The 144,179-nt window shown below is 37.4% G+C and overlaps 5 protein-coding genes across 8 annotated transcripts; 3 read left to right on the forward strand and 2 right to left on the reverse strand.

Annotated features, from left to right (window-relative positions):
- Window positions 1-10,800: 10,800 nt before the first annotated feature.
- LOC110465029 (formin-like protein CG32138) lies at window positions 10,801-77,803 on the forward strand. Of its 4 annotated transcripts, XR_002464573.1 has the most exons (30): window positions 10,801-11,232; window positions 17,358-17,441; window positions 17,780-17,866; window positions 24,120-24,185; window positions 39,816-39,895; window positions 40,364-40,447; window positions 44,823-45,018; window positions 46,859-46,935; window positions 47,565-47,658; window positions 47,857-47,934; window positions 49,087-49,197; window positions 49,605-49,754; window positions 51,078-51,126; window positions 51,917-52,111; window positions 52,377-52,535; window positions 53,388-53,512; window positions 54,007-54,154; window positions 58,596-58,653; window positions 59,055-59,124; window positions 60,175-60,252; window positions 60,806-60,892; window positions 64,028-64,096; window positions 64,722-64,802; window positions 65,830-65,959; window positions 66,296-66,471; window positions 67,435-67,536; window positions 68,692-68,793; window positions 70,191-70,296; window positions 70,668-74,717; window positions 74,749-77,803. XR_002464573.1 is itself a non-coding variant. In XM_021520592.1 (29 exons), the coding sequence occupies exons 1-29, from the start codon at window positions 11,068-11,070 to the stop codon at window positions 70,772-70,774; spliced, it is 3,060 nt and encodes a 1,019-aa protein (XP_021376267.1). In that variant the 5' UTR covers window positions 10,801-11,067; the 3' UTR covers window positions 70,775-77,803. The 4 variants fall into 4 exon arrangements, 3 of the variants coding, with proteins under 3 accessions (XP_021376267.1, XP_021376266.1, XP_021376268.1); XM_021520592.1 differs by lacking the exon at window positions 24,120-24,185 and adding an exon at window positions 19,973-19,984 and having other exon boundaries at window positions 70,668-77,803; XM_021520591.1 differs by having other exon boundaries at window positions 70,668-77,803.
- A 356-nt stretch (window positions 77,804-78,159) lies between these two features.
- On the reverse strand, window positions 78,160-87,794 carry LOC110465027 (glyoxal reductase-like). Its single transcript, XM_021520590.1, has 9 exons — window positions 87,702-87,794; window positions 86,840-86,992; window positions 86,322-86,402; window positions 84,534-84,641; window positions 83,996-84,184; window positions 83,631-83,722; window positions 80,773-80,883; window positions 79,835-79,928; window positions 78,160-78,545 (listed from the first exon to the last, which is right to left on the reverse strand). Exons 2-9 carry the CDS (start codon window positions 86,919-86,921, stop codon window positions 78,400-78,402), a joined length of 903 nt encoding a protein of 300 aa, XP_021376265.1. The 5' UTR covers window positions 86,922-86,992; window positions 87,702-87,794; the 3' UTR covers window positions 78,160-78,399.
- Window positions 87,795-88,120: 326 nt separating this feature from the next.
- Window positions 88,121-97,041, forward strand: LOC110465020 (D-3-phosphoglycerate dehydrogenase-like). Its single transcript, XM_021520581.1, has 11 exons — window positions 88,121-88,329; window positions 89,851-90,002; window positions 90,622-90,687; window positions 91,098-91,254; window positions 91,509-91,641; window positions 92,358-92,506; window positions 92,677-92,829; window positions 93,101-93,230; window positions 93,761-93,909; window positions 94,204-94,420; window positions 95,008-97,041. Exons 1-11 carry the CDS (start codon window positions 88,195-88,197, stop codon window positions 95,166-95,168), a joined length of 1,602 nt encoding a protein of 533 aa, XP_021376256.1. The 5' UTR covers window positions 88,121-88,194; the 3' UTR covers window positions 95,169-97,041.
- Window positions 97,042-102,829: 5,788 nt separating this feature from the next.
- LOC110465007 (WW domain binding protein 1-like) lies at window positions 102,830-110,920 on the reverse strand. Its single transcript, XM_021520549.1, has 5 exons — window positions 110,831-110,920; window positions 108,344-108,372; window positions 107,815-107,892; window positions 107,237-107,357; window positions 102,830-105,249 (listed from the first exon to the last, which is right to left on the reverse strand). Exons 1-5 carry the CDS (start codon window positions 110,885-110,887, stop codon window positions 105,118-105,120), a joined length of 417 nt encoding a protein of 138 aa, XP_021376224.1. The 5' UTR covers window positions 110,888-110,920; the 3' UTR covers window positions 102,830-105,117.
- A 16,628-nt stretch (window positions 110,921-127,548) lies between these two features.
- Window positions 127,549-134,425, forward strand: LOC110465033. The gene is made up of 4 exons (XM_021520596.1): window positions 127,549-127,616; window positions 130,676-130,838; window positions 132,415-132,632; window positions 134,085-134,425. The coding sequence occupies exons 1-4, from the start codon at window positions 127,571-127,573 to the stop codon at window positions 134,423-134,425; spliced, it is 768 nt and encodes a 255-aa protein (XP_021376271.1). The 5' UTR covers window positions 127,549-127,570.
- Window positions 134,426-144,179: the final 9,754 nt, after the last annotated feature.

Genomic DNA, 144,179 nt, shown 5'->3' on the forward strand with positions numbered 1-144,179 from the left:
TGAACAACCGATGCTAATATTTCTTGTGGAGCAGATGTTCACACGAGTTATCCCCCTTCTGTCTAAAATATATCTAGGCGGAAAGTACGTCTCTAGTGATGCATGCTATTCTGATTGTAAACGTGTCATATGTCACTTTCGCTAAACACATATTTTACCATATGCTATAATGTTATGGTACGGCTGCTTGGACTTGTTCAGGAACAATGCAATTAGGATATGGGATAGCGATTAAGTTGAGTAGAAGGAATCAGTGTTCAGATTAGTGCTTCTTCCAAAACATTTCCATCCTGATAAAAGAAAAATATTTTAAAATAATAGATTTCAAACGTTTAAATATGCTTAATCTGAAAAAAGTTGAGTATATCTGTGACATTGTCGATAACATCAAAGGGATTTACTATATTGTGAATTACCAGCAAAACAGTGTACACTGAACGTTTTACTATGTCAAGCTATGAGAATACTTCATATTATACAATAAAAGACTAAGAAAGTGCGGATATTATGATGTAACCTTTGGCTCAGCGGCGATCGCCTCGATAAGGGTAGCCCACACCTGTGACGTCACAAGTTCAACGCTGTCAAAACTATACCGGGTAGCTTCGGTCGTGCGTTCGATGATAAATTCCGTCGTCACTTACTTGTGTAGATAATATTTAAAGACTACATACATACAAATGATTTTTTTTACAACTTTGATGATGAAATGAGTTCCTCCTGAGGAGACAAAAGGTTTGTGTTGGATACTATCTAAATAAATGTTTTTTTTACATAAGTGGTTAATCTAGTGACTTTAAATAGTATACCTTTTTATTATTAAATTGACCTTTAGATAATTTGATGAACACCTATATACAACCACGTAATTCGATTGCTATCGAAGTCCTTGATACAAAACAAAACAATTGATTACAAATTGAGTCAAATTAACGTAGGCGCACCCAGGGAATATAATATCACGGAATTGGTATCTAAATCCGTGATAATATATACGCCTCTGGCGCACCGCACCCCTTTCTTTACAATATGTAGATATACGATTGGAATTGACAAAAAAATGCACCGGTACAATAATTTTAAAATACTCAAAATGAGCAGCAACCCGTGTTGTTTTCACTCCCAGTCATACAAATTGAAACGTTTTTATTCTTTATGCAATCCAAGGAATTTAGCACATAAGAAATATACACACCGCTTCTACGAATATTGCAGAGGGAGAACCTGTCCGTTCAAGTCTCACAAAGATTAGTAATTTATCAATGAACCACTTGATAAGATACGCATTTCAATTATTTATATTTTTCATGAAATTGATCCTTATACTATGGGTCTCTGCCTATAACATCCTGAACGACCGTCTGGATTCCTGGGTGAAAACAAACGACATACTTAACGATGAAAAAAAATGGTTTCCGGAAGGGCCGATCTACTTTTGACCATATTTCGACGATAACGTCAATTATCGAGAATAGACAACGTAAAAACCTTTCTACTTATATACCCTTTATTGACTTTAAAAAGGCATATGACAGTATAAACAGGCCTTTGTTATTTCGTAAACTAAATGAACTAGGAATTACTGGTAACCTCTTTTCAGCTATTAAGTCTTTATATAAAATGGATTAAGTACGGAGTGGTTTGACGTCACGTGCGGTTTAAAACAAGGATGTACTTTATCACTGATTTTATTCAACTTCTTAATTAATGACCTTATAACATATTTGAATAGTTTGGAGGTTAATATAGAGGTATCGGAGCGTAAAATATGTGCCCTACTCTATGCAGATGATCTGGTGATCATGGCTAGTACTGAGCGTGGTCTCAAGTTATTACTAAGTGGTCTAGATACTTGGTGTGAATCCAATAAACTTAATATTAACGCTGATAAGTCGGCTATTGTACATTTCCGTCCAACGTCTGTAACAGTCAGTGATAGTAGGTTTTCGTGTGGGAAACTAGCCCTAGAAATACGTAGCCAGTATACATACATATGGGTCTTACATTTACGGAACACTTATATTTTAATGTAACGGCAAAACTCGTGGCCAAATCAGCGGGTAGAGCACTTGGTTTGTTAATAGCTAAATCTAAATCAATGGGAGGCTTACCATATAAAACCTTCACAAAACTGTATGAGAGTACAGTGTGGCCAGTAATTAGTTACGGTGCTGCCATATGGGGTACACGTACATTTAATTGTATTGTGGCTATTCAAAATCGCGCATGTAGATTTTATCTAGGCTTTGGCCGCTATGCACCTAACGTAGCTGTTAACGGGGACATGGGTTGGACTCCAGTAATAGTGAACCAATGGCAAGCTGTTTTTAGACATTGGAGTCGTCTTCATAATCTGTCGGATACTAGATTGAACATACAGGTAACCACCGAAATAAAAATAAAAATTGGAACTTCAGGGTAATTTCCAGACTCGGGGAGCTAGCCTTGGATAACTATAGCACAGGTCCAATTAATAGTAATAAGGTCCGTGGCTTGGAATTGTTAATTGAAAATTGGAAAAGGGAACTTAACCGTCCCGGAGCCAAAAATTGTATTTCTGAATGGTAACAAACTACGTATGTACAGATTATTTAAGTTTAATTATGAGGTAGAAAATTATAATACATGTATGTTAGTAATGCCTAAATCACATCGTAGTGCGCTAGCTAAGTTTAAGTGTGGGGTTGCAACGATACGCATCGAAACAGGCCGGTATGAGAGAATACCTATAAGTGAAAGAACGTGTTTCGCGTGTAAAAAGCGTGGTAGAAACAGAGAGTTATGTTTTAATAGAATGTAACTTGTATGATGATCTCCGATCGGGTTTATTGAAGGAGTAAAGATGAAAAGTTAGTTGTAATTCTAAGCAACCCTTACTTGGCGAGGTCCCGTGCCAAAACCTGTGTTAATATTCTTAACCGACGTCGCAACTTGATATATAATTAAGCAGTAATGCGTCTTTTAATGTCAATTATTTTTATAGGTTTATATTGACAATTTTTTTTAAACTCATGAATGTGTGCATATATGTTATACTTTTACAGTCTAGAATGATAGGGGAACAGTGAGTGTCTCGTATGTAAGGGTGGGTGAGTAGACATAGTTTAGAGATTGTAATACTTGTACCTTTTACATGTGACACTATCATAAACTAACTTGAATACATTTCCCCGTTATCTCACCTGAGGACATTGTTGTTAAATTGAAAATTGTAAGACAGGAACCCCTTTGCCCACCTGCTGACATCCCTTTGATGTCATACCTGTCGCAGGTATATATAGGTGTGTCTTGGGCCTCCTGCTGTCAGGCACTTGACACAGGTGTTAAGTGTTATTTACCTGTTCACAAAGTTCATACCCAAGTATGCTAAGGGAGTGGATCGAGATGATTTTCATTATTTAACCAAGATGTTAAATTATAACATGTGTATGCTATATGCATAGGGAGAGAAAAAGTTTGAATCTCACAATTAAATTATATTTTCGAGATAAATGTAATCACGGAATTAGATTATAATCAGAGACGTATCTGTTATAATGCAGTGGCGGATCCAGATACCTATCTGGGGGTTCCAAATTCCCTGGGGGGGTTTCCATGTGGGGAAAATTGAGGAAAATGGTGAAAATACATGATTTTTAAAGAAAATTCTCAGGGTGCCGGGGGGGNTAACATAAGGAAGACACAATGTCGTGGATTTGTCATTAAACGGTTACGCGGTGATATTAAAAATATCGACATTTACGTATTTACGGACCGTAGAGGTTAATATACCACCACGGACTTAGATAATATAATTCCGTGGTACCACAGTATATTTTTTTTCAATATGAATATTCCGGCACAGAAACTGATCACGACGTAGTTTTGTTCAATGACGACATCATTGGATAAGTTCTCACTGTAGAGCAGAGACATATAAAGTATATACGTCTATTTCTGTTTAATTTCCCTCAAACTCGTTCATTCGAAAAAAATTGCATCAGTGCTCAGGATCAGGACATGCAATGCTACCAGTCTGTTGCCCTATTCAGAGTCGTCAGTTTGGTTTCAATTAAACTTACTGTCTGGAATTTCTGGTAAATTTTATATGGCTGGATACCATCTACATTATCTTAATTTCAGCATAATCTGATTCCTCAAAACTAAAAAAATATTAATTCGCAATCTGACGCTACATGACCATGGCTGTTCTTGATAATCGCCTTCGATGGTGACCGCTACAGGCGTTGAACTTGTGACGTCACAGTCGATAGGGGTCAAATCACCGCGAGTTACGATTATGCTAATTAATAGAAGAAGGATAGGTGAAAATCGTACAATTAACACGTCAATATCTCGGTATTGGGATGACCGATTTTTATGCGGTTTTCGACATTTTTGTGTTTGGATTATATCGAATAATAATATATTCATTTCTATTTTCGTTCAGGGTACACTTTAAGTGTTTAAAAAATTGCCTCAGTATTAAAAAACAACAACGAAAAAAATAAATTGATCAAATCAGAGACGTATAAAGCCATATGTAGTATACGTCTCTGATCAAATACAATGAATCATGCCTCTTAATTGCTGGCATGATGGAAGCAGAGACGTATAGTGGTATCAGCGCACGCGGGTTTTGATGTTGGAAGAAACCAAGATATTGGGAGAAACCAAAATGGCCTAGAAGGTGACCTTACACCTTTCGTGTCCGATCTAGGAATCGAAACCCGGCCGTCTTGTGAAAAGCGAGTGCCCTTTCCACCGTGCCACCCTATTCTATTGAACGCATTATATCGAAGTGTTTTGGCCATGAACATATGTGAATACAATCGTATTCTAAATTCTTATAATTCTTAACAATGTGCATAGAAGAAATCAAAATCGGACACCCGCTAAACCATATTTTGAACCTGTACTTGGCTGTAGCAAATAAAGCCAGAACATGCTTATCGCTCAACGGGAGGTAACTCTATCTTGAGATGAGCGATATTTTTCTTGACAGCACATAGTGCCTTTAACACTTTTATCAGTGACGTTACGGTCCGGATGGCATTTTTTTTTAAAGTTGGAGATGAGATATTTCCACTGGTGTTATTGGATTTATTAGTTATTAGTGTACATTTCATGCTTTCAAGCTTCCACAGTGACACGCTTATTTTATCTATTTATTTTTCTATTTCCACAACTCATTAATCACATACAAAAACTTACCTTTTTCAGGGAAATCTTCAAAATCCACAAAAGACAAGTCATCAATCAAAATTGGTTAAATATTACTAAAATACATATGATGTATGGTCTCTTTGTCCAACATAATGTTTAGGATATTATATGAAAAACAAGTTTTGTCACGATTGCTAGCCTAAACACCGTATTTCATTCATTGTTAGCTGTGAATATTGTAGCTCATAGCTTGTTATTAGTGAATAGTGAAACTAACATATTCCAAGTTGTGAACACCGTAGTTTATTGATTGCAAATTGTGAATACCGCAGTTCATTGATTGTGAGCTCTGACTACCGTATACATAGTTCATTGATTGTGACCTCTGACTACCGTATACATAGTTCATTGATTGTGAGCTCTGACTACCGTATACATAGTTCATTGATTGTGAGCTCTGACTACCGTATACATAGTTCATTGATTGTGAGCTCTGACTACCGTATACATAGTTCATTGATTGTGAGCTCTGACTACCGTATACATAGTTCATTGATTGTGAGCTCTGACTACCGTATACATAGTTCATTGATTGTGAGCTCTGACTACCGTATACATAGTTCATTGATTGTGAGCTCTGACTACCGTATACATAGTTCATTGATTGTGAGCTCTGACTACCGTATACATAGTTCATTGATTGTGAGCTCTGACTACCGTATACATAGTTCATTGATTGTGAGCTCTGACTACCGTATACATAGTTCATTGATTGTGAGCTCTGACTACCGTATACATAGTTCATTGATTGTGAGCTCTGACTACCGTATACATAGTTCATTGATTGTGAGCTCTGACTACCGTATACATAGTTCATTGATTGTGAGCTCTGACTACCGTATACATAGTTCATTGATTGTGAGCTCTGACTACCGTATACATAGTTCATTGATTGTGAGCTCTGACTACCGTATACATAGTTCATTGATTGTGAGCTCTGACTACCGTATACATAGTTCATTGATTGTGAGCTCTGACTACCGTATACATAGTTCATTGATTGTGAGCTCTGACTACCGTATACATAGTTCATTGATTGTGAGCTCTGACTACCGTATACATAGTTCATTGATTGTGAGCTCTGACTACCGTATACATAGTTCATTGATTGTGAGCTCTGACTACCGTATACATAGTTCATTGATTGTGAGCTCTGACTACCGTATACATAGTTCATTGATTGTGAGCTCTGACTACCGTATACATAGTTCATTGATTGTGAGCTCTGACTACCGTATACATAGTTCATTGATTGTGAGCTCTGACTACCGTATACATAGTTCATTGATTGTGAGCTCTGACTACCGTATACATAGTTCATTGATTGTGAGCTCTGACTACCGTATACATAGTTCATTGATTGTGAGCTCTGACTACCGTATACATAGTTCATTGATTGTGAGCTCTGACTACCGTATACATAGTTCATTGATTGTGAGCTCTGACTACCGTATACATAGTTCATTGATTGTGAGCTCTGACTACCGTATACATAGTTCATTGATTGTGAGCTCTGACTACCGTATACATAGTTCATTGATTGTGAGCTCTGACTACCGTATACATAGTTCATTGATTGTGAGCTCTGACTACCGTATACATAGTTCATTGATTGTGAGCTCTGACTACCGTATACATAGTTCATTGATTGTGAGCTCTGACTACCGTATACATAGTTCATTGATTGTGAGCTCTGACTACCGTATACATAGTTCATTGATTGTGAGCTCTGACTACCGTATACATAGTTCATTGATTGTGAGCTCTGACTACCGTATACATAGTTCATTGATTGTGAGCTCTGACTACCGTATACATAGTTCATTGATTGTGAGCTCTGACTACCGTATACATAGTTCATTGATTGTGAGCTCTGACTACCGTATACATAGTTCATTGATTGTGAGCTCTGACTACCGTATACATAGTTCATTGATTGTGAGCTCTGACTACCGTATACATAGTTCATTGATTGTGACCTCTGACTACCGTATACATAGTTCATTGATTGTGAGCTCTGACTACCGTATACATAGTTCATTGATTGTGACCTCTGACTACCGTATACATAGTTCATTGATTGTGAGGTGTGACTACCGTAGTTCATCGGTTATTGGCTGTGAATACTGAAGCTAACACATTATAAGTTGTAAATACCGTATTCCATTGATGTTGTTAGATGCTGTGAATATCGAAGCAGAAATATAGAGTTTGCTGTGAATATTAAGCCCATTGATTGCTAGCTGTTGTAAAATCAACATATTTATATGATTTTTTGTTAGTAAATAATACTGTTGTTTTAATTAAAACATACATTTTGCTTTTAAAGCCCAAAATTGGTACGCTTGAAGGTTTTGCACAAATTAGCACAAATTATGGACCTTTCTCTTAACAACATATCAGTTACCTTTGAGATCACATAGCCAATGTTAAACCATTGGGAAGAATAGAAGTAAAAAATCAACATATTTTAAGTCAGGTTCATAATCAAATCTTTGGTTGATCCTAACAAATGTTTCAACTAGAATACGCCAAATTGTATTATGTTTAATAATCAGACATACAACCGAACTTTCTTTCGCCAAAAAAGAATAAACCTATAGATTTTCTACATTCGTAAGTTGTTCAAGTGTTGAAAGGATACTAAATGAGCGCTAAAAGATGACTGACACTCAAAAAAAAAGCCACAGACATTTTCACAATGGTAGTCACAATTAAAACGGTTCGCTTCTTGAATAAAATAGAGTATATTTGATACTTTCTACTTTCTCTCTTGGATAGAGAGAGCAATTCTGTTCAAGCGACAGATAAAGGAAGCCATCTTGATAAGCCGCAGTGGGCTAGTTCTAAATCGAGACGAGGGGGCCTCAAAGACTCTCGCACATCTATGACCAAGTATTAAACAAAGCGTAGCTGGATCGAGTCATTTCGGTACATATATAACAACTATTGTGCATGCGCTTACAGCGTAGCCGAAATCGACATCGATTTAATGGATGTTACACCTTTGTGTGCAATACGCTTCACTGGTCATTTGACAGTGTACATATCGTACTAGTCATAGAAACGTCACATAGAAAATTGTATTGGTTGTGTAAAAAAGAACTTTTCATAATAAATATTTGATACTGTTTGTCTTGTATGGGTAAAAAAATACTTTTCCTTCCCGCCCATGTCATAAATAAGTTACTCTATTGGTATATTTGAGACCAGGGGTAATCTCAATGAAGGGCGTGACACAGGTATATTATTAAGAGCCAATTAAGTGAGCATATGTCGTGGCGCAGCGTCCGTCGTCTGTCCGTCGTCCGTCAAATCTTTTCTTATAAAAGCTATACTTGTTCTAAACGGCTCAGTGGATTTTGACTAAATTTGGTCTGCAACATCCTTGGCAGAATGGGGCTCATATATAAATGGAGGTTATGGATTCTTAGGGGCAGAGGGGCTTGGCCTTATAGGGAATATTGAGAGAGAAAAAATCCTCTTTCTGCCCCCACCCCCGGGGGTTGGGGCGGGAGCGGGGGTCAGAGAAGCGGGACCCATAAAGGAAAATTGAGGTTATTTAAAGAACAATATATAAAATCTTCTCCAAACGATCCAAGCAAAATGTTACTACCTGGTGCTTTTTGTGTCCGTCCAAAAATCCAAAATGACCGATCGGGCCTTTTATCAACTGAGACATGTTCGGCTTATCAAAAATTTCAAACACAATTACAAACATAACTTATAAAGTCACCACCAATTAGTGTTACTTTTCGTGTCGATCCGAAAATTCAAGATGGTCTTCATGATATTTGATTTGCTGAGACATTTTTTTTCACATTTTCCTTTTACTCTGTAAGAAACTACGTCCATTCCTGTGTCCTGGTCATCCGCAATACTCCATATCAGGGGAGGGCGTAATGGGCGTACGCCCCCCCCCCTTTTCAAAAAAATAAATAAAAAAATATCGTAATCTGCTAATATTTTATTGAATATGGCAAGTTATCATATTCAATAATTAAACACAAAAACACCCTGACACTTTAACTATGAAATATACATGCTCAGAGTCAGGAACCGTTACATTAGTGCATTTCACAATTATTTTATGTTTTTTAGCAAAAAAAAAAAAAAAAAAAAATTCGCCTCGCTCCGGTCGGCAAACGATTTGATTATACGCCACCACTTTCAAATATACTAGAAACGCCCCTGCATATGGGTTTACGCTTACTTTCGATCTACGCATGACGTAACCAATGGAGCATCGAGGGTGTACCAAGTGAATATAAACCACGTAAAAAAGCACATCCATCTCAAACATTATATATTCTAGAACTTGTAATATCGTTAACGGAGTAAGTCTGATGACAAAATCGAAGACATGAACGATTTATCAGTTATATCTGTAATCAAAGCATTAGACAGAGATCACAGCTATGCAGCATAAAAATGTAAAGCAGAAAATAAATCTGTGCATGATTTCTTTAGCTCAACTGGTACATTGTGCATGTTCCTTTTTCCCGTTTACCTAAGACACGGACAGGTCTAATGATGATGATGATGATTGATGATGATGATGATGATGATGATGATGATGATGATGATGATGATGATGATGATTGTTATGATGTTAAGTTTAAGTAATGGTGAAAATGGTGGGTGTTATGCTGAAACGAGTTGTTGTAATTGCTAGTGTGAGAGAGTGTATGCATGTCATATTAATGTATTGTAATTGTAAAAAAAGGCTGGGGTAAAAAAAAAGAAAAAGAAAAAGAAAATCTATCATGGCAAAACAAATCTGGTAGGACCTGAGACGGACAAAAAATAATAATACAAACATGTTTGTTGTTTATATTAAATAAAATGATATAACAGTATAGAAAAATGATTCAGACAACAGGCTAAGCCTATATCAGGCTTCTTCTATTTCCGGTAGTGATTAAATGTTAGTCTCCCTCTCATATATATACATTGTACATGCGTACCCCACACCCACACTATAGCTCACGTGTAATACTTATTGTCTGAAGGACATCACTTGCCTGAATAATAATAATATATGAATTTGGAATGTAACTAACATAAATAAGCAGCGAAACGTTTTGAGAAATTAATATCAGAGTCAACATGTATAAGAGTAGTGTATTTACTAAACAGTGCAATATTTAAAAATATCCAAATAGACAGAACTGATATACCGTTATGTCTTCTAAATTGTTTTTTTTTATTATCGAAAAGTGTTTTATTTGGCAAACATTGTACCAAAACTCTTTTCCTAGCACGCACATTGAGGAGTCTTTACTTATTTTATTGAATTCACGGATTCAATACATCTTATCCCGTTTCCCCAATTATAATTTATCCAATGCCCCCCACCTTAGGTCATCTCAAAACCAAATTTTGTAAAAAATATAGTCAGTAATCATTTCAATATATTTTAATGTTGATATCACAACAGTAAACAAATTTTAAATTAAATATAGAGCATAATAGAAATATTTGCCTATTAATTACCAAGTTGAAAATAAGAAGTGTGAAAAAGCTAGCATTTTGAGAAAATATCTTTACAAGCCTCCCATTGAGTATGACGATTTCCCAGCAACATCTCGCGAGATGATGCGGGAAATGAATCAGAAACTGCTCCCTTCCTGTGTGAATGAAAAATGGCCGGCGATTTTACCAACAACTCGATTTTGTGTCCAAATGTTTTGATGTTATCTACCAGACATTGCGATTGTGATGTATTTGTATCACGCGAATTGGCGTTTACTTGTACATAGTAAAATCATCGCTGCCGACGCCATGCACCATATTGATATTGTAAACATCAGCTTATAAAGCGACTATTTTGACAATGTATTGTGAAGCCATACCTCACCAATGTCGAACCGGACGCTAACATTAGAGTGTGCACTTGTTCAAACTATGGGGAATGGAGAGAGCACACATAACTACAGAGGACCAGATTTTAGAACCCCAGCCATGTCTATCCGACTCCCAATGCCCGACTCACATGAGCTCGAGCGCAGATTCACAAAAGTCCTGGTAAGTTTATGATAATAGTGGGTACTGATCAACTGTCGATAACCACTGTATCAATTCTCTGGTAATTATCAGTGTCAAAAACATAATGGAAAAGGTCCAGGCCTTGTGAGAATGTCGAATATCATTATGGTATATTCATTTTTTGAATAACAGTAAGAACATATAAAGACCTAGGTACAAAACTATTATAGAAGAGATGTATATTTAGTTAGTACAGTAATGAATCTGTATATTGTAAGGTTACGATGAAAGGACCAATTCTGGTATATGATTCTTCGTGAGAGAGACTGGTTACTCTTGTAGTAATGTGTGAGAGCTTCTGTGAAACCCTCCATGTCTCTGCACGTATCACATTTTCATCAAGCTGGTTCCAATCAAGAACAGTTTGTAGAAAGAATGTTTGAATTAGTTTGACTTGGCACTAGTTTTACTAATGAAGAACTGAGAGTTACAGTATTTGTCACCCTTTTTTTTCGACAGTGTTTATATACTGAAAGTTTAGCTTCTAGCTTAAGTCAGGATTAAAAATTTGACAAGGTGATTGCTGGTTACCATATATCCCTGGTTAGCTTGAATAGCATCACTAGACGGTTTAGCTTACGTCTGTGCTGTAAGGTTGGTAGACCCAACTCTTGGAGCATGGTGGTGACACACCCTTCTGTTTGGCTTCTTAGTAAATCACAGGATACTCACACATTTTTCATATTTCTATTCAAAAATCATAAAAAAGGTTGAGTCAGTGCCATTTTGTGAGCTTACGAGGCAAGTGAAGAGAGCAGAATGAGCATATTTTGGGATTCCCTCTGTAGCTCATCTGGCCCGAAGGGCCATGGACATGCTGGGATGAAGGGCTACCAAATTTGTTCAATTGAATGACCTTGCCTTATATTCAAGGTCAGGGGGGGTCAAATATGTTTAAAACTTTAAAACAACTTCTGAATAACCAGAAGGCCTAGGGTGTTGATATTTGGCCAGTATTATGCTGGGATGAAACACTTGGAAGTTTGTTCAAATGAATGACCTTGACATACATGTTCAAGATCAAAGGGGTCAAATATGTTTAAAACATTTAAACGACTTCTTCTGAATTACAAAAAGGCCCAGGTTGATGATATTTGGCCAGAAACATGCTTGGATGAAGCACTACCAAGGTTGTCAAAATGAATTACCTTGACTTAAATTTTGGATCTCATGGGCCAAATTTGTTTAAAACATCTTAATGACTTCTTATAATAAACAGAAGGTCTAGGGTGTTGATATTTGGCCAGTAACATGCTGGGATGAAACGTCAAAGTTAGTTCAAATGAATGACCTTGACATATAGTCAAGGTCATAGTGGTCAAAATGGTAAAAAGTGGTAAATCTTTAAATGATTCCAATAACCAAGCAACTTTCCCCATGGTCGTTTTGGCACATTCATGCAACCAAGATTGAATATTTCAGCATAATTCTACCCAAGAACGGCATTTTAACCCCAGAATGCTAAATTATGATGCAATTCTTCAGTATATTTTTGCATATGCTGTATTAATCAATTCACAACGTAACGTCAATGAGACCTGAACGCTAGGCCTACTTTGGTCTCATTCAACCAGACTCTTGTTGTCTGCACAAGGTACGCTGTATAAGAACTTGAATTACAAACTTTCATAAAGTGATTAAGCGTCCGGTTGAACAAAGACTATGGGCCTACTTTACTCAAGTGGATTTATCTGATTCTAACATATATTATGACTTAAACTTTTAACTTTTCGTAATGGTAAAATAGACAATGCAATCAGGATATTATACAAAAGTATATATTTCAAAACATTTCCGAAAATCCCTGAACATTTTACGATAAATGGTCGCGACCAAGGTTTTGCGTACCCCTTTCTTTACATTTTGAATTTTCTGCTAAAAATTACTGTTCATCCAACATGGTTTTTTTTTTACTGTTTTCTCTTAATATCATTAAACATATTGATATATGATAGAAACATTGCGATATGTCATCTTAAAAAAATGATTTCCGATATAACCGATATTACGATTGCACACCCCTACAAATTAGGGCTTTATGTACCTCCAGGATACTGAAACATAAATGTGTACGAAAATCTACATGTATTTTCAATTTAAATATTGCACATAGTTGTCTATGCTATTTGTATGAAATAGCCACCATACAATATGTTTAGTTAATTGAAGAGAAAATTTTGAAGTCTGTACATTTTTAAGCTTATATTATTAGTCTGCTGTTAATTACAATGCCCTACAAAACAGCTGGTTTCTGACAAGTGTCGGATGTTGTCTGATTTGTAAATATAAACCTGTACCAAAAGTGATTGATAGAGATACAATGTATGGTCAAGATCATGATATGTATCAGACTTGTGCGCCGTCCTCGCAGGTTTCATCAAAGCCGTATAGTCCATCTGTAACAGTTACTATGTCACCCCTAACTAATCATTACAAATGTATATTATGTTTGTACGTTGCAGGTAGCAGTCATCCTTTAGATTAAAGAATTCGAAAGAAAGGAAGATGTTAATTCTCATTTATGACTGCTACCTGTCCTTTTTTACCGTGAAAACTTCGAAAGAAAGATGTTAATTCTCATTTAACCCCTTTTTTAAGACATAACCTCTTAAATATGTGTGTATACACTGTATATGTATAAATAAATATATAATTCTTCTATTGAGGAATTGAACTGCACATCCTTTCCCATTTTACAAAAGCCTCAGACAAGACAAGCTAAAACCCGGTGATCTTAATTGTTACCTCCAGGTCCAGTACACTCTGCCGATTGATGAGCTATATATTTATAGCTATAAAAACCTATAATAGCTCTATTGACCTATCTGAAATAGGTCTTTTGAGCTATTTTCATGTGATTTTCTTTTTAAAGGAAAACAAAGTCGCTTTCAAAATGAAGATTTTATCACTACGATAGTTTGATAACAAAAGACAGTAAATATATAAGAATTCTTTAACAAAAAAATGATGTAAAAAAATCGAAAATTTTGCATTTATGAAAAATGAAAATAAACATCTAAATGTATGCTTTTTGTAGTCAACATTACCATAAACCTTATTGTTTTATGCGACTTTGCTTTAATTTTAATGAAAATTGAAATCTGAGAAAATATAGCTAAATACAGCTATAATTTATAGGTGAATATAGCTATATTATTCAATATTTCTTTTCTCGGGTCGATAAATCCAGGTATTGACCGAAGTTAAAGGCTACAATTGTTTAATTATTTTACAAAACAGTAATGTAAGCAATTCGAAAAAAACACAACAAAAAAAACTTCGGAAGTGGGGCGATGCATTGTTTGGAGACACGTCATAATACTATATTTAGAAACACCCAGTCCTTCAACACTCCAGACCAATCACTTGTCAGGAATAATATGAAAAAATAATAAAGGTCTTTATAGCTCAATCGGCAGAGTGTACTGGATCCGGACCTTCATCTACGAGTACCAAACTAATAATGATAACTTGCATCATGGTCATATATATATACATATTCTGGTAAGAAGCCTCAGCCTTTTTATTAAGACCATAACATACTGTTACCAGTACTTCTGGCTGTAAAATATTATGGAAGGAAGGCAAACCTTTTTTTAATTTTCGAAAACTTTTCTTTAATGGTTAATATATATATATTGAGACATTGTGTCAGACTTAAACGATAAATTAATTGTATAAAACTACGTAAAAGGTTTAGGGGATAAGATTTATATATATATTTGTATGGTCATATTAAGGGTTTCTACATGTATTTTTGCACGAAATTGACATAAAGCACTTTGCAATTTTAAGTGGTTACTTCTTAACATATATATATATGTGTGTATGCATGATGACCCATATGTTTAGCAGGGTACAACATTTATCATTATAAGGATTAGTTAAGTACATTTTATTTGTATGTACTTGTATCAACCTGGGAAAAGAGCCAATTGCCTTACTCACATGAGCAGATATTCTGCAAAAGTGTCGCAATTGGGTGCATTGCCGGTACATGGCACATGTTATTGTCGCCATCGTTGCATCATACACATGTACATCTACATCTGTCATGTGTGCTGTACTACATTATGTAAATTGCATATTTGGTCTTTTCATATTGCAGAGTTGTCTGCTCTTGCGAGCAGGTATTGATTGTTACGTCATTTGTTGTGAGAGTACACACGTCACACATTTTTGAAAAAATTACGTAATTTTCTCACACAAACTAATGACGTAACAATTAATACCTGCTCACAAGAGCAGATAACTCTGTAATACGAAAAGACGGAATAGAGAAATCCTGAGTATAACAGGTATGGCTCGAGTGCTCATACTTTGGTCCATTTGATCCCTTGTCAACTAATTTAATTATAATCTGGAGTGGTTGTAGTACATATCCATTTCAGTTCTAGATCTTGATCTTATCGAAAAATTGCATATATAATCTACCTGTGACATCATTATCCTGAGTATTTTTACGTACATGTAAGAATGTCAAAGAAACCTTGGAGGCCGTTGGACTTGTCCCATTAAAAAGGTACCTGTCTGCATCTGTTTGACAGTGACCTAACTAATAAATACACATTATATAATAAGATCTCCAGATATAGCAAGCCTGTCATCTGTACAATTGTAACCACCACAGCTAGCCAAACTGGTGCTGTTGTAATACATCGTCGGTGTAAATGGGTCAAAAGGAAAAATATAAGATGTTTCCATCTGAATATGCTAGTAAAAAAACCTTTCATTTCTGTCAGGTTTTGAATTTTTTGTGCTGAGGCATCCAAAAAATGGAGTTACAACTATAAGAACGTGAAGTAAAAGAAATGTACAGTATGAGATTCCTGTAGGCTACTGCCTGAAAGATTGCAATTATCTCTGGCAAATATCTGTTCAGTCTGACAGACAATGTAAGGTCATTAGCTGCCAGGTGACTGATGTAACATACATTTGTACCTACGGTATACTAGATCATATGAGTGATCAGATTTGTCAAAATCATATATACACAATAAAGAAATACATATTTTGAGGTAAGACTGTACAGGGTTGTACATCACTTCCTAAAGTAATCAATCTTCAGAATGTTGTGAAGTTGCAGCTAGCTGAAAAAGCATATATCTGCATGATTAATGGTGGAATATATATAAATAACTAGGGTGAAAAAAAAATAGTAAAAAACAAAGGCCTCCCAAGGCTTATTTAATTACTTGTCCAACATATTTGCACCCTGAGTTATCACAGTGTTCTTACTGAGAAAGAGATGGTTGACTTTGAAAGAAAAGCCGGTTGAACGTTCACATGCCATAATCTGTTGACCTATATATATGTATACTAAATAGTTACCAGTTCAAAGTTGATGAACAGCAGGCCTCTTTTGGCGGTACCTGGCTTTTAATGAAAAAAATCTTATTTATGCCATGTGTACAATACAACATGTATATAAACATATGTTGATTATATCTACAATGTATTTTACAACATGAAAAAAATGTAATTGAATTACATGAGTGTCAATTGCAACTTCAATGCCTATATGAAACGGCCCAAATCATCCAATTATTTAAATCAAGCTGTTCCTTGGCGCATGCAATTTTTTGTAATGCGATGCCTTGTTTTTATTTCACCATCATCAAGTAGCACACTGGCTAATGTTTAGTTTTCATTTCCTGATGATCATGCAGCCAATGTTTTTAATGCAGACAAACAGTTTTGACAGTTTAATGTACATGTAGGTGTACATTGTGTGTTTAAACAATTAGACACATGTTCTCTCACTCACCATATAGCTGTAATTAGTCTAAGACAAATCACATTAGCTCAATTGTAATTGAAACATGATGGAGTTTGAGGCTTTTGGAAAAGTATTGTACAAGTATAGGTGCATGGTTTGTTGGTAAATAATACATGCACTGCCACATGCATCTATTGTTGTCCTATTATGCTTTTGTTAACCAATGAAAGTGTTCTTAATAAATAGCATATATATATATAACCGAAAACTTACAAAAGTCTGTTTTAAACCTGATGCTAATATAAAAATGTCATATGTTGAACCTGAAGAGATGATTTACAGAAAATGTCTTTCAAACCTTACAATTTTCCTGTTTTATGTTCAGGCCTCCATGGACCTGCCACCGGACAAAGCTAAAGTACTCAAGAATTATGACGATGAAAAGAAATGGGACTTGATTTGTGACCAGGTACTTAAAACAATTGTATAATAATTAATATATTGTATAATAGTAATATCTTATATGAGTTCAAGGTGTATTTTCACTATTCCTGCACAAAAAACACTGTACTAGTCCAGGGTTTCTAGATACTTGTATATCTACCGGGTTAGTATTAGGGCAATAGCAAGCGATGGAAATATCTATGAGAATAAACTGTAGAAATGGTCATACTAGTAATTTGTACATTGTTTTATTAATATTGGAGTAATAAATCATATCACTATAAAAATCCTACTCACATACTGATATTACGTAAGGTTTATTCATGACCACCCTCATGACCCCTCTTATATTTTGTGGCACAGGAAAGAGTCCATGCGAAGGATCCGCCCCATGTCTACCTGGACCGACTGCGGACCTACCTGGACCCGCGTTCCAGTCGTAGTTCTCGGGTACGTACCTTGTCCTGGTCAGTCTTGACCGCCCAGATATCCTACTCACCATAATGATGTCACTTTTATTTGACATGTGCTAATCCCTGTCATTTCAAATTTGTTAAGACATCAGTTTTAAATATTTTGCAATTTTTCCTTAAATCTTTATTTTTAATTTTTCATTACTTTTGCTCTGCAGACTTGATTTTTACATAACAAATGCTGTAATACTTAACATAAATACCATACACATAATGTTTACTAGTGATAGGTGTCAGGTTTAATACACAGGATATTTTTGACTGTAAGAGACGGCTTAATTCAAGATGTTTGTAAAGTATTATTAACATACAATCTAGTCTTCATTTTGCTTCATTTGGTTATTTTATGATTATCCTGATCCAGCAAATTTCCTCCAAACATTGAGTGCAAAGGCAGAATTCAGAAGAAAAAGAGTTTCTTAACTGTCCTCAAAATGGAAGTTTCTAAATATTACTGGAAGAGAGGTGCTAGACTTTCCTCATAAATGTAGTTTTAACTCATTCACCCCTGAAGACACATTCAGACTCTTCCAATTCAAAGATTGGAATAGTTCGTTATGAAATTTCAGGGGTGAATGAGTTAAGGACTGTCCCTGTAAAAAAATCTATCCTATGCTAAAAAATAAGTATCTAAGGCAAATTTTATTAAAAGTTTTAAGAAAAGTGTTGAGTAGATGCCTTTTTAGGTCACCTGAGCTTTAGCTCAAGTGACCTATTGCTATCCGTTTTCGTCCGTCGTCGTCCGTCGTCCGTTGTCCGTCGTACGTCGTCCGTCGTCCGTCGTCCGTCGTCCGTCGTCCGTTAACATTTTACATTTCAAACTTAAAGTCAAGTTCTGCTGGGCCGATTGAACTGAAAGTTGATAGGAATGATCGCCTCATGGTCCTGACAAAGTGTTGTTATTTTTCGGGTCGATCAGAAATCCAATATGGCCGCCACGGCCGCCATTTTGAAAACCTATTTCAAACTTAAAGTCAAGTTCTGCTGGACCGATTGAACTGAAAGTTGGTAGGAATGATCGCCTCATGGTCCTGACAAAGTGTTGTTATTTTTCGGGTCGATCAGAAATCCAATATGGCCGCCACGGCCGCCATTTTGAAAACCTATTTCAAACTTAAAGTCAAGTTCTGCTGGACCGATTGAACTGAAAGTTGGTAGGAATGATCGCCTCATGGTCCTGACAAAGTGTTGTTATTTTTCGGGTCAATCAGAAATACAATTTGGCTGCCATGGCCGCTATTTTGCTACTAAGTTCTAATAGGCCGATCTCACTTAAAATTGGTCTAGGAATGATCAGCTCATGGTCCTGACAAAGTTAAGTTAACATTATACTATTTTTTACTCAAATTGGTACATATTTCAACAACAAAAATAAATACTATAGACTCAGGTGACCGTTAAGGCCCATGGGCCTCTTGTTAGTGATTAAGATGTACGTGGAAAACCATAAAACATTTTTTTTTAACGATAGCCTTAAGTTCTGCAAAAGCAATTTTCTAGACGTCTATCACTTCAAATAATTAACAGAGAAAAAGCACCCCTTTTCATTGTTTAAGCATGATGTGATATCCTATTTTGACAAGACACTTGTAGTATTACTGGTTTCCAGCAACATATGATTGGTTAAGGCCAACACCCACCTAAAATGATTATTCTTGTCTATGAATGAACAACAGGCCCCGCCCTTGTGTTATTTCTGTGTACTTGTGTTTATGTGTAGCCCCATGTAATCGAGCCAGCTTTCAGTAGGGCAAGGCATACACACGTTATATAGCCCTGATAACAATCAAGTCAGCTAATTAAGTGTAATCAGGTTTAATGGTACATGACTGAAATTAATCCAGATAGCTGGTAAATGAATTTTATTTTAAATCAATTAAACATAGTTCTTAATAAGATAATGAGTTGTTATGATGTAGTTTATGAGTTGGCCTTAGGCTATTAGTGAAGGATGTGATGTATAGCCTTATAAGTGCAGTGTGAAGTTAACACTTCAACAACTTTTTGAACTTGTTTAATATACTTATGTATACTTCCGAATTATATGAATAGCATCATGTTTTGTCACTCGTTCTCATTACAGAAAACACTCAAGGTCAATATTTTTATTATGGGTGAAGGTGTTTCTGCTGAAACCCAACACTATATTTGATGGGTGAACATATCTGCTGTAGATGTATACGTTACTGGCCATATATTTCTGCTATAGATCATATATTTATAGTACATGCTACCGGTTTATGCTGTAATTATTAACCCTGTACTATACTTGATAAGATATTTATTTTGATAAGTTGACAGGTTAGCTGTAAAACTACATACAATAGTCATAAGACATTTGTTATATCATTGTATCTCAGCTAGTAACCTTAATCTATATCCTTGGGCCTTTGATGTAACTGTATATTCCTAGGTCTCAGCTGCTTTAAATCCTGCTTAAATTTATCACTGGGCCTTTCCTGTTACTGTGGTATATTTTTGGACCTCTGCTGTAATCACTCTTTATCACTAGGCCTTTCCTGTAACTGTGGTATACTCTTGAACCTCTGCTGTAATCACTATTTATCACTGGGCCTTTCATGTTATTGTGGTATACGCTTGGACCTCTGTTGTAATCACAATTTATCACTGGGCCTTTCCTGTAACTGTGGTATACTCTTGGACCTCTGCTGTAATCACTATTTATCACTGGGCCTTTCCTGTAACTGTGGTATACTTTTGGACCTCTGTTGTAATCACAATTTATCACTGGGCCTTTTCTGTAACTGTGGTATACACTTTTACCTCTGCTGTTATCACTATTTATCACTAGGCCTTTCCTGTAACTGTGGTATACGCTTGGACCTCTGTTGTAATCACTATTTATCACTGGGCCTTTCATGTAACTGTGGTATATTCTTGGACCTCTGCTGTAATCACAATTTATCACTGGGCCTTTTCTGTAACTGTGGTATACACTTTTACCTCTGCTGTTATCACTATTTATCACTAGGCCTTTCCTGTAACTGTGGTATACTCTTGGACCTCTGCTGGAATCACTATTTATCACTTGGCCTTTCCTGTAACTGTGGTATATTCTTGGACCTCTGCTGTAACTTGTATACCCTTTGGCCATTGCTATGTCTGTACATTCTTGGGGCTCTGTGTCATGGCTGTATATCCTTGTGCAGCTGCTGTAATTACTGTACTGTACATGTATATTAATCGGCCTCTGCAGTCACTACTGTTTATCCTTAATTAATTGAGTCTGAATTTTCTTGAATTTCAGCTGTTCTTTTCTTCTGTAATTGCTGTATACTTGGGTCTCTGCTGAAATCACTATTTGTCCTTGGACCACTGCAATATAACTACTGCTCACACTTTATTTGGCCTCTCACCTAGTCTCTATTTTCTGTAAAAGGTGGTTTTTCCTTTGGCTCTGTTATAACCATATTATTGATACCGGAAGGATTCCGTAAAGAATGTGTGTGTCTGTTAACTAGTTACTATTGCTCCTCAGTGATTTGATAAACATTGAGTGTGGGGTCCTCTGTGTAACGTTGTCTGTAGTACACATCGTCCAATTTGTTCCAACACTGCTTCCACAGTGACCAATGACTCTGTTTCACAAAATAAAACTTCTTAGCCCTTCACACCTTATTTTGGTACCATCTTCATATTTCTTATTTCTAAAAGAAGAGCTTTTCATATGACAGTGATCTTTGAGATTTGTTTTCCTCAACCATGCATTACATGTATATATTAGTGTTCAAGTAAGTTTGAAATGTCTATTTAAATCGTGTGCATAGTTTGGCATTGTTATGGGTACATTTTAGTATAAATTTCTAGAACGGACCTCTACAAAAGACTGAAAAAAGTCTTAACTTCAGTGCAGTAAAAGTTTATAAGTTACACTTTAACCTTATTGCCCAGTGTTATACCCCTTGGTGTGTTGTGGTAGAGGAGATGGAGCGCGGCATCACTGGCAGACTTGTGGGGTGGCATGTTTGGTGTGTGTGGGTATGTGTGTTTGTTTGGTGTTGTCACTATAGGTGTAGGTGTGTTCCAGCATGTGTGGAAGGCTAACACAGGTAGGTCACCCGTTATAGTCTACATACCGTACACATGTAACTGAAACACCTAGAAGTATGTGTGTACTGACGTGTGGAACACACATAGGTCACCCGTTATAGTCTACATACCGTACACATGTAACTGAAACACCTAGAAGTATGTGTGTACTGACGTCTGGAACACACATAGGTCACCCGTTATAGTTTACATACAGTACACATGTTACTGAAACACCTAGAAGTATGTGTGTACTGACGTGTGGAACACACACAGGTCACCCGTTATAGTCTACATACTGTACGTATGTTACTGAAACACCGAGAAGTATGTGTACAAAGTTATGTCTTTTTGTTGAAAAATCCTTATCCAGAGAACTTCTTCAAAACGTCTAGGCCAATTTCATTCTGACCCTTTTTCAGAGTTATTGCCCTTTGTTGAAAAATCCTTATCCAGACAACTTCTTCAAAACGTCTAGGCCAATAGCATTCTGACCCTTTTTCAGAGTTATTGCCCTTTGTTGAAAAATCCTTGTCCTGACAACTTCTCCTAATCTACTTGTCCAATTTCAAAGAAAGTTTACAGATATGGTAACTGCCCCCTGTCGTTGTGCATCCATGAAGTACTTTTTCATTCCGACCCATTTAAAAGGAGTTATGGCCCTTTGATGAATAAACCTTTGTCTGCCTCATAACCTACCAAGCCGATTTCAATGAAAATTTACAGATATGGTAAATGACCCCTGATGTCATACATTGGGCTAGGTTTTTTTTCATTTCTACCCTTTTTGACGAGTTATGGCTCTTTCTTAAAAATCTTTGTCCTGACATCTCTTCCTTAACTAATAGGACAATTTCAGCAAAACTGGTTCATCTGGGCAAACACGATTTGTAAGTAAGTATGTTTTAGTATTGGGAGGGAGTATATGTCAGTGACCTGTATACTTAAATACGTGTACAGCTCAGTCAATAAAGAAATCATTACTGGTGGGAGACTGGATTGCTTTGCAATGCTTTGCCATAGTAAGCCATCAGCTTACAGTTCTGGTTTATATAGGAGCGGGTGTATTAGTTAGCCTTTGGCTTACAGTTCTAGTTATACATAAGGTAATGACTTGAACAGATTTTTTTTCTCTATTTTTTTTATCATTATTATTATTCATATATATATATTTTTATATGTCAAGTGCCATTACTGAAACATGTTCCTGAGACAAATGACATATTCTATGTTATGAGGAAGTTAGATATATATACTGATAGAAATGAGTGTTGATAATTGATTAGATGCACTACCACTCGTACTGTGATGGTGACATTGAAGCAACGCCACCCTGACCACCAGGCCCACTGCCAGCTACTCTATCGAAGACAATGGAAAATCTGCTTGATAATGTTATCAATGTTGGAATAGGATGATATTTACTTATATAAATCTTCAAACTTATATTAAAAATGCTTTAAGTTTTATTCTGAACTGACAAAGAATTGCTTGAAGTGTTACTTTGAACTGACACAGTCAATAACTGTTTCTTTCTATCAAATTATATTATTATAACCTCGTCTACAGTAATACCCCAGTATATTGCACCAGATTTGAAGAACTGCATCCTGGTGCCAATGCAATTTTCTATATTTCACCATTAAAACAAGTCCTGTAATGTCCGAGCTCTATATATTAGAGCCGTACACTGTGTAGCTACAGATCTACAGATAAGCACAGAACTACTTGGTTTTAATACACATCAAAAATTGTGAACAGATGATGTAAACTGTTTTTTTTTGCTGATTTGCTTTCCTCTTGATTTTTCCCTTATTTTCCTGTTTTTGTTATATCCTTTTAAGGTAGTTTTTATATAGAACTCAAAAAGCTGGTTCAATCTTTAATCATTGATTAAGATTTTTTTTTTAAGGTAACTAGGAAATATGTTCCTTTTGAAATTGTTAATTTTTTAATTGACCTCTTTCGTTAAGACATTACATGTAGTGTACGATTATGTACATATATCTACATACATATATCTATATATAATTCATATATATCGGAATCCATTTTTTAACCTTCATGTTAGCCTTACGTGTGAGTCAATTTCTTCTTTCGATATTTTTTTCCCCCCATTTAATGTACCTGACATGACAATGGCTGGATGACATTGATCATGTGACTATTTGCTATTTCAGCGCGGAGCGGCCTGTGTATTCTTACCTGTGGTTGTCCTTCCTCTACAGTGTGGTATAATAGATAGTGTAGGTCATCAGGGACAACGCTTGTCACATCACCATGTGTCAACCGTTTCCATGCAACCGTGTTGTTATGCCAATAGCTTCGTTGTTGTTTTATTTCAGTTGCAAAATAATGCTGGATTTTGCTGTTTTGAATTAATTTCTGACCCCATTATTTTTTGCATTTCCCTGTTTTTTGATGTTGTACATATATATGTAATGCTATTGTATTTTTATAGTTGAATAGCTCCCATTTCTGTGCATGTTGTGGAATTAGTCTACTGGAGTAAGGTTATAATGCCATTACCTTGTTTGATCATGTTTGTTACATTATTAGGTATGTATCATATTCACATTGACTATATAGGGTCACAGTCATGCTATTCTGTGTGGTGTACTATGTATCGGGATACATAATATGGAACCGTCAATTACAAAGAAACGAGTTACAATTAGCTGTCCTGCACTGTGCCTTGATCTTGCCCTGTTAATAAGTATGAATGTTTATCCAATACACCGCCATCAAGTAATGTAAGAACTTTATTGGGTCCAAATATATTGGCATCAAACAGAAAAGGTGGACAAAAGTCTGGTGATAAATATGAGCTTAAGACACTAGACAGACAATAGTTGATAATGTCTATATTAATTTTTATACACAACTGTGTATCTTGTCTGTAACTCTAAACAGACATGAGTCTGTGATCAGTAGATTAGGGAAGACGAGACTATGGCCAGTAGTTTTTAGCTCACCTGGCCAGTAGGTACCTGGGATGGAATGCTATAAGGTTTCTTCATTAAAATGACCTTGACCTTTTTCAAGGTCACAGGGGTCAAATATGTTAAACACTTACAATAATATCCAAAGAACCATTGGGACTAGAGTCATGATACTTTGGTATGTTATGTAGACCAGTTGTGTTAATTTTTTCTTTATTACAGTAATGAGGTCAAAGGTCAACTTTAAGTGCAAGTCGGGAGTCAAAGGTCAATGTGGGTTTAAGCTTACAATTAAAATTTAAAATTTCAAACAACAATATCTTCAGAACAGTTAAAGAGATGTTAAAATGTCCTGTGTTCTAGTTACCAAATTTGGTCTTAAGTTACCTATATGTCAGTTTCATGTAACAAAAGAACAGGTGGGCCTCTTGTTGTATTTTTGAAATGCAGAAATTTTAGGTCTATATCTTTGTAGACAAGACTCTCATAGGGTCTGTTGTCAACAGGTCTAGAGTTAAGTTTGTGGTGCTGGACAAATGAAAGTCTGTTACACAAGACAGACTGTTCTATTACATGTAGGCTGTATATCGTGAGGATATATACCTGGTAATGTTGGTTATGGTTCCAGAAACTCATATCCCTGGTCTGAGTTTCTAGACCAGAACTTTTTAAATCTGTAGTCTGTGTGGTATTTGACACACTAGAGTCTGCTGACAGCGGGTTTAAGCAGGCTAGAGTCTGGTCTGTTTAGAAGTGTGGATGGTGGTACCACGGACAACACTTAGTCTGAGGTGGAGTTACGGTCTATAAATCTGAAATGTATACAATATGTAACACTTAGTAGATTGAGAGATGTATAATGCAGTACTTTTGTGGAGAAGGAAAAGGGCATGCAACATGTGTTCAGTCTGTTTGTTATCTGTCACTGTGCCATATATATAATGTACAAACAGTTCACAGATGAACTCCAAAAAAAAAAATTTCAATGGGAGACCCGCCCTTCTTGTTTGGCTGTGATCTCAAGCTTTCACTCCAGCACTAGTCCCGTCAAGGCTGCTGTACAATGGCTAGTGTTACAGGCAAGGCAGACACATTTTCCCCCCATAATTGAATGTCTGCATGATAATCATGCTTGGCACAAGTAAATCTGACATCCTGATTTTGTATTTAATTACAGCCCCAAGAAGGCAAAAGGTATATATATATATAGCAGTCACTTTATTTAGATTTTATATGTAGACCCTAGCATTTCAACCACTGAAGATTATGTGAAGAAACTTTGTTTACATGATATATGTGCACTTTTACAAGATGCTGTCAATATCGTCAAGGTAAAGGTCACATCAAAAGGTCAAAGGTCAACCATGTTACCATTGAACAAAATGGTAACATGCAGATTGATAAAACTTGATTGATATATGAGTGCAGTGATAAAACAGTGTTTGTACCATACCAAGGTTTGTGTACCTTTAGTGTCAGTGGCACAGTATGAGGTCAGAGGTCAAATCACTGCACTGCTTGTCTGGGCTATAACCTGATAAGTAGTTGTTACATGTATGTAATTAATATATAGTACAATGTAACTTCACAAGTACAATGATGATGGTCCATTTACCTAATAAGGTAAAGGTCAGGATATGGAGTTATAGATCAAATCACTGCAATGCTTATCTGGACCATAACTCTAAAAGCTGCAGAACACTATTAAGTGAAAGTTCATAAACATTAGTTTAAACAATGCTTCTTAGCTATATAGGTTCAATATAATCCTCAATGTCAAAGGTCAGCAGTAGGGATGGGGTGATGTATACCTTTACTTGAACTATCTTGGATCTTATTTTTATGCTCTCCCACATTAAAAAAGTTGGAGGGACTTAGGGATGTAGTGTAACCCATTTTTGACCTGCTCTCTTACGTCGCTAATCATTGCCATGACTCTACTGACTTCATTTCTTAACAGATTTTCATCAAAGTTCATACAAAGTTCAAGAATTCTCATACACATTTTCATCAAAGTTTATACAAAGTTCAAGAATTCTAATACACATTTTCATCAAAGTTTATACAAAGTTCAAGTATGAGAATTCTTTGAATGAGTTCATATTACAGGGTCCCAAGGTCAATGCCAAGAGCACTTGCTATTTGTAGGTCATTGATTGCTATTTTGTCATCACTTTACCGATCACAGGGCAAGGGGCCATTCATGTCTTACAGAAGTTTCCTAGTTTTATGTCATCTGACTTTTGTGATTGTCTTTGTCGACTATCATCATTCCTTATGTGTTACACATCTTGTGTCATCCCTAATAAACTATCATATTTTGGACTTCTCTTCAGAAACTCCTGAGATTAGTGTGGGGATCAGAATCTATACTAGATAGGTCTGACCCTCAAAAAAGCTAAAGAGCAGAGCCATAAGCAGTTCAAAACCTTCAAAAGACATCTTCTCAGAAACTTGTAGATGGATTTCCACCGACATTCCATAAAAATGATCCCAAAACAGTATGTATTACCCTAAAACACAAAATGTATTACCCTAAAACACAAAATGTATTATCCAAAAACACAAATTGTATTACCTTAAACACAAAATGTATTACCGGTACCCTAATCACAAAATGTATTACCCTAAAACACAAAATGTATTACCCTAAAACACAAATTGTATTACCCTTAAACACAAAATGTATTACCCTAAAACACAACATGTATTGCCCTAAAACACAAAATGCATAACCCTAAAACACTAAATGTATTGCCCTAAAACACAAATTGTATTACCCTAAAACACAAAATGAATTGCCCTAAAACACAACATGTATTACTGTTACCCTTAAACACAAAATGTATAACCCTAAAACACAAATTGTATTACCCTAAAACACAAATTGTATTACCCTAAAACACAAAATGTATTACCTTAAAATACAAAATGTATTACCCAAAATGTATTACCCTAAAGTACAAAATGTATTACCCTACTTCACAAAATGTATTTCCTTTAAACTATCCCTGAAACAATACTAAACTTTATACTAGCTAATACTCAGTACGTACATTTTGTACATTTCATTACATTTAATTGATACACTGAGTGTATTCCCAAACACTGTTTTACTTAAACATTAGGTTTTACCCAATATTACAGTTTATATCCAATTAACACTTGACAAGGTATGTTTTACCCTCATCCTCAATATTCAGGGGTTATGCTCACTTTCGCTCTCTGCACCCCTGTCATATGTCATAGCAAAATTGAAGGCATGCCGCTGGCTATTTGATTGGTCACAGGTAAAAAAAATGATTGATTGCCATCGCTAAGGTTGATACCTGTCCTCTGAAGATTATAGAGGAGCGACACCCGTCATCAAAGCCAGTTAATCTTACTGTTACACGGCCGACAGATTCTTTTAATGTACATTGAAGGATCAAACTAGTTTTCTCGTCTCATCCATAACATGGTGCACACTGAGCCTTTGAATTTGCTATGACATATTCCAGGGGAGCAGAGAGCGAAAGTGAGTCTAACCCCTGGAGTATCGAGGATGTATTACCCTTAAACAAAGTATGTACCAATAATACACTAAAACACAGAAGTTGTACCACTTAAAAAAGTATGATTACCTTATTACAGTACATATTACCCTTATATATGGAGTGTATTACCCTTAAATATGGAGTGTATTATCCTTAAATATGGAGTGTATTACCCTTAAACATAGAGTGTATTACCCTTGAATATGGGCTTTACTTAAATTGTAAATTTCAGGACCCCTGAGCTATCCGTTCTCCCTTGGGGAGGGGGTAAAGTTTACTATACCCGGTAGTTTAAATAGGGAAATAACACGTTTGGGTATATTTTGACAACATTCTGTAGGAATTATTTTTACTTGATGAGAATTATCCTTGGAGGAAGACGGTTTCAAATTGTAAAATTGAAATTCCTACCCCAACCCTAGGGGCCAGGGCGGGGCCCCAAAGGGAAAATTAACCAATATTTCAAAAAACAATATCTCCAGACTCAGAGGTACCACAGTCATTTTCTCTGCATGGAAAGAAAGATCATCAGGGGCTTTACTTTAATTGTAAATTTCAGGACCCCCCCGAGCTATCCGTTCTCCCTTGGGGAGGGGGTAAAGTTTACTATAGTTCATATAGGGAATTAATACGTTTGGGTATATTTTGACAACATTCTGTAGGAAATTATTTTTACTTGGTGAAAATTATCCTTGGAGGAAGATGGTTTCAAATTGTAAAATTGAAATTCCTACTCCAACCCTTGGGGATAGGGCGGGGCCCCAAATGGAAAATTAACCAATATTTTCAAAATGTTCTGCTCCAGACTCAGAGTTACTACATTCATTTTTCTCTGCATGGAAAGAAAATCATCAGGGGCTTTATTTAAATCGTAAATTTCAGGAACCCCGGGCTATCCGTTTTCCCTTGGGGAGGGGGTAAAGTTTACTATAGTTTATATAGGGAAATAACACTTTCGGGTATATTTTATCCATTTTCAACAGAAAATTACTCAAACTTAGTCAGAATCATCTTTGGTGAATGAGAGTATTACTTTGTAAAATTGGGATTCCTGCCCCACCCCCAGGGGCTAGGGCGGGCCCCAAAGGGAACATTTACCAATATTTTCAAATTCTTATCCTTTGATGACATGACAAGTATTGTATTTCACTTAGTTTACTTGCTGATTTCCACATCACATCTAAACAATAAAATAAAGCTACCAGTACCTATAATATAACTCAGGTGACCGCTAAGGCCCTTGGGCTTCTTGTCATATGATTCTGATGCAAAAATATTCCACAAACACCAAAAGGAACACTTAACAGCTCATTTAACCCTTTCAGCCCTATATAACTTAGGTGACTCTACCATGCATTGATATGGATGTGTCCATTATGGTCTACAGTGGTGAAAGGGTTAAAATCCTCTACAGTAATTACCAGCGCAGGAGGGTAAAATCCTCTACAGTAATTACCGGCCACAAGACGGTAAAATCCTCTACAGTAATAGAATTACCAGCCACAGGACGGTCATATCATTTGGCTTTTAAAACTAGGGGGTAAAAGTTTTGGCAAATTTTCAAGTGAAAGTCAAATGGGGAGGTGTAAAAAAAAAAAGTGTGATTACTTTTCACAGATATCCTTACGTATTAGATTAGACTTTACTTTTAAATGTTGATTAGTATTAAACTTTGAAAATTAAAAAAAGGTGAAGTCTTTGTTTATTGCTGTTTAATTTTTAAACTTATCGAACAATAGTCTTCAAATTATAATTATTAAGGCACTTGCCTTTCACCTAGGCGACCGGCGTTCGATTCCCAGATCGGACGTACAAAGGTTAAGGTCACCTGCCCGACCATATTGGTTTTTGTTCGGTTACTCCAGTTTCCTCCCACACTAAGACCCCCCACACACTAACATTCGGGCCAACAAGATGTTGAAATAACTTGTTTCATAATTGTTGTAAAATAAATAAAGTTTATTTATTTATTTATTATTTAAATAATAATTACGTCTTTATATGACCATGACTGTTGAAAGGAGGCTAACCACTACACGAACCATACCTATGATATAGCAGTTATCAACTTTTGATTTGGGATTAAATGTGAATATATAAACCTGATGAAGAATCGGTTATACTTTTCCGAGGACAATGGCCAAGGTAAACCACAAGGTCAACCAATTTTTGACCAGGTTGGTATTGTAACTGTAATATAATAATAATTATAATAATAATTTGAGGTTATTATATACCACTCTATCACAACCTAGTTCTTAGGTCGTCACAAAGTGATTCACAAATTATTATTCAAGGTTATAGGGCCTTTTCAACCAGCCAATATCTTTCTCAACTCCCTGGGGAGCATTAACAGCCGGTGCTGCCATTTCGGCGCTAACAGCTAGCATTCAACAATTCTAGCACTGCCCAACCACATACTCATTTACAGCTGAGTTGACTGGAACAAGCGCAGTAAAGTATCGCCGTGCCGTGCTGTGACTCACCTGGGATGAATACTGACCTTAAACCTAGAATTAAAAAATAAAATCAATCTATAGAATTATATAAATATATACCATTAACAACACATGTTTTAACCAAATTTGTTTTTGTATTCTTTAATTTGTAGTTGATTGTGATTTGATTTTGTTTTGCAATAGACGAACGTAGCATCACTGCACTCTTGAAAAATTGCTTGTATCTATGATTTGTGTGTTCTTGTAGAAAGTGTCAAAACTAAACCATGCAGGATCCTGCCATTGTGCCACGTGATTACTTTAACAGTCAAACCTATTCAGGGAAGAATTTTGCAAAATTTGTCTTTATGGTCGTGTAATGATTAAAAGAAATTTTCGCTACATTTGTATTGTAGTAATAAAAGATTTTTCTCTTGAGCTAAACATGACTACATATTCATACATCAGAAGAATGTGCTGTACTTTATATTCTCTAGAGATATAGGAGTAGCCGTTGGAAGTCCTGTTTTATTGTGTACAGGGGGATTCCTCTCCCAGGTTCAAGCTGTACTCTTCAGTTGAGCCACTTGTTGTGTAAAAACCATATGTGTTTTCCACATTTTTCTCAAATAACCGAGTGGAAGAGGCGCTGTATATGTCCCTGTATTTCAACACCCCTGTCCTATATATACAGCCCTGTGTAGCGCTGACCACAATAGTACCACTGTTAGGTGTAGAGGCAGAGATAGCTGTATGCTGTGTGTGTTAAGAGTGATCCCAGCCAGAGAGATATGCTATTTATACTTGCATGACTTACTGCATAGATTTGATATATCTGCAGATTATATATATGATATATGCATGTTTTATTATATAAAACTGTTCTAAAATCCAAAACATTATCGGATACACTAAAAGCTTGGCAACCTTTTGTTTTTGAAGTAAAAGTAATCTGTCATAGGGCCTGATGCAGACAGATGAACATCCTGCTATGTATTACAGTATCATCTTCAATCCAAATCCTCTGGTACACTTATATCTAGGACAAAGAGGTTAGGACTTTAAGATACGAAAAACATCTGATCCGTTAGAGAAGTAGCAGTTTGGTAGTCTTGTGTTTCCTCATGAACTGGTGTATATAAAGCCTTCTCCTGCTAAGGAATGTTTTGGACATGTTTCATACGACCGATATAGAGGCAAGTCCAATATGACTGCTATACCACAGGGACAATATGACTGACATACCACAGGGACAATATGACTGACATACTACAGGGACATGTTATAAAACTGACATACCACAGGGACAATATGACTGACATACCACAGGGACAGACATACCACAGGGACAATATGACTGACATACTACAGGGACAATATGACTGACATACCACAGGGACGTGTTATATAACTGACATACCACAGGGACATGTTTATATGACTGTGACATACCACAGGTACATGTTTATATGACTGTGACATACCACAGGGACCTGTCTTATATGACTGACATACCACAGGGACGTGTTTATATGACTGACATACCACAGGGACATGTCTAATATGTCTGTGACATGGACATGTTTATATGACTGTGATATACCACAGGGACATGTTTATATGACTGACATACCACAGGGACATGTCTAATATGTCTGTGACATGGACATGTTTATATGACTGTGATATACCACAGGGACATGTTTATATGACTGACATACCACAGGGACATGTCTAATATGTCTGTGACATACCACCAGGACATGTCCCTGTGGTATGTCACAGACATATAAACATGTACCTGTGGTATGTCACAGTCATATAAACATGACCCTGTGGTATGTCAGTTATATAACACGTCCCTGTGGTATGTCAGTCATATTGTCCCTGTAGTATGACAGTCATATTGTCCCTGTAGTATGTCAGTCATTTTGTCCCTGTAGTATGTCAGTCATATTGTCCCTATAGTATGTCAGTCATATTGTCCCTGTAGTATGTAAGTCATATTGTCCCTGTAGTATGTCAGTCATTTTGTCCCTGTAGTATGTCAGTCATATTGTCCCTGTAGTATGTAAGTCATATTGTCCCTGTAGTATGTCAGTCATTTTGTCCCTGTAGTATGTCAGTCATATTGTCCCTGTAGTATGTAAGTCATATTGTCCCTGTAGTATGTCAGTCATTTTGTCCCTGTAGTATGTCAGTCATATTGTCCCTATAGTATGTCAGTCATATTGTCCCTGTAGTATGTCAGTCATATTGTCCCTATAGTATGTCAGTCATATTGTCCCTGTAGTATGTCAGTCATATTGTCTCTGTGGTATATCGGTCGCTGTCAGACATATAAACATGTCCCTGTGGTATGTCCCAGACATATAAGACATGTCCCTGTGGTATTTTACAGTCATATAAGACATGTACCTGTGGTATGTCACAGACATATAAGACATGTTCCTGTGGTATGTCACAGACATATAAGACATGTACCTGCGGTATGTCACAGTCATATAAACATGTCCCCGTGGTATGTCACAGACATCTAAGACATGTCCCTGTGGTATGTCACAGACATATAAACATGTCCCTGTGGTATGTCCCAGACATATAAGACATGTCCCTGTGGTATGTAACAGACATATAAACATGTCCCTGTGGTATGTCACAGTCATATAAGACATGTCCCTGTGGTATGTCACAGGCATAAAAACATGTCCCTGTGGTATGTCACAGTCATATAAGACATGTCCCTGTGGTATGTCACAGGCATAAAAACATGTCCCTGTGGTATGTCACAGGGACATGTTTTTATGTCTGTGACATACCACAGGGACATGTCTTATATGTCTGGGACATACCACAGGGACATGTCTTATATGACTGACATACCACAGGGACATGTTTATATGTCTGACATACAACAGGGACATGCTTATGTCTGTGACATACCACAGGGAAATATCTTATATGTCTGACATACCACAGGGACATGTGTGACATGACTGTGATATACCACAGGGACATGTTTATATGACTGACATACCACAGGGACATGTTTATATGACTAGGACATATCACAGGGACATGTTTATATGACTGTGACATATCACAGGGACATGTTTATATGACTGTGACATAACACAGGGACATGTCTTATATGACTGACATACCACAGGGACGTGTTTATATGACTGACATACCACAGGGACATGTTTATATGACTGTGACATACCACAGGGACATGTTTTTATGTCTGTGACATACCACAGGGACATGTCTTATATGACTAGCATACAACAGGGACATGTCTTATATGTCTGTGACATCCCACGGGGACATGTTTATATGACTGTGACATATCCCAGGGACGTGTTTATATGACTGTGACATACCATAGGGAAATGTTTTATATGACTGACATACCACAGGGACATGTCTTATATAACTGACATACCACAGGGACATGTTTATATGACTGTGACATACCAGGGACATGTTTATATGTCTGTGACATACCACAGGGACATGTTTATGTGACTGGGACATACCACAGGGACATGTTTTTATGTCTGTGACATACCACAGGGACATGTATTATATGTCTGTGACATACCACGGGGACATGTTTATATGACTGTGACATATCACAGGGACGTGTTTATATGACTGTGACATACCACAGGGACATGTTTATATGACTGTGACATACCACAGGGACATGTTTATTTGACCGTGACATACCACAGGGACATGTTTATATGACTGTGACATACCATAGGGAAATGTTTTATATGACTGACATACCACAGGGACATGTCTTATATAACTGACATACCACAGGGACATGTTTATATGTCTGACATACCACAGGGACATGCTTATGTCTGTGACATACCACAGGGACATATCTTATATGTCTGACATACCACAGGGACATGTGTGATATGACTGTGATATACCACAGGGACATGTTTATATGACTGTGACATACCACAGGGACATGTTTATATGACTGTGATATACCACAGCGACATGTTTATATGTCTGACATACCACAGGGACATGTTTATATGTCTGTTACATACCACAGGGACATTTTTATATGACTGTGATATACCACAGGGACATGTCTTATATGTCTGACATACCACAGGGACATGTCTTACATGACTGTGACATACCACAGGGACATGTCTTATATGACTGTGACATACGACAGGGACATGTTTATATGACTGACATACCACAGGGACATGTCTATATGACTGACATACCACAGGGACATGTTTTTATGAATGTAACATACCACAGGGATTCTGTGACATACCACGGGGACATGTTTATATGACTGTGACATACCACAGAGGACATGTTTATTTGACCGTGACATACCACAGGGACATGTTTATATGACTACATGTCTTATATGTCTGTGACATACCACAGGGACATTTCCGTTATGACTGTGACATCCAACAGGGACGTGTTTATATGACTGTGACATACAACAGGGACATATCTTATATGTCTGTGACATACCACAGGTACATCTCTTATATGACTGTGACATACGACAGGGACATGTTTATATGACTGTGATATACCACAGGGACATGTCTTATATGTCTGACATACCACAGGGACATGTGTGATATGACTGTGATATACCACAGGGACATGTTTATATGACTGTGACCTACCACAGGGACCTGTTTATCTGACTGTGACATACCACAGGGACATGTTTATTTGACCGTGACATACCACAGGGACATGTTTATATGACTCTGACATACCACAGGGACATTTTTATATGACTGTGATATACCACAGGGACTTGTTTATATGACTGACATACCACAGGGACATGTCTATATGACTGACATACCACAGGGACATGTTTCTATGACTGTGATATACCACAGCGACATGTTTATATGTCTGACATACCACAGGGACATGTTTATATGACTACATGTCTTATATGTCTGTGACATACCACAGGTACATCTCTTATATGACTGTGACATACCACAGGGACATGGTTATATGACTGACATACCACGGGGACATGTTTATATGACTGTGATATACCACAGCGACATGTTTATATGTCTGACATACCACAGGGACATGTTTATATGTCTGACATACCACAGGGACATGTTTATATGACTCTGACATACCACAGGGACATTTTTATATGACTGTGATATACCACAGGGACTTGTTTATATGACTGACATACCACAGGGACATGCTTATATGACTGACATACCACAGGGACATGTTTTTATGAATGTAACATACCACAGGGATTCTGTGACATACCACGGGGACATGTTTATATGACTGTGACATATCACAGGGAGATGTTTATATGACTGTGACATACCACAGGGAATGTTTATATGACTGTGACATACCACAGGGACATGCTTATATGACTGACATACCACAGGGACATGTTTAATACCACAGGGACATGTTTATATGACTGTGACATATCACAGGGAGATGTTTATATGACTGTGACATACCACAGGGACACCACAGGGACATGTTTATATGACTGTGACATATCACAGGGACATGTTTATATGACTGTGACATACGACAGGGACATGTTTATATGACTGTGATATACCACAGGGACATGTCTTATATGTCTGACATACCACAGGGACATGTCTTACATGACTGTGACATACCACAGGGACATGTCGTTTATATGACTGTGACATACCACAGGGACATGCTTATATGACTGACATACCACAGGGACATGTTTATATGACTGACATACCACGGGGACATGTTTATATGACTGTGACATACCACAGGGACATGTCTAATATGTCTGTGACATACCACAGGGACATGTTTATATGACTGTGACATCCCACAGGGACATGTTTATATGACTGTGACATACCATAGGGACATGTTTATATGACTGACATACCACAAGGACATGTTTATATGACTGACATACCACAGGGACATGTCTAATATGTCTGTGACATACCACAGGGACATGTTTATATGACTGACATACCACAAGGACATGTCTTATATGACTTGACATACCACAGGGATTCTGTTTATATGACTGACATACCACAGGGACATGTTTATATGACTGACATACCACAGGGACATGTTTTTATGACTGTAACATACCACAGGGATTCTGTTTCCTTCCACTGTATGTGTGTCACTTTCAAGCAATCACTGATCAAGTTAAGAGGATTTATTACCTCCATGTGTCCTGTTTGAAACTGAAAAAGTATTGTTGAAACTTTGCTGTCTACCACACCTATATATACATATATTGCTAGCTGCCTTATTTTCTGTGTTGATCCTGGCAATTTGTAGTTATTATTTAGCTTTAATCCTTAATATTCATAAAACCAACTTGTTTCGTTTCCAAAGCTGAAATGCATGACTTACAAGCTTTTACAAGTTGGCTTTTTTTTTGTCAAGCACACATTTATTTAAACATAGATTTTGTTGTCATATTATATGTTAGTATACATATTGTATTTACCATTGTTCTACCTGATGTTTTCATCAGACTTATACAGTGTTGATACCTCTTTCACTGGAACATGAATGTCAAAGTTATCAACTTGGTGATATCTTTTTGTTTGATGTTAAGAAAAAGAATTTCTGTATTCCTCAGGTTTTGTGACAGATACAGTTTGATATATATATATAGGTTGTTAAGATTTTTCCATATTGACAACTGAATCAAAATCAAAGTATTGATCAGGCTTTTTGAAATCTTTGTATATTTAAAAAAACAGCCCATCACTTTTTTTGTATGAGTTCTACAGTGACTATTATAGCTAAGTCATTTTCGAGGTAAGGTGTTCACGTCAGCTGTCTATCAGATATATACAAATATTGGTGGATATCCTAACTCATTCCTGTACAGATCTATCCCCTATAAACATATGATCAGGGTTAGACACTAACGTTATTGCTTGGTACGTAGTCCACAGGACTAGTTGAACAGATTATTTACTAGTCCTTCGTCAACGTAACTAGTCCAAGATTTCCTGATATGGGAACATTACGATCTTACGATCTACAGCACGAAACATCAAAAGCAATCGACTGTAGGGGACTTAAAATAACTATTGCCATAAAAATACGGTGAAGTTTTAGAAACATTTTCACAATTATCTTGCAATATATCTTATTTTAAGCAGTTTTCTAAATTTAAAAAAGGAATATTCTTTTTTATAATTCACAAGTCCAAAGGACCAGTTCGGTAATTAGGTGATTCACTAGTCCTTGCTGAAATCTACCAGTCCAGGACTAGCAGACTAGTGTTAGTGTCAACCCATGTTAAGTCTACTAGTCCAGGACTAGCGGACTAGTGTTAGTGTCGACCCCTGTTAAATCTACTAGTCCAGGACTAGCAGACTAGTGTTAGTGTCGACCCCTGTTAAATCTACTAGTCCAGGACTAGCAGACTAGTGTTAGTGTCGACCCCTGTTAAATCTACTAGTCCAGGACTAGCAGACTAGTGTTAGTGTCGACCCCTGTTAAATCTACTAGTCCAGGACTAGCAGACTAGTGTTAGTGTCGACCCCTGTTAAATCTACTAGTCCAGGACTAGCGGACTAGTGTTAGTGTCAACCCCTGTTAAATCTACTAGTCCAGGACTAGCGGACTAGTGTTAGTGTCAACCCCTGTTAAATCTACTAGTCCAGGACTAGCGGACTAGTGTTAGTGTCAACCCCTGTTAAATCTACTAGTCCAGGACTAGCGGACTAGTGTTAGTGTCAACCCCTGTTAAATCTACTAGTCCAGGACTAGCGGACTAGTGTTAGTGTCAACCCCTGTTAAATCTACTAGTCCAGGACTAGCGGACTAGTGTTAGTGTCAACCCCTGTTAAATCTACTAGTCCAGGACTAGCGGACTAGTGTTAGTGTCAACCCCTGTTAAATCTACTAGTCCAGGACTAGCAGACTAGTGTTAGTGTCAACCCCTGTTAAATCTACTAGTCCAGGACTAGCGGACTAGTGTTAGTGTCGACCCCTGTTAAATCTACTAGTCCAGGACTAGCAGACTAGTGTTAGTGTCAACCCCTGTTAAATCTACTAGTCCAGGAGTAGCGGACTAGTGTTAGTGTCGACCCCTGTTAAATCTACTAGTCCAGGAGTAGCGGACTAGTGTTAGTGTCAACCCCTGTTAAGTCTACTAGTCCAGGACTAGCAGACTAGTGTTAGTGTCAACCCCTGTTAAGTCTACTAGTCTAGGACTAGCAGACTAGTGTTAGTGTCAACCCCTGTTAAATCTACTAGTCCAGGACTAGCGGACTAGTGTTAGTGTCAACCCCTGAATTGTTTAACATTGATGATATATCCTAATGCTAACATAAACTACAGCCTTATTCTGGAACTGACTGTCAACATACAGACGAACTGGAAAATTCTGACCAGCAGCTAGTGGGGCTGGAGAAATATCGATACACTGTATATCTCAATTCTAGTACTATCAGCAGTAGGAACCGGTGATAAATGAAATGTTAAATCTTGCATTATCTGTCAGTTTAAAGACTTTAGAATATTTATATCTTCATTCTGGCACTATCTGCAATGTATAGCGACGGGAAAAATTTAGTTTGTTAATTCTAGTTCCAACTATCAGCAAGACACGAGAAATTTTGATAAATTATTTGTAGTTCTATTAGATGTGGCGAGGGGAAGAATATATTGATGTTCATTCTGATACTGACTAGCATTTAAGTAATCAGGTAAATACGCTTGTTTAGTACAGTTTGTAAGCAGTGGGGACAGGAAAAGTATTAATGTATTAACTTTGGTCTTATCTACGGGATACTGGTGAAATATTGATGCAATTTATTCTGGTACTGTCAGCAGTAGAGACAGGAAAATGTTAAATCACAATTGTTTGCGAATTTGACTGACACATGAGTTTGTGTTTGCAGAAGAGGAAGATGATGGGAGACAATACGTCCACACAGGTACTGCGGGACCTGGAGATATCACTGCGCACCAACCACATCGAGTGAGTCACAGTTCAAAAAGTCAACGACCAATACGGGTTAAAAATGCCCAATTGCTCAACCAATCTCAGTGGGAAATATGTTTACTTCCAAAACAGCTATAATTGAGATATTTTGCTCGTACATTACAAAGAACATTATTAATTTTGTTTAAAATATCGAAATCTATTTTTGAAGTATGCACAAAATCTTTATTTGAACACTTAACCCATCCAACCCTGAAATTTCATAATGAACTATTCCAAGCTTTGAATTGGAAGCGTTCAAATGTGTCTTCAGGGGTGAAGGAGTTAAAAGTTTTTGGTGTTAACATGACATTTCTTAATTTAAGGACATTACGTTAAAGATATTGTAGGATAAGAACAGGAGATGAAGAAGAGACATATATATGTAGAGAAGTTCATTTGGTTTCCATCTCAATAATATTTACAAATACTGTGACAGCATAATCATGTGTTTGTATCTTACAGATGGGTGCGAGAGTTTCTCAATGAAGACAACCAAGGTTTGGATGTACTGGTAGATTATCTGTCCTTCACACAGGTCATGATGAGGTGAGTAGCTCCTGACACATTGTGGGGCAAGAGTTGCCAGGTGGTTAAAGCGTCTGACAGTCTATTTTCACTAGCCCTCCACTGCATGTCATGGGTTTGAGGCATACATGGGGCATGTTCCATATACTTGCTACAGGTCAGTGGCTTCTCTTCGGGCATTCCAGTTTTCTTTCACTAACACCTGGCAAATCCTTAACCCTTCCACCCCTATGCAACTTTAGAACACTCTACCATTCATTGATCTGGATGAGTCCATTATGATCTACAGTGGTGAAAGGGTTAAATGACCATAGCAGTTAATAGGACATAAAACACCTACAAACGAAACCCTGACACTTTATATTAGCCTTGAGGAATAGTCATTTCCCCCACAAGGAATGTTAAAATACACACACAGACAGACCCTTCTCTTCCCCAATAAGTTATTTTTCAAACACTATCTTAGACACCTTCCACTAATTCACAAGGTCTGCGTCAGTCTGTCTGTCCGAAAACCTTCCTCTTCTCCACAAGGTCTGCGTCAGTCTGTCTGTCTGTCCGAAGACCTTCCTCTTCTCTACAAGGTCTGCGTCAGTCTGTCTGTCTGTTTGTCTGAATACCTTCCACTTCTTCAAAAGGTCTGCCTCAGTCTGTCTGTCTGTCTGAATACCTTTCACTTCTTCAAAAGGTCTGCCTCAGTCTGTCTGTCTGTCTGAATACCTTTCACTTCTTCAAAAGGTCTGTCTCAGTCTGTCTGTCTGTCTGAATACCTTTCACTTCTTCAAAAGGTCTGTTTCAATCAGTCTGCCTGTCTTAGAAACCTTCCTCTTCCCCACACAAGCTGTGTCTATCAGAGTCTGTCCAACAGACCTTCCTTATGTCCACATATATAGTCTGTTTCAGTCAATCTATCACAGGCTTGAGAGACCTTTCTCTTCCCCACAATGTCACTGTCTATCACAGTCTGAGAGACCTTTATCTTCCCCACAATGTCCCTATCTATCACAGTCTGAGAGACCTTTCTCTTCCCCACAATATCCCTGTCTATCACAGTCTGAGAGACCTTTCTCTCCCCCACAATGTCCCTATTTATCACAGTCTGAGAGACCTTTCTCTTCCCCACAATGTCTCTGTCTATCACAGTCTGAGAGACCTTTCTCTTCCCCACAATGTCCCTATTTATCACAGTCTAAGAGATCTTTCTCTTCCCCAAAATGTCCCTGTCTATCACAGTCTGAGAGACCTTTTTCTTCCCCAAAATGTCCCTGTCTATCACAGTCTGAGAGACCTTTCTCTTCCCCACAATGTCTCTGTCTATCACAGTCTGAGAGACCTTTCTCTTCTCCACAATGTCCCTGTCTATCACAGGCTTGAGAGACTTTTCTCTTCTCCACAATGTCCCTGTCTATCACAGTCTGAGAGACCTTTCTCTTCCCCACAATGTCTCTGTCTATCACAGTCTGAGAGACTTTTCTCTTCTCCACAATGTCCCTATCTATCACAGTCTGAGAGACCTTTCTCTTCCCCACAATGTCCCTATCTATCACAGTCTGAGAGACCTTTCTCTTCCCCACAATGTCCCTATTTATCACAGTCTGAGAGACCTTTCTCTTCCCCACAATGTCCCTGTCTATCACATTCTGAGAGACCTTTCTCTTCTCCACAATGTCTCTGTCTGTCACAGTCTGAGAGACCTTTCTCTTCTCCACAATGTCTCTGTCTATCAGTCTGAGAGACCTTTCTCTTCCCCACAATGTCCCTGTCTATCATAGTCTGAGAGACCTTTCTCGTCTCCACAATGTCCCTGTCTGTCCCAGTCTGAGAGACCTTTCTTTTCTCCACAATGTCCCTGTCTATCACCGTCTGAGAGACCTTTCTCTCCTCCACAATGTCTCTGTCTATCACAGTCTGAGCGACCTTTCTCTTCTCCACAGTGTCTCTGTCTATCAGTCTGAGAGGCCTTTCTCTTCTCCACAATTTCCCTGTCTGTCACAGTCTAAGAGACCTTTCTCTTCTCCACCATGTCCCTGTCTATCACAGGCTGAGACCCCTATCTCTTCCCCACAATGTCCCTGTCTGTCACAGTCTAAGAGACCTTTCTCTTCTCCACAATGTCCCTGTCTATCACAGTCTGAGACCCCTATCTCTTCCCCACAATGTCCCTGTCTATCACAGTCTGAGAGACCTATCTCTTCCCCACAATGTCCCTGTCTGTCACAGTCTGAGGGACCTTTCTCTTCTCCACAATGTCTCTGTCTCACAGTCTGAGAGTCCTTTCTCTTCCCCACAATGTCCCTATCTATCACAGTCTGAGGGACCTTTCTCTTCTCCACAATGTCTCTGTCTCACAGTCTGAGAGACCTTACTCTTCCCCACAATGTGCCTGTCTATCACAGGCTTGAGAGACCTATCTTTTCCCCACAATGTCCCTGTCTATCACAGTCGGAGAGACCTTTCTCTTCCCCACAATTTCCCTGTCTATCACAGGCTGAGACCCCTATCTCTTCCCCACAATGTCCCTGTCTATCACAGTCTGAGAGACCTTTCTCTTCTCCACAATGTCTCTGTCTCACAGTCTGAGAGACCTTTCTCTTCCCCACAATGTCCCTGTCTATCACAGGCTTGAGAGACCTATCTCTTCCCCACAATGTCCCTGTCTATCACAGTCTGAGAGACCTTTATCTTCCCCACAATGTCCCTTTCTATCACAGTCTGAGAGACCTTTATCTTCTCCACAATGTCCCTGTCTATCACAGTCTGAGAGACCTTTATCTTCCCCACAATGTCACTTTCTATCACAGTCTGAGAGACCTTTATCTTCTCCACAATGTCCCTGTCTATCACAGTCTGAGAGACCTTTCTCTTCCCCACAATGTCCCTATCTATCACAGTCTGAGAGACCTTTCTCTACCCCACAATGTCCCTGTCTATCACAGTCTGAGAGACCTATCTCTTCCCCAAAATGTCCCTGTCTATCACAGTCTGAGAGACCTTTCTCTTCCCTACAATATCTCTGTCTATCACAGTCTGAGAGACCTTTCTCTTCCCCACAATGTCTCTGTCTATCACAGTCTGAGAGACCTATCTCTTCCCGCAAGTCATTTTTGTCAATCAGCATTTTGTTTATAAGAGACCTTCCTCTTTCCCACAAGTTCTGGGTCAATCACAACCTGTCTGCAGTCGAACCTTCCTGATTGGATTTGATACGAGGAAATTGAAACTTGTCGACTGTGTGTTCAAAGATAAGAGCTTGCTTTTCACGTCTATATTTAATTCACAAATAAGGAAGTCATCCTTCAATTGTTTCATAGAAAAATGTTTTTGACTAATAAATTGAAAAAAAAAAGAATTAGCCACATAACTACGTCGGTGTATCACAAACGAAAGGATAATAGAGTCCAGTCTAGGTTGTTAAATAGGGAAAGCAGAATTTCAAAAAATATGTATTTTTTCTGACATTTTGTACAAAAATATTACTCACAAGTAATAAGTTTATCGTATTCCTTTGGTAAATTTATCTGATGTGTTGACTTGAGAAATGCTGTATAAATATTTGTCACCCTTCTAATTTGTAACACTCTTTCTGATTGGATATCTTGCCGGGGTCTATAGATCTATAGACCCCGCTCTGCCGGGGTCTATAAAATTAGCATGTGTGAGGGGGAGATAACTCAAACCAGAATCTCTCTTCGTGACAACAAATATGGTGTCCGACACACACAAGCGTTCGAGGTTTGCCAATCATTCAGAGGATGAAATACCCTACAAGCAATCTAAAACGAAAGCAAATTCAACAAAAGGCAATGAGGGAGCCGCTAGGGTGCTAATTACTAAGATAGTTGTGTATTGTGACTATTGTCTGAAATATTGCCGAAAAGCCAAAAGGTGTCAGGTAGGGGCTTTTTGAGTAGCTGTCAAGTTCAACAGGTTAGGCACAACAGCGCATATGGGTAATAATCCTGTATTTGGGTAACAGTTACCCATTTGAGTAACAATTTTATTACTGAGATGGGGAATAACGTGAGAAAAAACCCCCACATGCAGTTCTTTTAAACACCTGGAGCAAATAAGGGTGGCATTCTTTCAACATAATAATCCCTATATGCGCCGTTGTGCCCCACCTGTTAAATTCAAACTCACAAAATGACTTAAAATTTGGCAGAAAAACAGTTATTAAAGATTGTCAGGGTGACAAATTCGCTATCTCTGGGTTAGGAGGGGTCTAAGGGCTCATAGACCCCTTTTGTTTTCATAGACCGCTCGCCTATGGCTCGGGGTCTATAAAAACCAGACATGATCTATGAGCCCGTAGACCCTTCCTAACCCAGAAATAACTAATAATATCTCCATCCTATACAATACAAAGATAACAGAGTGTATGGCTGGCCTGTTATAGGAGGGAACAGCTGATGACCAAGGAGAAGAGTGCCAGTCTGGATGGCCTCTCCAAGAGTCCTGTTCGTCGACTCAAGCGGTCCAACACTATTGGCTCTCCTCGGGGGATGTTAAAGTCGTCCAAACTGAACATGGGTGAGGCTCGCGATGACGTCCACGTGTGTATCATGTGTCTACGCGCCATCATGAACCATCAGGTACTATACAAACGACAACTTACACCTTATTTCTGTTAAATACCCGAAGTGCTTTAGTAGTTTCAATTGTGTTTGGAGGAAGTATGAAATTAGATAATGAACAATTCAGTGATCATGAAATTAAATAATGAACAATTTAGTGATCATGAAATTAAAGAATGAACAATTCAGTGATCATGAAATTAAATAAGAAACAATTTAGTGATCATGAAATTAAATAATGAACAATTCAGTGATCATTAAATTAAATAAGGAACAATTCAGTGATCATGAAATTAAATAATGAACAATTCAGTGATCATTAAATTAAATAAGGAACAATTCAGTGATCATGAAATTAAATAATGAACAATTTAGTGATCATGAAATTAAATAATGAACAATTTAGTGATCATTAAATTAAATAAGGAACAATTCAGTGATCATGAAATTAAATAATGAACAATTTAGTGATCATGAAATTAAATAAGGAACAATTCAGTGATCATGAAATTAAATAATGAACAATTTAGTGATCATGAAATTAAATAAGGAACAATTCAGTGATCATGAAATTAAATAATGAACAATTTAGTGATCATGAAATTAAATAAGGAACAATTCAGTGATCATGAAATTAAATAATGAACAATTTAGTGATCATGAAATTAAATAAGGAACAATTCAGTGATCATGAAATTAAATAATGAACAATTTAGTGATCATGAAATTAAATAAGGAACAATTCAGTGATCATGAAATTAAATAATGAACAATTTAGTGATCATGAAATTAAATAATGAACAATTCAGTGATCATGAAATTAAATAAGGAACAATTTAGTGATCATGAAATTAAATAATGAACAATTTAGTGATCATTAAATTAAATAAGGAACAATTCAGTGATCATGAAATTAAATAATGAACAATTTAGTGATCATTAAATTAAATAAGGAACAATTCAGTGATCATGAAATTAAATAATGAACAATTTAGTGATCATTAAATTAAATAAGGAACAATTCAGTGATCATGAAATTAAATAATAAACAATTCAGTGATCATGAAATTCAATAAGAAACAATTTAGTGATCATTAAATTAAATAATGAAAAATTTAGTAATCATGAAATTAGATAAGGAACAATTTAGTGATCATGAAATTAAATAATGAACAATTTAGTGATCATGAAATTCAATAAGAAACAATTCAGTGATCATGAAATTCAATAAGAAACAATTCAGTGATCATGAAATTAAATAATGAAAAATTTAGTAATCATGAAATTAGATAAGGAACAATTTAGTGATCATGAAATTAAATAATGAACAATTTAGTGATCATGAAATTCAATAAGAAACAATTCAGTGATCATGAAATTCAATAAGAAACAATTCAGTGATCATGAAATTAAATAATGAAAAATTTAGTAATCATGAAATTAGATAAGGAACAATTTAGTGATCATGAAATTAAATAATGAACAATTTAGTGATCATGAAATACCTCCAAGAGGTGCTTACATTAGATTATCCAAAATGAATTAGTTAAAATTGGTCAAAACATCATAACTTACTTTCATTGTGTCGATATTCTGAAAACCAAATGATGTTTGACTCTAGTTTAATGCAAAAGGCACTAATATATGTTCTTTGCTTTAAGTTTACAGCAACTATTCCCAGAAAATTGTGTTCACTAGATTCTTTGAAATCTGGTCTACCTCCTGAATTGATTGCCTTTTTTTACATTCTGAAAGTGAAAAACATATGTTCTGCAATTTTGTGAAAACTAATTTGTTCATGAAATATGATTTTTGAAGTAAAATAGAATGATCTTACACCATTCTTTTCCCTTTACAGTATGGATTCAACCTGGTGATTGCCCATAAACATGCCATCAACTGTATAGCACTAAGTCTAAATCACCGAAGTCTCAGGTGTGTATTACAAAACCATCAACTTTATAGCTCTAAGTCTAAATCACCGAAGTCTCAGGTTTGTATTACAAAACCATTAACTGTATAGCTATAAGTCTAAATCACCGAAGTCTCAGGTGTGTATTACAAAACCATCAACTGTATAGCACTAAGTCTAAATCACCGAAGTCTCAGGTGTGTATTACAAAACCATCAACTGTATAGCACTATAAGTCTGAATCACCAAAGTTTCAGGTTCGTATAACTAGGTAATAAGTTGTTTAGGCAACATTTTGGACCCCCAAAACCTGTTCCATATGGTTGTCAGCTATTTAGCTATCAGTCTCAACCACTGAGTTCTCAGGTTAATAGGGTGACTGGGGTTTGACTTCCAAATCAGCGGTGGAAAGGTATGGGTCACCTGTCTGAACGCATGGGTTTTCTCCGGGTAATCCAGTTTCCCACATTAAGACTCCTAACACACTTCCATCTGGACCAAAAGAGTGATAGATATAAGTTAAAAAAAACTTGTTTCTCATATATGTTTTAAAAATAACTACATTGTATAGCTCTTGACTACTAAAGATAATGTGTTCACTGCCCTTATTTCTGATTGGTTGGTCATAAGTTGGAGTGCCTTTCTGTTACAGGACGAAGGCGCTGGTTTTAGAGCTACTAGCAGCAGTATGTCTGGTGAGCGGGGGACATGAGATCATATTGTCAGCATTTGACAATTTTAAGGAGGTAAGCATCCCAAGGTGTCCCACACAAGAAGTTATAATCAAGGGACCACACAGGCATCTGCTGTCATTTGTCCAGCAGAAGAGTCTGTTGCCCTAGATAGATTCAAGAAAATCAATTCTCGTAAATGTTCACATATTATCAATGCAATGTAATGATCAAAAATATTGACTGAAATCTCTCCTGTGTATTCTATTGTAGGTGTGCGGAGAGAGACACAGATTTGAAACACTCATGGATTATTTCAGGAATTTTGAAGAGTTTCACATTGATTTTATGGTAAGACTGCACCAATGATCTCACAAACCCACAGCAGATTCAATGGAATGTTATTGTTTGTATTTGTTCAAGAGTTATATATAAATTATGATATTTAAGTGGACCTTGCCTCATTTTGACAGAGATATATTTTTTTAATGTAACAATGTCAGTTCATTACACAAGACTGCCAAAGTGCCAAATGTAGATTGATATCAAGATTATTTTGTTCTGGACCCTTTTGGTGTAGATTGCTGTCACGCTTACTTCTCCCACACTTCACAGGTACATTTTCGTTTATGCTAGAAAAGATACACCTGTCTTTACCTACCTAGGGTAACACAGCTCCAATGTGCTATCCTGAAAACATCAACATTGCAACGGGAAACCATGATTGTGTCGTCTTCCTTGTCTCCAATTTCATGTGCTGTTGATAATTGCATTGTGCTCCGGTTCACCTTTACAGCTTATCTTTACAGTAGGAAAGTAAGGGAGAAAAGATAACCAACTTGAATCTTGTGTGATGTCGACCCAGAAATCCTAACCCTTGGGATAAGATTTTTTTGAAGTTTAGCACTTGACACAGACTCATGCTAACGTATAAAAACTTACTCTCATGTTGAGATTTTCTCATCTACATCACATAAGAGTGATAGATTATATTATCCAAGTCTGCATGTATTGTAAGGGAACATTGGCATATCTGGTTGAAACGGTTGAACCGGGTGAACCTGTAAAGAAAACGACAGGTACAGATCTGAACCGAAGCTGACCTCAGTAGTATTGGCACATGTAGATTGAGGGGATCCAGAAGTACCTGACCTAAACTAAAATGCTGACTATTGCCTGTTAGCGTTATTTCTTTCTAAAACAATGTCAAGCCACATGTAGATTTTAAGATACGTTATGTAATTCAGTGGACACATGAAAGTAGGGCATAATATTCTTGATACATTATTTTTTATTCTCCGAAACTGTGCATTTTTAACTTTGCTTATAGAACGGTCCAAGTGCGTTCGTTTATCGTGGAATATTTCTGCGCCACACGTACCGTTTCAACCGGGATACGCAAATGTAGCCTTTGTGTTTTGGTTTAACGCTGTGGTGTGTTAGATAACATTAGTAAGATTGACTGATGATGTTGATGTATTGACCTGTTTATGTATGTTACAGGTGGCTTGTATGCAGTTTGTAAATATTGTGGTTCATTCGGTCGAGAACATGAACTTTCGTGTCCACCTGCAGTACGAGTTCACGCAGATTGGTCTGGATGACTATCTCATGGTAAACAGACTTTTGGTTATATATATAAAGCCTTCATGTATAGAGTACCGTCAACTCCAAGTATATCATCTTTATTGGCATAATAATGAATTATCAAATATTTGTCATTCTCTCCAGATTTATTCCATATAGATAACATCTTTTGATGTTTTTACAGAATTTTTAAACATGATTAACATCATCAAATAGATACACACAAATACCCAACACAAATACCTATAAAGACAATTATAAAAAAATAGACAAATTATTATACTGAATTTGTTGAAACTGTTACAAATTCACATATCAATGAATAAGGCTGATGTGGTTTTGATTTTGAATTTTGGCATTGACAAAAAATATAGGATTTAAGGTATGAGTTTGATTATTTTCTGTGTTATAAATTACATGTTGTTATTATTTAGAAACTTCGACACACTGAGAGTGACCGGCTGTCGGTGCAAGTGCATGCCTACCTGGACAATATGATAGATGTTCAACAGCTGCTGGAGGATTCGGAGACCAAGACTGAGGCTCTGGAACGTGCCGAGGAACTAGAGGACGAACTTTCACATGTTAGTACCATACCACCTACTGTTGTACACATTTTTCATACCCCAGGAACATTTAATAGATCCCCATGTTAATTGTAACTTTAGAGAAAAAATCTAAAATTAGATTCCTATATATCTCACTTTTACCAGGACTGTTAATTGATGATAGAATAACTGGAAAGCTGCAATGTTTTCTTCTCTTAAACGAAATACAGAACTAAATCCTCTTCTTCACGTTATACACAATTTCATGGAATATTTCTATGATCTATATTTAATACTCATGCATGACAGTTTGGGGTTGCCTTTTGCAGCTGCAAAATGATATGTAAAATTCTTTGTGTATAAAGAAGGCTTATAACATGTCTGGCTAATTGTTTGGGTGTATGTAAAATTCATTGTATGTTAAGACGACTTATAACATGGCTGGGTTATTGTTTGTTGTGTATAAAGAAGATTTATAACATGGCTGGGTTATTGTTTCGTTGTGTATAAAGAAGACTTATAACAGGGCTGGGTTATTGTTTGGTTGTGTATAAAGAAGAATTATAACATGGCTGGGGTATTGTTTGTTGTGTATAAAGAAGGCTTATAACATGGCTGGGTTTTTGTTTGTTGTGTATAAAGTAGACTTATAACATGACTGGGTTATTGTTTTGGTGTATGTAAAATTCATTGTATGTTAAGAAGACTTATAACAAGGCTGGGTTATTGTTTGGTTGTGGATAAAGAAGACTTATAACATGGCTGTGTTATTGTTTGTTGTGTATAAAAAAGACTTATAACATGGCTGGGGTATTGTTTGTTGTGTATAAAAAAGACTTATAACATGGCTGGGTTTTTGTTTGTTGTGTATAAAGTAGACTTATAACATGACTGGGTTATTGTTTGGTTGTGGATAAAGAAGACTTATAACATGGCTGTGTTATTGTTTGTTGTGTATAAAAAAGACTTATAACATGGCTGGGGTATTGTTTGTTGTGTATAAAGAATACTTATACCGTGGCTGGGTTATTGTTTGTTGTATATAAAGAAGACTTATAACATGACTGGGTTATTGTTTGGGTGTGTATAAAGAAGACTTATAACGTGGCTGGGGTATTGTTTGGTTGTGTATAAAGAAGAATTATAACATGGCTGGGGTATTGTTTGTTGTGTATAAAGTAGACTTATAACATGACTGGGTTATTGTTTGGTTGTGTATAAAGAAGACTTATGACATGGCTGGGTTATTGTTTGGTTGTGTATAAAGAAGACTTATAACATGGCTGGGTTATTGTTTGGGTGTATGTAAAATTCTTTGTTTATAAAGATGACTTATAAAATTGTTTGGATGTATTTCAGGCACATGAAAGACTTCAGGAAGTAGAAGATGAAGCCATGTCCAAAACAGGTAAAACATCAATACACGGCCCTGGCTAGCTAGCTTTGTAAAGATTTGGTCATTTCCTTCTCTTATATTGCATTGTGTACATCAGTGTTGTCCGTACTTAGTGGACGTTTTAAACAAACACATGTTACTGGTGAACTGGTCGGTCAAAATGGCCGGTTTTGATGCCTGCTTGGTAAGAAGATAATTATTATTTGAATTAATGATTTTAGTCGTATGTAAAATAAAGTAAAATAAAGTAGTTTACAATGTTTGAATGATAAAGGATGTAATTGCTAGACACTTATGAATCCATTATGAATCCTTTTCTGCAATTGAAATATGGTTTGTGAAAACTTAACATTTGAAAATAAATAAATACTAGACAAGAAGTAACTTCTGAATCCAGATTTCTATAACTGTACTTTTTGTACTATATTTTGAGAAAGCAAACTTTCCTCTATTTGGAGATGGTAATTTAAACCTGATTTTTATCTGCTCTGAAAAGAATTTTTTTTTTGCTAAATATATTTAACCAAGAACAATGTGTTAAAGGCTAGGTCAGGCTAAAATAGAAAATTTTGAATAATTTTCTCCAGTTGAATTCATCAGTTTGTAGATGTGTGCATTAAGTTTCTCATATTCAAGTCATATCTAAAGTATAATTTGACACTACGAACAAAGATACAAATTTGTGGGTTATTTATCAAGTTCTAAAGTTGACAGTCAAATTGACAATTACTTATTTCGTTCGTACAATTTTAATAAGCATGTTTTCAAGAACCTTATCTGAAAAATGTCTTTTGTATTGTAGTGGAACTGGAGAAACAGTTATCAGATTCAAATCAAGATATTGAAGAGTTGCGAGATTATTTATCAAAACAGGAGATAGAAATGAACTCTTTACGACAAGTTGTTAATGAAAAGGACGAGGAGTCGAGGAAGAGGCAAAGTATACTAGAGGCTAAACTCCAGGAAATTGAGCAAATTAAACAGACTCTTCCGTCAGGTAGGTAGCTGATAAACTGACTCTTCCGTCAGATAGGTAGCTGAAGAATCTTACATTTGTCTGTAAATGTTGTCTGAAATATTCTTAATGCTTGGCAACTAGCTGAGGGAAACACATCTGCTTTATGTAGGTCTCAGAAATGTATTACTAAGTTCATCCAACTTTTAGTAAACTGTAAAGTTTCTGTTTGCTTCCCAATGATGAGTATACGAGTTAAAACAGGGCATTAGTTGTCTAATACTGTGCTCAATATCTTACGTTACAGGTGTAGGAGCTGCTGCTGCCAGTGCCAGTGTGCCCATGGCCAATTTCCCCCCTCCCCCAGCCCCTGCTGCACCCATGCCNCCAGCACCTCCAGCCCCAGGGCGAGGACCACCAGCTCCCCCACCCCCACCTGGACCTACTTCTGGACCAACTATGTCAGGTAAGCTCTGTTCCAACAGGACTCTGATTTGACGATATGTCACTAGACAGAGGAGTCTAGGTCAGCTAATGACCGATCAAGCATTTGATTGAAATGTCAAAAGATATTTAAATGGGGTCACATACTGTGAAATCACTATTTTTTGTGGAGTATTAATTTTGTTGATTTTGTGGGTAATCTTCATCCACGAAATCATAGGTCCACGAAGTAATTACAAGTTTGATGTTACGCAGTTCTCTGTTTGTGTGTGTACTCGTAATCCGTGAATTCATGTACACACGAAATGGTGTATTGTCGGGAAACCATGTAATTTGGGCCCCATGAAAATATCTGATTTCACAGTAATCAAATTAAATACTACATTGATCACTGCATTTGAATTATCGTCTGTAGAAAGTTTTGCTCGACCTGATATAATACTTGACGCGAAAACTTCCTATTCAGACTAAAGAAAAAGTCTTTATTGTGATTTAATGTGAAAGTGTCAGGTAAACTAAAAGATAATATGATTTTTTTGATTTTTTGATTTTGATTTTAATTTTAATTTTTTTTATTTTCAAAGTATTTTTCACATTACAATAACATATACATTTCATTATACATAATGAATTCCACTTTCACACATACTTGCATACTAATTTATGTTGCTCTTTTTGTAAGTGGTATTTTTTTTTGTATTGTTATATGAGAAAGGAAGGAAAAAAAGATAAAAGAAACAAGAAAACAAAGAAATAGAGGAAATAAACGATAGATAATAGACAGACAGACAGACAGACAGACAGACAGACAAGAGGAGAAGTACCAGTATCAAACAAACCAATTTAAAGGAGATAATATGTATTTGTTTTGTAGCAATGACAATAAAAAAGAAAATCCAAACCAAATACCGTTTGCCAATCCTCAACTGGACGCCCCTCAAACCTCAGCAAGTCAAAGGCACAGTTTTCGCAGACCTGGATGATGAAAAGCTTTACCATGTAAGATCACTGTAATTTATGAGAAATAAGTGAGAATGGGTTGTCTACAAGAGATGTGTTAAAAATCCTGTACAATCTCAGAAAATGTGTTAAAAATCCAGTACAATCTCAGAAAATGTGTTAAAAATCCAGCACAATCTCAGAAAACGTATCAGTACAATCTCAGAAAATGTATTAAAAAGTAACAGTACAATCTCAGAAAATGTATTACAAATAACAGTTCAATCTCAGAAAATGTGTTAAAAATTCAGTACAATCTCAGAAAATGTATCAGTACAATCTCAGAAAATGTGTTAAAAATAACAGTACAATCCAGTCCATCCTCACACGTACAAAAAAAATGATGAAATCACCATCCAATCTCACAAGTATAGAAATCTGTGAAAAAGAAAGAAAAAAGAAAATCCAGGCTTTTCTTACAAGTAAAGAAGATATGTTTTAGTCGATATATTAAGAAAAGATTGTCCACACCTGTTTTGATTTTTGATTGACAGGTGATAGATTTTAATGAGTTTGAGGAGATGTTCCGCCTGAGTACAGGACCATTGAGAGGCGACGATGATAGCACACCAAAGTTACTCAAGAAACTACGCAAACCTGAGAGCGTCAGTCTGTTAGAACCAAACAGACTACGCAATGTGGGTAAGTTACACAATAAACAGACTACGCAATGTGGGTAAGTTACACAATAAACAGACTACGCAATGTGGGTAAGTTACACAATAAACAGACTACGCAATGTGGGTAAGTTACACAATAAACAGACTACGCAATGTGGGTAAGTTACACAATAAACAGACTACGCAATGTGGGTAAGTTACACAATAAACAGACTACGCAATGTGGGTAAGTTACACAATAAACAGACTACGCAATGTGGGTAAGTTACACAATAAACAGACTACGCAATGTGGGTAAGTTACACAATAAACAGACTACGCAATGTGGGTAAGTTACACAATAAACAGACTACGCAATGTGGGTAAGTTACACAATAAACAGACTACGCAATGTGGGTAAGTTACACAATAAACAGACTACGCAATGTGGGTAAGTTACACAATAAACAGACTACGCAATGTGGGTAAGTTACACAATAAACAGACTACGCAATGTGGGTAAGTTACACAATAAACAGACTACGCAATGTGGGTAAGTTACACAATAAACAGACTACGCAATGTGGGTAAGTTACACAATAAACAGACTACGCAATGTGGGTAAGTTACACAATAAACAGACTACGCAATGTGGGTAAGTTACACAATAAACAGACTACGCAATGTGGGTAAGTTACACAATAAACAGACTACGCAATGTGGGTAAGTTACACAATAAACAGACTACGCAATGTGGGTAAGTTACACAATAAACAGACTACGCAATGTGGGTAAGTTACACAATAAACAGACTACGCAATGTGGGTAAGTTACACAATAAACAGACTACGCAATGTGGGTAAGTTACACAATAAACAGACTACGCAATGTGGGTAAGTTACACAATAAACAGACTACGCAATGTGGGTAAGTTACACAATAAACAGACTACGCAATGTGGGTAAGTTACACAATAAACAGACTACGCAATGTGGGTAAGTTACACAATAAACAGACTACGCAATGTGGGTAAGTTACACAATAAACAGACTACGCAATGTGGGTAAGTTACACAATAAACAGACTACGCAATGTGGGTAAGTTACACAATAAACAGACTACGCAATGTGGGTAAGTTACACAATAAACAGACTACGCAATGTGGGTAAGTTACACAATAAACAGACTACGCAATGTGGGTAAGTTACACAATAAACAGACTACGCAATGTGGGTAAGTTACACAATAAACAGACTACGCAATGTGGGTAAGTTACACAATAAACAGACTACGCAATGTGGGTAAGTTACACAATAAACAGACTACGCAATGTGGGTAAGTTACACAATAAACAGACTACGCAATGTGGGTAAGTTACACAATAAACAGACTACGCAATGTGGGTAAGTTACACAATAAACAGACTACGCAATGTGGGTAAGTTACACAATAAACAGACTACGCAATGTGGGTAAGTTACACAATAAACAGACTACGCAATGTGGGTAAGTTACACAATAAACAGACTACGCAATGTGGGTAAGTTACACAATAAACAGACTACGCAATGTGGGTAAGTTACACAATAAACAGACTACGCAATGTGGGTAAGTTACACAATAAACAGACTACGCAATGTGGGTAAGTTACACAATAAACAGACTACGCAATGTGGGTAAGTTACACAATAAACAGACTACGCAATGTGGGTAAGTTACACAATAAACAGACTACGCAATGTGGGTAAGTTACACAATAAACAGACTACGCAATGTGGGTAAGTTACACAATAAACAGACTACGCAATGTGGGTAAGTTACACAATAAACAGACTACGCAATGTGGGTAAGTTACACAATAAACAGACTACGCAATGTGGGTAAGTTACACAATAAACAGACTACGCAATGTGGGTAAGTTACACAATAAACAGACTACGCAATGTGGGTAAGTTACACAATAAACAGACTACGCAATGTGGGTAAGTTACACAATAAACAGACTACGCAATGTGGGTAAGTTACACAATAAACAGACTACGCAATGTGGGTAAGTTACACAATAAACAGACTACGCAATGTGGGTAAGTTACACAATAAACAGACTACGCAATGTGGGTAAGTTACACAATAAACAGACTACGCAATGTGGGTAAGTTACACAATAAACAGACTACGCAATGTGGGTAAGTTACACAATAAACAGACTACGCAATGTGGGTAAGTTACACAATAAACAGACTACGCAATGTGGGTAAGTTACACAATAAACAGACTACGCAATGTGGGTAAGTTACACAATAAACAGACTACGCAATGTGGGTAAGTTACACAATAAACAGACTACGCAATGTGGGTAAGTTACACAATAAACAGACTACGCAATGTGGGTAAGTTACACAATAAACAGACTACGCAATGTGGGTAAGTTACACAATAAACAGACTACGCAATGTGGGTAAGTTACACAATAAACAGACTACGCAATGTGGGTAAGTTACACAATAAACAGACTACGCAATGTGGGTAAGTTACACAATAAACAGACTACGCAATGTGGGTAAGTTACACAATAAACAGACTACGCAATGTGGGTAAGTTACACAATAAACAGACTACGCAATGTGGGTAAGTTACACAATAAACAGACTACGCAATGTGGGTAAGTTACACAATAAACAGACTACGCAATGTGGGTAAGTTACACAATAAACAGACTACGCAATGTGGGTAAGTTACACAATAAACAGACTACGCAATGTGGGTAAGTTACACAATAAACAGACTACGCAATGTGGGTAAGTTACACAATAAACAGACTACGCAATGTGGGTAAGTTACACAATAAACAGACTACGCAATGTGGGTAAGTTACACAATAAACAGACTACGCAATGTGGGTAAGTTACACAATAAACAGACTACGCAATGTGGGTAAGTTACACAATAAACAGACTACGCAATGTGGGTAAGTTACACAATAAACAGACTACGCAATGTGGGTAAGTTACACAATAAACAGACTACGCAATGTGGGTAAGTTACACAATAAACAGACTACGCAATGTGGGTAAGTTACACAATAAACAGACTACGCAATGTGGGTAAGTTACACAATAAACAGACTACGCAATGTGGGTAAGTTACACAATAAACAGACTACGCAATGTGGGTAAGTTACACAATAAACAGACTACGCAATGTGGGTAAGTTACACAATAAACAGACTACGCAATGTGGGTAAGTTACACAATAAACAGACTACGCAATGTGGGTAAGTTACACAATAAACAGACTACGCAATGTGGGTAAGTTACACAATAAACAGACTACGCAATGTGGGTAAGTTACACAATAAACAGACTACGCAATGTGGGTAAGTTACACAATAAACAGACTACGCAATGTGGGTAAGTTACACAATAAACAGACTACGCAATGTGGGTAAGTTACACAATAAACAGACTACGCAATGTGGGTAAGTTACACAATAAACAGACTACGCAATGTGGGTAAGTTACACAATAAACAGACTACGCAATGTGGGTAAGTTACACAATAAACAGACTACGCAATGTGGGTAAGTTACACAATAAACAGACTACGCAATGTGGGTAAGTTACACAATAAACAGACTACGCAATGTGGGTAAGTTACACAATAAACAGACTACGCAATGTGGGTAAGTTACACAATAAACAGACTACGCAATGTGGGTAAGTTACACAATAAACAGACTACGCAATGTGGGTAAGTTACACAATAAACAGACTACGCAATGTGGGTAAGTTACACAATAAACAGACTACGCAATGTGGGTAAGTTACACAATAAACAGACTACGCAATGTGGGTAAGTTACACAATAAACAGACTATGCAATGTGGGTAAGTTACACAATAAACAGACTATGTGGGTAAGTTACACAATAAACAGGCTGTGTGGGTAAGTTACACAATAAACAGGCTGTGTGGGTAAGTTACACAATAAACAGGCTGTGTGGGTAAGTTACACAATAAACAGGCTGTGTGGGTAAGTTACACAATAAACAGGCTGTGTGGGTAAGTTACACAATAAACAGGCTGTGTGGGTAAGTTACACAATAAACAGGCTGTGTGGGTAAGTTACACAATAAACAGGCTGTGTGGGTAAGTTACACAATAAACAGGCTGTGTGGGTAAGTTACACAATAAACAGGCTGTGTGGGTAAGTTACACAATAAACAGGCTGTGTGGGTAAGTTACACAATAAACAGGCTGTGTGGGTAAGTTACACAATAAACAGGCTGTGTGGGTAAGTTACACAATAAACAGGCTGTGTGGGTATATAAGTTTCAGAATCAAATGTGGTTTATTCACAGATTTAAAACAATTTATTTTCAAAAACATATTCAATAGAAACAAATCTGAATAATATCGTATAACTAAACTATTACCCATACAAGATTTTAAATTCTTGATTTAGAGTATTTTTTTGTCTTTCAAAGCCATCACGAGGAGGAAGATAGAAATGACGAACGAAGAGGTGATGAAATCAATCAATAGGTATGTACAGTCTCAATCTCTCAGTCGAATCACCCATGGATGTTTCGTAATAAAATAGGTGTATGTTGTGTATGTTTAGGTTATCTTTTCTGAATTGAATAAAGCCACACATATTTTAAATATCTAAACTTGATGGAATCAAGCACATAGGTTTTAGATTATCTTACATTAGTGGAATCAAGCACACAGGCTAAAGATTATCTTAATATTGGAATCTAAATTAATTGAACCACATAGAATCAACCACACAGGTTATAGAATATTATAGTTGAACAGTTTTATTTACCTCATGAAATTATTTTAATGTTTGACTTAAATTTTACAAGGACTATTAATTTTGTAAGCGCGAGGCTGTTAATTTGTGTGAAGCCAACATGAACAACTGTGCTATGTTTTTGCAGCCTTGACCTGAAACGACTGTCTCTGGACATGGTGGACATCCTACTGACCATTATGCCCAATGACCAAGAGGTCAGTATCCACTTCCCTATGTGTGTTGGAAGTAAGATCTAAATACTGACAGACATATCAGACTGATCACCTGATAGATTACCTGTTCTGTGAGGAAAGTCTACAGTGATGCTTTGATTTAACTGATTCTAATTTGCATATTGATGAACTAATATGTATACTACCATTTTGTCACAAAGTGATACATGATATTTTCATTTAAGGATTGAATCCTGTTGTGTTGAGGTTTATAGGGTATAAACCTGAATAAGTCTTGAGATGAATTTAATGAACTGCGAAATCCTTATATTTACATACAGTTGAATTTTGATATTTTTTATAATTTCTTAAATATTGGACTTGTGCAAGTCTATTCCGCAGAAGGTGCCAATGTGACGTCGTCACTCACTGTAAGACGTCATTCTGATCAGATAAACAGCTCTTCTGTATTAATTACAATGTTAAAATAACATGGCACATAAATACATGTTTATTCAATCTGAAACCTTTGAAAAGAGAAATTGAAAACAGTGTATAAAAGGGATTATTTCTGACATTAATTTGCTGACGTATTCATATCTAACCTTAGATATGGTGTGGACAACTGGGCCCGTATTTATGAAACCGTTCTCATGCTCAAGCATAGATTCTGTGCTCAACCTAATTTTCTGGTAACACGCATAAGTCATGCGAAAGGTTAAAATTGTTATTTGTAACATTTAAAACGGAATTCAGCTGGAGTTCTCACCAAAATTCTTTCAAATCATTAACCAAATATTAAGTATCAATTTATTTATCACCGGAACAAGAAATTGGGCTTGAGCACGGAATCAGAGTTTGAGCATGAGAATGGTTTCATGAATACAGGCCCTGTAGTCATATAACCTTGCCTGTTGTAAAACAGTAAACCACAAAACAATATGCAATAATATTGCTACATTTTTATGAAATTTTTTAAAAGTTAATTTCCTTGAGAACTGTTCTGGTATTGGCAAAATCCCATTTTTTTTTTTTTAATAATGTTCAAAACATTTGTAGTTTGTATCTGCTATCAATTTTCTTGTGTTTTAGGTCAAAGCATACAAACAATACGAGAGAGATCGCAAACCTAAGGAGCGCCTCACAGACGAGGACAGGTTCATGTGTATGGTATGTTGTGTTAATTACCCACTAGGTTTGTATTGATACACTAGATCAATTTGAAATTTTACTTAATGAAAATTGACCTTTGTGGTAGGTTTTGGAAAGGATTCCATTCCATAAGAATACACCCAGCACATCTCTTGGCATGCCTATGTGCATCAGTCTGATTAAAAGTTTTCAATCATAAGTATCAAATTAATTGATTTATATATGCATTTCTTTCTCTCAAATATAACACATTCTGAACTTATAAAAACAGAGCTGCTAGTCTAATTGAACTTGCCATTTGATTCATTAACTCATTCCCCCCTGACATTTCATAATGAACTATTCCAACCTTTGTATTGAAAGGGTTCAAATGTGTCTTCAGGGGTGAATGAGTTCAGAGGTATATCATCTTGATGCTACATTGTATGGGATCTACTTATGTTAGATCTGTTACAGAAATAATGTTTAAAAACTACAATATTAACTATGTGCTCTGGCAGCTGGTAACTGTCAGCTCTGCACTTGAACTTTATGGTCACCATCAAGTCAGATGCATTCTTTGTGATTTCAGTTCTGTAAAGTAGAAAGGCTGTCACAGAAGCTGAACATCATGAGTTTCATTGGTAACTTCCAGGACAGTATACACCACCTCACACCTGTAAGTACCATCATAGCTAATTAATAACATTCGTGTGGCCTGTCACTGTCTAAGAGGTAGGGTTGGACCGTTTATAAATGTAGCTATTTCGGGTATAAATCCTGACGAACCTGCAAATGTTTATGCAGGCCTTGCAAGGCTTTGTCAAGGCTCACCTGAAAGCAGCAACAGATTACTAGGTCCGACTTTATTTAATAAACGAACAACTGTGGTCCGAACAGTTTTGCGGTTTAAAAGAAAATGGCCCTAGAATGTTCCTTCGGGTTGTAGCTTATCTACTTATTTGTCATGTAGTAGATACCCTTTTAGAACTTTGCAGAAAATTCTGTGTGATCTTTTGTGTTTCTGCATGTTGAAGGCTTTGATGCAATGCTGCCGTTATATATATGACCTTTGCCCTAGAACCCACACGTTGTAGTATCCATGACAATGACATTTGTCCTAGACCACACACATTGTAGTATCCATGACAATGACCTTTGCCCTAGACCCCACACGTTGTAGTATCCATGACCTTTGCCCTAGACCCCACACGTTGTAGTATCCATAACAATGACCTTTGCCCTAGACCTCACATGTAGTATCCATGAAAATGACCTTTGCGCTAGACCACACACGTTGTAGTATCCATGGCAATGACCTTTGCCCAAGACCACACACATTGTAGTATCCAGGACAATGACCTTTGCCCTAGACCCCACACGTTGTAGTATCCATTACAATGACCTTTGCCCTAGACCACACACGTTTTAGTATCCATAACAATGACCTTTGCCCAAGACCTCACATGTTGTAGTATCCATGACAATGACCGTTGCCCTAGACCACACACATTGTAGATGACAATGACCTTTGCCCTTGACCACACATGTTGTAGTATACATGACAATGCCCTTTGCCCTAGACCACACACATTGTAGTATCCATGACAGTGACCTTTGCCCTAGACCACACACGTTTTAGTATCCATAACAATGACCTTTGCCCTAGACCCCACACGTTGTAGTATCCATTACAATGACCTTTGCCCAAGACTCCACACGTAGTATCCATGACAATGACATTTGTCCTAGACCACACATATTGTAGTATCCATGACAATGACCTTTGTCCTAGACCACACATGTTGTAGTATACATGACAGTGACCTTTGCCCTAGAGCACACATGTTGTAGTATACATGACAATCACCTTTGCCCTAGACCACACATGTTGTTGTATCCATGACAATGACCTTTGCCCTAGGCCACACACGTTGTAGTATCCATGACAATGACATTTGCCCTAGACCACACATGTTGTAGTGTTGTAGTATCCATAACAATGACCTTTGCCTTAGACCTCACATGTTGTAGTATCCATGACAATGACCGTTGCCCTAGGCCATACACGTTGTAGTATCCATGACAATGACCTTTGTCCTAGACCACACATGTTGTAGTATACATGACAATGCCCTTTGCCCTAGACCACACATGTTGTAGTATACATGACACTGACCTTTGCCCTAGACCACACATGTTGAAGTATACATGACAATGACCTTTGCCCTTGACCACACATGTTGGAGTATCCATGACAGTGATATTTGCTCTAGACAACACATGTTGTAGTATACATGACAATGCCCTTTGCCCTAGACCACACATGTTGTAGTACCCATGACAGTGATATTTGCCCTAGACCACACATGTTGTAGTATCCATGACAGTGATATTTGTCCTAGACCACACATGTTGTAGTATCCAAGACAGTGATATTTGCCCTAGACCACACATGTTGTAGTGTTGTAGTATCCATAACAATGACCTTTGCCCAAGACCTCACATGTTGTAGTATCCATGACAATGACCTTTCCCCTAGACCGCACACGGTGTAGTATCCATGACATTGACCTTTGCCCTAGACCACACACATTGTAGTATCCTTGACAATGACCTTTGCCCTAGACCCCACGCGTTGTAGTATCCATGACAATGACCTTTGTCCTAGACCACACATGTTGTAGTATCCATGGCAGTGATATTTGCCCTAGACCACACATGTTGTAGTATACATGACACTGACCTTTGCCCTAGACCACACATGTTGAAGTATACATGACAATGACCTTTGCCCTTGACCACACATGTTGTAGTATCCATGACAGTGACATTTGTCCTAGACCACACACATTGTAGTATCCATGACAATGACCTTTGCTCTAGACCACACACGTTGTAGTATCCATGGCAATGACCTTTGCCCAAGACCACACACATTGTAGTATCCATGACAATGACCGTTGCCCTAGGCCACACACGTTGTAGTATCCATGACAATGACCGTTGCCCTAGGCCACATACGTTGTAGTATCCATGACAATGACCTTTCCCCTAGACCGCACACGGTGTAGTATCCATGACATTGACCTTTGCCCTAGACCACCCAGATTGTAGTATCCATGACAATGACCGTTGCCCTAGGCCACATACGTTGTAGTATCCATGACAATGACCTTTGTCCTAGACCACACATGTTGTAGTATCCATGGCAGTGATATTTGCCCTAGACCACACATGTTGTAGTGTTGTAGTATCCATAACAATGACCTTTGCCCTAGACCTCCCACGTTGTAGTATCCATGACAATGACCTTTGCCCTAGACCACACATGTTGTAGTATCCATGACAATGACCGTTGCCCTAGGCCACACACGTTGTAGTATCCATGACAATGACCTTTGCCCTAGACCTTTGCCCTTGACCACACATGTTGTAGTATCCATGACAGTGATATTTGCTCTAGACCACACATGTTGTAGTATACATGACAATGACCTTTGCCCTTGACCACACATGTTGTAGTATCCATGACAGTGATATTTGCTCTAGACCACACATGTTGTAGTATACATGACAATGACCTTTGCCCTAGACCACACATGTTGTAGTATCCATGACAATGACCTTTGACCAAGACCACACATAATAAAGTATCCATGACAGTGACCTTTGCCCTAGACCACACACGTAGTATCCATGACAATGACCTTTGCCCTAGACCACACATGTAGTATCCATGACAATGACCTTTCCCCTAGACCACACATGTTGTAGTATCCATGACAGTGATATTTGCCTTCTTGTTTTACAGCAAGTACATGCTGTGATAGCAGCCTCCATGTCTTTAAGGAATTCACAGAAAGTCAAGAAAATGTTGGAGGTATGTTTGTAATATCTGTCTATAGGTTTTTGTGGAAGCAACATGCTCTAGGATTGTTACAGTAAGTACAATAAAACATGGGTAAAACATACCCATGTGACCACCTATTTTAAGAGACCACTGTTGAATTTACCTACCGTAAATTTGTGGGTATAGTGCGCACTCGCGTATAGTGCACAGGTACCTTTTTGGGGTAAGATTTGAATGAAAATTGAAAAAAAAAATGGAAAAGAAAAACAAAATTCCTGAAAATAACCGGTATCAACTGGAAAAGTAGCATCAAAGGTAGCTTGGGGTTTATTTATTGGAGTGAACATACCCATGAAGGTCTTCCTCTGTAACGCTTGGAACGAGTGGATGATTGACATATCATAGAGATTTTATAGTGAACTGAACCTGTATTAAGAGGCCAACCGTGTTAAGGGACCATGTTTTGTCTTCATGAGGCTGGTCTTTTACAGGTTGGGCCCCGCCCTAAAATGGGGGGGGGGGGGGGGGGGCATATAGTGTTGCCCATGTCCGTTCCGTCCCATCCCATCCATGATTAGGGGCATTGATGTCTTACAGACAGTTGTATTAATGTTTCTTAAACCTGGATGACTACTTTGTATGTTTTGCCTTGCAGGTGATTCTGGCGATTGGTAACTACATGAATAGTTCTAAGAGGGGAGCAGTGTACGGCTTCAAACTCCAGAGCCTGGACATGGTCAGTATATATTGTCGTTCCTATCCATCTCAACCTTCTCTCATCAGCAAGTCTGACATACGGGATGCCATAACTTGTAGCATTCATGTTTTAATAAAAAGAAATAGGACTACATCGTTATATATTTACATCTCTCCCATATTCAGCATAGTAAACTCTTACTGCGTATAAATTAGCGTATACGCAATGAAAAAAAGGCTCGGCGGGTTGATACCTGTTTCAAATATGGTGCCATTCTTGCATCAGCGAGATGACTGTTTGATGATAGCCATTGTTTGGTTCCTTCAACATCTAGAAACATGGAACATTTTCGGGATCCATTATGTCTGATTATACAACAAAGAGATGCTGGAAAAGTTTTTATTCCATGGATGCTTATTCAAAATTCTTTGATGGTAAACAATGGCAGCTTCCTTTGGCGACGTTCGACCGCATCACTGTAAGAGCAGTGTGTCAATGCGTGTCGTAATGACCGTTATAAATGAATAAAAATGTTCAAACTGCTATTGATATTACTTTATAAAAAATCAAAAAGCATTGAAAAGAAGCAAATTAGTGCTGTTCACTGCATATTTTCTAAATTTACCAATATATCGTTGTAGATAATGATTCACTGGAACTATATTATCCTAGCAACCACGGCTACCGTAGTTACCATCGTAGCAGCCCGCTTCTTGACTGTTTTTTTCTTGTTATATCATTTGAATGTTATTTATGATGTAAATATAAGTTTTGACCTTCATTTGATGGTGTCAACGGTAATTTGAATGCTGAACTTTTTTTTATATACTTTTAGATATATATATACAATGTAGATATTAATTTGGAATGATCTTGACCCAGGCTGAATTTTCTGCAAACATTTCTGATTATTTAGTACCAGTTTGGTAACAGTTTTGTTGAATGAAGACAACAGTATTTGTGAGTAGTTTTGAAACCCTTTGTACTGTGTTAAGATTGCAAGTTTTTCTGACAGAGCCAGAAATGACCAGTTTCCCTCAGACTAACATTGATGTTTTAATTCCAGCTAATGGATACAAAGTCAGCGGACAAGAAGACCACACTTGTCCACTACCTGGCTCAAACAGTCAATGAAAAGTTCATGGACATCGTAAACTTTGAATCAGAGCTGCGCTTCTTGGAGAAAGCTGCTGTTGGTATGTATTAGTGGAGGTATCAATGGGTGTTCTGTTATATATTGAACAAAAATTTGTATTAAATTCTGATCAAATGTTTACACGGAATGTAAGTCTTGTCAATTAAACCTCAGACACAATCTTGAACACATCAAATAAATCAAGCCATTTTTTACTAGCTACAATGTGAAGACTCGTGTAGTGTTGTATAATGTTTCTGTGATGTGACCGGTGTAGTGTTGTATATTGTCTGTGATGTGATTGAGGAATTTTTAACCTTTCACAGGCAGGCTGGGTCTTCTGAAAAATGATATAACAAGGAAATGCTTAACAGCAGTGGTGTGTTTGACTTTGTAGTATCACTGGAGAATATTCTCACCGACGTGCATGATTTGGAAAAGGGGATGGAATCTACCAAGCGTGAATTCGATGCACGGAAACATGCCCGAGACCAACCACCTATTCTAAAAGATTTCTTACAAAACTCGGAAGAAAAGCTTAAAAAATTGCAGGGTGATGTTAAAACCGCTCAGGTATGTAAAATAGGTATTGGTTATCTCCCGCTCAAACAGTTGGCGGGGGATATTAGAAATGGGGTCTGCCAGTGTGTGCGAACAGTTGGCGGGGGATACTAGAAATGGGGTCTGCCGGTGTGTGCGTGCGTGCGTGCGTCCATCCGTCCATGCACCTGGTTAAGAAGAATTGCTCTCATCTATATCTTGCTTACTACAAATGCTATATTGATTATGCTTGTATCAATTGTGTATCGAGGGTTGCTCCACTGAATGCATATTGCGGATGCTGATTTTGAGCTTTATTTTACGCTTAATGTTTTTAATGAATTTTGCATTGCAAGCGGGGGATATCGATGACAGCGTCTTCTTGTTCAGTTCATGCAGAAAATGAGAAAGAAAATACGCATGTAGAGGAATTGCTGTATTGCAATACCTTAAGCAGGATTATTTTAACAAAAACATATTCATTTGAAAACAATTTAATCAAACTTTCAGCTTAACTTGCCCTATGGAAAGTGAACTTATGGCAAAGAGTTCTTTGTTTGTTATCGACTTGTTTTCTAAAACACTGGTGGGGAATGGCAGAAGTAAATCTAATTTGGCATTGATCATCTGTAGGACAAGGAGATTTGGTGTTGTAGAAACTAATAGAGAAGAGTGTGACTTCGGAGTTACAAATTCCAAGTTGGTGGAAGTATTTCAACTTGGTTAAGTTCAAAGAAGAAAAGCAACAGGTGTCGGAATCTGCAGGTCAAATGTACCTCTTGTTTTTAGTGTGATAGAGCACCATTGCTGTTAAATAAATACTTTACTCGAAATAAAAGCAGTTACATTTGCTTCAATAAAAAAGCATTGTTTCTAATCCATTTATTAAGTTGATGTGATATGTACACCATTTTATCATAGAAATGAGTATTAGGTTTACACATATGAAAGTAATTAATGTTGCATGTGTACAACAAATATATCTCAATGTTCCAGGATTCATACAAGAGAGTGGTGGAGTTTTTCGGAGAGAACCCTCGTACGGTGTCCCCACAAACTTTCTTCTCACAGTTTGTAAGATTTGTCGGTGCTTTCAAGGTAAGTCACTGCCAAAGATTAATAGAATCTTCCCCCTACCTTAAGGGTGTGACAGAGAAATCTCCAACCCGAGGGTAGATGTTTTTTGGTTGTCTAACCCGAGGCTCTGCCAAGCGTTAGACAACCAAACAAATCACCCTGACGGTTGGAGATTTCACTGTTACACCCCCAATGTAAGGGATGATTATTTTTCTCCCATCCTATTATTTCAGTCACAGCTCCACCGACAGTAGTCTACCATGTTTGTAAACAAAAAAACATGTTGGGTATGCATATCGTCATTCTCTTTTGATGACGTCACAATTACCGATGACACATTCTAATGACGTCACAATTGAACACGTGCTAATCGGCACGAGGCTATATCCCCCTAGGGGGTGACAAGCTGATCTTTCCCGGGTAAAACAGGAGACACACCTGTGAAGGCTGGGAGAAAAAAGTTTAAGTTGCCAAGAAATCTTGTCTTGAAATGTGTAAGAGGAAAGGTGTTTATGTTGGTGATATCAGGGCTGTTTTCGTTTATCGCTGTCCAAAAGGTTGAACCGGTCGGATAAGAGTTGTTCGTTTATGAAATAAGGTCGAGCGCATAATTGTCTGATGCTGCTTTCAGGCGAGCCTTGACCAAGCCTTGCAAGGCCTGCATAAACTTGTGCAGGTCCGTCAGGATTTATACCTGAAAATATTACATTTAAAAACGGACGTACCGGTTGTTCTGCATATTAACGAACAGGCCCCTGGTCTTCATATTTATAATAAGAATGCTAAATATATACTGATTTACATTGTGAAATATGAGATACATATGGGAAATGTATATCTGATGATAGTGTGTTCTCTCGCACAAGACAAATATATCTACATTTTTCCCGGAATGGGATTTCTCATGTCACACCCTAGGGAAAAGCAAGCTACACATTGTGATCCAAAACAGTGTTATTAAGGCTTCACAGTGAAAACAGTTTGGATGACTTCACGTTTTATTATCAAAAAACTCAACCATCAAGGTATTATCCAAATAAAGCTCTTCATGCTGGACATGTAGGAATCTTATCAGTGGGGTTTACATTTTTTGTCTCATCCACTGGGTAAAGAGAGATTAACAATCTGAGCAGAGAGATGTGTGGCTGATATCGTTATTTTCTCTGCTGTTCACAGCAAGCAATGACTGACCTCGAAAAGAAGCGAAGGATGGAGTCTGCTGCCATGGAGGAGGTCATGCCCAGTTCCCAAGGACGCAAGAACAAGAAAGTCACAGCGGTCAGTATAGGTCAAGGTCAAATTACATCAGAGTCGCACACTAGTATAGGTCATGGTCAGTGACCTGTGAAGGTCTAGGTCATACAGACTAGCAGGGTAACAAGGTAAAATATGCTATAAGGGGTTAAGTTGATCTCATAAAAAGATATTCTAGATCAGTGTATGGTAACACCACTGAATGAGGTAATGTATATCCATATAGGTCACTGTCACAAATATAAGCTTACATGTCCTTCGTAAAAGTGCAGTTGATAATAGCTTCCACTGTTAAACCACATTTTCCATGTTAAATGTTCACACAAGGAATTACTGGTTCTGCTTACTGCATATTTAATATCATTCACTCTGTAATGAAGGTCGATAAAGGTAAAAAGAAAATTGGGGAAATCATTTCCCATTTTACTGAATATAGCAGTCCGAGTTAACAATTCTCCAATATTTCTGAAAGGACGTATTTCTCTGACTTGTTATGTAAATTGTATTGCCGTTACAGGATTCAGTGTTTCTGGCCTTTTCCAGGCAGTTCCCCAAATAGCGGGGTTGTAAGTGTTGTCTATCCCTGAGTTTTCCTGACAGATCCTCAAGTCATCCTTTTGATATGAACTCTCTTACCCAGATTGCTTTTGGCAGAGACAAAATTCCAGACCTGTTTCTATAAACTGTATTGTTTCAACATTTTGTTAATGGTCAAACTCCTATTTGGAACCCAAACCCTATTAAGTCTATGTCCCTCATGACATGGATTGCCTGACAAATCCCATCCAGTCAGAAATGAAAATTGTAAGCCACTTAATACATTTCCATAGCAAAGATTCAAACCCATGTTGTAGCCTTTTTGCCCACAAGCCCATTTTCTTCTCCGTCCTTTGTTCTCTTTCCAGTAAACCTCTCTAAAGGTGATACTTCTCTGTCTAAGTGTTTCTGACGAAACAGTCTTGACCTTAAAAAAAATTGAATTTGTTACTAAGAAAATGAAAGCAAGTGTACTCTGTCTTAGGTGGCCATTATCTAAAGCAACTCTTTACAGATTGATATGTAAAATTATGAAGAACACAGTTACCCTGATTGTTTTAAGTCCCCACCAGAATCACTAGAGGGGCTTGTGATTTGCACTCTGGTTGTTTATAAGCCTGTCCATGTGTCACTTTGACCCCAGTGGTGACTGGAGTTGATGATTCACTCTTTGTAAGAAATTCACCAAGACCCCAGTTGCGAATTTTCTGTGTACAGGTTTGACAAAGATCGGAGCTTGATAACTCACTGTATTAATGTTTCGCAAAGACAATAGTTGATGAATCACTCTTTGTAAGCATTCCATTAAGACCACAGTTGTGATGGTTGTAGGAACATTCAACAAAGATCTGACCTTAGTTGATGACTTTCTGTCTTTGTTTCAGGAGGCTGTGGTGTCTGAACTGAAGACAAGAAACAAACAGATCAAGGAGAAGAAGCTGTTGGGCAAGGATGAGGTTTACCACGGGGCTCTCGAGGACATCCTACTGGGTAGGTAGAATAGATCCTTTATAAAGTAGAGTTGAACTGTTAAAAGCTAGGGTTTAACCACACTTACTGACTCTCTATGACTTTTAAATGTTAATGGGCTTACAGCAGACACCTTTAAACTGATCCTGCTTCTTATGTACAGCTCAAAGATAGTTATGCCATGTTAACTCATTCACCCCTGAAGACACATTTGAACTCTCCCAAATCAAAGGTCGGAATAGTTCATTATGAAATTTCAGGGCTGAATGAGTTAATGAGATAGGAAAGATTATCAGACTACATTCATGCACTACTACACAAGTCATTACAGAGCTGTTACTTTTCCTGGATATTTAAGATGAATTATATATTTTGTAATTTGGTTCTTGTAGATCTGAAGAATGAGCCATATCGCCGTGCAGATGGTGTGAGGAGAAGTCAGCGACGTCGTGTTGAAGAGGCACTAGCACCTACTTACACCCACAACGAACATTTCTAGTTATCTTTCGGGCCACATTCACATCCAAACATGAGTAGTTCTCTAGCTAGTACTGAGACATCCTTGTGTATGTCAGTTTGTGCAGTGGGTGTTTCCACACTGCTGAACCAACCGCATGTTAGCCTTGTGGAAACAAACTATCGCAATATGGGAGGCTAACCTAGAAGATGAAACAGGTTTAAGTAACGTTGAGCGATTGCCTCACATGAAGTTTCTGTTTCTAGGCCTACGGTTCACATTACAGATATATTTGATGTTGAAATGCATCTTAAAAAGTTGCATTGCCAACATGGACTCATATGTTCACACATATAAATCTCATTTTACTATACATTCACACATACAAACCTCATGTGCACAGAATTATTCTGACATTACTTTTAGTCAGGCCATGAATGAATGGCTTCTGATTGGCTGATAAGGACTAATAGAAAAGGAGCTAGCTTCTGGTGGTTGGTTGCTGTCATATGATTGAAAGAACTAACTTCGCTGCTGATTCAATGAAAGGAGCTTGCCGCTGATTGGTTGCTGTTATATATGCAGATATGATGGGAGGGACTAAATTTTAATAGTTTTCTTCCATCTAGAAATGTCACAGACACTTTATATAATATATAGATATTTCTAGTCGCCATTCATTGATAAACAGGCTTTTTTTCTGTTGTGTATCTGTTGTAGAATTAACATATGTGTTGTCCAATTTTAAATTGTGAGAAAATGTTGCATCCTATATTTTTTAAATGAATGTTTGAAAAATCAGGTTTTATTTTAATATCAGAAATTGATATATTTGCAAGGTTGGCTGTATTTGGGTTGTGTAGACAACTAGGCTGTACCCATCACACAATTGTCATGTACTGACACACTAATGTCCAAGTGTAGTCTGCAATAAGTATTAGAGTCTAACAAAATGTCTGTTAAATCCAGAGTACTTCTGTATTAGTCAGAAATTTTGAAACTCTGATAGCTGTAGAAAGAAATTCAACTATGGTTTCTGCAGCTAAACCTTTGCATGCTGATAGAAGTGTCCCTAAAATGGAAAGTCTTTTAATAGATCTCAACTAGAGTTATTTAATGATTTTTATTTACATTGTATTGTAAACAAACAACAGTTTGGAAGTAACCTTCAGCTAAAGCTTGTTTGTTTTATATTAAACAGTTGTACAAATTTGATCAGAAAATGAATTTAAAACCAAGATAAAGCGTTATTTTGATATAAAACCCCAACTTTTCTTTGTAGTGAAACATAAAGCAAGAATTCAGACTTCACTAAAAAAAATAAGTTTTGAGTAAAAGATAAATTACAGTTTTCTTTTTCGTAAATGAAACAAAAAAAACAATAACAAACCACACAGCCAGAAGAGTAAACATGAGTCACCTGCATTTAGAAAAATATATTCTAATTTAGATATTGCAACCTGATGTTGCACTGTCTTGCTTTAAATGTAGCGCATGTGTACTGCAGCTTGCCATAAGTTAATGATCATTATTCCGCTAATTTATGTTATATGTATTCATGTTATCATTTACACTTTATTAGTCATCACAAAGATTTATGTCTATCAATTATTGCTTTTCAGCCATACAAATACGAACATTTTATAACTTATCTATGTCTTGCTTGAGGAACAAATGGCCAGTTGTCAAAAAGTCATTTGATATATATCCATGTATATGTATAATTGAAACAATTATACCATTTAACAACCCATTTGGAAGTATTGGTCGGAGGTGGGATCTCGGTGGCTTGGCACTTAAAATTAAATTAAGATTATTTCAGTAAATACTGGAATAGTGGAAATTATTGTGATATTGAAATGTTCCTCGACTCCCATTTGAGGAAAATTTGTGTAAAAATAGGCACACATGAGTATATAGATTTATCGTACATCTTTAGAAATATATTAATAATGTCCATGGCCTGCTGGATACCCAACCTACTCGGTAGTGAAGCAGACATAAAACCATGTGATTGGTACAATGAAAATATATAAACAAACTGGATGACGTTCTGAAATTGTGAACTATTAACTATGACATCATAATAAAAATCAGTTGCCTGGCCATGGATGAGATTTAGCGTGATGGAAAGACCTTCAACTGAGACTTAAAATAATAGTATATATGGATTTCAGAACCACTAACAATGTGAGAACTTCCGTATTGCCATCAGTGTGAAGAGCCGCTACACAAATATTTCTACATGCTAGACTTTCTACTTCTACTGTATGTGAAGGTGTTGACATAGGGTGGATGGGAGATGTTGTTTTGTATGGGACACGCTGTGATATATACACATGATGACTATAGATACATGTATTTCAACATTGATTTGTAATTAGAAAGTAGTTTTTTCTTCCTGTTGTCGCAAAACTTAATAGAAAGTTCAAATTAACAAGTAATTTGAACACTTGTTTTATATAAAATCTTCTGCTGACGAGACCAATGCATTTGTGTTAACGCCATGGTTGTTTAACCTTTGACCTGTTGGGTATGGTGAGGTGCTGTTTTTGACCAGTGACGTGGTTTGTCTGATGTGTTCATGTCTATAAATACTCTTGTCATCTATCATCCGAGCCTCACCCATCAACCTCTCGTCTCCTTAGCAGTTAAAGATACATAGGTACATATATACAACACACAATTAAATACTCCATTTCTCATGCTCAGTTTCTCAGATCTTCTTTGCTTTGAAATACAAATTTAAGGTTTTTCCTACTTCAGTAGTTAAGGAACTAAACTTCTCCACATATTGTATGCCGGGAAATTTTTACCCAGTCAAATATTTGCCTTTCAGCAGTGGAATCCATCTTATTCCAGTACTAACTCGGCCCTTCACATGTTATTTCTATATATGATATCTGCTCTCATGATAAATTTGCCGTCAATACAGAAAGGCAAAAGTTCAAATGCAGCAAATGTTTTCAAGTACACAGTACTTTTCCATTGTTTAGAAGAACTGATTTATAAATAGGGAGAAGAGCCAAGGCCGTTCCAATATTAAGTAGGATCCTTTTGTTGGGTGTTGGCTGGACTGAATTTAGTTACAAAGAATTTAAAATTCAGATGTACTGCTGTTTATAAGGGGAAATAAGACGTATTAATGATTTGTAATCTCATGCCATTAAAATAAGTATTTTTAACTGCGCAATCTCTCATAAATGCTTGCCAAAGATAACTTAATTCGTCACAGTAGTATATGTTTTTTCCCCATAAAGTTTTAGACTTCATTTGTAAAAGTGTATTTATTATTTGCAATTATCTGACATATTGGAAGAAAGGTCATAATATGTTGTGTTCAATAGGTGTTGTGGATCAACCTTGGTGTGTGGTGGCCAGGATACTTCCCAGTAGAGACATGGTGGGTGGTGATATTATTGGTGGCATTTCCCCGTAGTTTAGAGGTGACTGTAAATAGCACATTGTTGTACAGTGTCCGCTGTGGTCCAACACTCACTATCCTACTCATTCCTGTTATGTACTTTAATACGGAGTTAACATCTCTGTATTGCAGATAATCTTCTAATGACCTTAATTAACATTAGTCGTTTATTAAATAGGGACGGACCAGGTATACTGATGTTTCTATAGGGACGCGCCAGGTAAACTGATGTTTCTATAGGGACGCACCAGGTAAACTGATGTTTCTATAGGGACGCACCAGGTAAACTGATGTTTCTATAGGGACGCACCAGGTAAACTGATGTTTCTATAGGGACGCACCAGGTAAACTGATGTTTCTATAGGGACGCACCAGGTAAACTGATGTTTCTATAGGGACGCACCAGGTAAACTGATGTTTCTATAGGGACGCACCAGGTAAACTGATGTTTCTATAGGGACGCACCAGGTAAACTGATGTTTCTATAGGGACGCACCAGGTAAACTGATGTTTCTATAGGGACGCACCAGGTAAACTGATGTTTCTATAGGGACGCACCAGGTAAACTGATGTTTCTATAGGGACGCACCAGGTAAACTGATGTTTCTAGAGAGCCTTGACAAACACTTTCAAGAACTTCATTAACATTTGCAGGTATGTCAGGCTTCGTTGCTGAAATTGTACATTTAAAAAATTGGAGGAACCAGTTTATCCACATAAATGAACAGGTCCCTGATGCCAATGACTCAAGAAAAAGGTTGATAGAATATAACTTAGAGCCAAATATTGAAAGAACATTAATATATACAGTATGTAATGTATCAGAGGAGGTGATGCTAGACATACACGTCTATCTTGTATACCAGTATAAACTACAAGAAGCTTTACAGTCATAGTTCACATTTAAGTCCTATAAAATAGGAAGTTTTCAAACAAGATTATAGACAAGAACATTTATGTTCTAAACATGAAAACATAAATTAATATAAAAAAAAAAATCTTTCACAAAATGAAACCTTTTCTTCCCAGCTAGTAATATCATTATTTATAGCATAATATATTATACTGAGGTTTCTTTTCTGAGACCTTTTTGCCCGTGTTTCTTTTAAGAAATACCAAACCGTTCTTACAAGAACAATTACCAAAACCATCCCAACATAAGTGGTTTGGTTAAAACTTGATTAGTGCTTGTTTAGTTTTTAACATTTTAGGGTAAGTCGGGCTAAAGTGAGATTGATACGTAATAGTATCACATAGGGTGGGGGGCGTCGGTGTTGTCTTCAGGTCTTAAACTGTCTACGCAAGTTTGTCAAAGTCAATCAGCATTTAAAAGTCTTCCAGTTACTAGATTGTCACTTCAGTAAATATTTCATATCATACTTCATAAAATCTAAAAGGTCACCAAATATATTTAGCTGCTGTTCCGTTCAAGACGGCCGTTCCCAATATCAACTTGTTGTCATTAATTGTGTAAGTTTATATCGCTGTAAAATGCTACTAACACAGATTTTATTTTACAAATTACTTTTCATCAATAAGGTTGATATTAAGTAAGCTTCCGTCAGTGAAGACACTTATAGTTGTTATGAAATTGTTTTATTAATAAGATTTTGGTGCATTATTAATATTTCTGTAACGTTTTGAACATGCATAGAATACTTACCATTATTACTTCAAATCACCTCTAACCTGTTATAAGGGGTAAATTTCTCTCAACACTTGATAGAAATACTTACCGCGTCAAGTTGAGTTGAGCCTTTTGGAGAGTAGATATCTGATTTAAGTGGCACACGAACCAGGTAGCAAGAATTGATCGGTCTTTAGAATTTGTTACTAAAGCTAAGTGGAATCATGTCTGTGATGTCATCAAGGGGGTCAATGTCATAATCATCAAAACACTATCATGTTATTGAGATTCAGTGTCTTCAAACAGATATTTTGTAATCATTAGCTGTAATCGGAAAAGAAAAAAGACAACTCATCAAGTTTGTAAATTCATTAAATGTGTGAATTGATTTAAAAGTTAAAGATTTTTGTTGATATTTTTACATGGATTGATTGATGATGAGAATCAAAGGTTGAGGATTCCTGTTGAAAGATGAGGCAAGTTTGTACTAGCCATTATGTAGAACAGGAAACAGGATTAATGCAATGTGTTGTATGCTTAAGGAGATGCACATTGTTACTGGGTAGGACCGGAATCAAAACCCAATTGTACATTAAAGGAATTTAATATTATTGGTAGAATTATGAAAATTATTCAGACATAACGTAAATTCATAGTGCTTTTGATTACACAGTTTTGATATTATCTAGGAGACAGGTTTGTTCTGTGTATCAATTTGTAGTATGATGATGCAGCTTCTTCAGCAAGGAATCCTGTTATGCAAAGTTCGACTGTTTCGGTCAGAGAAAAGCAATTAGAAACGTTTTGGACAGTAAAATATGAATACAATGATGCTGAAAGTTAGTTCAGGTCATTAGAATGTGATAGTAACCACTAGAAAAACCCCAGTAAATATTCCATACATATTTACTAAAACGAAATATTTAAGTTTTGTGATTGCTGAATTAAAGAAAATGTAAACTTGAAGGGTGAGGAGTGAATGGTCTTTGTACTATTTTGTGATGCATGGAAAAATGCTACTTTTGTGACATCAAAATATGTACATTTTGAGGCCGTTTTGTGTGTGTGGTTGTGGTAAGGTTCAAGGTGTAGTGACAGCTACCAGATACAGAAGTATTGTCTAATCTGATAGTATACAGTGTACAGTTACAAAACAGATGGTTTTATATGTTTAACTATTTGGATGCAGAGTTACCGACATTGTAAAAGGTATGCTTGCTATTTTCCACAAATAATGTGATATAAATGATATCTAGCTTGACAGTTTTAACTCATTCACCCCTGAAGACATTTGAACTCTTTCAGTTCAAAGGTTGGATTAGTTCATTATGAAATTTCAGGGGTGAATGAGTTAACCACACAAACAAAATTGTCCAAAGACTGTTCCGACCTGGAACATTTTATTGGTCTGTAAATCTAGATTTCTCGTTACTCTACAAGGAGAATGAGAATCGTATCCATACTTCGGCACTTGTAAACAATTGGCCTCAAATTACGCAGATAGGAGTATTGATAAGCACTTGGCCCATGGGCTTAGTTTTCGCTGATAATGAAGTTAATGAACAAATATTCAATTCTATGTAATGGTATCCACTGGTTTGATATGTTTGCCAAAATAATATTTATATGAATATTGATACAGAGTACTTGTTGCTAAACAGTAAAGCATTTAGTCATCATATACCTATTTTTTACATTCCTTTTCATAGTAAAGAGAGTATTAGATTTTTTTTCTACTTTATCAGATTAAAAAAAAAGGCATCACTTTACCAGCACTGAGAACAGTGCTAAAATATATATATGTTGGACCAATAATAGGCCACGCTTAGGGAAGTGGTCTAAACATTGATCACTGCACCACTTCTCATTGGGGGCAGCTGACTCGGCAACAGAGTCTGGCTTTTATTACAATCCAAGATGTTTTTTTGTACAGATTGCAAGACAACACAACATCCAATGTATTTAAAGTATTCATACATTTTACAATGCAATTTGTAAAATAAAATGAAATATCCTATTATTAGTGTCTTGGTGTTGTTTGTTTCCTTCAGGCTAAAACACAGATGTTTAGGTGACCCGAGACAAAGTCTAATGTGACTTACTGCGATTGCCTTTTTGTGTGTCGTCGACTTGCATCCATAAACAATTCATACGGACCACTGGACCAATTTGATGAAATGATAATAATTCGAGGTTCTTATATACCGCTTTATCACATTCTAGTTCGTAGTTCGCCTCAAAGCGGTTCACAAATTATTATCCGTGGTTATAGGGCCTTTGCAACCAGCCAATATCTTTCTCAACTCCCTGGGGAGCATACAGCCGGAGCTGCCATTTCGGCGCTAACAGCTAGCATTCAACAGTTCTAGCACTGCCCAACCACATACTCGAACACACAACCCTTCGGTCACGAGCCCGGCGTCCTACCACTAGACTACCGTGCCTCCAAAATGGCTTCAAGTGTATTTCGCCAACACCCTCTAATAATATATGAGAGATATACGGGTCTATGGGCATCTTGATATGTTAAGTGGCACACTGTGGTAACATGTACAATTTCACTGATGTAGTTTTGTTTTAGCACTTCAGAGTCAAACAACACTCAGGAATCAGGGGTCATAGCACCTGACTTGGGTTCCAGCAGAGATGGGACTGATCGTCCAGTTGGTCAAGACTGACCATTTCCTGGTCACTCAGGGAGAAGGAGAAAATGTCAAAGTTGTCTCGAATGTGGTCTGGATTGGTGGACTTTGGGATTGCACCTGTAAGGTAAACCATATGGTCAGTACACAAAGACAAAATCCAAACTGAAGTTAATACAAAAAGACGAAAACCGGAAGTGCGTGGATGCCAGAAAAAAAAATGGAAAGTTACCATGAGCTCTGACAAAGAGCCATGGATAATAAGTTTGTTAGTTTATCCAAACAATTTGAATACTTAGATCCAGTCATTAGAGGAGTGAATCAACTCTGACAGGTAAATTCTGTAAGCAGGGGAAGCTGTAAAGTGACCTCCAACGGAAGGAAAGTAACAAACAATCATGAAATTGAAGTTGTCATGGAGATTCGCAGTGAGGTGTCCATTAATATCATACTGTAAGAAAAATTTACGATACAAAGCTGAAGGAGGGATGTAAAAACACAAACATAAGGTCCATGGCACCTGTAAATATAGTTGAGGAAACTTAGTGGACAAAATGATTATTTCAAAAATTACATGCAACTGGAGGGTAAAAAAACTTTTATACCCTTTGCATATTCAAACCCAGTATATAAAAGTAATATGACACTATAGGGTATTGCCCTGGACTGATGGATAGATGCAATGTCTCAAGGAAATAGCTTATATATTATTATGCCAGAGTTTCAGAGTATTCCCTGTCATAACAAACCATTCTAACATTATTCTGAGAACACATGCAAATCACTTCGCCCACTTGTGCCACATGGACTGTGTAAATCAGGTAGCAGGTTGACATGAGTGACACCTCTGTTTGTTATCAATCAAAACATTGCAACATATGATAGTGAATGAGTCAATATGGCTCCTGATAGGTTTTTGGAACTTGCGACTTGAAATGTTGGTTTTTGAAAATGTCTGCAAATGCATTTCGCGGCAGGCATATAACACAGGTCAATTTTTGGATTCCTAGTATTGATTATAACAAGCTTCTAGTTCTCCTTTAACCAGGTCTATTTCCAGAGACAAATGAAACATGATCACAAACAACACACAAAGGTCAACACAATCAAATAGTCTACTGGTTTGATATTCATGGGTATAATAAAACAGTAACCTGGTACAGACTGGACATTTGCAAAATATGTTAATTATTGTTCCTTCAGACAAATTGTTTCCCTTTGACTTCGGCCTTGGAAAATAGTTTGTCATTCAGCGATAATGAAATCACTATTTCCATTGTGCCCTTTCTATAACTGTATACTGTGGCAAGAACAGGAATATTCGCACTATATGTTTATGTGAAATATTCATGGACATTTGATCTTAGAGGAAATGAAATCAGACTCACAACACCTCTTGTGCTACCTACCTACACCCTGTTGTACGGCCCAGCGGAGGAGGATTCGAGCAGCAGATACTCCCCTCTGTGTGGCCATCTTACATACAACAGGGTCTGTCAGCAGCTGTAACATGATAAACAGTTTTATAGGTCAAAAACGTATAAACATCATCAGCAGGTCAACATCAGATATGTTGGTGAAACATAACCTGTACTAGCATGCAGTATTACAATGCATTGACCAAATGATGTGTTGAAATAAACCTAAATATCAAGATGAAATTTCTCGCATCTTACATACGACAGGGTCTGTCAGCAGCTGTATCATGATAAACAGTTTTATAGGTCAAAAACATATAAACATCATAAGCAGGTCAATATAAGATATGTTGGTCAAACATAACCTGTAGCATGCAGCAATACAATTGAACCTAAATATCAAGATGAAATTTCTTGCATCAAACTTCGAGGTCAAACAGGAACTATTTAAATTTCTCCAAGGTAATGTTGATATGTAGGTCAACCTTCCAAAGTCTTGATCACCCAAAAACAGCCTGATTAACACCGAGAGAGTTCATGGTCAACATCCGTCTTCATGGTCGACATAAGACATCAAAGTCATCCCCAGTCTTAAACTACAATTGTCCTAACAGGACTTACCCTCCCCCACCTCCTACACCCAGCCCACACGTATGCCCTTCTATTATCAAGGGCCATTACCCTAGCAGAAATTATTTATCACAATTTCCTCCTGAATGAACATCTTTTCTACAAATGTTTAATTAATGTGCAATGAATTAACAAGGGAAATAACTCCAGCAGATATTGCCAATTGCATCTTATTGCAAAGGGCCATAACAGAAATTGCAACTTCAGTCTTTCACACAAATCTTTTTGAACAAACAGGGGAATTCCTATTAAATATATTTTTACATGATTATAAATAGATGCTAAAAGAAATAACCTACTGTATTATTGTCTGTGGTTGTTCCTAGAGACGAGTAGGCCTGGAAGTGTATTCCTTTACTCCTACAGTAGTCCACTAACCCTCGCTGTACCAGGTGTGGGTGGTACTCCATCTGTAACAAACAAACAACCATAATTATGGTTGTTTGTTTGATACAGATTGAGTACCGCCCACACCTGGTACAGGTAAACACAACACACTCCAGGTATTCTTCAGGTAAACACAACACGCTACAGCCGTCCTACAGGTAAACAGAACACGCTACAGCCGTCCCACAGGTAAACACAACACTCCAGCTATTCTACAGGTAAACACCCCACTCCAGCTGTTCTTCAGGTAAACAACACTCAAGCTATTTTACAGGTAAATACAACAATCCAGCTATTCTACAGGTAAATACAACAATCCAGCTATTCTACAGGTAAACACCCCACTCCAGCTGTTCTGCAGGTAAACAACACTCAAGCTATTTTACAGGTAAATACAACACTACAGCTGTCCTTACAGGTAAAAACAACACTCAAGTGTCCTCTTTACCTGTTGGTTTTTGTTATACATGTAGGCTTGTTTAACCAATAATTGCAAACCACAAATTTATTCTACATTTTACCAGTTTGGAAGAAAATAAAATATGACTTACATTTATTTTCTTCCAAACTGGTAAAATGTAGAATAAATTTGTGGTTTGCAATTATTGGTTGAACAAGCCTACATGTATAACAAAAACCAACAGGTAAAGAGGGCCTGTATCTTCGCTGTACCAGGTGGGGGTGGTACTCAATCCGTAACACACAAATAACCATTACTACAGTAGTCCACTAACCCTCGCTGTGCCAGGTGTGGGTGGTCCTCAATCTGTAACACACAGATAACCATAATAACAGCGAGGGTTGGTGGACTTCTGTAACTATGGTTATTTGTGTGATACAGATTGAGTACCAGCCACACCTGGTACAGGTAAACACAACACGCTACAGCCGTCCTACAGGTAAACACCACAAGCTACAGCCGTCCTACAGGTAAGCACAACACGCTACAGCCGTCCTACAGGTAAACAGAACACGCTACAGCCGTCCTACAGGTAAGCACAACACGCTACAGCCGTCCCACAGGTAAACACAACACGCTACAGCCGTCCCACAGGTAAACACAACACATTAAAGTTGTCCTACAGGTAAAAAAACACATTCTAGCTATTCTACAGGTAAATACAACAATCCAGCTATTCTACAGGTAAACACACCACTCAAGCTGTTCTTCAGGTAAACAACACTCAAGCTATTTTACAGGTAAATAAAACAATCCAGCTATTCTACAGGTAAATACAACACTACAGCTCTCCTTACAGGTAAAAACAACACTCAAGTGTCCTCTTTACCTGTTGGTTTAAATAAACAAAAACAGGCCCTCTTACCTGTTGGTTTTTGTTGTAGATACAGGCCCTGTTTACCTGTTGGTTTAAATAAACAAAAACAGGCCCTCTTACCTGTTGGTTTTTGTTATACATGTAGGCTTGTTTAACCAATAATTGCAAACCACAAATTTATTCTACATTTTACCAGTTTGGAAGAAAATAAATGTAAGTCATATTTTATTTTCTTCCAAACTGGTAAAATGTAGAATAAATTTGTGGTTTGCAATTATTGGTTGAACAAGCCTACATGTATAACAAATACCAACAGGTAAGAGGGCCTGTATCTTCGCTGTACCAGGTGCGGGTGGTACTCAATCTGGAACACACAAATAACCATAATTTTAGTAGTTAATCAACTTTACATGATTATAAATAGATGCTAAAGGAATAACCTACTGGATTATTGGCTGTGGTTGTTCCTAGCGACGAGTAGGCCTGGAAGTGTATTCCTTTACTCCTCCAGTAGTCCACTAACCCTCGCTGTACCAGTTGTGGGTGGTACTCAAGCTGTAACACACAAATGACCATAATAACAGTAGTCTCCCAACCCTCGCTGTACCTGGTGTGGGTGGTACTCCATCTGTAACAAACAAACAACCATAATTATAGTAGCCCACCAACCCTCGCTTTACCAGGTGTGGGAGGTCATCAATCTGTAACACACTTAAATATATTTTTACAGGATTATAAAGATATTCTAAAAGAAATAACCTTCTGTATTATTGTCTGTTGTTGTTCCTAGAGACGAGTAGGCCTGGAAGTGTATTCCTTTACTCCTACAGTAGTCCTCTAACCCTCGCTGTACCTGGTGTGGGTGGTACTCCATCTGTAACACACAACTAACAATAATTATAGTAGTTCACCAACCCTCGCTGAACCAGGTGTGGGTGGTACTCAATCTGTTACACACAAATAACCATAATTATAGTAGTTAATCAACTTCCGGTGGAGAGTTTGAGCAGTGTGTGTTTACTTGTAGAACTTGAGTGTTGTTTTTACCTGTAAGGACAGCTGTAGTGTTGTATTTACCTGTAGAATAGCTGGATTGTTGTATTTACCTGTAAAATAGCTTGAGTGTTGTTTACCTGAAGAACAGCTGGAGTGGTGTGTTTACCTGTAGAATAGCTGGAGTGGTGTGTTTACCTGTAGAATAGCTGGAGTGTTGTGTTTACCTGTAGAATAGCTGGAGTGTTGTGTTTACCTGTAGAATAGCTAGAATGTGTTTTTTTACCTGTAGGACAGCTGTAATGTGTTGTGTTTACCTGTAGGACAACTTTAATGTGTTGTGTTTACCTGAAGAATAGCTGGAGTGTGTTGTGTTTACCTGTAGGACGGCTGTAGCGTGTTGTGTTTACCTGTAGGACGGCTGTAGCGTGTTGTGTTTACCTGTAGGGCAGCTGAAATGTGTTTTTATACCTGTAGGACAGCTAGAATGTTGTGTTTACCTGTAGGACGGCTGGAATGTGTTGTGTAGTCTTTATGAGGTCCTCTATATGATGTTGTAGAAAGTTTGACACACCTATTGCTTTAAGTTTCCCTGAAAATACACAAAACATTTATGGTTATAGATGGTCATACTCACATACTTTACCAATTCATTTTATTTAATATATAAACAGAAAAAGAAAATTAGGTATGAACAAGCCAGGTTAGCCCAGGAACGAACAATATCTTATAAGTCTCTACATGGAGGTCTGACCGACTAATGTTAAACCTGCAGGTGATCAAACTTGAGTGTTGCAGAAAATTACTGTTTAAACACATATGTTATAAAACATATATACTGAAAATACTGTATGTGAGACATTACCTTCCTGTTGCAGTGTGACCATGTCCGTCCAGCTCTGCATGCGCAGTTCACGGTGGCGTGTGTCACCTGGCTGCATACCCTGTGTCCCTGGCCAGTGTATGAGGTAAAGGTCGAGGTAGTCACACTGGAGGTTGTTTAGTGACTGTAGACAACTCTTCCTACACTTATCACACCCCTGGTCTTTGGGACCTGTTATAGAAATCAATGTGGGTATACACATTAACCTGTTATAGGAGGTAGTCACATTTGAGACAATGACGGGTATATACCATGGGATCTATTCACTTAGACAACTCATTCACTTTATACAAACTCACTCAGATAATAGGAATTCTATCATACTGTCAAAACCAGCTAAATGTTGTAAAGACTTCCAATTCCATGCCTTCTTGGTCTATATTACATAGTATAATGATTATTTCCCTATTTTGTATAACATGGTAAATGCATTTTATTTTAAGATGAAAATTTTCAATATCAAATGACAAACAAAAATAAGGAGGCTTATAACATTGCTTGATAAACTGAATCTGCTTACCTAGTTTACTAGTGATAAAGATGTCCTGTCTCTTTAGCCCATGTTTAGGTAGGAGGTCTTTCAGGCTTGTGCCAATGTCTTCTTCATTCTTATACACAGAAGCAGTATCTACAACATACAAAGTCAATAGCTCAACAGGTAGAACTTGTATCTATACCGAAATCAACAAGTCAAGAGGACCTGTATCTGTTTACCAAAACCAACAGACAAGGTCAATAGCTCAACAGAGAGAACTTGTATCTATACCAAAACCAACAGGTCAAGAGGACCTGTATCTGTTTACAAAAACCAACCGGGACAGAGGGACTCTATCTGTTTACTAAAAACAACAGGTAAAGAGGACCTGTATCTGTTTACAAATACCAACAGGTAAGAGGGCCTGTATCTGTTCACAAAAACCAAAGGGGCAAGAGGGACTGTATATGTTTACTAAAACCAACAGGTAAAGAGGGCCTGTATCTGTTTACCAAAACCAACGGGGCAAGAGGGCCTGTATCTCTTTACTAAAACTAATGATTAAAGAGGGCCTGTATCTTTATCCAAACCAAAAGACCAAGAGGATCTGTTTCCAACAGGTCAGCAGGGTCTGTGTCTATACCACAGTCACAAGTTCAAGGAAGTCTATATCTATTATACCAACAGGTTCAGAGGACCTGTGTCTATACCAAAATCAACAGGTTGAACAAGCCTACATGTATAACAAAAACCAACAGGCAAAGAGGGCCTGTATTTAGAACAAAACCATCAGGTAAAGAGGGCCTGTATTTATAACAAAACCAACAGGTAAGAGGGCCTGTTTCTGTTTATTTAAACCAACAGGTAAAGAGGACCTTATCTGTTTACGAAAACCAACAAGTAAAGAGGGCCTGTATCTGTTTACAAAAACCAACAGGTAAAGAGGGCCCGTATCTGTTTACGAAAACCAACAGGTAGAGAGGAACTGTATCTGTTTTCTAAAACCAACAGGTAGAGAGGGCCTGTATCTGTTTACCAAAACCAACGGGGCAAGAGGGCCTATATCTGTTTACAAAAACCTACAGGGCAAGAGGGACTGTATATGTTTACTAAAACCAACAGGTAAAGAGGGCCTGTATCTGTTTACTAAAACTAATGATTAAAGAGGGCCTGTATCTGTATCTAAACCAAAAGATCAAGAGGATCTGTTTCCAACAGGTCAGCAGGGTCTGTGTCTATACCACAGTCACAAGTTCAAGGAAGTCTTTATCTATTATACCAACAGGTTCAGAGGACCTGTGTCTATACCAAAATCAACAGGTTGAACGAGCCTACATGTATAACAAAAAACAACAGGTAAAGAGGGCCTGTATCTATAACAAAACCATCAGGTAAAGAGGGCCTGTATCTATAATAAAACTGACAGGTAAAGAGGGCCTGTATCTACAACAAAAACCAACAGGTAAACAGGGCCTGTATCTACAACAAAATCACAGGGACAAGAGTTTGTATCTATATAAAAAACAATGGATCAACTCAGTCTGATCTAACAACAACAAATTTAGGTGTACCACCAGGTCAGTAGAACCTGTATATGTACCAAACGTAAGAGGTTAACTGGGCCTGTATATTCACCACAAACACAAGGTTTACACAGATCCTGTCTTTATTTGTAAATTTGTAAATGTTAACCTGTCCATATAATTTCCTAAAACATTAGATCAACAACTTTTTTATTTTTATTATAAACAATATGTCAATGGAGCCTTATGTACATTGTAATACAGACAGGTCCCAGTTAGGGCTTTATGAAACAATGATCGACCTGCTCACCTATAGAACGGTAGCCTGCTGCAAGAGCGGAATCCAGCACTTTGTAAACCAGCTCTTTTCCTTTGATTTTAAATGTTCCAACTAAACAAAAATCAGTTAAGAGTATGATTAAAAACTAAATACATAAAATAATAAGCTTTTCGTATGTATGAATTCAAAGGGAGGCCTGGATAACACTGCAGAATCTTGTCTAGAGATAAATTTAGTCCAGCCTTGTATATTTTTTTTATATCTGTATAACTGAATTCCTTTATAATTGTCTCATATCAATTTAAAAAACAACAACAACACTATGCATTGTGTTCTGTTTCATACCAATACAATTTTTTATGAAAAGTGCTTTACAATACCGTGTTGTTGTAATAACAGTTAAAACAGGATATTTTTCAGTGCCAGATGCAAAATAAATGTAAGTCATATTTTATTTTCTTCCAAACTGGTAAAATGTAGAATAAATTTGTGGTTTGCAATTATTGTTTTAGTTTGTGATCAGGGAAATGTCATAAATAGGTACGTACATCCAATGATCGGCATGACCACACCAGAGTTCAGTGTAACGGACATTGTGAGCAAGTGTTGTAGTCGTCTGGCTGTCTGCATCAGTGTCTATCTGTCTGACAGTGCCATCTACTTGTCAAGCAGGCACAATTAATATATGCATTATGTAGAACCTAAATAGAGAAAAAGGGGAAGACAGAAACATAATGAAAACTTCTGGCAAATATGTTTTAACATTTTCCTGACATATATATGGCCTACTATACATATATAATGTATTTTTAAAACGGATTTGTTAATTACTCTTTCCACTGCTTGTCAGAATGCTAAGACTAGGAGTCCCATGTGTTCAGTGTTTGTTGGAAGCCCCTGTAGTTAGTGACTATATGAGGCTAGAAGGTCAATTAGATAAGTGGTTATAACTGTTGTATCTTTTTACACAATGAAATTGAATTGTATTTAATTGAATTGGTTTAGTGTCCAGAATCCCATGATGTCCTCAGCCCCATGGGGGTCAGGCAGGAGTTCCCCAATGCTAATTATGCCTACTATCAGACTATACACCTGCCCAGAGACGTATATAATGTGTTATATACGTCTCTGACCTGCCCCTCTGCTCCGTAGGTCTAGCCTCTATGATCATATAATAAGTTACGTTAATTATTGTCCACAGGTGCCCGGTTAATCAAACTGTCAAAACTATCAGTTTCAGTGGTGATAGCTATACAGTCCCCAGGTGTGCTCAAGGACATGGACGTTTTCCGTATACATGTCATGTAGCAAAAGTTACAGTACCCAAGATATTGTGTCTACACAAGACACATTAATGCATATCAATTTGCGTACGATAACCCAATTAGTTACAACAGTTAGGTACTGTACCGGTACAAATCAGACGACACAGCAGACTACTGTGTATTAGGCACTCGTGTTGGCCTATTAGCCAGAAATTTTCCATCACACCGTGTTATTTAATGTTTGTATGAAAAAAGGTCAATATTGTCTAAATATAGTCTTACTCTTTACTGGGAATAATCCCAAGTTGTTCCGACTGGATGGGGAATTACCCAAAACAAGTCGACATTGCGGTGTCGATGATAAAATAATCCTACTCTATTAGTTCCCTTGACAGGAATTTGTGTTGTTATTAAATATTCGTATTATATAAGACATCGAATCTACTAGAATTTATATATAGTGCTCAATTTTATTAAGATATAGAATAAAAATGAGCTGTAAATTAATGCAAATATGTTTTGTTTCATTGGAGACTGGCACTGCATTATGGGCTATCTAATTTCCCCGACACCGCCGGCAAAGCTGTCTGTTGAAACGTGCCCACCAGCTGACTTCACAAATTTCCAACGAGCTGACCATGTCGTTTTCTTTAAGTTCCGTTTTAATAACTGACGAAATTGACCAGAAATGTGTCGACGTTCTGAAGAACAATGGCATTAACGTAGTCAAAAACACGAAGCTGTCAAAAGACGAACTGCTTGTGGAAATTGCGGTAAGTTTGGCGAAATATAGCGTTACTGACCTTTTTTTTATACCTACTGTAAGTAGCCTAATAGTTTGTGGTACATTTATTTTTTTTCCCTACCATCCGGTTATATTCTATTCCTCTTTGGTAAATTATCCCTAACCGATTTATTTGGACCTATATGCTTTTTACTGCTTTTTCGGTTGCAGAGCTAATCAGAATTATTGACTTCATTGAATGAGGTACCTAACCGTGCATTCCAGTGGGATTCTGGAGAAAATAATATGCATTCCATTCTACGGTAGAGTTTTGAAATAAAATCAATTTTGTTTTAATACCTTTGACCTTTAGCAGAAGTATAGTATGATGACCTTTATATGATATTGACCTTTACAGACTTGTGTTAATCTTGAGAGAACCATGGATACTGGTGACCTTTCGAAATTGACGTTTACATAAGTATGACATATCTATGATTTTGACCTTTAGTACATTAACATATTTGCAATTCATATATATCCTGTCAAAATTGATATAATTATATGGGGAGCATCATTCAGTCAACACTTAGGTCATCGATCCTTGATACTCCAGAGATAACTCTCACTAATTATACATGTTTTCTACACCCCTGGAATATTTTAATATGCCATAGCAAAATTGAAGGTGACTAGCTATTTGATTGGTACAGGTGAAAATAAACTGACCAATCTCTTGGCTGATACTTCCTTTGGGTATTACAGAGGAGCAACGCCCAACTTCAAAGCCAGTCCATTTTACCATTAAGCTACCACAGGATTCTTTTGATTTACATGGAAGGATCAATCTAGTGTTCTTCTGTCATCCACAAGGAGGCAAACACTATATAATTAAGCCTTCGATTTTGTCATGACATTTTTCAGGGGTGCAAAAAGCATAAGTGAGCGTGACCCCATGAGTATCGAGAATGCACTGAAGTTTTTGGAAGATATAATCTTACTTGCTTAAATATTGTTGAATTTTGATGAAATTGTAAGAATCAAGAAAATATAAAGATGAAGGCTCAGTTCGAAGCAGTGCAAAATCCATGCATAATTGATTAATGCTCTAATTTATGACCAGGTTCTGATGAATTTTGGTCAAATTTTAAAGTACACAAGAGAAATGCTAAATTTGAATTCAAGCAAAATCTGTGTGTAATTAAGTAGCAATTCATAGTAGAATTTCAACAGTTTTGATTAATATTGTACCATGCATTAATATGAGTCCTGTAAGCAAGTCCACCATATAGATGTTGCATAATATGGATTAATTTCAATATGGGCAAAGGGAGACAATCCCTACACAACAGTGATGATGATTATTGATATTAGGAATATGACAGGGCTTTCAAAAACCTAAGACCCCGGGACGAACTAGCAGTGATATTCTGTTTGACACATGACTATTGCATGTCTTATGTCACTCTGATGCTTTCCTATATTTGAATGGTGACCGTGTACTTGGTCAACATTGCCCAAGTTCGCCCATCTGTGACGGGTTTCATTGACAATGTTTTTATGTTTACAGAAGTACGATGGCCTTGTGGTTCGATCTGCCACCAAGGTGACAGCTGATGTGATTGAGGCTGCCACCAACCTGAAGATCATTGGTCGAGCTGGAACCGGGGTGGACAACATTGACTGTGATGCAGCTTCCCGCAAGGGCATCATTGTTATGAAGTAAATCTGAGTTCCAACGTTAATATCTGTTACCTCCCTGCAGGTATCAATTGAAGTCTGTATTTGATCTTAAAATTCCATGTTCCTGTATAGGTTTGCATAGGTTTACTGATTTGAAATAAAGATTTATTACATGATGTTTTAAGGAAAAGTGAGTTTGTTCAATTGATAGTAAGTATAATTACTTTAATTTCTATCATTGTTCTTTTCCATTAATTTGATGACAAGACTACTGCTTATTATACACCCGTAACAACGTTAGCAAGGGAGTTACTGGAATCTTCTGGGCTGTAGAGTTTAGAAACAGATTTTAAATAATTTATTAAATGTGGAAAAAATGCTTAAATCTCAATTGGACTAGGACAGATATGTTTAAATTTTCTAACAATAAGGAAGATTTTTGTTAACATACTATTCCACTTTAGCATTTGGACTGTAGCACCGACTGGCAGATGCTAATTTGCATCTGTCAACATGCCTGACAGGAAATTATGTCAGATGTATTATTGACAGAAGTAACATTCACATTTTGGACATTTTGTCAACTAAGTTTTAGTCCTGCTATGTAAAATTGAAAGCAGTGGCCTGTGATTTTTTATCCTTATGATTTTGTTTCCAGTACCCCAGGAGGGAACACACTGAGTGCAGCGGAACACACATGTGCCCTGATATGTGCATCGTCCAGGTTGGTACTGGGTCTCAATAAAGAAAAGTACATCTTCGAAATAAACTCAGCTGCCATATTGCTGATGACAATAGCACCACTTCTAGCACTAGGGAATTTCTTTGTCAATTCTATGACCACTTTCTTGACTAGCCGTACAAGAAACTTAAATCAAAATATTCGTGGGTTACATGAATATCATTTGAATGCTTGTATGTATGACATCATCTTTGCAATCCTGGTTAACCATTGACCTATAACATGACTTCAAATTGCATTGAATTCTCTTTTCAACTTCAATAAGTATTGTGCATGTCTCTGTTTAAGTCTTATTTCTGTCTCTCTTTATTTCCAATGACCCTTGTGGGATTTGAAATTTTCTATACATCTAATGAAGTAATCATACAACCTTGTTTGGCTTCTGTCCCCAGACATATACACCAAGGTGACCGAGCCATGAAGGGAGAGAACTGGGGGGAGCGCAAGAAGCTGATGGGTTCCGAGTTATACGGTAAAACTCTCGCCATTATTGGTCTGGGACGCATTGGAAAGGAGGTGGCTCTCAGGATGCAGTCCTTTGGTATGACAGTAAGTATCCAGTAGTCAAACATTATTATGACCTACCCTTATTGGATGCTGTGTACAGCATTCATAGCGGTCCTCGTCTAGCCTGGGCATATCAAAACCAAACAACATAATTATGGTAATTTGTTCCGTGTTCTGTTCTGTTTCTGTTCCCAAAGTTTGTTCATATTGCAAGGAATTATGAACTATTTTGATAATATTTATGCATATTACAATACAGTACAAACTTCACTCATACATAATTGTTCATCTGTCAGACCATAGGATTTGATCCCATCATCCCCGGTTCAGTGAGCGCAGAGTTCAACGTGGAGTGGATGGCTCTGGAGGCGATCTGGCCTAAGGCAGACTACATCACCGTACACACCCCTCTGATTCCACAAACAAGAAGTAAGTAAGGTCTCTATTTGAGCAGCAACATCCAAAAAACAGACGTTTAATCTGTTAGCATTGGTATTAAATCTTTATATATCATACATGAAAATAGCAAAACCACCATAGACTAGTCTGATTGTAAGTCGAAGTTCAGATTTTAATTTTGTCCAAGTGAAGTCTGGTATCATAAAAAGGCTTAAAATCATAAACCACTTTTTGTGTTGCTCATGAAGCAAAGGTATAACAGATAGGGCTCATCGTCAACACAGCATTATCATCCTCACAAATGGTTTTCTTGCGATTAGTCTTGAAGGAATGCATTGATGTTCATTAAACCTTGTACAAATTCCTATATTATCAATAGCCTGTTCAGGTTTGATTGGAGCCAAATCGGATAATCGATATGCCAACAGCAGCCATTCTGGTTTGTGTGAAAAGTCACATGCTTTTTATGCGATATCCTAGAAGGAATGCCTTGATTTTCATGAAAAGCTTTTTAACTCATTCACCCATGAAGACATATTTGAGACATTCCATTTCAAAGGTTGGAATAGTTCATCATGAAATTTCAGGGGTAAATGAGTTAAACACCTATCCATGTAATATGAACTACCCAATCAAGTTCAATCCCATTTGGGCCAGGGAACAAATCAACTTACCCGGAATTCTCGTCTCGCTTTTTATTGGGTTGTTCACTGGAGATGTATGCCCGTCATTGTTTTCTGTTACAGATCTAATCAACGATAAGGTTTTCTCCCTGTGTAAGCGTGGTGTGCGGGTCATCAATGTTGCTAGAGGCGGTATCATAGAGGAGGAGGCCCTACTCCGCGCCCTCGAGTCTGGTCAGTGTGGTGGTGCTGGCATAGATGTGTACAGCTCAGTAAGTAATACATAATAACTATACATAACAGCATACACACATGGCTGTTGCTATGATAAGTCTAAGACATCCTGCGTTCCATGTCTCAACTTTCTTCTCATATAGTGTATAAACTTATGTTTACTCTCTTGATTGATCAAAATATACATATGGAATCATTCATTGTACAGGAACCTCCCAAGGACTTCAGCTTGGCCAAACACAGGAATGTAGTGGCGACACCCCACTTGGGTGCCAGCACTGTAGAGGCTCAACAGCGAGTGGCCGTGGAGATAGCAGAGCAGTTTGTGGATCTGGTGCAGGGGAAGAGCCTATTTGGTGCTGTAAGTATAGCAATACATATATACAACATTTGATATAGCGCCCTATCTAACTAACAAAAGCCACTCTAAAGCGCTTTACAGAACATAGATACACAATTTCATACAGTCAATACAATTAGCATATATACGCTAGATGTCAAGTCAGTTGACATCCTGGCTTCTTTACAGAGCTACCAATAAGCTGAATTAATAATACCTCTGACTTTTGGCAAGATATTTTTAAAACTTGTTCCACAAAACTGAAATTACACCCGTCATTATACCTCAACAGGTGAATGCCCCTGCCCTGACCAATGCCATGGACGTAAACACCCAGCCCTGGATAGAACTCGGCAAGAAACTTGGTGTGGTGGCGGCCGCAGTAAATGACCAAAACAAGGAGTTCAGCGTTGCGTTATATGGTATGTCGTAAGGATCCGAATACCACTGCCAATACCTGTATTTATTGGGAACATTCCTTCCACCATGACTAGTAGCTTTGAAAAATCATCTTTGATGAGAAAACCATATCTTTCAAAAGTATTTAAGAAAAAAAAAGGATATGTGATATACCATAAAAACTCATTTAATGCACACTTTTTTTGAGAAATTCAATGCCCAAAGTGGGGGGTGCGCAGAATACATAAGTGTAAGCAAACTATCAACAACATAGTTCTTTAACCAACTAGCTTGTCCATGGTAGGACCATGGACCAGTCGTGCTATATCTGTATCCAAATCAAAGTTAAGGGAAGGTCACTGTATGTATGGAAAAACTACCGTAAATTATCTAAGGTTTTGTCTGTAGTGGGACAGGGATCATTAGATACCAGCTTGTGTACCAAAGTAAAATCACCAGTGAAATTTTCCACTCAATACAATTAGTGCTTTGATACCAATCAAATATCATATGAAGTGGATAATCTGAGAGATTCTATATTTTTTTCTGTCAGGTTCCAGTCTTGGTAAGTCAGCAGGCTCCTATATGACCGCTGCTGTGCTGGCAGGTCTCCTACAGAACTCCTCACTCCTTGGAGCTGGTGACAGCAGCAAACTCAACCTTGTCAGTGCCCCAGCCCTCGCTAAACAGTACGGTATCAATGTAAGTAGAACACTATAGCTCTGATAGGGTAGCAACCAAAACACCCATGTATTAAGTAATTAGTCTCAAAATTCTTGTAAGTGCAATAATAATTTGTTGTTATTGACAGTACTTGGCTCATTTTATTCAGCTTGACAATTGTCACAGAAAAACCAATTTAAAATTCTGTTTAATCTCACAAAAATTACATTTTTGAAAAAATCAGAAAATCTATGAATATTTGAAGTTTTCAAGCATGCAAGAGTTGTAAACAGCCAGTGCCCTGTCTTAACTTTTAACCTTGATTTTCTACAGTCTAAAAGTACATATGAGGAGGCAGCCCCTGCCCCTTACAGTGCTCTGGTGAGTGTTGTGTTCAGTAATGGATTCCGTGTGTCTGGGACGACATCGGGAGGCCAGGCTTTGTTGGTGGAAATACAGGGTCAGAAATTCCCCTCACCTGCCTGTCTCTGTGATTCAGTCGTCGTCTTCCGGGGAACCTCCAACCCACAGCTCATACCCAATGTGGCAGGTAAACATCACACCACAACTAAATCCACCTCAATTATAAATCATTGGATACAAATCACATACATTAGTGGAACCTTACCACTATCTGTTCTTTTGTCTCCTTATAGGCAATTGTTCTTATATGATCTTAGCTTATGTGAGGACGATTAACTCCGTACAAACAATCTATCTAGGAGTCAAGACAACAAAAACCTTGAGTGTGAATGGATTATAAACTTTGATTCAAGTATATCTCCTTGTGGTTCAAGTCCTAGTTAATGGAATTCGGTTTATTAACAGAATGTTAAAATTTTGATCCAACTGACGAGAAACATATCATTGGTTGCTTCCCGGATAGTAGTGTATATCGCTGCACAAATTTGTTGTTTTGACAACTTAGAAAGGATATACATTAAACATCTGCTGTGTGATAAGTCCAATTTCTTTCTTTCTTTCTATATAACATGCAAGGTCTTTTTCTATTATGGTCTGACCGATCTGTATGCAATATGTTCACAAGCTTGTTTCTCAAGTTTTGGAATTTTTTTTATTGAAATGTACTTTAATAAGATGTTGAAAGTATTTGACTTCTGTGTTTGATATTGACAGGTGCCTTGGTCGGAGCTGGTGTAACAGTAACAAGTCTGAACACATCCTTAGAGACTGATGGACAGAAGTGGGGAGTGGCCACATTTGCCACGCCACCCTCAGAAAGTTGCCTGGAGGCTCTGAAGTCTCTTGTCACGGCAGCCCGACTCATCGCCTTCTAAGTACTGTACACGCTTCTTAAACAGCTCCACAGTGTTTCTGTGCAATAGAGACAAACACTGCACTTAATTAGGGCAAATGTTGACTGGGTGGCATATTCCGTCTTTGCATATTGCAGAGTTATCTGCTCTTGTGAGCAGGGATTGATTGTTACGTCATTTGTTTGTGAGAGGAACGTCATCAATTTTTGAGAAAACGACGTGATTTTCTCCCACACACCAATGACTTAACAATCAATACCTGCTCACAAGAGAAGATAACTCTGCAATATGCAAAGACGGAATATGTGAACTGAACACACAGCTTTACTGTTTCACAAATGAGAAGACGTACAACTGGTCTGAGACGAAGACAGGAATACTGTGGAAACTTGTCAGGTCATGTCAAGATCATTTTCGGGAGAAACAGTTTATTGAACAGACTGCTGGGTCGTGATTTCCACTGTTTATGCCGAAATATTCAATTATTTTAGTTGTCGCGCACAAAACTGGTCCCATTCTACCAGCATCTGTAAAAGGTAAACAGGTGCTCCTTATAACACTTCTTATCAATGGAGAAGTGAAGTAAGGCATTGCACTTCACTGCTTATTTTAAATTATAAAACCTGAAAATTTGGGGCATAAGAACCTGGTAGTTAACAGAAGTGTTATTGCCAGACTCTGGGGAGAGGTAAACTTGTAATGGTGTTTGTATTAATCATTCTATTATAGTCTACCAGGACTGCCAATTGATTGTTTTTTGCAATTCACTTTTCATTCTTACTCAACATTTCTCATGTTCTTTTTCTTTTGAGATCTTCATTTGTTATTTAATCAAGTGATATTTGCCATCAGCTTCATTTTTTAAAGCCATTTTTTGCTTGAAACAAAGAAAATTATAATTCATTTTTTTTAAATGATATCCGTCCTTACCTACAGGTGTACAAGTTTTTTGAACAAAATATAGAATCTTTAGATTAATATGTTACTGGATTCCTGTCCTATCTTGAAAGAACATAAATGAATGTTCATATCTAATTTACAGAAAGAGTTAAGGTTTTATAATGAATTTACACAGTTTTCAGATTGCATTTATACTAAAATACCTTAGTTTATAACTAATTTGTTTCATAAATTTTAGACCCGGTGTTTAATATCATGAATCATGTTATAAAAGTTGTTCGTTTTGATTATGATCATAATAAAATTGCAACAGAATCAGTTTTTAAGTTAGAATCTCAGTTGAGTTCAGAATCTCACGGGGTTGCTGTATGCTAGGAATCTTTTACCATTAAATATTAGCCCTTCACATAAATGGTGTGTATTCTAAGCTGTAGATTTGCCATCATAATGAAAAATTACCCTGATATTGCAGTGGGTAAAAAACGTGAAAGTTAAATTTTGGCAAAAAATTTCCCAGTATGCAGTCATTTGAGAACATGAAAGACTAGTCATTGAGTATATTTTGTAAGTGCTATATGGTGTTGTAATGCCACATTTGATGTTATCCATAAATTAAAGTGCTTCCTTGTTTATCAAGAAGGATCAAAGTCTATATTTCTGTGCTGATTGGACATTGAAGTGTAAATGGAGGGAAACGACATCATTATCATAGCAAAAAAAATAGATTTCCAAAGTCATTTTCTATGGAAATTTGCAGATGTTGCCATTGATTTTGGGAATCTATGTGCATATTTTTCATTTGTTGGTTAGTGAGATTATTTATCTGGAGCTAGACTTTTCCTGTGTAGCTTTGATTTAACTTCATCCTTATTGGTCTAGAGCATTATTTTATACCATAAACTGTATAAGCTTTATTTTGGTGTATTATAAATAAACTTTATGTTTTGTTTGTTAAGTCAACACTTTAAAATGATCAATAAAACAATAAACAGATTCCGTTGTTCTTGTCTTATTTTCTTGTTTCTATTCTGTTCCAATTTCCTTCAAAAAGAATTTAACATCAATCATTGAATAACAGATCCCTTTTCACATTTTAGTGAAGTTATTTGCCAGATAATCTGGTCATGAAGCAAATACTTTTACACCTTATATTCGCCATTTAACTTATGAAGACACATTTGAACCCTTCCAATTCAAAGGTTGGAATAGTTCATTATGAAATTTCAGGGGTGAATGAGTTAATAGCATAACCATACAACAAATAGATGATTAGAGAGAAAGAATTGTCCATCTGAACACTAACCAAGGACATACCAGTAGAAAACGACATTAATGTGTAAGAATTGGGGGACAACGATTGTGTGTACATGTTTTGTGTTCTCGGATATCGGGAATCTGACAGCAATGTTGGGAGTACATCTGGCTTCAGTATCACTTAAAAGCTGCGCAATGATCAGGGAAGCTTGAGTAACCATGTTGCTCGTCTGGTCTTTAATATTTGGGTTCTCCGAGTATCATTGAAATCGATGACAAGAGGGACTGAGGTACTGATTTTTCCTGACATTGCTCTTCAAACTCCCCTTTAAAACTATATTTCTCATGTTCCATTACACCTCTTCGAACGATGTTCGCAGCTTTTGAAAGCTGTAGGGCCTCTCCATCATAATCATTCCCACATGTTATTTTAAGTGCGTATCCTATATCTTCTTTGAATACCAGCAACACCTTGCAACCATGTTTGTGGGCTTGCAAAGGAAATTGCTTTTAATGGCATTATTTATGAAAAATTGAGTTAGGGATTAACAAGATAACTTGCTGTGATATTGAAGCTCACTATCATAAGATCTCCAATAGTTCTATGTAAATTCTATCTTTCCCATTTCATTGTTTGATTTATAGTCATGTCGACATGAAATGCAGCGTGTGGTAACTTATAACTTCATACTACTACTGTATATTTGACATTTGACCTTTCAAATATCTTTTAGGTTTATATATAGTTTGACCTACTGATTAGAATGTGTTAAATAACTAGTGACTTTTGGCAGCCATCACTTTTTTCTGATCAAGCTTAAATTTTTAAATGAGGTATGCAAATCTGGAAAACAAAAAGCACCTGTTGGAGTGTTCATGAAATTTGAGAAACATTTGTACTTTCTGTGAACAGCTACAATATTAGTTACATGTATTTTTGGCAGGGTATACGGGATGGTATGACCCTTAAGGGTTTCGTATTTCCCTAGGCCGAAGGAAATACGAAATCCTGTAGGGTCATACCATCCTGTATACCCTGCCAAAAATCTGTGTAACGAATTTATTACCCCTTTGAGTCTTTTATATTGGTTATGTACAGTTCCCCATCAACTTTTCTGTTGTCAAGATAACAAGAGGCACAATGGGCCTGCATCGCTCACCTGTTATAAATCTAACACTTGTAATTTTAAGATTTCATAAGAACCTATTAAAAGATTTAAACATATGACGCCTCTGACCTTGAAAGTGGGTCAAGGTTATTTATTTGAACAAACTTGGTAGCCCTTGATCTCAGCATGCTACTAGCCAAATATCATCATACTAGGCCTTTTGGTTACTGAAAAGAAGTTGTTTAAAGCAAAATGTTGACGCCGAAAAGACGGACGGACGACGGACACCGCACCATAATTATGTGTGCCTTCGGGCAGGTGAGCTAAAAATGGCACATTTAGTTTCTTTTAATCAAATTCCTCGAACTGTTCTTCCTGATTCTTTTCTTTTAAATACGTCCTCAGCATGTTTGCTCGTCTGTTCGACTTTTGTGTGTTTTGTGGCACATAGTTAGCCCTTTTGGCGAGTATTTCCTCATCAGTATGCGAAGCAAAACATTTTGCCATTTTGTAAACAGCGAAGCAGACGACAAATGTGAGTTGTCTCCCGTTGCCCGGCCGCAAGATACAAAGACACGTGACCCGTATACCCCTTGTAAAATCATGTGATTCCACCATATTACTGCTGAGAATCACGTGACATGACCGTATACCCCCGGAGATTTACGAATGCGGTTTGGTACACTGTAGTTTTTAACCAATCAGATTCCTAGATATTTCTCAAAGGGGTAATAACAATGAATATGCAGTGGTCAAATTTAAGATGTCTGCCTAGCGGAAATCTTGTTTTCCAAATAATGAACATGCACTAAGTCAATTTGTACGAATAAAGAGGGCTCTGGATATGAAGTTTGAGAAAACGTTATTCAGGGAAATAAATGTCAAAACCCTGATACAAAGAAAGCTGATCAGAGGAAAGACAATGACTTGTCTTTGAGGACTTTCCAAATGACCTTGACATTAGGTCAATGAAATGTACCAGTATATATTAGACTAAGTGTTAAATACTACAGCTTTCTAGCAATCTTTGGTGTAAACAACTTAGTTTATCTTGCAAGTCTGTCAACTTTGACCTGTGTTTAAGACCATCAGCCACAAAAGTGAAATATTGAATATAAATAGGTGGCAGATTTTTTATTGTATGTAGGATAACGGTTGCCTCCTAGCTACGCACGAGAAAGAATTTTTCTGTAGCTCAGTGGTAGAGCGTCCGACCAGAAAGTCAGGGGTCGCGGGTTTGATCCCGGGTGGATGCCCACTACTCTCTTTCCTGTCACAAATAACAAAACAACAAAATGTTCTTTCAACATGACCATATAATTAAATGTACTTAGTTACATTAGAAATGGTATGATTATTTACAAGGAGTGATCACAGTGAGTGGAAAGCTATCCTCGTCTACAAAACCATAAAACCAACCACAAACCCATACCAAGCTGGAAATGCGCCCTTCTGTCAAACAGCACTAGCTACTTATATATGACCAACCTCTTTTGATTGATAAAAAAATAGATCCCCATTTAATCCACACGATATATAAACATTTCAAAATTTACAGTTGTTTTACAGCGAAACCTGTTTCAACCAACATCCTGTGAGAGACAACCTTTGGTCAGATAAGACAGGAAATGGGAAAACATTATTATGGATTCGGACTAAACATGTTTCATTGTATTTTGTTGTTTTATGATTAAAACACTAATATCAATTGAGACATCATCACATAACTGTTATAAACATTCCATTTTATATTTATATTGACTTGGCAACCTTATGTTTTAATAAATGTAGTGACAATTTTTTTCAAAATTTACAGTTATTTTAAATATGTTATTAAACTCGTTACAAACAAAATGTATTACTGTGAACCAAATCTAGTACTCGGACATTAATCAACGCTCTCGTTCATAAACCCTGCTGACAAGTGTAACAAATCTTGTCTGTATGAATAGTCTCAAGATCGTTTAATTAGTGATTGAATGTAGAAACATGTAGAAAAAAATAATTCTCCATGAAATGAAAATGATTAAATACAGTATTCATATCACTGCAATGATTAAATATAAAAAAATCTGCATCTTAATTACATTTGTTTATCAAATATTTTAATAAAAGATCAGAAAAAAAGTGAAGATTTAAATTCAAAACTTCCTGTTAGGCCTTTAGAGCAAGACAAAATTCAAAATGTATCAAAATTCTAAGAGGGGATATGAAGAAATTTGCACACAGAACAAACACAAGTGACCCATCTAACTGACCAGAGTATTGTTGCGGAAAATCTTACAATATGTTGATATATACAGGTTTACAGTAACTTGTATATTTACTTACTTAGTACAGGTAGTATATTGCGATATCAAACCAGCACACAAATAATACATGATGGTTTATATATACGATGTAAGACACTAAAAGTAATTTAAAAGATCCATCACAATGTATTAAATATTGAATGAATAAGATTTTCCGCACTAATGCAAAACAACCCTAACAGCACAGATTGTGATCTGTATACACGCAATACACCTGGATAATTTTTTACCTGGCTGACCTGGAATCGGTAGATCACGGAGATGGGCCACTCACGATGTTCTTTATATAAACATTCAGAGAATTCCAAATATTAGGTATGCTTATTAGGACACTATTGATGGTGTTATATAGCTAAATAGTAAAATCAACAACCCTAACACCAGTACTGTCCTCAATTAGTTTTCTAAACATACACCACCGGCACAGCCAGTGACATGATCTAAACAAGAGTGAAACCGAGACCAATGTTATATAATAGTAAATAGAAAGTAAACTTTGCATGAGAAAAATATACAAGTCTATGTTTCGAACTGTTCACATTCAGGTAGATTTTCACACAGCTAACCCTCACATGTCCACCTGAGTAATCGGGATCAGTATCTTATTGGTGGTCTACTTCTTTTAAGGTAGAAATATATACATTACAAAGATAAAAGATCCTCTTCACGTGTTAAGCTGTAACATATCTCTACGAACTCACACACTTATCAAAAACATTGTTAAATAAATAAAATCTGTAACAAAATTAATAGACATTCATCCATATTCTAATTTTGAGATTGAGAAAAGACTGTTCTGTCTGGTCAGTTATGTAGTCAATATCAACTGACCACCTCTACTGAATCAGTAGGACTGACCAGTACCTTCTCTGGTCACCTTGAATGAATGAATCAGTCTGAGGAGTGACGAGCACCAGCTCTGGTCATTGTCAATACATCAGTCTGAGGAGTGACCAGTACCAGTTCTGGTCATTGTCATTACATCAGTCTAAGGAGTGACCAGTACCAGCTCTGGTCATTGCCATTTCATCAGTCTGAGGAGTGACCAGTACCAGCTCTGGTCATTGTCATTACATCAGTCTAAGGAGTGACCAGTACCAGCTCTGGTCATTGCCATTTCATCAGTCTGAGGAGTGACCAGTACCAGCTCTGGTCATTGTCATTACATCAGTCCGAGGAGTGACCAGTACCAGCTCTGGTCATTGTAGCTCTGGTCATTGTCATTACATCAGTCTGAGGAGTGACCAGTACCAGCTCTGGTCATCTTCATTAGATGAAGAAAGAAGGATGAAATGCTTTGAAGAAAATGTATAACAATTAAAAATAGTAATGTTTCAAAGTTACTTTTCGCATAGACAGATACCATCACATTTATAGATATATAATCATGTACAGGTAATTTTCAACAAAACTTCCAAATTGATAAAGGACTGATGGTAGAGGTACTGGTACAAAAGTACACTATTCCTGGATTTTTAGATCTCAGCCAGTACATGGCATATGGTACATATACACATGATCTGATCACAGCCAGAACGGGGCTCACACAGCCTGGTCACAGCCTGTCCATGGCTTCTACTCATGGAAAGTAAATGTACTGTTTTTGTACAAATTGCATATTTACAGTGGTCGATCTTATAGGAGTTCAAAGTTCAAATTATTTATTTGAGGCTCATCCTTATAGAATGGGAATTGACCAAATTTTCACAGTTATGAACATGTATTGGTAGTGGACAACATACAAGGACCACCTGTGTTAATCATCAGAGAAAACACACTCTGTACTAATTTAGTACACATGCTAAAACATACTTATTTTATATCTAGAATCCCTTTAAAACACATAACAAAGAACCTGCTTGATATTATTCTTCAGATAAAAACAAAACAGCTTGTGTCTTAGAATATTTTTTCTTTCTCCTGCTCATTTCAATATTGTGTACTGTAGAACCATTTATTTTTGCGGGGTTAAAATTTCGTGGTTTTCATATTCTAGCCTGTTTTAAGGACATTATCATTCGCTGATTTCTGATTTTCCCCCAATCTATATCATACCAAATTTATGTTTTTGTGGGGAGTTAATTGCGAGGATTTTTGTTATCCACAAAATAAACGAAATTTAATGTCCCACAAAAATTTATGATTTTACAGTAGTCAATACAAATGTTCTGTACACATAAATACAAAGTTAAAGGTTTAAACACTGTAAAGTATCACACTGTTAATGTACAAGTATTGCTTAATAAATGTCAAATCATGACCAACAAGCGTCATCAAAACTTCCACTTCAGATAAATCTATATCATACATAAAAACAACACAAATAAATATATACATTCCACTTGAGTCCAGTCTGATCCGTGTCCTCTAAAAAAACTTACAATGCAATAAATAAGTCTTAGCTAAGTTTGAAATCATGTGTTCCTGACAACACATTTATGTGTAACTCATGTTAAAAAGACCAGATCAAAAATTAAAAAGTGTACAGGGTTATTTTACTGTCATAGATGAAACTACCAAATCAAAACAATAATTTAGCTTATTATCAAATAAATATGGAGTTTCTACAAAACATTCATTAGGACTTGAAGTCTGGTGACATAATTTTCAAAGGCCAGCTCAATAATGTTTATCCCAGAAGTCTTCGTGTTTTACGTCCGGGCTGCAGTGTGGTTTTAACTCATTTTCCCCTGAAGACACATTTGAACTCTTCCAATTCAAAGGTTGAAATAGTTTATTATGAAAGTTCAGGGGTGAATAAGTTAATCACTGAAACAAGTAATATTTATCCTAACTTTGTACTTAAATAGTTCTAGCCCTGTATAGTCTTGCAACATGTAAATGTTAGACCAGAAGTTGTAATTCTTTACATCTGGACTGCAGTGTGCTTTACTCATTCGGACAAGTACAAGTTCAAGTTTACAAATTCATATTAAGTTATTTTCCATAGGCAGAGATAATCAATTTTAAAAATAATGTCTCTGACTTTCTGTCTCTCCCATACACACACACAAATATATACATGATTAACAACGATGAGATTCAGCAATTGCACAGGGATATGGAGTCCTCAGCTCACAGCCTTAGAAGTAGAGGTCAGTAAAAGTCTGTTTTAGATAAGGGAAGAATCAGGTCAATAGGTCAAGGACGTTTAGATTAGGTCTTGGCAAACAAATCTTTCTCCAATGGCTGAGGAAGGGATGTTCTTTGCCAAAACTTTAGAAAAAGACAGTTTTCCTTCAGCTCAAGTCTGGTTTATTAGAGGCCACGCTGGCATGATATAAAATGTATCGCACACACAAAATTAACATACAGGTTAGTCTGTGTGTGAAGGTCAATGAACAATTATACTGGGAGTAGTTGTCAGCCATTCCTATGGTCCCTTACCATCTAATAAAAACAGAAAACTAAAGCAAATATCAAAATCTGTAATCCAGAAGAAAAAGATATCCAAATACAAAGGTGATCAAATGAAAGCCTATACTTTCCTCTATACTACTAGCATGATCAAGCTTTGTTAACTTTCCCTTCCGTGCTTAAAATTTCTAATGATCAAAAAATTATGTAACTTGACCTTGAAGAAAAATGCTCATGAAATCCAACTCCCAAAATAAAGCGCAATACCTACTTTTAGGAAATATAGTGCTCACAATTTTCAGCTGATTCTAAGTGATTATTAACTCATTCACCCCTGAAGACACATTTTAACTCTTCCAAATCAAAGGTTGGGATAGTTCATTATGAAATTTCAGGGGTGACCGAGTTAAATTTAAAATTGTAAGTGTATGACTTCCAACTAGGGTAGAATCACCAGCTCAAAGAGACACTAACCAGATCGTAGAGTCATTACCCTGAACAGAGAATTACTAGACAGAGTCAGACTGAGAGGCCCGAGGATCGCTGTCTAGAAATCAATTTTAACAAAATGCCCAATGGGCATGCACCACTCACCTGTTATTTAGTGGTGTTGGCAAAATGTATTTAAAATCCTAAAACTAGCCACCTAAAGAGCAAATATCATGACTGTAGACCTCATACTTTTGAGGAAGTAATTGCAAGTTTTAACACATTCGACATAAATGGGACATTTCATGTTCATAAAAGCCGTTTATTTGAACAAAAGTGTTAGCCCTTCATCGCAGGAAACTACAGACAAAGCAATATACCTGTAGGTCTTTTACGATTCCTCAGAGGGAAATGTTGACGATAGAAAGATGATGTGCCATTGCATATAAAGCTCATAGATAATTTATGCCAGATGAGCTAAAAAACAAACCAACAAAGCATTGCTATAAATTGTTCAACAAAACCAGTACTACATGATGACCATTGCATTTAAACATGTAAGTGAATGAGTGTATCTGTGTAAGGCGTCGTTAGTGTGGAACACTGTGATCAAGCCTTTTCGAAGTGTCCATCTGTTGCCTCATTATATGTGGGTGGTGGGTTGTGCTGTATGGGGTAGTATTTTCCTTGTGACTGGTTGGGAGCTGCTGTCTCCGACGTGATAAAGTTAAATTGGCCCGGCTAAAACAAACAAACACAAATTATTACGTATCGTTCAAATTTTATAGTTTGTTAATATCTTAAAAGCTTACAAAACAGAAAGCTTTAGCAAATCTTGTGTTTCATCACCTCTTCAGAGTAACTCCCAAATATTGAGTTCTGACAGAAAATTGTTTGACAGTTTTAACCTTGACATAAATCTTTAGTAAAACCTATTGCTGATGCTACTAAATTTTCTATCTAGTAAACCTGAGGTATTTTGAAAGCCGACATAAACGAAGACCAAAGTACCCTCCTCGGAATCGGATTTACCTAGCTTATCTGTCTGGATGTTGACCATGTATCTATATAGAGTTACCTACCTTGTCTGTCTGGATGTTGGACATGTGTCTATATAGAGTTACCTAGCTTGTCTGTATGGATGTTGGACATGTGTCTATATAGAGTTACCTACCTTGTCTGTCTAGATGTTTGACATGTGTCTATATAGAGTTACCTACCTTGTCTGTCTGGATGTTTGACATGTGTCTATATAGAGTTACCTACCTTGTCTGTATGGATGTTGAACATGTGTCTATATAGAGTTACCTACATTGTCTGTCTGGATATTGGACATGTGTCTACATAGAGTTACCTACCTTGTCTGTATGGATGTTTGACAGGTGTCTATATACAGTTACCTACCTTGTCTGTCTGGATGTTGGACATGTGTCTATATAGAGTTATCTACCTTGTCTGTCTGGATATTGGACATGTGTCTATATAGAGTTACCTACCTGGTCTGTCTGGATGTTGACCATGTATCTATACAGAGTTACCTACCTTGTCTGTATGGATGTTGAACATGTGTCTATATAGAGTTATCTACCTTGTCTGTCTGGATATTGGACATGTGTCTATGCAGAGTTACCTACCTTGTCTGTCTGGATATTGGACATGTGTCTATGCAGTGTTACCTACCTTGTCTGTCTGGATGTTGGCCATGTGTCTGTCTGTCTGGATGTTGACCATGTATCTATACAGAGTTACCTACCTTGTCTGTATGGATGTTGAACATGTGTCTATACAGAGTTACCTACCTTGTCTGTCTGGATGTTGGCCTTGGGTCTATACAGATTTACCTACCTTGTCTGTCTGGATGTTGGACATGTGTCTATACAGATTTACCTACCTTCTCTGTCTGGATATTGGACATGTGTCTATATAGAGTTACCTACCTTGTCTGTCTGGATGTTGACCATGTATCTATACATAGTTACCTACCTTATCTGTCTGGATGTTGGCCATGTGTCTATACAGAGTTACCTACCTTCTCTGTCGGGATATTGGACATGTGTCTATACATAGTTACCTACCTTTTTTGTCTGGATGTTGGCCATGTGTCTATACAGAGTTACCTGCCTTGTCTGTCTGGATGTTGGCCATGTGTCTATACAGAGTTACCTAACTTGTCTGTGTTGTATGTCTTGATATTGGACATGTGTCTATACAGAGTTACCTAGCTTGTCTGTCTGGATGTTGGACATGTGTCTATAGAAAGTTACCTAGCTTGTCTGTCTGGATGTTCGACATGTGTCTATATAGAGTTACCTTGCTTGTCTGTCTAGATGTTGGACATGTGTCTATAGAAAGTTACCTAGCTTGTCTGTTTGGATGTTGGACATGTGTCTATAGAAAGTTACCTAGCTTGTCTGTATGGGTGTTGGACAGGTGTCTATATATAGTTACCTACCTTGTCTGTCTGGATGATGGCAATGTGTCTATACAGAGTTACGTACCTTGTCTGTCTGGATGATGGCAATGTGTCTATACAGAGTTACGTACCTTGTCTATCTGGATGTTGGACATGTGTCTATATAGAGTTACCTAGCTTGTCTGTATGGATGTTGGACAGGTGTCTATATAGAGTTACCTACCTTGTCTGTCTGGATATTGGACATGTGTCTATATAGAGTTACCTACCTTGTCAGTCTGTATGTTGGACATGTTTCTATATAGAGTTACCTACCTTGTCTGTCTGGTTGTTGGCCATGTGTCTGTAAGCATTGATAAGGAGGCGATCCCTGTATCTGTATTTCCACAGGCAGGCACACATAAACAGCATCACCAGAAACAGCACAATACCAAACCTATAACACATACATGTTTGTCGGATTTCAATTTCTTGTTTACCATATCAAAGCTTTAAACACAAAATGTATATTTGTTGAACTTTTAATTTTCTGTACATAATTCCAAAATTATAATACACAAATGCTTGTAAGATTTTGTAATGTTGTATTAATCAGAAATAATTTGGCCGAAACATGTCAGCACTTAGGTTGTAAATCAAACATTACATTTTGTACCAGATTTAGTGGTGTTGTTACTCATCATTTCTATTTCAGTTGCTCTGCTTCCCCTGGTGAGCACTGTTGAATACCATTAAGGTATATATATCCACCCGAGGTTCCCTTACGCCACTATGGAACCGACTTCCTTGCAGAGACGTTGGGTCTCCACCCCCCAGTTGTTACTTATCAGAAATAAGGTAAATACAGGTGAGATTATGTCATGATACGATATAGGTGTTAATGTTGTACCTACCAGAAGTACCACAGTTGCCAGACTGTGTATGATGCACAACAGATGTTGTTGCCACAACAGTATTCTGTCTCCTTGCACCTGGAACATAAAACATAAGTTATAATTGATCCATTTCCTCTACCATTATAGGGGCAGCAGTTTTTAGACATGTACAAATTCTTTGACACGCTCCATTGGTTATTTTTTTATTTTTTTATTTTTTTTTATGTCTGGTTATTGTATTTATCTCAAATTACAATCTGATCAATACTCCTTATATAATTTTCAAAAGTTACAAAAGACTGTTTTCTATCTTTGTAACTTGGATATTACCTTACTTCATTCAGTCTTGAGTGAAATAAATATGATAACCATCTTTTTCGATTTCTGATTTTTGGATAAAACAGTTTTGATTAAATAAGCAGGGATTCAATATTAGGTAAAAAGAGACTGTGAAATAGTATAAATAGTTTTCTGACAAATAAAAAGAGAACTTGTGAGAGACTGTGATAAGGTAGCAAATTAACAGACCAGGCGTTACAGTACTTACCGGTCATTGTTACAGTAGTATGCAGACACCTGTAAACAAAAGACAAACGCCTGTATAAAACATCATGTATAGCATAGTGTATGAAAAATAAAATTACTAATTTCTTGTAAGATTTCTATGTTTTAAAGGTATTATGATCAACATGATTGATGCGAAACAGAAATGGATATTACATGGCAAAAAGGCAAAAGCTGGGAGAGAAATGGTGTTGATGGCAGCACTCCATAGTCGGAGGACTTCGTGTTACTCTGCTGCATGTTTATGAGCTCTGGGCCCACTTGTATAAACTCAAGTCTAAGATTTCCCATAGACAATACATTGCTTGAGATTTTCCTTAACTTTGAGATGTTTTATACAAGTGACCCCTGATCATAACCTTTCATGCATCTCTGAGCAAATACAAGTTTGTTGGGTCTTCATTTTTCGTTTGGTTGTGAAAATAAACACTTATTTTATGCATGTCTACCTGCAGGACAATACAGAAAATGAGGCGAAAAAATGTCAATTTATACTGATTTACTCAAATACCTGTAGAAAACTATCTTGTTTTATATAACTTATGAATTATGAATACAACACACTTGACTCAAATAGTAAATTTTGTATAAAATTATACATACATGATCAAGACTCATTATCGCTGGTTAATTACAAAATCGATGGTCTGTCATGAGGTGAGTATTCTGTCCAGCTATTTTACAGACAACACCAGAAAGCATGATTTCTATATGGGTTTTTTTGGTGAATTTTCGTCTTTACATTTTTTGTCACTTTAAAGCCAGTTATCATTATAGAGGAGAAAAGGAGTGATTGCAAAATGACTGCCAAGTTAATTAATGACTTCACTTTGTTTATACATAACGTGAATCACATTGCTGTTTAAGTTTGCTGAGAGACGTATAAAGCCAGTAGTATATATACATCTCTGGTTTGCTCTTATTTGTTAATTCAGCAATTTGGCCTCAGAAATGGTCACCTGAATCTACTAAAACAGAAAAACAATGTACATATCTTTATGCTATGTAGCTCCCCCCCCCCCTCACCAAACAAGCACTGGCATAATTTTCAAAATAAAAGACCCATTCACATCTAAGAAGAAGTCTGTCCATGAAGGCTTAGTGTACACTGATCGTGATACCCGTCTAACTCTTCTATCGACAGTATACAATTGTTTCATGGCTATTTGGGGATGGTAGTTTTGACTGTCCCCCAAATAAGATTGAAACAATTGTTATATTACCAAATACGTATCAGTATCAATGCTGCATGTCATGATGACTCGCCATTGCATTGCTTCGTCTGCATAAACAACACTGAGTCGCGGTCATCGAAACGCTTGAACGGGGCTCTCAAGGGGTAACAGTTCGTTAAAACTTGGAAAAGAGTTTTGATTATTACCCAATAGACTATATAAATTATAATTAGTCATTTTTGACTGTTTCTGGCTTTTTGTCCAATTTCGGCTATAGGGGTGAAACAGTCAAAACTGTTTCTCGGTCAGAGCGAACTGTTACCCGACGCATATTCGATGCGCAGAAATCTCCCATTGAGAGCCCCGTTCAAGCGTTTATTTGACCTCAGCATTGATACTAAAATATCTTTTTGGTAATAAAACAATTGTTTCAATGCTATAAGGGAAACAGTCAAAACTATCATTGGCCTCGGGCAAACAGTTCCCCTGGGCTTCCCCTACCTCTGGATGATAGTTTTGACTGTTCCCAAAATAGCCATGAAACAATTGTATACAGTCGAAATTGGACAAAAAAACAGAAACAGACAAAAATGACTAATTATGAAGTCGATCATCAGTCAGTTACTTTAACAAACTGATTAATCGAGTACAATATCCATGATCGATTTTAGACGGAATTCTTATGTGTAGATATTATGGAGTTTTCAGTAGACATTTTTTCCCAGCTACTATGTTAAATTGTTGGTATCATTACTGCTTGACTTACTTTTAACTCATGGCCACTAGTTAGGACTATATATATTACAGATTCAGTGTTTGAAGAGAGGTATTTCTTAAATTATAATTACATGGTATCTTTTTCTTATTTGCCTTTAGTGACTCGCAACAACAGCATGGAGGATTTCACTTAGTCGTTACTATACAGTACTGAGAACTACTGCGTAGTCAAAAAGTACTTCATTTACATCATACCAGAGGCAGAGTCAGTAAATAATAAAAAATAAAAATAAAATATAACGCAAAAAATGTCATCAAAATATTAATGAGTTATGACAAATTGTTACAATTAGTGTGATATATCAGAACTAACAATCATAATAATGAAACAAAAACAAAGACCGCCACGTTTGTCAAAATGCCCAAAATGTAAACAGGCGATTACACAATGGCGTATTGGATTTTTTCACGGGGCTGTTTGAGACAAGTATTTACATGTCCTATCTTTTACATTGTATTCAAATAATCAACTGCTGATCGGGTGCACATTTATTAGGATAAAATAAATTGATACTTACCGTTTTGACGAAAAAGAGTACATTGCTAATGGCTAACAGAAGTGTTTTTGTCGCCATATTGTATACCTTTGACCTAAATATTAACCTGAATAACCTTACGTAGCGTATATCCGGTTCCGGCTGAAAAGCCAAACAACATGGTTCGATGCATAGCAGGGACATCTTACGTTTTTGTTTTTTTTTTCTCTAAAGGCTGAAAAAAAATCGAAAAATATTTACAAAACTCAATTTCTAGCATATGCATATTTATGAACAAAGGAAAGGTGTTTTAGATGATTCTCATAAAACCGTAACGCATCAAGCTGTTTCGCCCCTAATTTGATTTCGCCCGCAAAAAAACATAACGTCCCAAGTATTTCGCCCCAAAAAACTACAACGCCCAAAAAATTCCTCCATAAAATTTACGACAAATTAACAAATTTTAAAGTAAAATTTCTAACTTTTATGTAATATTTTTAAAGATAGGCATTCAAAAATAATCAATCTATAACGTGTTCTGCCTAGTTACAATATTCTTCCATGGACTTAAAAACAACTCATCTAAGTCAGTGATTCAACATTTTAAACCAACATTATCATTTTCGTTCTTCATCGTTGAAAATTTGAAATAGCTGACATTCATGCTGATATCTCAATATGTTTAGGGTAAAAACAGTATATTTGCTTCTCAACTGATGAAGCACAGGCAAAAATGCCTATTGTGTAATATGAAGATCAGAAACTCAGCACATCATTTGACATCTTTTACTTTTCACAAATTGAGCTGAAGATCTCTTTTATCAACATGCAAACTGACAACTCATCAAAACAATTAACGTTTTTAGAAAATTTACACGAACGTTAAAAAAAAAAAATGGTCTCGGGCGTTACGGTTTTGGGTCGAAACGTCTGTAATTCCATGAAAAGCATTTGAAAATGTTTAAAAGTACAAGAATAAGACCTTATGTGTTGAATATTCGCTAAGCGCTTTTGGCTATGAGGTTTGTCCCCCGGGCCGGGGCATGTCAGTCACGTTGAAAACAAGTAACCTCAGCATGGACAGATCTATTAACCGTCATCTTGGTAAAATGTAACTTCAACATAGACAGATCTATTATCCGTCACCTTGGTAACATGTAACCTCAGTAACCACTCGTCACCACCTCGCAGTGGTAACAATGTTTTCGTCATAAGAGAGAGAACGATTTATTCTATCTGAGATAATCTCTTTCATGCTTGTGCGAGCTCTGAACGCCTGGCACCAATATTTTTTTTTAAGATATATTAGAAAAAGAAAGACCATCTAGGTGAGGATTGAGTTCACTAAACTCAAAATTTGATGCTGTTATATAAGTTTCGTGTATTTAATTGCACTTGTTTTTTTTATTTAGTTAAACAGCCGCTCTAGTACAAGAGGTTTCGATAATTCATTTTTGGCATACTGTATCTATTAGCAAATTATAAAGGAGTAGTTACCTGTTTGTGTGTTACGTGCATCCTTCTTGTATATATAATCATGTGTAACTTGGACGATCAAAAAGCCAACATATTCGAGATTTACTTTAAGCATCAGGTATATCCCATCCTCGATATCCAGGGGTTACGCTCACTTTCGCTCTCTACACCCCTGGAATATGTCATAGCAAAATTGAAGGCACGAAGATAGCTGTTTGATTGGTCTTAGTTAAAAAAACACCTGACAAATCGCTAGGCGGATACCTGTCCTTTGAAGATTACAAAGGAGAGACGCCCGACTTTAAAGCCTGTCAATTTTTACCGTTACCTGACCGCGATATTTTTTTGATGTATATCAAAGGATCGAACTAGTCTTTTTGTCTCATCAACAAGGTGGCGCACACTGAGCCTGCCATTTTGCTACGACATATTCCAGGGGTGCAGAGTGCAAAAGTGAGGGTAACCCCTGGATATCGAGGATGGGTATATAATATCCCATCTGGAGAGTAGAAGAACTAGGAGTCACCTCCCTTGCACCATCGCTGAGGTATGCAAGACCTATGTAACTACTAGCTTTTACCTAGTTTATTTAACAACAATGAAGAAAGGGGGAGTTTAGCTAAATTAAAAATGGCTTTAATGCACAACACAAACTTACAGGAAATATTCACATTCTCACATATACAATAACCAATTATACAATGTTATACAATATAGTACAAATGACAGCCCTACAACATTATAAATTTGTTTACACAAAAAGCAGCATACATCTATAGTTTTCATGTAGTTTTCATATAGTGTCGACGTCAATGTAAACAGATCCAGCTTCTTGGGACGCATCTTGATACTGTTCTATAATTATGTCCGGTTGTGAGTAACATGTAGGTACAGAGTTTTTGTGATGATGACGCCAGTGATTGTTTAGCCGGGATTTAAAACTATTCAGGGAGGGGGCCTCTACAACTATATTTGGGAGAGAGTTCCACACGCATACGACCCTACTACTGTACAGGTTCTTGGTTACGTTGAGCCCCATCCTTCTCTTGAAAAGCTTTTTGGAGATCCCTCTTGTTGTGACCAATGTAGTCATTTTTTTTTTATAATTTTGTCTTTGTCAAAAATGTCAATGTCATTGAGGTAGCACTATAAAGTCGGCATCAGTTCCGCGCTATCACAAGGAGACAAACACGAACATATCGCAGCCTCCCAAAATACACTCATACACTACACGCATGCATCTTACACACAGGGGAGGCCGTCCTTTAATGACCTTAGCTGTTAATAGGACGTTAAACAAAATCAAACAAACAAACAATGTCATTGATGATTTTATAGTACGACATCTCCTCTCAATCTCAATCGACATCTCCTCTCAATCTTCTATATTCTAAACTGGGGAGGCCCAGTGTACAAAGTCTTTCACTGTAGGATTGTCCTTTTAAGAATGGTAAACGTCTTGTTGCTCTGCGTTGGACATTTTCAATGGCATTTTGATCTTTTTTTAATCATTGGAGACCATATGCAGGTGGCATATTCCAAATGTGGCCGCACTAAACTTTTAAACAATTGGATAAACACAGAAATATCAGTCCGAGGATTCTGTTGGCTTTGGAGACACACTAGTTTACATGATCACTACAATTTAGTTTATGGTCAAATACCACTCCCACATCCTTTTCTTTGATCACTTTATCAATGGTTACTTCATTTTGTCCACATTTTGTTGTGCCAGCCGAGTCCCTGGTTTCATTTCCTACTGACATGTGTTTACATTTTTTATATTAAGTTCCAATGATATCGTCCTGGAGTGTATTCCTATCATCGTCATTCGACATTCTGGAGAATAACTTTGTATCATCAGCAAATAATTTAACTATGGATTGTACGACTTGCGGCATATCGTTGACAAACATCAATAATAAAAGTGGTCCTAGGACACTTCCTTGTGGGACACCACTGGTTATATTACTGGTATTGGATATTTCTCCACGGATCACCACCTTTTGCTTCATCCCGTTAAGATGTTTTTAACCCTGAATCCCATATTGTTTTAATTTAAACAACAGCCGTTTGTGAGGAACAGTGTCAAATGCATTGCTCAATTCAAGGTATATAACATTTATCTGTTGTCCGTTGTTTATTTGTTAAGACCAGTCTTCAAGAACCTCTAGCAGCTGGGTAACACAAGATTTTTTCCATTGGTGAATCCATGTTGACATTTGGAGAAAAAATTGTTGGTATCCATATGTTCCATAATGGCATCCTTGATAATTTTTTGCATTATTTTTCCTAGATCTGATGTTAAATTGATTGGTCTGTAGTTTTCTGGGCAGGTTTTTGATCCATATCTATGTATGGGGGTCACAACGGCATTTGTTCAACCCTGGGGTAGTTTACCCTCATTGAAAGATTAAAAAAAAAATCGAATTGGTGTGACAAGCTCGTTAGCTGACTCTAATAGTAGTTTTGGATGGACTAGGTCGGGACCACCTGACTTAGTAGGATTTAGTAGCCTTATTGATGATAGTATTTTGTCTTTCGTGATGTCAATGTCGTTGGTTGGTTCACGATAGTTTCTTGTATTGAACACAGGTAGTGGTTCATTTGTTTCGACTGTGAAAACACTTGTAAAGTAGTTGTTCATGATCTCAGCTTTGGCTTTGTCTCTATTGTTAGATGTCAAATCACCATAGGCGTCTTTAATATTTCCAATTGTACTTTTAGTCTTGGTCTTTGACCTAATGTATTTCCAGAATGTCTTACTATTTGATTTGATGTCCATGGCCATGTTCCTTTCATAATTGTATTTTGATGATCTAATTTGTTTCAAAGCTTTGTTTCTAGCTTTCTTTGTATTCTTTCCAGTTCTTTTCGTCTTTACAATGAAGATACTGGTTTTCTTGTGCCTAATAGCATGAAATGCCTCCCTGTCAAGTGGGGTTCTATGAGTAAACTTATCATTTTTGATCTTGCTCACTGGTATGTGTTCTTGAACGATAATTGATATAGTCTCTGCAAAGACCTTTCATTACTCATTTAACATTTGATAGACATGGAGCAGATCAGGCCAGTTGACATCTTTGATATTCTCTCTGACCTTTGTGTAGTTGCCTTTATGTTAATTCAATCTTTTTACTTTGCTGGTGACGTTTTCAGTATATATGTATATAGATCGAAATTCAGAGAGAGATGATCACTTATTCCAAGTCCGGGTTCATAGTTTATCTCGTCTAGCATTTCATCTTCCTTGGTGAAACAAGATCTAAGGTGGTGGGTTGATTACCTTCTCTAAATCTGGTAGGTTTGGTAACATGTTGGTAAAGGAATTCATTTCTTGCACATTCTAAGAATTTAGTAGCCAGGTGTTGATCCGATACTGATGTTGTATTGGTTTTTCAATTGCTGTCCTTGTAGTTGAAGTCCCCCATGATGACTATGTGACTATACTGGCAATCACTTCGTGTAGAGCAATAGAGTTGTCGGTGTCACTGTTTTGACTTCTGTAGATGGTTCCAATTAGGAGCTTGTCGTTATTCTTGAGATCAATACTGCACCAAACTTGTTCTGAAAAAAACGACAGTTGGTTGTACTGTTATTGCTTGTAGTTTAGATTTGGTGAATATGATCACACCCCTCTTGTTGTTGGACGTGTCCAGAAGGGTATCGCATCCTGGTATATTGTAGAAGTCTGAATTATTTGTCATACCTGGATTTTTATAGTAGATCTCTATCAAGGCTATGCCGTCAGGGTTGTTATTAGCGACGAATTCCTCAAGTTTAGACATCTTGTTCTGTGTCAATACATCAACGTTTGAACAAAACATGTGGAGTGCATTTTGTGTTTCGAGATGGCTTAAATTTCCGCTATTTACAGTTGTAAAATCCTCGTTTAAACAAGTATTCTAGCCTCTGTTAATGTCAGGTGATGTAGGAGGGCTGTCAACAACAGTGCGATGACTGAAAACAAGAGTAGTTTCTTCCCCCCTGTTCGTATATCGACTCACTCATCAAGTGAGACAGTTCTTGAGATAGTGGTATGGGACTAGGATGTACTTGGTTGGTTGTTTCCATTTCCTCTTCTGCAGATCCCTTACGACTGCGTCCTTTGTTTTTTCTTCTACCTTGTTACTTGTTAGGGGGATCATTTGACCTCTTTTATTCCTCCTTTTCATCTCGCTGATCATTTGTAAGATAACAGATACGAATCTGGGAATGATCTTTGTTTTTATAGATGGTGCTGTTTCTAGTAGTTTTTTACGTTGGCTTTTGCTTCCTACAACCACCTTTAGTGGACGATTTATTCCTGTGTATTGTTTGCCAATTCGAAACTGTGCCCCAATATCTAACTTTTCAACACCAAGTTGTGATGCCAGCCTTCTTAGGTGACTGTCGTTCTCTAATTTCCGTTCTAATCCTAGTTCTTTCTTCGATTCTGAGAAGTTAAAAAGAACTATATTTGTCTCCCTTTGTTTACGATTATGTAATTCTTTGGTTCTGTTATTAACCAGGTTTACAATGTTCTTTTGGGATTCTTCCATAGCAGATCCTCTCATATCAGATAAACCTTCTTTAATTTTAGTATCTAGAGATTCTTCTACTTCGCTGATTTCTTTTTATATACTGTTCATTCTAGTTTCAGTTTGGATCTGCATCTTCTGAAGGGAGGTTTCAAATCAGAGCCAGTGTAGGTTCCGTCTGGTTACAACATTTACATTTACATAACCATTTTACGTCTTCTAATTCCCTTGCCTCAAGACACTGGATGAGTACACTTGACTATAAAACGATCGATTGAAAGTCTACATTTTACGGGCAACCTACAAGCACCTTAATAATTATACTGGGAGGGTGGGAGAGGCGATTATAACTTTCTTTAAGCAGGTCATCTGCTGGGCACGAGTAAGCACATGGAACTGATATTCAAAACGAGGCCGCGTTACAAGCAATATAAGCAAAGCTATCAAAATACGAAAATAAGCCAGGGTGGCGAAAACACAAACTATCTAAAATTTAATTTACAAGTAAATAACACGTAAATATATTGGTTCATGGTTCATGGTGGTCGACGTCTTTGTAAGCATACTTCATTGCTTCTGTTGACGCCTCTTCATAGTCATTCACTTATTTACAGGTTGCGCAGAGGACGCGTATACAACTTAATATTATATATTAGTAGCACAATGGTAAAAACGTGATTGGATGTTTGACCCAATGCTTATTGAGTCTAGATTTAAAAACAATTAAGGCTGGGGAATCTACCACAATTGTAGGGAGTTGATTGCAAATATTGACAATTCTTTTTTTAAAAGTATGTCACCTATGTTGGTCTTATACCGATTTTTTTCTTTTTTTTTACGAGTTTCCCCTCGTATTGAGGTTGTCGATGAGGCAGGGATGCTTTGTTGGTTGGTTAAATCTATGGTGTTTATCAGCTTATAGGTTTCTACCATATCAGCCCTTAGTCTTCTATATTCAAGTGATGGTAGCACTAGCCGACGAATACATTTAGGGTACGAGAGCTCTTTTAGGGATGGAACTAGTTTGGTTGCCCTTCTTTGAACATTTTCTAGGGAGATTTGATCTTTATTCAGTATGGGCGACCACGTAGTAACATTCATTTTAAGGTATGGACGTACCAAAGATTTGTAAAGGCTGAGAAACATTTCGTTATTGATACCACTGAACGTTTTGAATATGAGACCTACGTTTCTGTTAGCTTTGGATACTGCAGTGTTTACTTGCTCACTCAATTTTAGGCTTTTATCAATAACTACACCATTATCTCTTTCACTTGCTACCAGATCTATTTGATATCTATCCCCTTGCTGGGTGATCTCATATCTGACGTGTTTTTCTCTTGGCCTGTATATATATACAGGCCAAGAGAATAAGTGTTTGAGTTGTTTACATTTATCTGAATTAAGTTCCATCAGTCGTTTGTCTGTCCATTCACATACTGTGTTGATATCATTCTGGAGTGACAATCCAACCTCATCATATATTGTTTTGTTTTGTTGGCGTCGTCGGCAAACGTTTTGATTTTATTGTTGAGTGACTCATGTTGGTCGTTGATGTAGATAAGAAACAGTACTGGTCCGAGCACGCTCCCCTGTGGAACTCCACTGGTGACCATTTTGGATTTTGAGTACTGGCCATTTACGACAACTTCCTGTCTCATATCATTAATAAATAGTGCTCCTCTTATCCCATACCCTTCCACTTTTGCCATCAACCTTTTATGTGAGACCTTGTCAAAGGCGTTTTTTAAAATCTAAATACATTGTATCGATTTGATTGTTTTGGTCTTAAGCTTCTGTTCAGTCCTCAAGGGTTTCTAGTAATTGTGTTGTACAGGATCGACAAATGTTGTGATTAGCCTTATACGCTTACTCACCACAACTCTGTGATATCCTCCAAGCATACAGGCAGGGTGACGACTGTGAGTCTTCGCCTGCCCCTGTGAGTCTTCGCCTGCCTCTGCTAGCACCACACTCTTCCCCGTCTTATAAAGGAAGACCCATAGTTAATGTAAGTTCCATCCAGAATATTCTGTCCAGTATAGAAATCACAGATACAGTGGATGACTATAGGAAGGACCTTCCTGGCTGCGATTCTAACCTGGCTTCCAAAAATCATCCGCTGCCTCTCCAGCACCCTCTGAGATGTCCTTCCAGAGGTGTCCAGGCCACATTCTCCAACAGCGACAGTTTCCTGGGCATCAATCATCTATTCTAATTCCCACCCGCACTTCCTCAGAGTTGGAGCAATCCTTAAGGATCCCACATTCCTTAGACCATTATAACAGTCCATCCATGGAATCCCTACCAAAATTCCTTCTTCCCAATTCCGCCAGTAGTGTCCTCATCATTGCCGCCCAAGTATCGCAGTTAAAACCACGATTCTCGTCAGTTCCACCATGATAATAGTCCTCATGAATCCGGAGGAATTTCAACTGTCCGAATTGGATTTAAACATTGCCAGCATGCCAAGACAGGGTAGCAGAACCAGGGTAAATGTGTCCTAACCACATAGCGCCGAGCATGGGTGAAACGACATGAGCAGATGAAACACACTACCCCTCTTCGAGCCACGAGTAGAGCAGGGGATTCTGTCAACCGCCTCAATGTCCTCCTCATAGTCCGGAATGAACTCCTCCTCCTGGTAATCCATGGTGCTAAAACAGTACAGAATATTTATACAAAATCTTTACAATGTATACAAAGTATTTTCATCAATCCTGCATGCAACCTATCACTCCCAAAGTGGCAGGTCATAATCCTGTAGATGTCTTGGGGTCCTCTTCTGGCGTCCAGTTCGCCGGCTCGGGAAGTCCAGCGTCGTTGGTCCAGCGGCGTCAGCCTGATTGAGGAATGTCTGGTCCAAGTCCTCTGCCTCCGGGTCCGAGATCTCCTGGAGACTAGTCACCACAGTCCGATCCTGTCTCCATTGGTCACGTGTCAGAGAATCCGACACCGCCAACGGAGTCTGACAGGAGAACAGACTTGGTAGCCCCCAATTCTCCTCAACCTGGGATTCCTCGGGATCACTTGATGGTATTGGCTGCTCACTTTTAAGGAGGTAATTCTTCCCTTTCTCAACCAAACTGGGAACTCCCTGTCCGTACAGAGTTTGAGACGGTCATGATCAATCACCCCGTCTCCTTTCCGGTCAGTTATCTCATAATGGATGGGGGATGTACAGCCCTTACCAGATAAGGGCCTTTCCAAGGCGCTTTCAGCTTTTTTGCAACCCCAACCTTTGTGGAGGAATCGACCTTCAAAACTACATCCCTAGCCTGGTAAACCCTTTGGTGAACCTTGATGTCATAATCCCTCTTCTGTCTGTGTTGTGTCCCCCTGAGGTTTTGGCTGGCAATATGATGTACCTCCTGCAGGACCTTCTCCAGACTAAGCACGTATTCAGCAGGGTTCTCCTACCGACTCTACACACTAGAGGTACCGCGATAAATGTCTAGAGGCTGGGTAACTTCCCTACCTAGCATCATCCAGTTAGGAGTGAATCTAGTCTGTCGATGCTGGGTTGCTCTTATTGCTCCTGCAAGTTGTTGTAGGTGTCGGTCCCAATTGCACTGTTTCCCCTAGACAAAGCACCGTGTTGACTGTAGGATGGACCGATCATACCTCTCGATCTGACCATTGGAAGCTGAATGATAGGGAGTTTTTCTCGTCTTTGATATTTGGAGCAAGTTGCAAACTGCTATCACCAAGGAGCCATCCATATTCCTACCCTGGTCCGTGTGAATTTCCAATGAGCAGCCGAATCTGGAGATAAAATCATCCACTACTGCTCGGGCGACGCTTTCCGCATTCTGGTCTGGCAAGAGGTAACATTCTAACCATCTAGAAAACTGGTCAATCATCATAAGGATATACTTGTTCCCTCGTTGGGTAACAGGAAGTGGCCCAAGAATATCCATATACACCCTCTCCATCGGAACCCCAGAATGGTACTGTCCAAGGGCCGCTTTGGGTTTAATGTTGGCTCTCTTATTCAACCCACAGATCTTGCAGGATGATACATACCTCTTGCATTCGCCGGACATTCCATACCAAAGAACACTTTGTCGGACATGCTGAAGTGTCTTGGCCTCCCCGAGATGTCCTGAAGTAGGTAGGTCATGGGCCTTTTGTAGAGCTACAACACGGAGGGACTTGGGCAGAAGGAGAAGAAGCCTCGGGGTAATGTCGTCCTCCCAGAGGTAGAACAGACTTTCCCGCGCTTTACGCCACTGGTCGCGACAGTTCAACCAATGTGGGACTTCCTCCAACCAACTAATGATCTGGTCTATGTTGAGGTCCTCTAGTTGCTTGGCTCTCAGTTCCTCCTCCGTGAGATGATCTGCCCATGTAGGGTACATTAATGAACAGTCTGGACCGATGTCATGAAATGTTACTCGTCTCACAGTAAACATAGTCAATCTCCTCCTCGAAAACTCCCCACTGCCTACGGGCGCGTGTACAGTATGCACAACCCCCGCAGGGCAGTGAAGACAAGTGGACTCCTCGCTGATAGCTTTGGTAGCTCCCTAAGGTATCTGGGAGTCGAGAAAGCATGTCCGCGTTGACATGGTCCTTACCCGCCCGGTGCTGAAGGGCCATATTGTAGGAGGAAAGTTTCTCCAACCACCTTGCAAGCTGACCCTGGATATTACGGAAGTAAAGCAACCACCGTAAACTGTTGGGGTCCGCCCTTACCACAAAGGTGTTGCCTAGGAGATAGTGTCTGAATTGTCGTGTGAAAGACACTATTGCGAGTAGCTCTTTCCGGGTGGTACAATATCTCCTTTCAGCGGGTATTAAGGTCTTACTGGCAAAACAGATAGTCTTCTCTACCATCCTGAACCGGGTTCAGCTCAGCTCCAATCGCTCCATAAGAAGCATCCGTGTCCAGAATGAAAGGGTCCTTTGGATTTGGGTATGCCAGTACAACGGCGTTAATAAGGGCTTTCTTCAGACCATCAAAGGCCTGTCGATGGGTTTCCTCCCAGCAGAAATCGTGAAATCTGAGCTAGTGTCACAATATACTACAGTGATAACATTTCATCAAAGTACGATACACAATCTCCCTACGCTTTGTAACGATGTCGATGAAGTATGAAGTTAAATGTCGGCCTTTTTTGTACAACAAAGGGTTTATATATCGTTCAGTATGCTGTTGTATTCGCTCGAGTCTTAAGACCCCTACGTACGAAAAACACAATGCAGACTTATTAAAATCATCAAAATGGCAGCTAATATGAATTCGGTTTTCTGGCCATTCTCTTCCGCCAAATTCTAACACCAAATGTTGTGATTAGCCTTATACGCTTACTCACCACAGCTCTAAGAATACAGGCAGTCTGACGACTTTGAGTGATGACAATCCCTTACTGGAACAGCTCCGCAAAGCAGGTACGTCTGTACAGTCTAGGATCCTCGTCAACACTAATCCTCACTCGGAACACCCCAGTTATCTTCGCCTGTCCCTGCTAGTAGTTGGAACCAACCCCGGACATTCCAGAACCGTGTCGCAGCAACACACCACTTCTAAACCCGTGCTGATTTTCAGAGATCAGATTGTTCTCATCTAAGTGCTTGACGATGTCATCTCTTATGATCTTTTGTAAGAGTTTTCCCACAACCGACGTGAGACTAATCGGTCTATAGTCTATAGTTCCCGGATTTTTTAAATTTCCTTTTTTGAAGATCAGGGTCACAACTGAATGTTTCTATTTTGCAGGTAACTTTTGAATTTGTAAAGATTCAGTCCAGACGTGCTACACGATGACGTGGCAGAAGAACTGGGCGGATTACAGGACGTCGCGGACGGATAGCTTGTTCACGCAATCGGTTCCGTACAGTTCTCGGGCTTATTGGTAGCAACCCAGGGATTGTCCGTGTAGTCAAACTTGCCGTTTGGAAGCGATTTCTCAAATGGACAAGCCGAATATGGTTGTCCTGTTGACGTGACGTCACAAGTGGACGTCCCGCACAAGGTCGATCGCCGACCTGGCCAAACGTTGATGTCGTCTCCACAAATCCCGGATTGTTTCGATGGACAGGAAAACGTGAAGAGACAACGGCTTGGCCCATACCAGCTTGAAGCAAACCAATAATCCGGAGGCGGTCATTTTCATTGAGCCTCGGCATAGCATTAATCACAAATTAAAACGCTATAATGCTGTTTTTACTGTTCAGTGGTCTCAACAGAGTGACCCAACAGTTGAAAAATAAACTTTCATTGTCGAATTGGATGGCTGGACGAGAACACGTGCAAACTGGTCAACGCCTATAGAGAGCAAGCTGCACGGGAAAAACTGTCAATGACACACGGATAGTGTGTATGTGTCATACTCGGTCATGTGTGTGAATTTTCATATATATACAGTTGTAATACATGTTCTATAACAATTCTCCGCATGTACAGTTTCTTTTTTCCGCTAGTATATATGTTATCCAGTCGATGTCCTTGGGGTTAAAGTCTCCTGTGATCAATATATGAGATGGTTTCGTGTTATAGATTTCTCGGATGCGTGTAACCAATTCTTGGTAGATTTATTTGGACTGCGATATATACATCCAGTGAGCAGGGAGTCATTTCCTTCTAGATTAATTGAACACCAGACTGATTCCTCGTACTGTAGGTTTTCTACTTACACACAGTTAATACTATTTTTGACATAAACTATAATTCCTCTCCTGCTGTTCGAATCCAAACTATTATTGAACTGGTTGTAACCCTCAATATTGTAGGAGATAGACCATGGCTCAAATTGGACCTTTTTGGGAAGTATTTTGGTAAGATGAATTATGTCCGGGCTTGTTTCCTCTACGATGGCTTTTAATTCTACTAATTTAGATGTGGTTAAGGTGTCAACATTTGAGTAAAATATGGAAAATCCATCCACATGTGCATGGCTAAAAACAGGATTCTATCTAGCTTCTTGAACATGTTGGGTCAGCAGCCCTCCAATTACAGTTTCTTCCTGATCGAACATGGGTTCTTGATTCGATGGAGGTCGAACGAGGTTGGCTGGTATCACAGCATTTTGTTCTGGGCTCCAGTTTCTGGGTGTGACATCCACTGCATCGTTGTGGTCTGTCGACATTGGCTGTCCTGGACTTTTCGGATGTGTACTCTGTGGTTCCATAGGTGTGTCTGGGTTACCTTGTTTGTTTCGTGTCCCCTTTTTCCTTTTGTCTTGGAGTTCTTTTCGTTGTACCTTCGTTAGATCCCGTAGCAGGATCACTCTTTTTTAATTAGTGCTACCCTTACTCGCTATTGTTCTTGCTTTTTGGAGTAGCTCTTTTCTTTGGCTTCTACTACCTATCTCGGCTATGACTAGTCTACCTCTTTCCTCACTGGCTTTGCCAACTCTGTAGTGTAGTAACAGTTCCAGGTCTGTAACTCCGCGGCTGGTCCCTAAGTTTCGTAAATGGCTCTCATCTTCTTCTTTGTGTTAAATATTAAATGTGTAACGTTCATCAATGGGAAAGCAGTTCAGCAGTTAATGAAACAAGATATTCAACAGTTTAAATTTGTTTGTTCACAAGTTGACGAACATAATAGTAGTATAGGTGGCGATATGGGGGNCTGTTGATGTCACACTGTGTTTGGTATTCTATACAATAAATAACATTTTTTCTTAAATTTTTCCTCTTTATGATGATGTTTTTTTCGAGTTTTTCGGCTTACGTTAGTTGATATCTAGCTTGCAGGTTTTGACGACGTCATCGAGTTTTTCGGCTTTCGTTAGTTGATATCACGGGTTAGTGGCCTTGTCTTGATCGTGTTGAGAGTGTTTTCAACATGCCAGCCCAAACCCGATATCCAGGGGTTACGCTAACTTTCGCCCTCTGCACCCCTGGAATATGTCATAGCAAAATCAGTGTGCAGCACCTTGAAGATGAGACGAGAAGACTAGTTTGATCGTTTGATGTACATATGGCTCACATCTAGCATTTCTAGCACGTATTCATTTACAGCGGAGTAGACTGAACAAGCGAATTAAAGTATCTTGCTCAAAGAAATAACACAATGCCGTGACGTGATTCGAACCCGCAACCACTAGACTACCATGCTTCCAGCTTCAAGTGTTTGGCTAAAAATACAGCGAGCCTAGATCAGGCATTGTACCGTTGACCTCAGATCATTATGCTGTCGCATTCACCCACCAAGCAATAGCAGTGTCCTCGTCCCAGTAGCGCTATAGTTAAACCGAGAAGGTAACTGTATACAGGAAAATTAACAGCGGAATTCTGAATAGCAGCAGCATTAGTTTTATTTTGTTTAAATTCCTATCATCATTTAAGGACGTGTCTCCATGTGCGTTGTGTATACCAACACGTGTGTATGTGTGCTGGAGACAGGGTATGTTTGTGTGGTTGCCTCCTTCTAATAGCGAGGATCTGATGCCGACTTAATAGTGCGTATAGCAGCAAAACTAGGATCCTTAACGAAACATGTGTTTACTATACATTACAGGTAAACCACGAGAACATGTGTATTATTTTGACAACGCAAATATCAAATACCATGGGCTGATTCTTAGCATTCTGAATCTACATCGATATAGCAAGATTCGATCGCCGCCTTCTACATTATTAATCCCGTGACTTTGCATAACGGCTATTTTAAGTTGTTTGATGCATACTGTACTAAAATCGTCGAAACGGTACACATAAATACTTCACTAGTCTCACCCGACATTCACAGGTGTAAACTGTGTAACGGGAAACACTACAATGGCAATTACCTGCAGTTCTCATATATGTTTATTGGCTAAGGATGAATTTCTTTAACGTCACCAGTTAACAATTTAGTTCATCCAAGGATTTTCACAACATTTTCATGAACTGATGCTAAGACGATGAGGATTAGAATGTTGAATTAAGAAAGGGGTGACCAAAGGGAACTCGTAAAGATTTTGATCTGATAGGTTTTAAAGTCCTATTAACAAATAAGGTCATTTAAGGCCATCTCTGAGGGAAAGATTGGTTTGGATTAGTATTGTTTAACGTCATATCAACAGCTATGGTCATTTAATGACGGCCTCCCTTGTGTGCAAGCGTGTAGTGTATGCGTATGTGTTTTTGGAGGCTGCGATATGTTCGTGTTTGTCTCGTTTGATACCGACTTTATAGTGCTACCTCACTGAGGCATACTGCCGAAGACTTCCAGCAGGACACCAGGTACCCGGTCACATTATACTGACAACGGCCGAACCAGTCGTCCCACTCCTAAATTTACAGACTCTGGTATGTCTCTGCCAGGGCACAGAATCAAAAGCCTTCCTCACAGGGGCGAACGCTCAACTAAAGGCCAAAAGTAAGGCATTGTCAAGGGAAACATTAGGAAAAAGAAAGTTGTTTAGAAAGAAGAGAAAAGATAAAAGATGAAAGTACAACAGTCCGGATATTCCAGTAAATCTTCAAGTTTTGATAAAACAAGAGGCAAAGAGGGCCTATATCGCTCACTTTTATCTGTATGCCCTGCAATGGTATATAACGATATATGGCCCAAGAAATTAACTCCCTGGGGCCCAAAGAGTCGATACTAATATCACAATTGTGTGCGCCTCGTGGTACCGAGCAATGGTATACATGATTATGGGGTGGGAATCTCAACCATTTTATAGTTTTTACCCAGTAATTAGGTCCCACGGGGATGGAACCAGACCTAGGGTCATTGATAAAACCGACTGTGTTAATTTTTTTATATCTATCAATTGTATATATCGTTAAAGGGTGGGAATCTCAACCGTTTCAAAGTTAAAGCCAAAAAATGAAGTTCTAAAGGTAGGCGCCACCCAAGTCGGTCAATTATAAAATCATGACTTTCTTTCTTTCTTTTTGCCTATCAAATGAATATCTGGTGATTTGGTAGGGATCTTAACAATTTCAATGGTTATGTCCAAGAAGTTAAGTCTTTTGGAGTGGGTGGGGTCAGGCCTTAGGGACAATACTGATATCATGATTGTGTTCGTCTCTTGATACCAGCAATGGTATACATGGTTATGGGTTGGGGATGGAACCAGACCAAGGATCAATTATTAAATATTACTGTGTTTATTTCTTTATGCCTATCAAATGTATATATCGTTATGGGGTGTGGATCTCAAGCGTTTAAAAGTTGTCTCAGGAATTGGGTTCAAAGGGGTGGAACCAGACCCATTGGTCAATTATAATATCATGACTGTATGTTTATCTTTATGCCTATCAAATGAACATATATGGTTATTGGGTAGGGATCTAAAACATTTCAAAGATATTTACCAGAAAGTAAGTCCCTATATAAGATGAAGCGGGGGATATATCCTTGTCGGCTATAATTACACAGTTGTGACCTTCCTGTTGTTTTTTGCTAGTATTTATACACTAGCACACCTGAAAACAACGTGTACCCGGTTTGTTACTAGGTTCTTTGAAATTGCTAGCTATTGAAATCTTAATGGCCCAAAGAGCGAAAAAGGTAAAAACAAGTCATTTTGAAAATTAGAAATGGCATGTAAAATAGTTTCGTATTGGTTTGAAAGGTTTAGCGTTCTACTAAAAGCAAATGTAAATTAGGTATGTGACTCCATTTGCGAAATGAGTACGTTTGTGTGTGCTGTAGTTGGTTCTTTGACGGGGTGGAAGTGCTTTTAGGAGCACAATAACTTATATTATACATTACGTAGTACATTTTTGTACATGTATATATTAAATATAAGCAAGGTTAATGGTTAATCACAGCGTCAGAATACTGGGGAAAAGGTAGTTTCATGTATACCACTTCCATCACAGCAACTGAGCATGACAACAAATGGAGTTCGTAGTATTGATGTTGGTCTTTAATTCTCTGCTGCGAGGTAAGAATAACTTTCTAATGTAAAAATACAAAAAACAGGAATGTTTGAAAATGGTCAAAGTACTATAGTATATTAGTATACTATTAAGAATTTAATACATGTGAACTATAGATTAACTTGGGTCATAAATGATCATAAGGTCACCGCAGACACGCTTGCAAAATATGCTCTTCTGGGATTCCAGTTACCAAAGGATGCATTAATATTTTCGGCGGAAGACCTCGCTATTTACACTTAAACACATTGGAGCCAATGATGTACGTATGTCAGTCATCTATTCCGACTCCTTATTTGTTCTACAGAGCCTTCGCAACAAAACTGAAGAATACTTCAAATTAGAAATATACTAACAATATTACAAAGTATTACCTCAAAATGTCAAATCACATTATGTTGTGTTTCCCGACATGTGATAATATCAGGTAATCAAATGATAAATAGAGCTATGAAAGGAGTTTTATTGCTACCACCTGTAGATTTTAAACTTCATTTACTGATTTTAAACCATTTTAAACATATTTTGTAAAATCAAAACGGCAAAATAATTGGAATCGATGCGTAGACAAGACATAATACTCTGTAAAACCCACAATCGGTGAATGCTATCCCATTACAATATCCACTCTCATTCATTGAATCGCCAGGACTAACCTCAATATGTAGCATATCACGAACCATTTACGTTAAAGTGCTTGTTATTAGATTGCATTTACCTTAAGCCTTCACGAGATTTTTTTTTATTCTGATATAAAAAATCTCATGTCTCTTCGAAACAGTAAATATTTCAACAATTCGAATCTATCCTACCTGAAAGCTGTTGATCTATTCAAAAAGAAATAACCACGGCCACTTTTGCTTTTCAAGTTGATATTTGACTTTTAATCCTTTTTTGTTTGATGTCATTTCCTTTATAAATGGTTACCGACGTCCTAAATAGACTTATATGTTGATAGGACGTTTAACTCTATACAACCAGCAATAAACATGGTTACAGGTTGGGGATCTCAACTGTTGGAAAGTTGTGATCCGGAAAATCCCTAGTTCGGACTTATAGTCTTTGGTCCCGTCTCTCTGCCTTCCAGGAGGTGAGTCCCTCTATTTGTTCACTTTTGAATCCTAACCAGCGGAGAATTTTTCCAAACCAGATATAGTGGATATTGATCTCATTATTCCAGAGAAAAATGGGCTTAAGGATGTACACCTATGAGAAGTCAAAAATTTCCTGTATTTTTTTCTTTTTTCTTATATGGATTTTTGGAAAAAGGAGTTAATGGCATAGTAGAAAATGCAAAAAAAACTATATGTCGGTGTGTTCGTTTTTGTGCTATGATCGGTCAAAGATACCAATTTATCACAACATGTGATTTTAGGTGATTTTTTGGGTTTTGACCATTTGCGGAACAAATTCGTACAATATCTTTCAAGTGTGTTATCAGATATGTATGAATGTTTGTAGAATTGATAAAAATATTATATTCTTTTAAATTATGGAAGTAAAATTTCTTAATCTTATTCTTTTAACTCAGATTTTTTGCAGATTAAACGCTTGATATAAAAAGATCTGGTTGTAAACTTTTTTTTAATATTTAATGAATTAAAAGAAAATGTGGTTCTCTTTCTAAAACATCCATCAAAATGGGGGGTAGGTGTGCTTCTTTTTTTGTCCCATTATCATTTGTGTTATTTTTTTACCATTTTCGGGGCCAAAAATCAAAAGTGCTTCAGTTACACTAAATATGTAAAAAAAACACATATCAATAATGTATAATTTCCAGTTTGTTGCATATTATTTTTTATCATATTAAACATTATAAAGTTGTACAGCAAAATTGAACCTGCTAAAATTAAAAATGGCGACACAATGACAACTTAAGTGATCAATCTAGTGTCAAAAAAGGTGAATTTTTTGCCTTTTTTGAAGCCCAAGAAATACACATTAATACTCATGTAACAGAGCGAATGATTAATTACATATAAATCACTGCCAGCGCATGGGATCGAACCCGGGACCTCCGGCTTACTATTCTTACGCTCAACCGATCGAGCTAAAGAGAAGTTCTCTATAGCCGAGCAATATATTGCGGCTAGTATTTACCAGGTTACACTCATTTTCAAAATGGCCGCCGAATTGGTATTTTCTGTTAAATATTACAAAAACCCGTTACACCAGATCAAAACGAGACTTGAACGTTATTGAAACCTCAGAAGAGTACATCCTTAAGGGAATGTGGTATAACAATCCCCATGGTCTCGTCCATAAGATACCCGGGGATCAGTATCTCCATTTGTGCAGTTATGAATCCCTATTTCATGCGATTGCTTCCAAATCAAACATGGTTGAAAGGCGTGTCGTAGTTCCAAACAAGTCGCGTAAACCAATAAAATCACCATGATTAGAATTTTATATGAGGAATACTTTTTCGTGGCCCCCCTGCAAAATTGGAGAAACTGAAAGAACTGAAATTGATTTGGTGCCCCCTTTACGACATTTACATTATATGGCATTTATCATTTTATTTTCTCTCCGACGTTCACCATCGATCCCATAGTTTCTTCTTGGGCAGCCGTTTGTCTGACACTAGGGTGTAAGAACAACAACATCATGTTACATTTATTATTCCAATCTTCTCCAAACGATTTCATTTTAAAATAAATATTTGATAGTGCAAGCTCCATTTCAACCATGAGACCGTAGTGACTTTTAATAAATCAATAGTATAGTGTTATTGTGTCATGGTTACAACCGAATTAGTCATAGTCACATGATAAACGTTTTAACATACACAAATTAGCCAATATCATATGAAGAAGGATTACATTATTTCCCTTTGTCTTTTCCCCCCAAATCTGTACAGGATCATTACCGATAATGCAAGTCAATAACAGAATCAGCAAAGACATATTGCTGCAGACTAATATGCAATGGGTCATTCAGGGTGGACGAACTATTGAATATTTTAAAACATTGAAACAGAATACATCATATGCAAAATTGTAGAAATTAAAAAAAAATGTGTCTTAAGGGTGCCTGCTTTTATTCGCGGTCCTCTTTTTTTCAGAGGGATCACCTCTGTTCATGGATCTGCATGTAAGTCGAAACATTTTCAAATGGGAAGACGCCAGAAAGTATTGTCAGACAAAGAACGGACGCCTCATTGTACTGGATAGTCAGGAAAAGTGGAACTTCTACAATACTCACGACAAATACAAAAGCAACAATCTGTAAGAATATTTTTTATTAGAATAAAAAACTAAATAGAAACAAAATAGCCCCCGCTAGCTAATACACTGTAATGATTTATAAAAATGGGTCTCTTTGGTGTTAATTTGGAAAAATGTAATAATAATACAAAAAATTGTAATGTTAGTATTATGACAGAGGAATTATATAAAATAGAAATGATTGTAATACTTTGTTGATTTTCAGGTATTAAATCAATTACTAGTAAGGGTGATTAAGAGACGTGAATATCATCACCAATGTGTATTAACGTGTTACTTATCCAGTTTAATTCAGATCATTATTGCCCTTTTAACAGCGTTATGGCCCTTTGCACTTGAAAGTTATTTTTTGTCTGTAGGTATCCTAATGTTTCTAATCCATAATGTTTACATGCTATTTCGAATATGTCCGAGATATTATGGTCATTTGTAATTGTGTGAAGTTTGATCAACATCATTCAAGGAATGAAGTCGCTAGAGCGCTGGCAAACATTGATGTTACGTACGTACGTACGACCGTACGTACACAGTCGGACGGAGAGGAAAACCACAGTCCCTCCGGTTTCACCGGTAACGGACTAATAAGGACCTAAGGGAAACCATGTACATTTATTTTGTTAATATCAAATAAGATCCAACCGATAAAAAAATTGAACGTTATACAATTATATGCGCAATACGACGAGTATTAAATGGAAGCAACTAGAAATAGAATTAACACTGATATCGGCAATACAAACAGAGTCTGAAAATCAAGTTGAGGAAAATGTTATCCTGTGTAGAATGTGTTTTCAAACCATCATTACATAATTCCCACATTTATTATATCTCCCCTTCATTAACCTCTGCGAATGAAGGGAGACTTATTGTATTGATACTGGTTCTTCTTATATGACCTTGTCCATGCCGTAACTTTTAAGCTGATATATTGATGACACTTGCAGTAAACATGCATCACCCACAGACGATGTGCAGTACACTGTCATGAGGTCATTGTGATCTTGGTTCCAAGATAAAAGGTCAAAAATATGTGCAACTTTTATAAGGAACATTTGTCCGAGCTTCAACTTTTCAACCGTTAAAGATATATTGATGAAACTTGCAGTATAACTTTATCACCTACATATGGTATGCATTGAAGTGTCATTAGGTCGTAGTTTCAAATATCTAAAGGTTTACACCAGGGTGATGCCAACGGTCCCTCAATTTTGTTTCTGCGACTATGGGGTCAGTTTTGCAGACTTCTGATTGGTCCCCATTACAATTAGAATTTGTTCATATATGGATTGCATACTTTAGCAGTAGGTAGTTCCTGTAATAATAATTTCAAACAAGTGTTAAGTTAAATATATCCTGATTATCCTGATCACCCAGAAACGATGTACAATGCACTGTCTTAGGTCACTGTGACTTTGACCTCGAGGTCAAAGATCAAAACGGTTTTCAGGGATATCTTGCCCGGGCCATAACTTTTAAACTGGTTAAGGGGAGACATACGGTTTTTTTTCTTCACAAAACAAATCACTAGTTTTGTTTTACATTTACATGTATCTACATATCTGTAATTGCTTTCAAGGAGTGCAGGGTGGTATTGGACTGGCTTGAGGTTTGATGACACTGTTCAGTGCCACACAACTGGGGACATGACAACATGGGTATATGATGGATGGGCTAGATGGTCAAACAGTGTCTCAGAGCCCAATGCATGCCCATGGGATCGGTGTATTCGACTGCAGAACAATTGGATGTGGACAAGCAAGTGTAAAATGAGATGTAAAGCAATATGTGAAATTGGTAAATACTTCGGCACTGAACATTGAACTAATTTTGAACTCAAAAGTCGGCATCATATCGCAAGAAGACAAATACACCAACATACCCTGCCTCCTGCATACAGACACACAAGCACGCATTCACAACACAAATGGAGGCACGTCCTTAAATGACATTAGCAGTTAATAGGACGTCAAACAGAATAAAACCAAACCAAACAACAATTTATATTTGGTGCCCGTAGTGATATACTTCTTTTGTTAGCGTATCCTGAAAATAGATTTTTCAATAGTAAAGATCTCCCATTCTGCCTGGTTGACATATACACCTACTTATGGGTAAATACTACTTTTATTAGAGAAATTATAAGGTTTTCAACCGAACGAAATCAAGGTAAGGTTCCCAACACATGCATATTTCAACTGTGAATGAAGGAAATTTCTCTAAATCATGCGATTTTTCGTTTATTTTAAAGGGTTATTTAAATATTTTACCATCCGTGAAAACAAACCATCAACATATAGTCATAGTTGAAATATAAGAATTTACACATACATTTTAGTACATAAAAAAACATTTCACCTAAACAATGATGACATGGCAATGCTATAAGACTGTCCGAATATAGGCCAATGGCGATATTAAAGCATCTCCTCGTACAGGGATGGAATTGGTTGAAAAATACAGACAACTACCGAACTGCTCAGGGATAGGTAGGAATCTATAACACAGCCTCAGTACTCACCTGAAAACAAATTAAGCGAAGTTCAAAGTAAATGCACGAGGACATTTTATACACATATATTTTCAATAGAATTTGTAACTTCATTTCGGACTTATTACCAGATCGATTTCGGGGTCGGGGCACTTTAATATATGTCGTTACAATTTTAATTGGTTCACAATTTCTGCATTTCCGAATATACGTCGTCCACACATGAATGGAACACATTTTCATTTGCAACAGTAATGGGTCAGGACCAATTTTCATTTTAATATTTTAGTGTTTTGAAAAATACTCATAGCATTGGCATGAAGAGTCACAGTGATTCCTGAATTCATTACCTATTTTGATAAATGCAGCGAAATCTGAACATTGACAATTTTTTTTTATATTAGCGTCACTGATAAGGAATTGTTAATACTATGTGTAAGATCTTATACGAATCTGGCCACAAAGGTCGGTGATCTGTAAGAGAAGACTTAACTCGTCCAGGTCATTTACGGACGTGCCTCCATGTGTGTTGTGTATGCGGGCATGTGTGTATGTGTGCCGGAGATGCCGGGTATGTTGGTGTAATTTCTTCCGCATGATAGCGCGGATCTGATGCCGACTTTATTATATAAAATAAAGTCATTAGACAATATGTTTGAATTAGATATATAAAGAAACAATCACTATATTTTTTGAGCAACTGATAAGAACACTTCAGTTACGTGATAGAGTTATATCGTGTTTTGTTTTGTTTTCAGGATGGATTGACCCAATGCGATCAACAACAATTGAACCAATATTTGAGACAACAGCATCTGGTACCAACGATACATGCGATACATGCTGCTTCAATGCTAACTACTCACGAAAACTCGACCAACACGAACGTGAGCAGATCCAGCATTCCTTAAGGGTTCAGTTGGCAGTGAACAAAACTGATCTGTCTGCTCAGAGGCGTAAACTCATCAGCGTGTATGACTCTCGGCCAAGCAGTGTAGCCGTTGGAGGTCTGGCCTGTGTCATTCTGGCCGCGATAGTCGGAGTGATCGTTGTACCAGATATCATCTGTCTGGGCAGATACATGTTCAAACAGGTTTAGAGTTCCTATGCTTTGAAGCCATAGACGAAAAGAAAGCCAGCTGATAATAAGAATTTGTCCATATTGCATTCTAATTCTATTGCACGATGAATTTACTTCAATGTGCACATATTTTTCGTTTTTGCGATATTTGAAACTACTTTGCATCAAACTAGATATTAAATGCATTTTTTTCGTCCAACAGTGTTTTAAAAAAATGTTGTCGTCTTTTAAATTATGCAGAATTGATAAAATGGTACATTTTGCATTTTTTTCACGGGTTTCATGTCAAGTGCGCTGAGCAAAAAGTGTTGTTTTAAGACTGGATTGATTGGTTTGGGTTTTCTTTTGTTCAACGTCCTATCAACAGGTATGATCGATTCGATTTATTGTATCCCAGTTATTGAGAAACCACCGTGACGATGTTGTCATTGCTGTCTCCGGATGTTTCATTCATACATTACCAATTTATAGTTATTAAAGCGTGAAGACCAGCTCCAATATATAGCATGTCATGAGCCATTTACAGTAAAACAATTTGTTATAAGATTGTATTTACTTTCAGGCAACCAACAAATTTTAAAACTCTTTTCTAAACGGTAAATGTATCTTCAATTTGAACACTTCTAAACAATGTTGGTCTGTTTAAAAACAAAACCGTTAAACTAACATAGCCACTTATATTTTTTAAGTTGGTGTTTGTCTTTTGCCTGTCCGTTCGTTTGATTTAATTTCCTTATTTAACGTATTTTCTCATGAATCACCAACCTTTAACATTATTAAGTATTGTGTTTTCCCCGTTGTTTTGTGTTTATTTATGTTGCCCATTTGTGATATTGAAGTGATATCCTCGTAAAACATATTTTATCTGATATTGTCTCGTAATTTATTTCAGCCTTAAAGTGGCTTTTTATTCAAATACTACCCCAAAAATCGAGTAGATACTGAAAATATATATCATATAACGAGAGATTACGTAAAAATGACATGACCTGGAGCCAACGTCCAGTGTTGTCAGTTTTATCTTTTGAGAAAACCGGTGATAAAAATAGTACGACCGCAATAGCGCAATATCCGGGTCTTTCAGTGAGAAGTAAACATTCCACGCCGTCGACCTACCACACAGTGTCAGATATAAGTCTGATTTCACACACAACATATTCGTGTCGCTTTGAATATCCACAATACATAACAGGCAAGAACTAAAAACCATCATAATACAAAAATCTAATGAATATTTCTGTTCACATTTGGATTTGCATAAAAATAAACAGGTTTAATAAGTGGTATACGAAAGAAAGTATCAAAAGTAGCTAGCGAGAACAAAGCGAGAATTTATCCTCTCTTAAAGACAGTTTCGGTAGCTAAACGTTAAGCGGCAGCTACCGCTTAAACGTATGATTGGAAGGTACCGGATTGCTTTATTACTGATTAAAACGTCAAGAAACATTGTCTTTTGTCAATTTTGTCATATGTAATATCAAACTATATTATTGTGAGGATTATTAAAAACAAATTACTTCAAAAACTAATTGGTTCCTTTGAAATATCACAGGATGAACACACTTATTACACCAGGTATACATAACGATAAACAGTTTGTTCCATAGGGTTGGTAGAATATTGCCGTCATCCAGTATTGATAAACTTGATCGATATCCTGATTCTTGCCTGTTCTTTATTAAAATTGCATGCACCATCTCTCATCAACCTTTTTAAATTATTAAGTATTGTTCTCCCCTTGGTGTTATTGGTGTTTGTTCTGTATATTTGTGATATTGAAATAAAATCCTCGTAAAAGTGTCTTTATCTTGTAGTGCTTCTTTCATGGTTAAAGGTATTTTATTTCAGCCTTTAACTATCAAACGATGAACACACCCTTAGCACATTTTGTGTATGAATGGTTTGTTAATCAGGGTTGGTAGTGTCATATTCGCTTGATATAGTTTAGATTCCTACCAGAAGCTTCGGTCATTTAAGTGCGTGCCGCCATGTGCGAAACGTATGCGTGTGTGTGATGGAGGGATACATTAGTTATGTACCATTTATTAAAGATAAAGTAGGTATAATGTATGTCACAGAGTCAGACCACAGGAGGAAACGTAGGAACATCACTTTCATCTGAAAGCTCAAATGGAAGTCGCGCTATTGGTATTGATGTTAAGTTCTCGTCTTCGAGGTCTGAACAAATTATACATTTATAAATATACAATTGAAATTGAATGAACAGTTAATTACAAGAACAGAAAATTGTGATAAAATATCAGTCCTGATGTGACAAGATGATGAATCCTGTCTGTGGGTTTTTGAAAACAATAAGCTCGGACTCCACATGCATCAATACTCTTTTGTAATTTTGCATTTCTGTAATTTGATGCGTATTATATATAGCCTTTAATATATTACAAGACTGATGTGAAAGAGTACCGTACGAAAAGAACAATCAAGTCTTACTTACGTTCTTCTCTCGATAAATTGTGGCTCGGCGATGCTCACAGACTAAACCCTACATCTGACTTTCTAATGAATGAATTACGAGGTCACACCATCAAACCCCGTCTCCTGCATAGACACACGCAAGCACGCATACACTACACACATGGAGGCACGTTCTTAAATGACCTTACCCGTTAAAAGGACATTAAACAAAATTAAACCAAACCAAACCCAAGGTATAATTTTGAATCTTATAAAATAGCGCCATACAAACTATTCCAGTGGGAAATTTAGAGATCGTGGGACATTTGTGATGTATATGGTTTGGTTTGGTTTGGTTTAGTATTGTTTAATGTCCTATTAACGGGTAAGGTCATTTAAGAACGCCCTATCAGCAGCTATTTAAGGACGGCCTCCCCTGTGTGCAAGATGCATCCGTGTGTGTTTTGGGAGGCTGCGATATGTTCGTGTTTGTCTCCTTGTGATAGCGCGGAACTGATGTCAACTTTATAGTGCTAGCTCACTGAAACATACTGTCAAAGATACCCAGCAGGGCACCCCACCCGGTCACATTATACTGACAACGGATGAACCCGTCGTCCCACTCCTAAATTGCTGAGCGTAAAGCAGTAGTAGAAACTACCATTTTTACAGACTGGTATGTCTCGGCCAGGGGACAGACCCAATAGCCTTTCTCAAAGGGGCGCACGCTCAACTGTCTTTAATTGTCAAAAGTGAGGCAATGTCAAGGGAGAAATTAGGAAGAAGAAAGTTGTTTAAAATGAAGAGAAAAGATAAGATTCCAAATTTAGTCGCCTCTTACGATCATGTAATAGGGCAGCAGGTACAATTCTTACGCTCTACCTGCTGGGACAGTGATGTATACGATATTTTCTCTTAATTGTATGTTATCTTAAACAAACATCTGCAGAGGTACCAATGGGATCATGTACATCAAGATTATACATGATCTTGAGTGACTTGTTTCATACCAAATTTCCCGACCTATCTGAAATCAAGCAGGATAATGCATATTATATTTCATCATGATCCTTTTAGCCTTTTAGTATTTTTAGAAAATAATGGTGTCCAGGATTGCATTTTTTTATAAGTTGTCCTGGTTTGCCCGAAATACGACAGGCGGAAAATCGATCAAATACTTATTGGGCACAGTAAAAGCCTAATAATTAGTGTATACCATGTTCCGTTGCAAGACTCTTTGTAGTCCTGTCTGATAATTGGCGTTAACAAACGTGATATGCTAAATCCAAGATTGCCAAGTGGTCTTTTTCTTTCCCGATCTAACTTATATTGAGCTACACAACTATAAGACAAGACGATCATACTACATGTAACTCTATTTTAGTATAATTCCTCAAGTAGCTTCGGACCAGCTAATTGACTCATTGACTGATTTTGTTTTGTTTATTTTTTAACGTCCTATTACATGTAACATATTAGGTCATTTAAGGACGTGCCTTCATGTGTGAAGTGTATGCGTGTTGCTTGTGTGTGTGTATGCAGGAAACAGGGTATGCTGGTGTGCTTGCCCCCTCGTAATAGCGCGGATCTAATGCCGACTTTATAGTGCTATCTCATTGAAATACCATGCCGAAGGCACCCATCATAGCATTCCGCAGGGTGAATTGATGCATATGCTTCCTTGCCATTGCACGCATCTTATACCGACTTTACAGTACTACCTCACTGCGTACGCAAACTATATTTGACTAAAGCAGATGAAAATGTTTTGCAGTATTTGTGCTGCCTGGCATGTAAACGTCCTATTAACAGCTAAGGTCATTTAAGGATGTGCCTCCTTGTATGTTGTGTATGTGTGCTAGAGGCACGGTATGTTGGTGTAATAGTCTCCTTGTAATAGCGCGGATCTGATGTCGACTTTATAGTGCTATCTCACTGAAATACCATGCCGAAGGAACCCTGCACATCATCCCACCCGGTCACATTATTCTGACAACGGGTGAACCAGTTGTTGCTATTCCACGTCATGCTGAACGCTAAGCAGAAAAAAACAGCTGCCATTTTTAAGGACTTTGGTACGTCCCGGCCTGGGGACAGGACCGATTGCCTTCCTCAGCTGGGCGAGTGTTTAACTTTAAAAGCAATACGTGAGGTATTGCCAAGCACGGCGAAAGGATATGAAAGGCAGTTGGTAGTAGAGACAAATAATTATATAAATCCTAAATATTGCAATGGGTGCAGGAGATTAATTTTGGTCGCTTTTATGTCCCCAAATAAAGGTCACAGAAGCAAATCACTAATTTTGCAGGGGTTCCCCTCATTAGTCGCCTCTTACGTTACATGCAGTGTGTAATTATAGGTGTCTTCTTTTTCTTGATTTTTGCATTTTAATCGTTGGGCGTACACAAATTGATTATCTAGCTTCATCATAACGCCCATGCAGATTCAGAGAGAAGGAAAGGCACGGTATACTATTATGCTATTGGACAGTTAACGGAGGGGTAGATCATGTTGGCCCTCTGCGGATTTGTTTTAATGTCTTCTGCTTTCGGGTAATCGAAAGTACACAAATTGACATGGTGCGCCCCTACCCCCTCCAAACCCCTACGATATTTATGTGTTCTATACATTTTTTCCTCTTTCTACTTTGTCATTATTTTTGGCGGTTTACTCCTACGCATACGAAATAGGGACGTTACAGGCTGGAGAACAACATCATGATGCATTGATCATTCCAATCGAATTCAACCACAAATTTTCAAATAAATAATTTTGTCCTAGATGTCGTTAGTGTTAACATTTGTGGGAACCCCTTGCATCCTGAGGGATTTGCTTTAGTGTCGTATTCCTACCGTACTTTATATTACGGCGTTGCAAACAAATTGGCGTTTTCTCTTCCTCAAATTGATGTTGTAAAAGATTGGCTTGTCGAATGTGTTGTATATTTTTTTAAATCCGATGCCTGTAGTGACATAGTCGCCCCGTCAGCCCGTAGCGTTATGATGGTTGCGCTTTGTGTGACAGAACTCGATAACCTGTAGTCGTCGATTACCGAGGTGCTCACTGAAAACATGTCAGTATGGTAAATAGGAGGGGTCAACGGGCTCATAGACCCCTTTAATTTTTAGAGACCCTTCGTAACCCAGAGATAATGAATTTGTCACCCTGACAATTTTTTGATACTTTGTATCTGTAAAGTTATGTCACTTTGTGAGTTTGAGTTGTACTTGACTGCTACCAAAATAGCCCCTACCAGACACCTTTTCGTCAATATTTCGGACAATAAACAACCATCTTTGTCATTTGCACCCTAGCGGCCCCCTCATTGACCGTTTCGTTGAATTTGCTGTCAATTAAGTAGGCTATTTCATCCTGTGAATGATTGGCACACCTCAAACGCTCGTTTGTGTGTGTCGGACGCCATTTTTGTTGTTATGAAGGGAGATTCTAGTTTGAGCTATCTCCTCCCGGCAGAGCGGGGTCTATAGAAATATAGACCATGACAAGATATCCAATCAGAAAGAGTGTTACAAATTAGAAGGATGACAAGTTGTTTTTAGCTTTCATCTTTAAGCAATGTTTTGTATTTTGTCTCCCCTGCCTGGCTGCACAGGAGAACACATATTTATATACCACAATACTTTATGGTATCGATCGATCAGTACCAATGTGACTTATCTGACTTACCTTGACACGACTGCACACGGCAGGTATGAAAGCATTGAACAGTTTGGATATCTTTTTATGCAAACATGACTTTATCGAACTGATATTTATGAAGCGTGTTATTTATCCCTTCACCATCACCACCCAAAAAAATACATGTTTCACTGCGACATACTCAAGTCCTTATAATGATAGTTGATTTTCATTTCATACTTTCAGCAACAATGAGGCATTACTAACGCAATTAATGTAAATAATTAATTTGTAATATGTTTTTGCCCCGGCGCCTTCTGATCATTTCAAAAGTACAACATGTTATATTCCAATTTCAAGTATGGTATTCTTGATAATACACAAAGGTATCGTATCTAATTTTCGAGCCTTCGGCATGGCATTTCAGTGAGATAGCACATACCCTGTCTCCTGCATACACACAAGCGAGCTCGCATACACTACACGCATGGAGGCACGTCCTTAAATGACGTTAGCTGTTAATAGGACGTTAAACAAAATTAAACCAAACCAAACGTATACTGTATGATAATACTTGGCAAGTTACATGTGTGCGAAGGGACACAAAATCAGTTTGCAAACACAAGGGATTGTATTTCAACCGAGGCAGTGTCGGTAAATGAGGACCTTACCAAATTTCGAGATAATCTCGCGTTCTACTGCCGATAGTTGGTAAATAACTCATCTAGTGCAATTGCCTAGACTTGGGATGGGTAGGTCATGGTCAAGAACTACCCCAGCCACAACCAACAAATCCATTCGGAAAATGACCTGTGTAAGTTTGGCCATGTGATGGCAGTACCGGAACCGTATTGTCCACCACATGGCCACCGCCCAACATATCAGGAAGTTCCCAAGTATCTTCCTAAGTTTGACCTGTATTGCTCTTTATGTCTCTATACATATACAACTTGAACAATTCGCCATCTACTACCAGTACCTTTGGTATCAGTACCTGTCATGCAACAACCAACTAATCGAGATAATATTATAACAAATACTTTTACACATTTCATACCAAAGAACAAATCGTATCATATATATAAGTTTTATAATGTCAATTAAATTGATAACATTTGTGTATTTAATTGTGTACAGGTATACTTTTGTTCAGTGTTCTTTCTAGCTGTCAATATTGCGCAGTATAACTGTCGACCTGATCATTACATTAAATTTTGTCCGGGCAGGTGTTCCGGAATTAAGTCCTCTCAAACAATTAATAGTCTATTCTATTTATATGCTCACTAACTATAAAGCTGATTGTATTTTAATTACAGGTGATTTTAATTCATTTTACAGAGCATTCATCTTCGCTTTTAGATACATTTATGACAAGTAATGAAAATGTTATTAAACTAGAAATTTGTCAAAATGACATGAAAGTCAGCCCATCTCCTCTATGATTATTTTTAGTATAATAAATCATTGACCAAGCTACAACTGACAGATTTCCACTTGTCAATCAAAATGGTCTAACAATGACCAGGTGTATATGCATACACGCTGTTTGTTTAGGTAACCATACCAATACATGGATATATAATAAGAAAGCATGTGGTTGATTTACTTGAAGAAAATGTGTTATAATTATAAAACACAAACACTGCAAATAATTTCATTTTTTTATTTCTGTGACATTCCCTGTCCTTCTGCATCCCAATTTCAAGACCTTCCACGTTCAAACAGGCCAAGGTGCAAGGATGAGATATTCCATCTGTTAAAATGAAAAAGAAAGATATAAGAGAACTAAACATGCTTATTGGAGCAAAACATTTTCACCAAAACTAAAGGCTGATAATTTAGGAATTTCCCATCCCTATCACTAGTTTGAACTGGTATTGTATTGGTGGATATTTATCTCCATATTATCAGTTGATAATTCTCAGTAAAAATTATTTGTTGGTAAAAATGTCAATATATTCACATACAAGAAAAAATACAATCAATGACACATATATAATTATCGGCAAATTGTCGTCCAGATCAGAGTGCAAAAATGACACCACTCAAGTTGTATATGCCATTTTAAGTGCCCTGGCAACTACAAAAGAAAGTCGTTAAAAATATCTCGGCTGCGTCCAATGTAAAAACACACCCGTGTCTCGTTATTACCTAGCATCACTTCACGAGATTTATCTATCCTAATCCAATTGAAACAACCGTTTTCCTGACTCTAACATACCCTATTGTTCCCCACAGAGCACCCTTCGGAACTAGACAATGTAGTCATAATTTGATCATTGGCGATTTTGATATCAGACGGAGTCGTTGTGTTGACAGGTGACCATTTTGTGAAAACGCAAAAGAGTTCCAATACCTGACCTTTCCATTCATCGAAAATGCATTCATCCGTAACATCGTAGTACAGTGATGTCGTGGGGCTTAATTTACCTGTAACAATTGCTCCAGAAACAGTTATCGCTCAAAAAAAATCTATTGTCGACAGTAACTTAAATAAAAGCCCCTCATCGACATTTTCGCCAAGAGTAGTTTCAAATCGCCAATCATGTTCTACTTTCGCCATTGGAGCCAGTGGCGACCACAAGCGCAAGCCTTGGCATGAAATGATAAAGAAAAAGAGACATTATTGAGCTTTTCTACCTAAACATCTTTTAACAACATTTATATTGGTTTAAAAAGAAATTTTACCGATATAGTCGTTGGTCAGACATAAAATATCTAAATCAATCAATAGCAATATATAACAATCTACCCCTTTGGGAACCTCAATGGTGCCTGATTCATATTCGGAACATCTTCAGTTTAAAATTAGGAACGCCGTAAGGTTGAATGTTAGATCTATAAAGGAAATCGATATCTGAGTTATCCAAGAGCTTGTAATTAGCAACAGAAGCAAACACACGAAAGCCCCTTACAGTGTTCGGCAACAGATGTCAAAATCTGGAACTGAATCCGAAATGTATAGTCCCCGCTGTGGTTCCCCAAGGGTTGACTAAAAAGTAATTATTGATGAATCTTTCTGGCCAGCTGACGTGTGGAATAACTGTCCCGTATATACTTTCTTTAGATATGGACTAAAGTAAATGCACATTTTAAAAGACTTTTGGTTATATATGTACGATAAGGGAAACTTTAACATATTCCTTGATTCATTGAATGATACGGAGAGAACAGATGCATTTGAAAAATGAACTGTTGATGAATTCGCAATCATTTTTAATTACTCTATTTTAAATATTGCAACAAAATGATTTCGAATAAAAATGTATTAGAAACAAAGTAATGAACATCAATGGACGCACATTGAAATAAAACAATTGATCAGGGTCCGAATTTTTTTTTATAGAACATACACAAAATCCATATACTTGGCAGCGATAATAATTGTGTTGATGATATTAGGAAGGCTTAACACGTATATACTTAAACAAAGAACCGGAACAAACGATAGAGTATTAGTTTATGGAAGGTGTGAGAGGGACAGACAAAAAGACTGAAACATTGCAGAAAAAAATGCCGGACAATTATTTTTAACAATTTCAGTTATTCTAGTCTGATATCAGATCAATATCAGTTTCTCCAAAGGAAAGATAGAAAAAAAAAATTCTGCGTGGGGTCTACACTACCATCAGAAGAAATATATCTTTTTATTGAATGTACATATAAAATAACCTTGAATTCTGCTGTGTATTTCAAGAAGTGTTCTGTCAGTATTTTA

The sequence above is a fragment of the Mizuhopecten yessoensis genome, unplaced genomic scaffold, assembly GCF_002113885.1.
Source record: "Mizuhopecten yessoensis strain PY_sf001 unplaced genomic scaffold, ASM211388v2 scaffold11047, whole genome shotgun sequence".
NCBI lineage: Eukaryota > Metazoa > Mollusca > Bivalvia > Pectinida > Pectinidae > Mizuhopecten > Mizuhopecten yessoensis.

Excerpts from the sequence above, each read along its gene's own strand:
- LOC110465027 (XM_021520590.1), bottom strand. The coding sequence starts at position 86,921 with ATGCAGACAGCCAGACGACTACAACACTTGCTCACAATGTCCGTTACA. Across the intron at positions 83,723-83,995 it reads GGTCACACTGCAACAGGAAG|GGAAACTTAAAGCAATAGGT; the intron begins GTAATGTCTCAC and ends GTGTATTTTCAG. Across the intron at positions 78,546-79,834 it reads GGCCGTACAACAGGGTGTAG|GTGCAATCCCAAAGTCCACC; the intron begins GTAGGTAGCACA and ends TTTACCTTACAG.
- LOC110465020 (XM_021520581.1), top strand. The coding sequence starts at position 88,195 with ATGTCGTTTTCTTTAAGTTCCGTTTTAATAACTGACGAAATTGACCAG. Across the intron at positions 88,330-89,850 it reads AACTGCTTGTGGAAATTGCG|AAGTACGATGGCCTTGTGGT; the intron begins GTAAGTTTGGCG and ends TTATGTTTACAG. Across the intron at positions 93,231-93,760 it reads GTTCAGCGTTGCGTTATATG|GTTCCAGTCTTGGTAAGTCA; the intron begins GTATGTCGTAAG and ends TTTTTCTGTCAG.
- LOC110465007 (XM_021520549.1), bottom strand. The coding sequence starts at position 110,887 with ATGGCGACAAAAACACTTCTGTTAGCCATTAGCAATGTACTCTTTTTC. Across the intron at positions 107,358-107,814 it reads TGGCAACTGTGGTACTTCTG|GTTTGGTATTGTGCTGTTTC; the intron begins GTAGGTACAACA and ends TATGTGTTATAG. Across the intron at positions 105,250-107,236 it reads CCAACAACCAGACAGACAAG|CCGGGCCAATTTAACTTTAT; the intron begins GTAGGTAACTCT and ends TGTTTGTTTTAG.
- LOC110465033 (XM_021520596.1), top strand. The coding sequence starts at position 127,571 with ATGGAGTTCGTAGTATTGATGTTGGTCTTTAATTCTCTGCTGCGAG. Across the intron at positions 130,839-132,414 it reads AAATACAAAAGCAACAATCT|GAGTGCAGGGTGGTATTGGA; the intron begins GTAAGAATATTT and ends ATTGCTTTCAAG. Across the intron at positions 132,633-134,084 it reads TAAAGCAATATGTGAAATTG|GATGGATTGACCCAATGCGA; the intron begins GTAAATACTTCG and ends TTTTGTTTTCAG.